This window comes from Protomyctophum parallelum, assembly GCF_964188405.1.
Source record: "Protomyctophum parallelum genome assembly, chromosome: 4".
In the NCBI taxonomy this organism is placed as follows: domain Eukaryota; kingdom Metazoa; phylum Chordata; class Actinopteri; order Myctophiformes; family Myctophidae; genus Protomyctophum; species Protomyctophum parallelum.
In genome coordinates this window covers 39,078,715-39,222,893 of record NC_139700.1, presented here as the reverse complement: position 1 = coordinate 39,222,893, position 144,179 = coordinate 39,078,715, and the positions used below count along the sequence as shown (strand labels likewise).

Sequence of the window (144,179 nt, the reverse complement as noted above, 5' to 3'; positions counted from 1 at the left end):
GATGCCAACCATGAACCTCTGCCCCAAACTTTCCAGAACGGCCTGTTATAGCGCCACCAGGAGGCCGCTTTGTGCAAAACAAGTTTTTGCACAGTACACCTACAGATTTTGTCCAAACATCACGCAAATTGGTACACAGTCTCTCTAGAGCCATTCAACGAAACGGGTCTTTCAGATTTATCAGACTCCATCCTGATTGGTTAAGATTGGCTTCCAAAGTTCACAGGAGTGCTCAGTTTCAAACAAAATGCTGCAAATCATGAACACATCGCGTGATTTCCGTGAAATTGTGCACCCACATTCCCACTAGGCCCAGGACGAAATGCCACATGAACAATTTCAACTCAGCCTCAAGGTGGCGCTATAACTGGCCGAAAAGTGTTTTTACCTCTAACTGCACGGATCTGTGGATAACCTGGTGGAGACCTGTGCCCGGAAGGGCACTTTTTCTAGTTTTAGATGTTTTAAAAAGGCCATTGACAATGAAGAGAGGTTTAATGTTTGTTTTTAGTTCAATGTTTGTTTTAAAAACGCCATTGACAATGAAGGGACAATTTAATTGTCCCTAACTCAAACATTAAATGCCATTAGCAATAAAGATAATTTAATGTTTGTTTTGACACCGTTTGTTTTACATCACCTAATCATAGATAAGAGCTCCCCTCACTTCACATGGGTGTGATTTTTATACTTTTGGGGGCAATTTGGGGAAAACGTACAGTCTCTATAGGGGACCAGTAGGCCCCACGGTGGAGGAGCGTTGTTTCAGTGGGTGGGAGTCTCTATAGGGAACCAGTAGGCCGCTAGACACCACGGTGGAGGAGCGTTGTTTCAGTGGGTGGGAGGCTCTATAGGGGACCAGTAGGCCCCACGGTGGAGGAGCGTTGTTTCAGTGGGTGGGAGGCTCTATAGGGGACCAGTAGGCCCCACGGTGGAGGAGCGTTGTTTCAGTGGATGGGAGGCTCTATATAGGGAACCTGCAGTATGGCCCCACAGTGCAGGAGCGTTCGTTCGGTGGAGGAGGACTAGTATAGGCCCCACGGTGGAGGAGGAGCTGCCGCTGTTCTGATGAGGTCAGGCCTGCGAGTCACTGCCGCTGTACTGATGAGGCAGCTGCCTCATCGCCCTGCAGGCAGTCCAAACGGACTCATCCTTGAGACTAAGCTGTAGAAACCGCCACGGCCGCTTTAGCACTGGCCAACCAAAAGCACTGGCTTTCTCAGAATCCACAATGCTGCCCAGACCTTCTCGCTCTCTCTCCTATACAATTACCATATACCACACACATACACACAGTCCGTTTCAAAAATACAAGCCACTGTTCCGTGGAGAGTGCTGAAACCATCCGCTGATTGGCAATACGGGGGCTTTTCTCAAATGACGGGGTTTCTCGTTTAAATCAAGCTACTTTGCCATTCAAAAAAAAGCAGAGGCCCGCTTGGACAGCTTGGTGAAAGAAATGATCAGAGGATGATAGATTACAACCAGGACTCCTCGCCGCGCTTGAAAACATGTTTTATGTGCTGCTCACTGACTCAAAATGAGGAACAAGACAGAGGATTCAATTTCTTCCAGCGAGGACAAACTGTACTGTCAGTCTGGGGTTTTAAATGCTTAAACCCTACATACTTTGTTGATGGGGTCCCCCAGGGGTCTATACTTTGGTTCCCTTATATTTTTCCTCCCTGTCTGTATGTGGTTCACAAACTCTTGTATTTTCTTTATTTCAAACGACTGCAGGTACACATTTGGTTCCATTTGTATATACTCTCAGAGTTGACCGACCTGTAAGGGTCCATTTTGGGACGCCTTCAAGGAATCCCATTTTGAGAACCACTGCCCTGTACACCAAATTATAAGCTCAAAACATGTCTCGTTGTGACCTGTTGCGAGCATGTACATCTGCCCCCCACCCTCTCTCTCTTTTTTTCCTTGACAAATGTTTGCCAGAGAATAGGGATGCTTGGGTTTCATGTGGTAAGATGTAGGAAGGCGTTCCTGGCTCCGGTCACAGTTTGGTCCAAGAGAGTGACCAGCCGGACACTGTCGGTACCCACCGTCTTCCCACGCTCGCTGTCTCGGTGAGTGGGCAGTGACCGGAGCGTGCTTGGGGCAAGGTGCTGTGTGTGGTCCCCGCCGCTCTCTTCATGGGACAGTCCACAACGTTGTCCAACAGAGAGCCAATAGCCTATAGGGCCAAATCCACAATGTACGCAACAAACCAAATAACACTTTCTCAAATTCATGGAAATCGTATTTTGAGAAATATGGGAACAGGCATGTAAGCCTGGCTGCTTTACAGTACACCAACAAATTCAATGATTTGTGGCCGTGTCTGCATCGCTGTCAAACTCATTGTCGTTTCACCTCCTTTGTACAATTTCCACGTTTGGCATTGGGAACACGGTTGTAAAAGTACATGGACTTTATGTTTTTTTTTAATGATTATCAATAAAATAAATAACATGGTAATTAAGCAGAACAATGGGAAGAGAGCTTCACATTATGGATGACTTTGTTTTGTATACGAGGTCCTGGGGCCTCCATAGCTAAGTCATCATTGTCTTCACGGCGAGGGCAAAGGCTGTCTCTTCATCTTGTGCGATCCACAGCGTACATGCAGCCAGCCCGGGTCTGCTCTTAATTGTGGTTGAGCAGAAACATCGGCACGACTCATTCTATTCTTCATTTCATCCCCACAGAGACACCAGAGGAACGGCTATACAGTCGTTTCGGGCAGGCTGCATTTTCCACGGGAAACAGCCCACAACCAACCAATCCCCCCCCCCCCCCCCCTCCCCCCCTGTCCAAAAAAGCTAAGCGCAAATGTCATCACACAGGAATCCGAGAAATACCAGAAAGTCTGAGTTTTATTACAAAAATCATTTGTGAGCACAAACAAATGTGCAGCACAAACATGCCTTTTAATTGAGAAGGCAGATGGTACTGGCCCGGCCCGGCCCATGCAGGCAGGAGACCGGCAGGGAGCGGGGTGGGGGGAGGGGGGGGACTTGTGGAAAACAAAGCGTCTGGAGACGACCACCACCCCTCTGTCTCCGTCGCTGGGACTGGGAGACGGGGTCTGGGGTTTTTGGGAAACCCGCAAGAAAAGACTCAAATAGAAATCACCATTGTTGCCTCAGTGGGGAGCTGGGAGGGACAACACAGACAGAGCAATTCACGGGAACAAGTTGTCTTGGGGTTTCCGGGAGGGGAATGTTGTTTATGCAGTTCATCACCACGCATGGTGTCATTGTTGCTGTCTATATAGCAGACATCTTGAGGATGTTGTGTTGATGGCTCTGAGAGCTTAGACGGTGGCTTCCGCTTGGACCTGTGGATGGATGCTGATAGATGGGGAGGTTCTGTTAGGACCTGTGGATGGATGGATGCTGATAGATGGGGAGGTTCTGTTAGGACCTGTGGATGGATGGATGCTGATAGATGGGGAGGTTCTGTTAGGACCTGTGGATGGATGGATGCTGATAGATGGGGAGGTTCTGTTAGGACCTGTGGATGGATGGATGCTGATAGATGGGGAGGTTCTGTTAGGACCTGTGGCTGGATGCTGATAGATGGGGAGGTTCTGTTAGGACCTGTGGATGGATGCTGATAGATGGGGAGGTTCTGTTAGGACCTGAGGATGGATGGATGCTGATAGATGGGGAGGTTCTGTTAGGACCTGTGGATGGATGCTGATAGATGGGGAGGTTCTGTTAGGACCTGTGGATGGATGGATGGATGTTGATAGATGGGGAGGTTCTGTTAGGACCTGTGGATGGATGCTGATAGATGGGGAGCTTCTGTTAGGACCTGTGGATGGATGGATGGATGCTGATAGATGGGGAGGTTCTGTTAGGACCTGCGGATGGATGGATGGATGCTGATAGATGGGGAGGTTCTGTTAGGACCTGCGGATGGATGGATGCTGATAGATGGGGAGGTTCTGTTAGGACCTGCGGATGGATGGATGGATGTTGATAGATGGGGAGGTTCTGTTAGGACCTGTGGATGGATGCTGATAGATGGGGAGGTTCTGTTAGGACCTGTGGATGGATGGATGCTGATAGATGGGGAGGTTCTGTTAGGACCTGTGGATGGATTTTTTGATTTGATTTGATTTATTTAGAAAAGCAATCATAATACAGCATTATAATCAGCGATCCAAGGATTACACAGTAAAGTCCAAAGACTTATTTCCACTGGGGTCCTCTCACACTGAACGGAACAATACTTTAAAATACATCACAAATACATAACAGTACATATACATTACATACACAACTCAACAAGTACGTCCCTATCCATCCCTCTAAGATGACCCCTTATAGGGGAACCTTTTCCAGTAGCCATTTTTTTGTCTTCTGTTTAAATGTCCTCAAATTGGAGGTCAGTTTAAGACTGGATTCCAGGCTATTCCACTGTGTGGCTCCTATATAAATGAATGAGCCTTTGCCCACTTTACTTTTAAAAGCAGGGAGCACCACATCTGCAATACTGGCTCTGGTGAAATGGTTGTGTACCTCGTTTACCTGCCTGAAACATGTTCTTAAAACTTCTGGGACCTCTCCGTATTTAATTTTATGGACCATGTTTAGTCTAGCCATTGTAACTTTTGATTCAACCGGGAGCCAGTTCAGCTCTCTGAACTGGTTCCTTCCTATATGGGTTCTGGGTTCCATCCCTAGTATAACCCTGATCAGTCTATTTTGAGCTGACTGTAGCTTTGTTTTAAAAGACTTAATCAAGCCCTCGAACCACGATGTACACGCAAAATCAAAGTGGCACAGGATAAGGGAGTTTGCTACCACTAATTTTGTCTCCCTATCCATGTATCTTGCTGTTCGAGCTAGAAACTTAGTCAGTCCGGAGACCTTGTTTAGCACCTTGCTGGCCATATTTCGGCCGTCTAAGTTACCCTCTAAAATACAACCCAAGTATTTCACTGATGATTTTGCTGCTATGTATTCAGAATTTATTTTGATCTTGAAGTCTGTGCTTCTTCCTAATTTGATTTTTGAGCCAAACAGAATTGATTCTGTCTTCCCTGAGTGTAAAGATAATTTATTATCTATAAGCCAGGAACTAACATTGGCTACTTCCTCAGTCAGGGAGCTTTCTAATGTGGTTTGATCCTTGTGGGACATTAGCAGAGCAGAATCATCAGCGTACAGGAACAAATCACAGTTACAAGCATCTGTCATATCGTTCACGTACATTGAAAATAGGGCTGGACCTAGAATGCTTCCTTGTGGAACTCCACATTCCATGTGTTTGGGTCAGATAAAATGCCATTCACCTCTACCCTTTGTTCGCGCCCCGTCAGATATGACTTGAACCATTTACAGGTTGCCCTGTCCGCCCCCAGAGCCTCAAGCTTGCTCAGTAACCTACAGTGGTTCACTGTGTCGAATGCTCGCCGTAAATCCAGCAGCACCATTCCACAAAGTTTTCCATTGTCAACCTCTTTCCTAATTTGTTCTGTTAAATATAATAAACATGTGTCGGTTGAGTACGATTTTCTAAAGCCAGATTGGAGTTTATACATTAGGTTATTCCTATTTAGGTATTCATTTAGTTGCTCATTAATCATCTTCTCGAAGATTTTTGATACCGAGCTCAAAATTGACACCGGTCGGTAGTTACCGGGGTCATTTTTGGCTCCTTTTTTATACAGGGGGAGTATTTTAGCCTTTTTTAGATCTTGTGGGAAGACACCCTGTTCTATGGATAGGTTGAAGATGTAAGTGATATATGGAGCTATCTGTGCTGCTGCATCCCTTAAAAAGAGAGGAGATATACCATCCAGACCTGTGGCCTTTGCACAGTTAATCTCAGAAAGCATCCCTGAGACCGCCTCCACTTCCACCTTCTGCAGGGAGAATGAGTTAGAGGTCACCCCCTGGTTCTCATAGAAGTTCCTAACCCTGTTAATATCAAAAATACCCGGAGAAGCCGGCAATTTAGCGACCAGCTCTGCTGCTACATTATTGAAATAATTATTGAATTGGTTTGCCACTATTTGCTTATCAAAAACCATGAATGCTGATAGATGGGGAGGTTCTGTTAGGACCTGCGGATGGATGGATGCTGATAGATGGGGAGGTTCTGTTAGGACCTGTGGCTGGATGCTGATAGATGGGGAGGTTCTGTTAGGACCTGTGGATGGATGCTGATAGATGGGGAGGTTCTGTTAGGACCTGTGGATGGATGGATGCTGATAGATGGGGAGGTTCTGTTAGGACCTGTGGATGGATGCTGATAGATGGGGAGGTTCTGTTAGGACCTGTGGATGGATGAATGGATGCTGATAGATGGGGAGCTTCTGTTAGGACCTGCGGATGGATGGATGGATGCTGATAGATGGGGAGGTTCTGTTAGGACCTGCGGATGGATGGATGGATGCTGATAGATGGGGAGGTTCTGTTAGGACCTGCGGATGGATGGATGCTGATAGATGGGGAGGTTCTGTTAGGACCTGTGGATGGATGCTGATAGATGGGGAGGTTCTGTTAGGACCTGTGGATGGATGCTGATAGATGGGGAGGTTATGTTAGGACCTGTGGATGGATGCTGATAGATGGGGAGGTTCTGTTAGGACCTGTGGATGGATGCTGATAGATGGGGAGGTTCTGATAGGACCTGAGGATGGATGGATGCTGATAGATGGGGAGGTTCTGTTAGGACCTGTGGATGGATGCTGATAGATGGGGAGGTTCTGATAGGACCTGAGGATGGATGGATGCTGATAGATGGGGAGGTTCTGTTAGGACCTGTGGATGGATGCTGATAGATGGGGAGGTTGGAGAGAGAGGATGAACCTGTGTACAAAAGTCAACGTCCATGTTTGGCCCAAATGTCGGGATGTACTGAATACTGATAATGTTTTGCACCCGATTCTGATCATTTGATTTTCTGTATCTGTATATCTGTCGATACCGATTTTTCCCGATTCAAATTTTTTATATATCACAATAGTACAATATCCCAAATCCCTCAGCGGGACAATGAACCCCTATAACTTCTCCCTAAGTGCTACAACTAGTAATTAGGCCTACAGGATGGATAAAAATAGAAGACAATTCAGATATTAAGTGCAAATAATTTGAACAGTGACAAAGAAAAACCCAAGGAGTGGGGACCAAATTATTATTAATAGGCCTATTATTATTATTATTATTATTATTATTATTATTATTATTATTATTATACTAAACAAACCAAATAAATAAAACCAACAACTCAGGAAGAGATGGATGTACAGCAACTGTTTAATATCCCTGCCAGGAGCCATTTCTTGGTAGCCTATATACAGAACGTCGCTGCAATATGGGAGGATTCATGCAGGGTGAAGTATTGTAAGCGATCGTGACAACTCGACTTTGAAATTACTTTGTGGAGTCTGCACGCTGGCTGGAATTAGAGGAGCATTGTGAGGAGCTAAATAATACAGTCTGCCCCCCTTCACCCCACTCCACTCCACCCCCGCTATAGCTGGCAGTGGTGGAAAGTAACAAAGTACATCATTTTACTTACAGTAAGTAGCCTACAATTTTGAGGTATTTGTACTTTCTAATGTCCAATACTGTCCAATACTACATTTATTTGAAAACTTGAGTCACTATAGTTACTGGAAAGTAACTGGATCTTCTGGATCGTCGTATATTTCGTATATTTCAACTTTTTATGCTTATGTATTTTTCCAGCTTGTGAGGCGCTGTGTTGGAAAAGACAAGACAAGTGATAAGTCACACGTACAGACAAGTGTGCATCGTTTCCACATCCGCTCTAGATACAGACGGCTCAGCAGCCTGCAAAACAACTCCATCCAAACCCAGTCTACCATTAATAAACACTCAAGCCCACAGTACCACCAAGGCTCGTGAAAATAGTACTAACAAGTTACTTTTGGAAAATACTATAATTAGTTATATATAGTTACAGGAAAAAGGTAATAATATTACTTTAAGTAATAAGTCAGTTTAGTTACTTTCCAATGCACCGTTGTGGGCTCGTATTATTTTGTACTGGGCTATTTTCTTTTTACTATTGTAACTACTCATTTGTTTGAGGAATGATTTTGGACTTACAAGGTTTCCACCCATGCAACAGTAACGGTTTTTAATAGTTTACCCTAGCATGCAGGGGGGGCTGACTCAGTGAGTGAGTGAGTGAGTGGTTTTCATTGGGGCTGTGTGCTGTAAGCCATTGTCCAACACACTCACCACAACAAAGACATAGAGATGGAGGGAAGAGGGTGTGGGACGGGGAGGGTTACCCCCCCCTCCCCCCTTGGCAGAGCCTGGTACAGGGGAAACCCTGAGATACATATTTGCTTCAATGGCTTCCAGACAGCGGTGGACAAAGTACTGCATTTTAAAAGTAAAAGTATCAATACGGCAATGTTGTAGGAATACTCTGTTACAAGTGAAAGTCCGGCCTAGTATGGTATGCGCCTAGCGGTCCATGGGCGCAGCATACCACATATAGACGCATGCCTGACATCGTGTCGCAGGTTCGAGTCCCAATCCCGACAACCTTTGCTGCACGTCATTCCCAGTCTCTCTCTCCCTGTTTCCTGTCTCTTTAGAAAATTAGAAAAGCCCAAAAAATATTTAAAAAAGTATTGGTATCAAAATAGTTTCCAAATGTATAAAAACCTTTTGAAAATAGCCAAACTACAAGCTCACAATGTGTCGCACTGCAACGCATTGTGAGCTTGTAGAATCTGTAGATCATCTACAGTATATTCAGAGGCTAATATTTTCTTTTTACAAAGTAATAAGTAACTAAAGATTTCACATATTGTAGTGGACTAAAAGTACAATATTTGCCTCTGAGATATGTGGAGTACACTGTAAAAGTATTGAAATTTGGAAATACTTGTCTCTACACCAATTAACTATAGCTTCCAGACAGAGGCAGACAAAGTATACTCAACCCCAGTCCCCAGAGTCAAATATTTGTACAATGGGGAATCGAAGCGAATAGAAACGTCAGACTTTCTATTCCTGGGAAAGTTAGCATGATATAATAGAAGCCATTGTTCTCCTGTTAATAAAACAAAAAATTGAAAACTTGTCTGAAATGACCAAACCTGCCTAACAATGATGTCACCGGCAGGCGGTGCCATCTATCTATCTATAAATGCACCATGTCTCTGTCTGTCTGTACGTACGTCTGTAATGCAAGTAACTATAGAGAACCGTTCGCCCCACGACTTCAAATTCGACACACACGTTACACCCCCCCACCCCCACCCCCTCGCAGGGAGTGCAGTGCCCGATGTCGAGTCGGTCAGACCCACGGCTGTCCAGAACTGCCACACAAGGCCTCTGCCCGGGCTCTGATAGGCTCCATATATGGAGGTGGCCTGTTCTGACATCACAACACTCCATATTTGGGCATGCCTGACACAGAACTCCATAGGAATAAAGGGAGACAGATACAGAAATCTCCATATATGGGCATAAAAGGGACACAGACAGATGGGTGGACGGGGTATTGCATAGCCGGGTGGGGCACATGGATCTCCAACTTCCATCTTTACCGACTCTGTGCTCTACAGCCCCGCACCAGTCTATGCACAATAAGTCTCTGTATGTATATGTACGTCTTTAATCCACGTAACTCGAAAACTGCCTGCCCCACGACTTCAAATTTGACACACGCGTTCCACACCACCATAGGGAGTGCAGTGCCCTGTGTCGAGTCTGTCGGATCGCCGTTGTCTATAGAACCAGCACAAAAGCCTCTGCCTATAGGCTCCGGGACAGGGCCAAAATCCAGATCACCCCGAGATCTCCATTATATGGAGCTGGCCTATTCTGACATCACAATGATGTTCTGACATGACAATAATGCGCAACCTTGCCCTTTATTAGCCGATTGATCACACTGGTGTCCTGGGCATGATGTTATACTGCTCTGTTGTAACTACCACCGTAAATGTAGTGCGGGTGCATATTTAAGATGCATTTGCAGCCTCTGTGGACTCAATGCGCCGCCGCTGCTCACCAATGGGAAGAGAGGCCTCGGCCCTGGCCTTCCGGTGTCAGGCCGCTGTTGGAACATTGCATTCCGGGCCCATGGGATAAACTACGGAGAGCGATATAAAACCAGGTGGCAGTGCAGGAGTGGACTGGGAACATTTGTTTCTTTGGGTGGATGCCCGCATGCCCACATGCGGCCGACTGGTTGTTTCAAAGTTAGGAGTCCTACACTCCTTGTGCCCATGGAATGCTGGGTGGCATGACATGCTTGTATCGTGAGTCGTGACATGCCTTGATTTTGTGGATGTAACTTTGCTGCACCTGAACTATGTATGTCCTTGTCCATTATCTCCTTGCGTGGGCACAGGAGAGAGGACTGAGTCAACAGGGGAAAGACAGAGGTGCTGGTGTGATGTATTATCACCACCTGCACTGCGTGCCCCTCAGCCAGCCCGCATGCATACAGTAGAGAGGTTAATCATTCACCAGACCCACTTTGTGTGACCTAGCACCAAAACAAAAACATTTTGATTGATTCCTCCAGCCATTCTGCGGTTAGCAGCACAAACACCCCGGCAGAAGCACGCTATCGAGAACCAAATGTGACACATTAGTCAGTTATTATCCGCAACGGTTGAGCCACGTTTTTCCGTCACACAGGAACGCCTAATAACAATGTCTCCGGTTCAAAGGGCCCTGCAGTCATTAATATCACAGACGACCCCTGTCTCACTGTGGTTCCTGGAAAGCTACCATCATCGAGATGCAAGATGTGATGGCGCGCAACGCGCGGGAGATGCGACGGCTTGCTGTTAGAAAAGCAGATGAACACATTGCGACTGTCACGGACGCTGAATATTTGCGCTCTTGACGCCTTAACCCCTTCCCCGGGGGACACAGCTGTTGATGCGTCTGTGCGATTGGATAATTCATCCTCTGAATCTCAATTCCCAACGTCTGAGACTATGCAGAGATGGTGGTTTAGGGAACAATGACATGCAGATGTGTTCTGAGGGATCAACAATTACCACAATTACCAATCTGTGAAGAGTATTTATGCCTATCTAACAACGTTTTTCCTCTCATGCAGCTTGGGGAGATCCAGTGATTTAACTCCCCGCAGTTGGAGATTCCGCTTGTCTCTTGTCAAACAAGGTTTGTTTCAGACAGAACATTTTGAAAACCAGCCGTCATTAAATTTGAGCAAATAGGCTCGTGTTCAGGCCATATTCATGTACGCTCAAGCACGCGATACGTGGCAGTACCAAGGTCGAGGGTTCTTATTAGATCTTATTAGATTTGTAGTTAAATGCTTGTGAGTGATCCAAGTGCATGGTTGGCTGAAATATCTCCCCGCTAATGTGAGTTGTGCGTCCTCAGCAGTTAAAGTATGGGGTTTATTACCAGCTCCGCTGAGTGATTTAGTGATGAATTGCTGGGTGTGAGTCCCCAATCGTCGGGAAGTGTTGATTGTACGTGTCAGTCGCCGAGGGCAGGTGCAAAGTTCAAGACGATTGCACGCATGGTGTATCAAAACACGCCTCCAAGTAATGGTTTCCCTTGTAATGGGACGCCCCGATAACTGGAAGCGAGCCCCACCAGGGTAACCGGCGAGACGTCACGTCAGGATATGCGAGACGGTGTTGTGTCCGTCGAGGGCTTGGATGGGTGACTCCCTGGGTGTGTATACAGCCTCCAGACAAAACAACACACTGGCAGACACAACCAGCGCCACTCTTTTTGTTTTCACTTTGCAAGGGAAACTAAAGAGGTCTCTGTGTCAGAGGGTCAGTGACGTCATCAGCGATGCCTTTCGTTGGCCGTCCCGTGAGGCTACGGTCAACACTAGACAGCCAGGCTGCTGCGGTCCTCAAGGTGGGACCCTGGGTTCACCGTGTTGACAGCCACGGTACTTTTTAGTCTGACGTCTGACACCATAGGAAGAGTTCAATTTGTGAGCAATATTGTTTGTTTAACCACTTAAACCCTTTATACTTTGTTACCCCAGAGGACCTATAGCCTACTTGGTCTTCTCCTTCACCCCCCCTCTATAAAAAATATCTTAACCGAAAATAGCTGATCTGCAAGAGAAGGGGTTTATATCTTTTCAGCGAAAATAGGCGATCTACAAGCTCATAGTGAGCTATTTTCATTTAATGTTCGCCCCAGAATACAGATGCTATAGGGTTAAGGGGCCGCGACCACTTTGAGTCTGCACCCTCCATTTGCCATGCAATTCTATGGCAAAGACGCTCCTTGGCAAAACGTTCGTTCAAAACCGTCATTTTTTGGCGCAACAACCCTAACTTTTGGAGAGGGAGCACTGCTCTTTTGATCCTCCTGGCTGTGTCTGTATAACCCAGCAATTTCAATCAATTTGAATTGACCCGACGTTGAATCGTTACCGCAAGTCCATGTTTACGTTGTATCAGCTAAGATATTCCTGCTAAGAACATGGATTAGGACATTCGAGCACATAAGGGTTGATCGGTTTGATCCTCCAAAACGGTTGCTTTTCAAGATAAAAAAGCAGCAGATCTACAAGCTCAAAACCGCATCGCTTCGTGGTGAGTTTTGCGCTGCATTTATTTCATGTTGCGTTTTGAGCTTGTAGATCTGCTACTTTCGCTACTTTTTGCGTGACGCTGATCAAGTAGTGCATTCATTTACGAAAAAACACAAAAGATTAGAATTTGGAGAATTGAAAAGTATAGTGGCAGACCTTGAAATGTTAACCGTGTGTGCATGAGTTTCAGTGTAGTTCTCGACTTCTGTGCGGCCCGTCTTGCTCCGCTAACTTCGCATGTTTAAACATTGGGTTGAAGTTCACTTAATAGCCTGTCCTCATTCTTCCTCAATCCTTCCAATTTATGAGCCTCGCGATGACAATCGCCTGTCTGCTGCTTGATTTCTCCCCTCCTGAAATAGGCCTTCAAAATTTTCTGAACTCATGCTTCAAGAGGATTTTCTTTTAATTCCTCTTTTTTTTTTCAACAGACAAGTCCTACCACGTCTTTGAAGTGGCATTTCGCATTATTGGCTATTTACAAACCTCGCAGCCAGTATGTCATTTGGCACACAAATACTTTTCCTCCATAAACAATGTGCTTTTATTCTTATGAAGAACACATTTGTTTTAAATGTCACTATGGGCAATAAAATGGGAATAAATATGTAATGAATAAAAAAAAGGGCATGCTAAAGTCATCCATCCCGTCCCGTCAGAAGACGAAAAAAGATGCCCACACGTACAGTACGGTCACAGAGCCTTAGGTCACTGTCTATTTCGGGTGGTGGTGGAATTCTCCAGTCTCCATCCGGGTGCTGCTTACGCATCGACTTATTTAGACCCTTTTCGGACGTCACGGTGCGTCGTCTGACACGACGGAGCTGCTTGTAACAACAGAGAGAACTGCATGCTGAATTTTCATGAGTACGAGTCCCGTTCCATATTCCCAAATGTGATTGATCCACTGTGTACTCTGGCAAGCAGGCTGCATTCGGCAGGGCTTATAGGTGGTTTTGTCTAGACCAGTAAGTTATGGAGGGTCACACTTTGTGTGTGCCTCGTGTTTTTCTTTGGGTCAAGGTGGAGCCCCTGTGTAATTGGTGCACTGTCTGTCAACCTAAAACCTCAAAGTGTTTCATTGATTTTAAGATGGTTGATATTAGGTGACTTACTGTATATCGTAGTTGTCGAGTAGAAAACTTTTCGTAAATGAATGCCCCTACCCGATCATATACAGCGTCACACAAAAGCATCAAGTAGCAGATCTATGTACAAGCTCGAAATGCTGCACGAAGCGTGAAGCAACACGTTTTAGGCTTGTAGATCTGCTACTTTTGCTATTTTTGAATTTGAATCTTGAAAAGTAACCATTTTGGATGAGGTTTTAACCCGACTGTGACAATATGGCAAAAAGGTTTGTATACTTACAGTATACGCTTGTCCTTGAGTAGTGTCACACACTGAAAATAGCAGATCTGCAAGCTCACGACATGTTGCAGCTTGATGCATTGTGAGCTTCGTAGACCTGTTGTAAACAAGTGTAAATCTTTATGGTGTCGTCCACAGTTAACAGTTTTTGCATTGAGTTGTGCTTGAAATGAGTTGTGCAGCCGGCCGTAAGAACACAATACAGTACAGTAGGCATATAACATTTGCTGCAGCAGTTCATTTGGCACAGCGGCACAGCCGGCAGAATGCAGTACAACATTATCAGCAGCATAGTAAGCAAACGTGGCCCATCAGAACACAATACAGAACATGTTGGGTCTTCCTCCTCTTCCTCCACAACACACTACTCGACCAAAGAAATCAGATATTCGTTTGTAAGTGTAAAGTGTAATGCTTTATGGTGTCGTCCACAGTTAACAGTTTTTGTGCTTGAAATGTTCTGTAATTCTGCAAACTGTTAATAAATACTTCAATCAATCAAGTCAGGCTTCACTAGCCTCATCTGAAAGAAAATCTCATATTAGCTCAATGGAAGCAAACGAGCATTGCTTGCGTAACTGTGCTTGCCGTGCAACTTGTTAATAAAGTATTCAGTCAATCAATCCAACATTTCAGCACTTGTAAGCCGCCAAAATTATACTACTGTATGTAATTATTTGTTAGGATTTACTGATGGTTCCTCCAAAAGACTCAAATTTCAAATGTTTCCCATTTTACTGGAAAGCTTTATCTTGTAGGGTCAAACATTTTGCCACCTGACACCTCAACGTCAAAGACCTCATAACTGGCGAGTGAAGAGGGGAAAAACATGTGCTCTTGGGGTCGAGTGTTTCCTTTCCACTGTGTGTGTAGCATGTTATGTGCACTGCGGTGACACACACTTCATGAAAAGACTGTTGTAACATCCATGCCCTCATGCACACACACTGTTGTGTTGTGTTGTGCTGTGTGTGTGTGCCATCTATTGGACTTCAGGGAAACACCACTTTTGAAAATATTTTCACATAGGACATGAAGGATTAGGGAAAAGACAATCTGAAGAGGTACGTACAGTAGGTAGGTAGGTAGGTAGGTAGGTAGGTAGGTAGGTAGGTGGTAGGTAGGTAGGTAGGTTATTCGTCCCAGAGAGGAAATCATAAACAGACAAGAAAAAAATACATAAATAATAAAAATACATTATAATAAAAGCATCTAAAAATAGGCATCTAAGAATAGTCAATCTATTCAATTATATTACATTTTATTAAAGTGGTAAATCACAACAAATTGTCAAGACACTTTACATGTAGAGCAGAGACCCAAAATTGTCCCACCCTGAGCAGGCAACAGACAGTGCCAACGAAAAACTCCCCCTAGAAGAAACGTCCGGCAGACCCAGGCTGGGTGGGCGGCCAATATCTGCCTTTAGTGATTTGCATAGCCGCGGGAACTTCCGGGAAGTCATTTACAACAGGGGGGGGGGGGGGGGGGGAGTATTTGTTTGTATGTTTGTTTGTTTTTTATTATCTTTTGGACCTAAATTTAACACAATCAACGGCCAGTGACGGGTCGGCTGTTAGGACCCTATAGGTCCTATAACATTTGCAGCACAGCACGTCCCGGGCCGGCCGTAAGAACACGGCGGTGGGCGGCGGTGGCTCAGGGGTAGAGTGGCTGGATGGTAACGGTAGTGTCGAAGTGTCCTTGAGCAAGACACTGAACCCTTAATTGCTCCTGATATGCTGGTTTGTGCCTTGCATAGTTTCCGCCACCATCTGTGTGTGAATGGGTGAATGTAATACACAATCTATGTAAAGCGCCTTGGATAAAGGCGCTATATAAATGCACCATTTACCATTTAACACAGCCGTCAGAATGCAGCACAACATTAGCAGCAGCAAAGTAAGCAAACGTGGCCCATCAGAACACATAACAATACAGAACATGCTGCGTCTTCCTCCACAACACACAACTCGACCAAAGAAATTAGATATTCGTTTTTGAGCCATGCTGTAAATAAACAACCTAAGAGCGGACAATGTGACAGGAGAGATTTGTGCGCCCCACAGGTAAAAGGAAAGGTGAAACAGAAACAGCGTTGTCAGACCCTGATTCGTGATGATGATGATGATGATAATAAAAACAAATAGGCCTATTTTCTATTATTCCTCAACCCAGTGGCATTTTTTATTTATGAATAACAGGTTGTTTGTATTTGTATTAAATTTTTTCATCATTCCCCACTCCTCCGAGGGGGGCGCGGTGCCTGGAGGTTGTGACACTGTAGTAGTGAAGGGCGTTAATTTACAGGAAAAAGAAATAGGAGATAAGTGTTTTGGCCGACAGCAACGATGTATGAGGGCCGGGGGTCCCTACTTTGTCTCTCTCTAAGCTAAGGGGTCTTTGCGCTGAAAAACACTGAAGAGCCCTGCCCCTATTTTAACAAGAGATGGACTGCAAAAAGAGCTATATTTCTTCAGGTGACCGTGGGGATAAAGCAAATCGGTTCATGTGCCCATCGAAACTAAAACAAAACCAAAAACATTGTGTTGATGGTAATGACAAACAGTGGTTTATGACCTAGGGGAAAAAAAGAAAACACGAAATACCCCCAAATTTATTAAAAGAACTCACTTAGATCCTATAACATGTGTTGCGGTGGAGGCCAGTGGAGGAGCCAGGAAAAAGCGGGTGCAGTTGGTGAGTGCAGGAGTCAGCCCAGCACGTGCCTCCACGCACAGTCCCTCCGCGATGGTGCAAAGGAAATTAAGTACATTTACATTAACTCAAGTATTTGTACTTAAAGCAGCACAATATGACTTTTGTTATGACCCATAAAGACCCGAGGCAGATTCTAGAAATGCTTTTAAATCAGTAGCCCACTGAGCAATAGACAGCTATTAGACGTCCATCTAAAAATGGGTATAACTGTTCTAAAAATGAAAGTTTTTTTTTAGCAGTTTAAGCTTAGTTTAGATGTTGATTAGTAGTTTTTTTTTTAAACGTCTACGTTGAAACGTTGTTTCAATGTCTAATCTAAGCCAAATAACCATACATGAAGTATTTTAGTGGACTAAAAAAGTCAAATATTTGCCTGCAACTGCAATGTGTAGTGAAGTAGAAGCATGTAAAGTATAAGGTCTCTGTCGGGTGCACGGAATCCTATAAATCCCAAATCCCAAACTGTTACTTTTCAAGTATCAACACACATCGCTTACGACTTTCGAGCTTGTGGATGTGCTACTTTTGATCCTTTTGTGTGGCGCTGTAGTATGATATGAAATAGGGCGTTCAAAAACATGGAGATGGGAGGTTACTGGCCATCTGACAGAGACAATAAAGACATGGAATCAAGTAAAGTAAAAGTACATCATACTCAAGTGCAGTAATTGAGTAAATGTACTTAGTTACTTTCCACCCCTGTCCCCTGTTCCGTATAGCACTGCAGCACTCCTGTGGGCCAGACACCACTGTGACCGCTCAGCGAGCAAGCCAGACCGCCAATCTTATAACAAACAAAACACACAAACAAATACAAACAAACACAGACCAGACACACACACAAACAAACACACACGCGGGCCCCCCTCCAACTCACCACCCGCCATTATGTCGACTCATCAAGTCCACTCGCGGGGGCTTAGTCATCCGGTAGTGTATAGGGCTTCCAGTGAGAGAGACCTCGCGGCTCAACTCTTCTTGGCTTTTGTTTTGAAGCAAATCTGGCAGAAAATATTTGCTCAAATTTGTCCCCACACACACATGCATGTGGTTTGGTAGCAGCTAGCAGTGCTGTAGCTGCTGCGAAGGGACTGCATGCAGGCCTTATTCCTACTGTCCACATCCACAGCAGGCAGCCAGAAGTACTGTGGTGTACTATCAATACCGGGGAATGTTATGACAGTACAAGTTTGCATTATGTAAAAGTACATTATGCAGAATGTATACCATTTCACAAATTTTCTCTAAAATGTACAGATCTTTTGAAAATAGCCCGAAAGAATATAGTGGCAAATGCATGTTTTGTAATAATAATAAAAATTGGCAAGGTAACAAGTAATTAAGCTGTCAAATAATTGGAGTCAAACGTACAATATTTACCTCTGAGATGTAGTGGGATAGATAAAATGGACATACTCAAGTAAAGGGGAGAAAATAAATGTGCTTAGTTACTTTCCACATGCAGAGGCAGCCATGCAGGCCTGGCCAGGCCAGTCGCCTGCCTGCCTGCCGGGGTAATGTCCTCCCACACAGTGTGAGCCTGAGCCATACAGCTATTATGTTGGTCATACTCTGCCCTTTGTTTAGGAAGAAACCCCTTCCTCTCCGGTGTGTTTTCTCCATACAGCACCGACTGAAACCGGACTGTCCTTCTCCATAATCAGAGTTTACAGCATGTGGCTCTCAAACGTTTTCATGTCAAGGACCCCCAAATTTATATTAAATTGGTCATGAACCGATGCAATTCAACCAACCATTCAACCAAATAGCTGAGAATCACTGCTATAGCTGTAAAGATCTTCTCTTATATGGGCGTCCTTGGCGTATCTTTTCAAATGGGCCAGGGTTATAAAGTGGTTGAATTCATTTTGTTGGGGATCCCGTGGAGCTCTCACACTCACAGACACCCTGCTTTGGTTTACAGTACAGCATTACTTCAGTTTAACCACTTCGTCTTAGACCCTTTATACTTATATAACCCTGGCAGAAATATAATAGATCTGGACATTCGACTACGCCACCTTGGGAATTTAACTCATGGATCTCAAATCTCAATTAAAGTGCTAAAGTAAGTAAGTAATAAAGGGGAGCAGAGACATGCTCTCAAGATAATCAGATAGATTTATTTTAAACCAACCATAAAATGTCAGTCTGCAAAAAGGAAGTTATAATCAATAAGCAGGTTATAAACGGGTAGCACAATTTAATAGGGTGCAGGGAATAAGAGTAGCAACAATCAACTAGGGGTAGGAGAGAGAGAAAGTTAGTGGGGTGAGGGTTCAAACTATTTCAAAGAAGCCATTGGGCCAGTGGGGCCGTACTGTGGTCCAGGGGCCCTTGGCTCTCAGGGGCCCTTCAGGTACTAGGTTTGACACCCTGAAAGGGCTCCTGATTTTGTTAAATCAAAAAGATGATAAAACATGGAAAAACACGATAAAATGACGTGTGCTATGGGGGCCCTGCAAAAAAAAAATCAAAAAGATGATAAAACATGGAAAAACACGATAAAATTACGTGTGCTATGGGGGCCCTGCAAAAATTACCGGCCCAGGGGCCCTTGTGGGGGTTAATCCATCCCTGACTGGGTGGAATATTGGGCACACTAAACAGACACAGCATGCAGTGAATAGAACGGACAAGAGCCATCCAATCAATTCTCCAGCCCACAGTATACGACTGCCGTTGCCTCCAGCTCTTATCTGAGTAGCACAGGAAATAACAATTAGCAAATAAATAACAAATAAGTTACCTCAATAGTGAAGGTCTGTTACAGGGCAGGGGACTCATGGCAGCATTGCACTAAATGAACATAGCGGGAGTACACACAATTATATTAGATCTACAGTATGAAGTCACAATATACACCAGTTACACAACGTACAGTTGATGAGGTTTTGGCACTATACTTGGTCTACAAACTTTGGTCTTTATTTGATCCTCAACACTGAGGCATAGAGGAGGGCACTGAGGAACAGTAAAAAACAGTAAAATTCCATGCTGGATTTATGTGGTATACCATTAGGAGAGATAACAGGCAAACATTGATCAAAATTGCAATTATTCTACATTGTCTAATTGTGTAAACTTCTTGTAAATTAAGTAATGCAGATTTTTAACAATAAGTTAACTCTCGAGAGCGTACAATAAAACCAAATAAAGTAGGGGATTATCGTCACAAAATGGCCAAATCGTTACGCGGTGGATATGGATTAGTGATCGACCGATATGGTTTTTGGCCGATATTTCCGATCACCGATTAGTGGACAAATCAAAAAGCCGATAGCCGATTATGAGCCGATTATTTAAGTTAAAAAAAAAGTTTTTACAGTAACATAAATTCCAACACAAGAATTCCTTGAAATGCATTATTGATATTTATCGCTTATAAGAAGCACCAACATCGTTTCAGTAACACTTCCCCCCCTCCATCAAATGCAGCTTTTTTTTAAATTGCATGTACTGTAGCAGCATATGCATCTATGTATGTATCTATCTATATATTTATCTATGAATGCACCAAGTGTGTGTGTGTGTGTGTGTGTGTGTGTGTGTGTGTGTGTGTGTGTGTGTGTGTAATTGTCCAGAACCGCCCCAAAAAGGCCTCACATGCCTTACAAAGAACTCCATATATGGGCATAAAAGGGAGACAGACATAATTACTGGGTGGGGCATTCATTTCCAACTTGCATCGTTCCAAGTAGGTCAGTGCCCAATGGGCTGTAGAGGCACTACTAGTTTATCAAAATTGGTGATCTACAAGCCCACAGCACATTGCAGCATGACATGTTGAGAGCTTGTAGATCTGCTGCCCAAACTCTCCAAAGCCATGTGACCTTGTTTGCCACTTTCAAGATCACTGGCCACTTTTTTAATGCATGTAGAATTTGTTTTTACCATTCATTTTATAGCAATAAAAGACAATATGTCTCAAAACACTGGCCAACAATAAAGTTATTGGCAACTAATTATAGCCAACATGCAATAATCATATTAGGCTGGTCAGGATGGGGGGAAAAAACGTTGTCCTTCAGTTGGCTGACGCGCGCGCGCACACACACACACACACACACACACACACACACACACACACACACACACAGACACACGGACACAACAGGCAATCAATACAACGTGTTACTGTTGTTTGCAGCGTTAGCAGGCAGCAGCTAGCTTTGCTAACGTAGTTCTACCACTGCTCTCTGTGACTCTGTCCCTCTCACGTGTGGATTTTATTTTGGTTAATTGAAGATGAAAACAGCAAAGCTTTTTATCGTTACAAGGTTAGTAGTCTCCTCCCTGCAGTGGCCCTCTCTCTGACTCCGTGTGTGTGTGTGTGTGTGTGTGTGTGTGTGTGTGTGTGTGTGTGTGTGTGTGTGTGTGTGTGTGTGTGTGAGAGAGAGAGAGAGAGGAGACGTCAGTCTGTAGAGCGGAGCTAAGCCGTGTCTACTCCTCCGGGGGTGGAGCACTGGGAGAGTCAGACACGCAGCTATACATTTCCTTACAACCGTACTCTACCGGATTTTCAATGAAAGTGGTTGTTTCACCATGTTTGCTCATTTATGAGAAATATAATAATCGGCCGTTTTTTTTTCGATTATTTGTTTTTAGCACCGATACCGATATTAATTAAAATCATGAATATCGAAGCCACTAATATGGATCATCCTAAAATATCCCAGTGCCCAAAAAAATCTCAAAATGGCCACCTAAACTGTTGACGCAAGAGACACCAAAAGAACACGTCCCTTGGGTCACCCTGAGACATCTAGAAGGGGTGCCCAAAATAATCTGAAACAGGAAGTGAGTTATTGATGAAATTGAAGTGTTGACAGATGATGAAAAAGATGCCTAAAGAATGTCATAAAAGCATGAAATGTGGTATAAATGTACCTTGGTTGATCTTAACGCATCCTACCAGGGGTGCCATGCATTTTTTAACAGGATTGAGTTAGGCTAAATTAAAAATGACAAGCATAACAAGCAATGATACAAAAGAGTCATCATAAAAGAATATAATGTGGTAGTCCTTATACTGTATGTACATTGAGTGCTCCTTATTATAGGCCTATCCTAAATGGGTTATGTAGTTGTTTGTTTGTTGGTTTGATTGTTTCTTAAACTTTTTAGATTGTGATGATGTTGAAGAAATTCTATGGCAGTGCATGCAGTCTGCATAACTTGGTGTGATATGTTATTTCCTGTTTCAACTGTACAGAGATTACACAATGCGGAGGATGTAGGCGAGATTTATTGCGGATAGATTGATACAAGTATGGAGCTGGGATTGGGTGAATGGACAGAGCAGGTGACTGATGCATGATAAACAGAATGATGAGGAGGAGACATGGTGAAGGAGCTTTGGCGTGAGCCCCCGTGGGGACGGGCCGGAGCCTCAGCTCGGATCCTGCCTGGCGAAGGCAGGGGGGCTCTTGAGCCTTCCCCCCTGGGGCCAACCTGGTGGAGCCTGCTGCTGGGCGGTGTCGGGGAGGTGGCGGGTACCTGAACGGATAGCGGAAGTGAGACAAGGAAGAGGAGGCGCCCTTATAAAGGGGCGCAGACAAAGGTAACGTTGATCTGATTGGAGCCGTTGAATGATGCGTAGTTCCATCTCTCAGTTGAAATTACGTTTACAACTAACACTTCAAATTATTTTGGGCACCCCTTCTAGGATGTCTTAGGCCGGGTGACCCAAGGGACATGCATGGCACATTGTATGCTTTGGAGATTCTTTTGGTGTCTTTCGAGTCAAGTTAGTCAACTGTCCGCATTTTAGGTGGCCATTTAGAATTTTGTCCATAATTTCTCATTTCTCAATTGTGAATTTCTCATTTCCTTTTAAGATTTTTTTTAGGCACCCCTTCTGGGATGTTTTAGAATGACCCAAGGGACATCTATATCAAATCATCAGCCATGCTTTTATCCAAAACATAACGATTTTGACGATAACATCCCCATTAGGGTCCATTTGGTTAACAGCTATTACATCATTTAGCTGGGGACCACCTGGAACCTCCTCAAGGACCAATGGTCTAATCTAAACAATGGTTTTACATCAAAACAATTCAGTGGCAACCTTTCTCAAACAAGCCAGTGCATACCAGGAGCCAAGCAGAAATGAATGAATGATCACCAGGCTTTATAGGGGAGGGGGTAATCAGTAACTACTTACACCTGAGTAATTGGGGCGTGGACATAGAACCTTGTAAGTAGACAGGTCTCCCTGTTACACTAATTAGGGCGTACATTGAGCGCACTGTGCAATGCAAACTAATAGGCGAGTGCGCTCCAGTGCAGTATTTCCAAACGCACCCTTAGTAAAACGGACCTGAGTTGCACTGTACTTGGTTATTTTTATCCATCTACACAAAAGTTGTTTGCCAAAAAATTGCAGATCTACAAGCTGACAAAGTCGCATTGCAACACATTTTGTTTGTTTGTGGGCTTGTAGAGTGGCTAGCTATTTTCAGGGATGGAGCTCGTTCATTTTTATTGATAACGAGCACCGTATCGATCAGGCTTATTTAGCCGGGTTCTTATCGAGCCCACTATCAAGCATTTTCTATTATTTTTTTTAGACGGGAGACACCAATAAATTCTGAACAGAACCTTTATTGGCCAGTATCTTCCGCTCTTTATAAACAGAATATGCTCAATGGTTATTAATGCTCATGCTTAATATTTATTTAAAAAATACATATCACTTGCACTTAATAGGGCCTTCAAATACAATACTTTTCTATCAGATTGAAGGCAATTGACCTTTTTACTTTTGGAAAATAATATTGAAGAAACTGTTAACTGGTTAAAAGCGTGCACTAAACTTAGATTTATTTCTTGATCGCCTCATGTCTTGATTGTTTAAACATGATGTCATGGGCTGCTATGCTCGATAACAGGCTTGATAAGCCCAAAGCTTATTGATACCGGGTACTCAATAAGCTTATTATCTGTTTTTTCCAGGTTTCGAGCTCCATCCCTATTTCCAACATGTGACAAAGTGTAAATAATGGCCTAAATCTCTGCCTTAATCTCTTGAGACTCTAACAGGAGAATCTGTCAGCACCACTGTCCTAAACATGCAGTGTTGTTGTTGTTGTTTTGGAATGGGTTCCCAGATTGGTCACGTCGCAAATCCTTTGTCTGAACTCAGGATGGATTGCAGATTCTTGATTCCAACATTTTTGTATTGTAGACTGTAGAGTTTGTAACTTTACTCCTTTAGTGCATCAGAGCTAGGTCATAGTGTCTCTTTTTGGCATGTGTCTCTTTTGTTTTAAATGCCACTTTGATGTGTTTGCTCCATTCAACAAAGACGGTCTGGCTTCTTAACACAGGCAGGACATACAATAGGGACGTGCCAAGTGCATGGACATTCTTCACTCCATGCACTGGTTTGTAACCACTAACCAAACTCATCCAGAGCACTTCTTAAACCGTTTAACCCTTACGCGTGCGGCATATAGTCCAGGGCCCTATACTAGTTCTGCTCCTTTACTTAAGTTACTCAGGAAGAGTAGTAAAGTTACTAGTTTGTAATCAATAATGTCCTATAAATGCATTTACTGAGTTAATATGGATAGTGGACTTGTATAAGCCCTTGGAATGAATTCTGTATTGGCTATAAGGATCATTTCTTGAGTGTACACTGTACAGGATTTGATGAGGTCAGATCAACATAATTATGCAATGTCAGAACAGGTCAGCTCCATATGAGATCTAAGGGTGGTAGAAGGGGGACATTCTCTTGAATGTACAGGGTTTGATGAGGGCCCAGGTAGGCCTTAATTTTCGGGCCTGTTGAGAACTCTAGTTTTCACCGGCTGCGGCTGCACTAATAACTAAAAATAGCAAAAGTAGCAGATCTACAAGCTCAAAAGATATTGCTTCATGCCGCATTTCGAGCTTGTGGATCTTTTGTGTGACGTGCTGTAGTATAATCAAGTAGGGCATTCATTTACGAAAAAACACAAAAAAGTTAAAATATGGGCATAAGAGGTTTCAACAGAGGCCCAACAGCGATGATATTATAGTATAGTATATTATAATGTAACACTTTGTAACTCATGCTATACTGCCCAACACGACTCTACACCAAATCACTTCACCAAAATGTGCAGCTTGTAGATCGGTTATATTTTCACTGAATGTCTTAATGTTCATAGGGACGTGCTAGGCTTCATGTGGTTCTAGCTGTTCCATGGACCCATGTCTGTTTGGGATTTACTTCCTAAACTGGGGCGAATTCAAGCTCTCATTAGCATAAGTTTGTATAATTATACATGATGCTTTCTTGTCAGGGCATTTAGTAGACAATGTGTACCGTATCAAATGTGAACTTAAAAGAAAGGTCTCAGCAGTCAAACACACTGACACACACACACACACACACGCACGCACGCACATTCTGTGTTTCCTTCTCCCCTTTTCATGTCGACCACAAGGCTGACCTGCGGCCTCCCATTTCCTGGGAGGGGGATATCCCCCCTTCAACAGGGCCTTAAAATCCATCAGTGTAAGACGACTGCAGACCCTGATGGATGTCCCCCTCCTCCGTACCATTGTCTTTGAAGCCCCAGGAGGCCTCTCTCCTCTCTCCAGCTGCCTGGGGTATAACCTTAGTTTGGGCCATCCACCACGTGCATATCCACTGTCTGATGTTGTCCCCTCTCAGCCCAGAGGAGGTTCTGGTTCACTGACACAGGTAATTAGAGAATGAATGGCGTCCATGGTGCAGTACCGACTGGCCGCTCTCCTTCCTCCCTTGGTAACTCTACCTGCCACCACTCCGACCGACCACAAAAGGAAAGGGTAGGTCGTCAGGCAAGTGGGTCCCCAAATAAATAGCAGAAGACTAAGATTTTATTATAATATCATAAAAATCTATGTAAAAAAAAGCATGGCATTATTTTCTTTTAAACCTTGAAATGTTTGTTTCCATTGTTTGTGATACAATAGTGAATTCCGTGTTAGTTCCATTGATCTACGGCGGCATGCAATCAATTGATTGACCATGAAGTTGAATGATACAAATAACTCTTCCCCATGTCCCCAATTCACAAGAAAATGAGATATCGTAACTAAAAATAATGTTTATTCCATAAAAAAACCACACCTTAGGCAACGCATACAGTTAAGAATAGAAAAGGTAAATGCCACAATAGGAAGTGATATAATTTCACTTTAAAATAGTGTTGCATTCAATCAACATATAATATGGCTTCAACATGTGTTCAAAATGCATGCATTTTGAGTTTATACAACCACATTCTGGATGCCTCGTTGTTCAAATTGAGTTTTATAGTATAGTTCTTTCACACATTTCGCTCTGTTATGCCGCTTTGCAATACAGGAATGTATCCGGGGCTGAGCTTGTCATATTTAAATGAAAACAGAGTGCTCTCGTTATTGTTATTACAATTAAAAGCAGCTAGTGGTCTGTCAACAGTGGAAAGGCCAGAGGGTTATCAAACGAGAGATTGAAATATAGGGCTGCAACTGTCGATCATCTTCTTAGCGATTATTGTAGAGATAGCTTTGTATTTTCTGTTTTCTCCCAGGAAATCAGGACTCAGGAGGATTCCCTGCCAGTATTTTCTTTTTCCATAATGAAATCGTCATGAAAAAATCATATAACTTTTTTATAATTTACTAAACCAATTAATCTAGTTAACCACTTAAAAGCTATTTTTGAAAATCTGTTATTTCTTCGATGATCAATTCGCTTTGTATAATAAATTAAATCGATTCGTTAGATCAACCGTTGCACCCTACATTAAACAGCCCTCCCTCCGGTGGTCTATATCCATTGACGTAACAATCATTGTGTGCATGCACATCACCGGACACTCCAAACAGAATCCTTCATTTTGTGTGTTTTGTGTGTCCTCTGTTAAGAGAAGGTGCGGTGAAACAACAAGGCGATGCGTTGGTGCATGTGTCATAAGGTGGCAACGGACGCATGATGCATGGGCGCAGCAGCCTAGAACCAGAACTCGGACACAAAGACATGCACGTTGACCACGTTCTTGTGTGACACTCCCTGGGCTGCCAGGTTGCTCATGGACAGCTTCAGGATGAGGTTCAACGGACCGATCAGCGGCTTCACTTGTCTGACCACACCTATAGGAGGAGAGACACGGAGGCATATGGTCAGATCCCTAGAAAGTCATTCAAGTTAAGTGTTAGATAGCGGTGGTGCAGTGGTAAAAGTGCCTGCCCTGCACCACCGCAGAGGTTGTGGGTTTGATTCCGCCGTGGTGGACTGGTGGTGCATCCGGCTTTGTCCAGTATCAATACGAACTAGGGATGTCCCGATCATGTTTTTTTTTGCTCCCGATCCGATTACGATCATTTGATTTTGAGTATCTGCTGATACCGTTATATTTTATATAACATGTTTATGCCACATTACAATAGTACAATATCCCAAATCACAGACAATATCCAGTATAATATCATGATATGGATATAATATTGATACTATAGGGATGTCCCGATCACGTTTTTTGGCTCCCGATCCGATTCCGATCATTTTGAAAATGATGTGATCGGCCCCGATTTCCAATCACCTGATCCGATCGGGACAACCCTAATACGAACACAATTGGCCCGTGTTCGGGGGAGGGTGATAATGCTCATTGCACATATTCCTACGGGCTGGCAGAGTAGAACAAAGGCTCTACGTCCTCCCGGTGGAGGCTCCTCACTGGCATACAACAGCATGTGACAACACAGAAAAATAGGTAAAAAGTATATAGTGATCATTACTATAGAATGTTTGATTAGTACAGGGTCTCCCCGTCTCTCTCGTTCTTCAGTGAACACTATAGAAAATACATTTCAGGACGGGATACCAAGGTTATCCAATCTGGAGAGAGAATTCACACAATGAATTATAGGAGAAATAAGTTCAATTGGAAGCGATGAAAAGAAAATGGAACTGGAACAATATGCAATTAATGAATGGGTTCTTTCTCCTGATTGGATAAAATTGGTATCCCAACTTGAATATGTATTTTCTGTTAAAGGGATTGTGACATTAAAAAAAAGGTTTTGGAATTGTTCTTATTTTTTTTTTCTAATCTCAATTGCACCCAAAAAACATGAACTTTTAACATTCAGTAGATTTTCTGTGATCTGGGGTTTTCTGGCTCAAACAGGTGCTCTGATTTGCCGGCAGTAAGTGATGTAAGACCCTGCAAATCTCATATATGTCAATGGGATTTGCCAGCAGATGTCACTGTTTTCACTGTGTTGCCTGTTTTTATTGTAGCTCAAAAGGCTTCCTTTTTTTGGGTGTAATTGAGGTCATAAAACCTAAAATAAAAAATAAAAATAAAAATAAATGAAAATGAATGTCATAAAACCTTTAAGAGCTGGGGAGATGGGGGGACCCATGTTACTGAACAAACACTCAGTGATTACAATGGGATTGTAGTCTTAACATTATAAAAAAAAATAACAACAAGTTTTGATATAAAACATATTTTTAAATCACTTACACTACCTTTAACCACTTAAACTCTAAAATTAACCAATATATGCATGCAAGTTTTAATGCAATTCTGCAATGTTTTGATGAGCATGAGCAAATTAAGTTGGTTATTGGTCAATATGGATTTGGATATATGGTTGGTTAAAAGCCTTAATGTTACATCGGTGGAAACCTTATTTGTCTAGAACTGTTACTTTTCCGGGTTCAAAAGTATCAAAAGTAGCACATCTATGAGCCTGCATGCGCATCTGCTACTTTTGTGTACTACGGTAGTATGATCAAGTAGGGCGTTAAAATTTACGATAAAAACAGAACAGAAGTTAGAACATGGAGACGATATGGACCGGCTGAAGGACCAATCGTTGCCATCCACAGAGCACCTCCCCTAGAGGGGCCAAGCATGCAGCGATGAGCCACATCATGGCTTAATGATGCCCTGCCAGGAATGGAGGACAACTCCACCAGACTCTTTAACAGACATTACTCCACCCGCTCCGTCCCACCTTCCACCCTGTCCCTGGGGGAACGAGACGACACGCACCCCCGCCCCATCCAGGAGGAAAACCACACACACACACACACACACACACACACACACACACACACACACACACACACACACACACACACACACACACACACACACACACACACACACACACACACACACACACACACACACACACCACAGCAGAGAGAGAAACCAAAGTATGACCAAATGCCCGTGGAATTCGTTTGCATGGGAGCTCTTTTTTTTAAGTTGAACATGCGATTACAGGGTGAAAAAAACATCAGTGTTTATACAGGCTGTCAGCGGGCCTTTTCTGTGCAGCAGGCAGGCAGGGTTGCATGGTGACATCTCTCAGCTCACAGGCCTGTTGGAACAGCCAGCGCCACAGTCAGTCAGTCAGTCAGTCATTAACAGCCAGCAGCCCAGCATCACAGTGCAGTCAGTCAGTCAATAACAGCCAGCATCACAGTGCAGTCAGTCAGTCAATAACAGCCAGCATCACAGTGCAGTCAGTCAGTCAATAACAGCCAGCATCACAGTGCAGTCAGTCAGTCAATAACAGCCAGCATCACAGTGCAGTCAGTCAGTCAATAACAGCCAGCGCCACAGTGCAGTCAGTCAGTCAGTCAGTAACAGCCAGCACCACAGTGCAGTCAGTCAGTCAGTCTGTAAGAAAACAGCCAGCATCACAGTGCAGTCAGTCAGTCAGTCAATAACAGCCAGCGCCACAGAGCAGTCAGTCAGTCAGTCAGTAAACAGCCAGCACCACAGTGCAGTCAGTCAGTCAGTCAGTCAGTAAACAGCCAGCACCACAGTGCAGTCAGTCAGTCAGTCAGTCAGTCAGACAGTAAACAGCCAGCACCACTGTGCAGTCAGTCAGTCAGTCAGTCAGTCAGTCAGTCAGTCAGTCAGTAAACAGCCAGCACCACAGTGCAGTCAGTCAGTCAGTCAGTCAGTAAACAGCCAGCGCCACAGTGCAGTCAGTCAGTCAGTAAACAGCCAGCACCACAGTGCAGTCAGTCAGTCAGTCAGAAAACAGCCACACCACACAACTGTATTATGCATGTTGGTTCAATGTAAAGGTCAAGGAGTCCTGGATTGCAGGGCCTATAGACACGTCCTGTTTCAGCCATCGTCCAAACACTGTGCTCTAAGGATCAGAATGAGGTGATTGAGGGGGTGAAGAGAATCCTGGCCATCAGGGGAGAAGGAGACCCAGACACTCAGCTGGGAGAAATGAGCAGACAAAATTGGAACTGAAATTGATGACAAGCTTGCAACGCATCGTGAACTTGTAGATCAGCTATTTTCAAAACTCTTTTTTATATTTGCCGCAAAATAAATCTTTTTAACATTGTTTTGGCTGAGGGTGGGCAAAAGCTCTTGTTTCAAGGGACAACGGGTTTAAAGTGGTTCTGGTTTCTGGTATAGTGTTCTGTTGTTGCTTTAAAAAAACACTACATCAGGGAGTGGAGTGTTCTGCAGAACCGCAGGCAGCGCTCTACGATGACCCAACAGTTTAGCCTCTAGTCCAACTTCCAGATTAAATTGATGACACATCACTGCATCATTCCCTCTGAGTTACGAGGTGCCTCTGTGTGCTGATTGTTGAAATAAAGCAAGAAGCCAGCGCTTTCATTTTCTGGTTGTGGTGGAAAGTAACTAAGTACATTTTGTTACTGCAGGGAAGAAACCTCTTATCTCCATGTTCTAACTTTTTGTGTTTATCGTATATTAATGCCCTACTTGTAACTTAATCATCATACAGCGTCACACAAGAGCATCAGAAGTAGCAGACAAGACTCGTTTTGAGCTTGTAGATCTGGTAGCCTACTTTTGCCGTTTCTGAATTTAAATCTTAAAAGTAACAGTTTTGGACAGAGATGATTTATGTACTGAATTTAAGTACAACATTGCGGTACATTTACTTGAGTATTTAATAGTTTTTTTGTAATCGTTATACATCTACTCCACTATAGCTCAGTATTATAGCTCACATAACCACTTAAGCCCTATTTTATATGTTGGATAGTCAAAAGATAGCAGATCTACAAGCTCACAGCGGCATGAGCTTAATTATAGCACGTGCCAAAAATAGAGCATCTACAAGCTGTCGCTGTCAGATGGAAACCACAAAAGCAGCAGATCTACAAGCTCACACCACCTTTCCAGCTTGTGGATCCGCTATACTTTTGATTTATTGTGTGACGCTGTAGTTAGTATGATCAAGTGAGATAAGAGTTTTCTGCCTGACAGCAATGATACTGTATAAAAAAAGAATAACCCGAGTACTTCTTCCTCCAGTTCACCACATGCAGGTCAAGTGATGATCGATACATGATGTGCTCATATCCTCTACATCCCGCAGGACACTGCATGGTCTCTCTCTCTCTCTCTCTCTCTCTCTCTCTCTCTCTCTCTCTCTCTCTCTCTCTCTCTCTCTCTCTCTCTCTCTCTCTCTCTCTCTCTCTCTCTCTCTCTCTCTCTCTCTCTCTCTCTCTCTCTCTCTCTCTCTCTCTCTCTCTTCCCCCCCCCCCCTTGGGCTGATGTTTGTGGCACCATCACTGTGGCCCACAAGGGTAAATGAGTCCCATGTGTTCAGTGGCGGGGAGCAGTCGCAGTCACGCGATATAGCCATGGAAGGCATTCCTCCAGGAATCCATCTTTTTAAAATGTGGAGGAGCCTTAGCTATAGGAGGCCCAAGCCACTACCGCTCTCTGTCTGTCTGTCTCTTTCAATCTCCCTCGCTCACCCTCTCTCCCTCTCCATTGGATCACTGTGGGCACACTTAAGATTCTGGTGATAAGCGGCCCCTGTTAGAGAGGGAGAGTGGACTGGGGCCCTAGCTGTGTCTCTATAACAGGGTTGCCCCCTCTTGTTTTGGTGTTTTGAGACTCTGTTGCGTAGTGACACTCAACGGCGGGGAGCGGGGGACGGGGGCTTTTTTATTGTTTCCAAAGCGTCAGCGCCACCAGAGAGGAGACAGAACCTCTGCCTGAACCCGACGACAGAGGCAGTAAATGTTTCAGAAAATAAAGGACGTGGAAAAAGAGATTGGCGGCTATACGAGTCTAGAAAAATGATTCTTTACGATGCAAGCCAACAGTGGGGTGGGTGGCATGCCTTCCCGCAGTGGGGCGCAACAGTACTATGAAACAGACTGGAATTAGAAGTGGAAATGACTTTGCATAATTGTTGCTGTTGAGCGGAAACCTTGTATGCCCATATTTTTTTAACTTTTTAAATACTTAACCCACTTGGCGCCATTGGCATTATTCTATGTCAATTAAAGCCAATTAATCAACGCTACGCTTAACGCCATTGGCGTAGCTCTACGGCAATTGGGCTTTTATAGTGCTTTTGATTGATCAAGACATAATGCTACTCACGTTAGCATCGGGTTGCTAGCTGGTGCTGTAAATAACACTGCATCGTGCAAGCCATTATGATCATCGTGGCCATAATCACCCATTCTATCTTTCTTATAATCACCTGTAACTGCTATTCCTTGTCCCAGATGGCATTTTTGGTCAAAACAAGGTTTATTCCACGGCACAGAGCCGACGATGTGTTCGTTCTGCATCATGTTAAAGCAGCACCCGCGGTAAACATGGAATGATGTTGCATCATCACACACCCCAACATAAGATCATAACATCCGGTCTAGATTTTTGGCTCTTCAAAATAAGAGCTAAACAGGGAACAGAGTTAAATAGCCGATCTACAATGTGCTTGTAGATAGCATTTTCACTACTTTTGTCTGATGAAGTAAGGCATTCATTTATGAAAAACATAAAACTTGTGAAAGTTGGAGATACAAGGTTTCTGCCCGACAAGTTGGATATATCGAAAAATGTCAATAGGCCTGCATAACCCCAGTAGCCGCACAGACCAGTCCCATGAATCAGTATAACTATAAAAAGGTTCGCAAAATTTGTCCCTGCGCTCAAATTGAAACTCGGTTCATAGGGTTCAAGAAATCGATGTGAAACATGTGAAGATGAGCGAAGGCTAATAAAACGTAATTATAAGTTTACTAACGGACCGCCGCAAAGGCGGGTATGGCTTTTTCAATCCACAATAGTCTTGTTTTATTGCAAAAACACTAAGAGTGATGCTTTCAAATCAAAAATGTGATGCGAAACCAATGGAGACTTAAACACACTCAAGTAATCAGGGTCAACTGAGGCTACGCACTGCAACAGGGTTTTTCAAGTGAGTTTGAAGAAAAAAGCAATGAGAATTGCTCCCATAAATAAAAATGGCAAATGCAGAAAACAATGATGTTGCAATAAATAACGTTTCACATCAGTCAGTGGTGGGAAAGGAGTGTTTAACAGCTAGTGCATAGGCTACAAAGATTCCACTTTTCTACTCCACAGCACACAAATCAAATCAGTGGTGGACAAAATATCACTCGACTACAAGCGAAAGTTGCTCACAAATTACAAAGCACATTTTGTGCTCTGTACATTTGACAAAAACATTCAAAGATTTTCCTGAAATTCTCTAAAAATGGCAATGATAGTGAAATAGCAGATGGCGTGACGCGTTGTGAGCTTGTAAATTTGCTATTTTCACTCAATTTGAAATATGGTTGGTGGTTAATTAATTTATAATGCACTTGTTCCCTTCTTAGAAATGTATTGGAGTGAAATAAATATACAATATCTCTCTTTGAGTAGTGGTGTCAAGTAGGCATATCTAATAATAATAATAATAATAATACACATACTATTACTCATTTAAAGTTCAGATGCTCAATTATGTTTTTAGTACTCCACTGCTGGGTAAAATCATGAAAGGGAACTTTTAAAGAAGCCTACTGTGCTGGCGGTCTGGCATATTTATTCTGTTTTGACCACAACTCTCTGTGTACTCGACATTACTGCCGACCATTTTCCAAAGCATAGCTTAGTTTGTTTGATTGTGGAGGAAGCCATCAGATTTTGTTCATTCCAGTCCAGTGTGGAAATCGTTGTTGTTGGGCAGAACCCTCTTATCTCCATATTATGGACTTTTTTTGTTGTTGTAAATTAACACTCTACTTAATCATTATAACACAGTGTCACACAAAAGCAAGTAGCAGATTAAAGCAATAAGCCACGAGAGGTCTCAGGTTACCGGGTATTTTACAATGGCTGGGTTCGCCATTGTAAAATACCCGGTAAGCTGGGGCCTCTAAAACGGCTACAAACATATAGCAATATTAACCTAATAAAACTATTACATTCACAAAAGTAGCTACGCTTTGCGCCACCAGAGCGAGCCACATCACTTCCTTGTTTTGCTGCAAGTAGACTATGTGACGCTTGATGTCTTTACGGGGCCGCCTGGAGCCACACATTCACAGTCATATGAGCCGGGCGGCGCTTAGACGCCCGCACGGCATGGGTTTGCAAGGCAATCAAGCACTCCCCTTCCCCAGTACAGCTACAGAGATGCGGAATCAGCTGCGAATGATATAGGGTGCGTTCGGAAATGCGCCCTGAACGCACTGGTGTGCTCTGTTGTCGTTCGTTTATTAAGTGCACTCGGTTTGTTGTTGTTCGAAAATCCAGTGCGCTGCGCACCGGGTGTACCGATTGCCCAACGACCCAACCCTGAAGCTGGGGTTGTCCGATGTGATTGTGTCACAGCTGTGGTCGTTCGTAAAGGCACACTGAACGCACTCTGTGACGTCACCGCCCACCACACTCAACACTCAACCCGTTTTAGAAATGATTTTAATACGCGACAGAGACTAAATCAACTGGCTTCAGACAGGTAACACAGCCATCATTATGGCACCTTTGTTTGGCCCGAGTTGCATTCTTATTATTGTGTTTTAATGCATTTTAGGCACAGGAGTGATTTGAAAAGGAACGGCAGAGCCGAAAATAGCCTCTGAAGAAAGATTGTTTTAAGAGTTAAATTCAAAGTGACGTCCCTACAGTATGTTGTTTAGCCAACACTGACTCAATTATTCCAGTAAGCTCAGTAATGTTTTAATGACTATGGAGAAAATGTAAACAAATGCAGAATCTAAAAATAAAAGGCATTAAAAATGGCGTTTATCCAAAGGTGGGAATAGACAATGGCATGTATCGATGGTGCTCTGGTCCTTTAAAATGGTTAATACCACAGTAAATGTTCTTTTGATTGTACTTTGCGCTATAGGACATTGCTTTGCAGGTGGGCCTCCAAATTATTGTCACTGAGATTGTAATGATAATATGCCATTAACCCAAGTAAGTAAGTAAGTAAAAAATAAAAAATAAACAAATAAACAAACAAATAAATAAATAAATAAAATCTACATATAAACAAATGTTTGCTTGTTTTGAAATGCAGATGCAGATAATATAGAAATGTATACGTTAGTCGTCGTCGTCCCCCGTCATCCCCCCCCCCCCCCCCCCGAGTGCTCCCTGATCCAAAAAAGGTTGACCAACAACTGCTCTAGAAGGTTCTCGACCTGTGAGATGAATCTCTGTATATATATATATAGCAGGGAAAGAAACACATAGGAAAATAAATCTTGCACGTTTATTCAACCCCTTGCCTTTGTTTGACTTGGTCTGATGTTGTTATGGTCTGTGAGGGAGCAGAGAAAGGCTATAGCCTAATTATACTATCACCACACATGCTATGCCCTGTTGCTGTGAAACAGAGCTGCGTGCTGAAACTCACATGTGTTTGACCCCTTGGAAACTATAGGAAACCCCCTACCAGGATGAACACTATCCTCTGTCTGTCAGCAGTGGAGAGTAACCAAGTCCTCAAGTTCTGTACATAAATACAGTTTTGAGGTGCATTTACTTTACGTGAGTGTGTCCATTTTTTCATTTCTTTATGTATACTTTGACTCGGCTGCAGATCTGTTACTTTTTATGCGTACGTACTTCCAGCAGTGCCCATCAGAAGCCCCAGCGGTGTATCCTTCCTGTATGTGGGAAAGCATGCATCCGCGGTGTCAGGCGGGCCCCAGCACACTCGCAGTGAACCTGAGGTGAAACCACAATCACATAATCATCTCCCCGACATTTCACTCGGGCCAAAAGGCCCCGGGCACACCACAACATAACAGGTTGCCTTTGATTGGGGATCATTGATACAATGATTACCTGAGATTCACCTAAATAGACAAGGAGGAACTTCCACCATCCCGTCCCATATCCCCTTTCTCTCTCTCTCTCTCTCTCTCTCTCTCCACAGCTGATGTCATTGACCGTGCTTCAATCCTCAATCCTCGCCCGAGGTATTCCAAGAGCGGAATAACGGTTGGTGTAATGTTAGTAGTCGGGGATGGATGGTTCCTTTGGCGTTGCCAGGAATGTTGGCTTTTCCATCCGCGCTGACTGAGGTAGCCCGCCGCAAGGGTGCAGAGGTGACCCTGCTGCCGTCTGCGACGGAACCCCATCAAACGCACAGCTGCACAAACCCCCCTGCTCCAAAGGGAACGTCCTGCCGCACCATAAAATAGCCCCCTATAAGTAAGTAGAAAATAGTCTTAAATGCTATGGTAGCTGGAGGAGAGACACTTGCCACAAAACAAAGTGAACCAAAATGCCAGCAGGCGTTTTGTCATCCATTGCCGTGATGGCTGCAATATTGAAGTGTAAACAGTCTACAAAATCCCAAATGAACGGGTTTTAACACCAGAGACAAATGAAAAGTATGCACAATGTGTAATGTAATGACATGCTGGCTGTGGTGTCATGCTCACTGCACTGAACCCACTGGATGGATGGATGGATGGATGGATGGATGATAGGCTAAACTTCACTCAATCTCAAACTTTTTTTTTTCAAGGACCCCCCATTTGATGAAACAAAAGAATAAATGAAAATATAGCTGCAAGCAGCGATAAGGCGGGAGCAAGAAGGCAATAAGCAAATATACTTGTCTTTGAAGCTCTCGTAGCCTGTAGCTTTTATTGAGAAAAATCGGTTTGAGGGAAAAGGAAGTTCCGTTTGATTGTTCCTGCCTGTCGACTACAAAACAATACTACAACATGACGTAACGATATCATCCGCTCCCGACCGGATCATATACCCTAAATGAAATGGTGCCCAGGCTAGGTGAGAACGGTATTGCCGACGTGCACGGGGGACCATTTAAAACAAAGGCGGCTTGCTTTGGTTCGCTACTAACAGACATTTGCATGCACAGGGGGTGAAGGGCTGCCAATGTAGGCTCTCTTTGTTATTTTTCTTGTTTTTTCGCCCCCGTTTTTCAGAAGCTAGACTGGGCAAGAACTCAATTGACTGGGCCAGTGCCCGAGTAGACTGGAACTCATATGCTAAAAACGTCTGGGTTTCCGAGGCTAGTGCCCGAGTGGCCAATTCGCTAGTGATGTGTATCGAAGATTCATTGCCAACGGTCAAACGGTCCATGACCTATGCGCGTTCAAAGTTAGCATTTTCAATTGAGTGCTATAGCGCCACCCTTTGGCCAATGGTCATGGGCTTCACATTGTCACCATTTGGCATGGCCCTCTACCATGTTGCCAAGTTTTGCGAAAACCGACTGCATGGATCAGCCATAACTGCTATTTTTGGCGGAAGGAGGAGGAGGAGAAAGAGAGAAACTGGGCCTAGTTTGCCTATGCCTTAAAACTCCCGTCGGGGCAACTTGACAATGTGACATTTTTCGAAAAGTTCCAAGCTTGTAAATACACTATTCTTCTTACGAGAATAATTATATAGGGCTTAAGTGGTTAACATGTCTGAAAAATAAAGTTGTGTGCTTGCAACGTGCATGCGTGGTCTATATGTTTAGTACAGCCGAGTCACTGGTCCGTGCGTGGGCAGCAGAGGCAGGCTGTCCAAACATGGCCCTGACCACTCTGAAATGGCACCGCCTGTCCAGCACTCTGCTCCCGAAAAGCCAGCTCATGTGGCTTGATATTTTAAGGTCAATTAGCAATGAGTCATAGTTACACATCTTACCAAATGTAACATGGGTCAGTGCCGGACACTGTCGCTCGCTGCGCTCGTTTGCGCTGTGACATCATTGAGCAGTAGCCCCGAAGGGAAATGGTGGGTTTGTTTCCTTGGACGTTTCTGCTTGGCGGTTTGCGGGAGAGAGCAGCTGAGACGGTATAACGCACACATTATCGTCACCACGACCTTTTGCGTAGCATTACCATAACCTTTCAGTCGCACTGTGAGCCCCACAACTAAAGGACGAAAGAACAGATTTGTATTTTAAGAAATAAGCATATGACATTAGTGTGAATGAGAGAAAACAGAAACCACACACACACCCCCAACACTTTGCAGGTATCTCAGAGTTGAATGCAAGCTTTTGGTTGTTTGACAGGGTCATTTCTAGTATTCGGTGCCATTTGTGTCCCCAGGTCATAATACAGCTGAGCATATCTTGTGTAAAATAAGCAAAAATACTAATTCCAAAAAGCTTATCTTATATCTTATAAAATCTATTCTACCTACTTTGATTTGAGTAGAGGTTCCCCATCATTATTTATTCAGCTTCAGTTACATATAACTAATCAAATTAAAACAAAACCAAAGTTTTGAATTCTTATTATATAGTATACAGTAGTTCTAATGCTTCTCATCAAATGTCAATCAATTAATTGTGATAAATGCTTAAAATCTTGAAATCAATCCCTGACCTCACTGTCCCCGCTGTTATGCTGATGCAAATCCACCTGTAAATGTCCCCCGACTATTCTCTAGCCACATGGCTTCAGAAAGTAGCATAATATCTTTGATATGAAACCCTATACTAGAAGAAGTATAAGTATCACTGTTTAATTTGCCTTTTTGTCTCCACCAGCCGAAGGCATTTGGAGAGTATGTATTGCACGCCGTCCGTCCATCCGTCCATCCGTCCGTCGTCCGTCCGTCTGTCCATTATTATAGCGCTAATTATAGCGCCACCAGGAGGCCACAACCTGACCTGGCCTGATGGAGACCTGTGCCCCAAGGGACACTTTTTCTAGTTATAATTTTTTAGGTTATGTTACTGATGTGGTAAAGCATAACATGTCCCCCCTGTTGCGCTTAAATATAGAGGGAATTGATCAATTTTCATAATTCAGAAAATATGGTTGACAATTCTTACTGTGTATTGCAGTTTTACAAAGTTAAGTGTAAAGACCCTAAAATAAGTCAGTGTCTAAGGAGCTTTATTGGGAGCACTTTTGTTAGCTGTCTGCCAAGCCATACATACTGTACCTAACGTATAGTAAGGGCAGAACAGTAGTAATCTACATTACTAAATAGTATAAAATGTTAATGTCCCCCCCAAAATGGGTGTCTCCTGTTACAGTGTAAATGTACAGTAGCCTATATGGAAATAATTGGAATAATGCATTAAAATGGACAAATGCTGGGTTGAAATGGCACTGAATAGTATAATGACCCATATACTGTAGGCTTTGATGCCTGACAGCATGTCCCTGTACAGTACATGACATGACAACCGGACAGTACATGACAGTCCTCTGTGCTGTTAGCTATACTGTATGAAGCTGTATAACAAGGATCATGTTGGTCACTCATCCCACTCAGAGTCAGTCCTATGTCCTATAACTGCTCAATAACAAGCAGTCCAGTACACTAGCTTCTGCATGTGTGTCCTCTGTGCCGTTACCGCTCTCTTGCACTATATATACATATGTACTGGACTGGTATGTTGTTTGTCCTGTAACCTGTTCTTAACTGCTGTAGGCTAGTGTCTTTGGCACCTGAATTTACCCGACTGTATCAATAAGGTCTTATCTTATGTACCAGTACCGACTACCTATATATATAGAGCTCAAGGACAGTAAAAATAAAACAAGAATGATGAGTCATAACTGCCAGGTGCAGAAAGCTCTTATTTATGAACATCTACACTCTACAGTATAATCAGCTTGTGTGCCGCAGCCTCTGCCTCAGCTTCACGTTGCACCGTTCAGAGTATGGGTTTTATGCCATTCAGACTATGGGTTTTATGGGTAAGTCTCCCAATGGCTTATAGAGGCTGACTAGAGATGAAAATGAAAAATAAAATAAAAAGTGCGAGACGTGCACAACATCACCCCCCACGACCCTCCCCCCCCCCAAGCCAGTGTGGGACCACCCTGATAGGGGCATTATGAGTTGGACTGTGGGGTTGTCGGAGTGGAGAAGACACTGTTTTGATTAGCCATACTAATCCCCTTCACAAGAGACAGAGGGATTCCTCCTCTGCTCGCAGGGCTTGAACGCGCTCTGGTGGGGGCCGCGCTGCTCCTCGTTCCATGACATGACTCATGCAAATGACAGCTTCTCTAAAACCCTTTAGGTTTTTAGGAGGAGTCGTCTGCTTATCTGGGGCTGTCGACTGGCTGTCCTCCTCAGCTCCTTGCCAACACCAGCCACAACAGTCAACAAGCCCTGCCGCAGCGCAGGCTGTGTGTGAAGTCACGTCTCACACGGTAGGAACACATTCCACCGGCCGCTGTTGAAGCTATACCTGCCGACAGACAGATAGACAGATAGACCCACCAACAGTCCATTTCCTCTCTCATTCATCTCACCAGTGAGATGAATGATTTCTGTTTACTTAAGTGAAGGTATAGCGATACCAACGTATACAATTATGAAAGTAAAAGGTCTGTATTCAAAATTAAAAAAAAAGTAGTAGGTCTAAAAGCTCGAAACGCAGAGAAGAGCAATGCATTTCGAGCTGTTTTTATTTTAATCTTGAAAAGTAACAGTTTTGGACATTGGATTTACTGTAGGCCTACACTACACCCGACAGCGATTTCACTTTAAGAAAAACGTTTTAACATTTCATCGTCGACTCAGGCAGGCATATGTGAACACCCCAGACCTTTATTTAAGTTGCTTGATTCAGTATTTAGATAAATGACATTCATTTTAGCTGCCATGCCCCCTTTCTATATAAACCAATTGTAACTCCAAACTCCATTTTAACCATTTAGATTCATCGAAAACACCCGTCTTTTGTTCTGGTGACTCATATACTGCCCTCCTAATATGTGAGGTGCCCGTGTTTTTTAATTACTTTTTTCATTTATTATATAGATGAATGCATTATTTTTGGATGCATCAGTACTTAAGTACAGTACTTGAGTAAATCTGCTTGGTTACTTTCCCCCCCACTGCCAACCGTCCGACTTCCTCTCTCATTCATCAGAGGGCGCATCTCACCGCCTGGCAGTGCCGTGCCAATGCCAGTGCAGAAGGCACTGATTGTCTGCACAGGATATTATTAACCGCCCGCTGCATATTTCTACCGGTGTTCTGAAATGGATGGAATTCTTGCGTGGCGTCTCTCAGCCTTGCAGTCTGCCCCTGCAGCGTTGAAGATGGATAGGTCTGATTCATGAAGGGCACAGCTGGGCAAGACATACCTGTAGTCATTAGTCAATATGTCGTTGCTGTCGGGCAGAAACCTCTTATCTCCATATTCTAACTTTCTCTAATAAATTAATCCGCGGTGATGATGACCACCCGAGGTTCGGATGAGATTTGTGACTTCTCATCGCATCGCGATCGACATACCGACATTTTCTGGCAAAAGATAAACATTGTGAGCTAATTATAGCCGTTAGCCGTTTCTTCTTCTCTCAGTCTGGGAGGCTGGGAGACCAGATGTAAACGAGTAGTAATCCAGTCATTTCCGTTGGCAGAAGCTAACTATGTACAATGACCACTAGGCAGCAGTCAAAGAGTTAACTATGGCATTAACTATGGCAATGTCAGAGAATGAACTAAGTAAGTAAGCCTTGCCCAGCCATGAGGCAGGAGCCTATCTCCTGTTTCTGTAGCGTGAGGCAGCTTTGAGCTTGATGTACAAGTACACCCACTCGGGTAGACCGCAGGGACCTACAGTACACCCAATCCAACCCTTGATGCTGAGTGCCAAGCATCAAGGCACTGGTTGCCATTTCATTGTATGACCAGGACGAGGATCGAACCCCGACCTCCCAGTATCAGGGCGGACACCCTAACCACAAGGCACTGAGTTGGTAGTGAACTATGAGGGCAGTGTAAAAAAGAAAAAGAAAAAGGAAATGAATACAATATTTGAAGTCCTACTTTGTTGAATGATGGTTTGTCCCACAGGTCAACAATGCGACCCCAGGGCTAACTCATCCAACTCATAGCCTACTGGTTTGTCATGCAGTGCATGGTTTGGTCAGCCACACTGGTGCTTCACAACACGACCACAAGCCACTCTTTCTTGTTGCTGAAGGCAATTATGTCATTACATTTTACAGACATGTGATTTGTTTTGTTTTTGCAATTTCTGTGCTGCAACTCTTAGATGAAAATGAAAACCATGCCCGGCTTTAGAGACTGCAGACCAGGGCACCATGAAGTTTAGGGGGCACCATGAAGCAAACGCCAGGCAAAAAAGAAAGCAAAAGACCATCACCGGACTATTGCAAGTACTGTACAGTGCTGAAATACGGTACTGACTGAGGGGAATGCTGAAATAGTGCTCAATAGTTGCTGAAACGTGACGGAAACACCCCCTCACCCCACTGTTGATTTGAAGTGAAAATGTTGAACAGCCCTGAATAACCATATATCGTTGCTGTCTTATCTCTAATTCTCCATAGGCCTATTCTAACTTTTAGTTTTTTCATAAACCAGTAAGACACCTAAGGGCGAGAAGCGGCGAGGTCACGTGCATGCATCCGCCTCGTTGACGGCAGACTGCCGGGGCGAGAGCTGGTGCTTTGGCATGGGGGGGGTCAGATCAACATGAATTAATTCTGTACTGGCCATATAAGGAGCATGTCTTGAGTGTACAGGGTTTGATGAGGTCAGATCAACATAGGGAATGTCAGAACAGGTCAGATCTAACGGTGGTAGCAGGGACATTCTCTTGAGTGTACAGGGTTTGATGAGGGCCGGGCCGTAATTTTTCGGGGCTGTTGAGAACTCTAGTTTTCACTGCCTGCTGGGCGCGGCTGCACTAATAACTTTGGGGCAGGCCCGTCTAGAGTTGGAATGGGTCAAAAGGGAGACATCGAAGAGGAAGAATGGATGGGGAAGACTCAATATAGTGAAACCAGCAAATGTTTTAAGCTGTCATCTTAAAACATAAACTGGCATCTCTGAGGAGGAGAGTGGCCAGTAACTCACCACCGAGAGCCAAGCAACTGTCAACAAGCTACAGGTCCGGAGACTAGTGTCACGACTCATGGAGTACGCCTCACTCACCTGGATGAGTGCTCCACCTACACATCTTGGTCTACTGGACAATATTCAGAGGAAGGCCCTCAAAATAATTGGAGTTGACCAGGACACTGCCACACCCTGGACCCACTGCCCTAGAGACCTCCAGGACATGCTCCCTCCAGCATACAACAGATGGTGAAATACCTGCCTATGCACAGACACACCAGAACATGCTCTCGAATCGATCCACCGGGCTCCAATACACTCACATTGGACAGAACCTTTCTCCACACTGCTGTCCAGGTGTGAAACAGCCTACCAGAGCATGCAGTTGACTCCATCACAGACAATGGCCTTCAAGACGCAGAGTTCATAGACAGTGAAAATAGCAGATCTACATATTTTTACTTGAGTCGTGACCCATACAAATTGGTCCATGACAAACAAATGGGTCAGCGACCCACTGTTTGGGAAACTTGTGCTAGATCAGTGGTTCCCAAACTTTTTAGCTCAAGCCCCGAAAGAGAAATTGTAAAATAGCTGTGAGCTTGCAGATCTGCTATATTTTCCACTACTTCTTAACATTGGGTCAAGTTAACATTTGTTTTCTAATTTATTGAATTTCTTTGACATTTTATTTTATTTTATTCATGAAATTCTATTTTGGATATGTTTGAGTTTGTTTTCAACTCATGAAAATGTGTGAAAGATTAGAAAGTCTGTCAAAATTAGGGAAAATTAAAATAATAAAGGCATATTCATTCGCGACCCACAAAAAGAGAACCACGATCAGCAAATGGGTCCCGACCCACTGCTAGATAAGAGGAAAGCCCCCAGCGCTTGGAGGAGTACGTGTCGACCGCACAACCAAATTGTTTTGAAAAGGGAACGGGGCTCATCATCCACATCCACCTCCCCGGCTGCCAAAATCAATCATCTCTTTATCAAGCCTGTTCAAGCAGCCTGCCCCTAATCAAACGATGGGAATGACGGTTGCTCTGCGTGACTAATGCATTCCTCTGTTACTTACGTTTTCAGAAGTTGTTTCAGAAAAGTTGTTTTTGTCACAGCGATGACAGTACATACAGTACACATACACACGGCTTCGGTGGATTCACTGCATGTGTACCTGCTGTGGTGTCTGTGTGTGTGTGTGTGTGTGTGTGTGTGTGTGTGTGTGTGTGTGTGTGTGTGTGTGTGTGTGTGTGTGTGTGTGTGTGTGTGGTCAGGGTTTGTGCTACCGGTCGCCAAGGGATTCGCAGACTGTTTGATTGGGGTCTGATGGTGTTTTTCCGAAGCGTTTTGGAGGGTGTTTGCACAGTTGCATCACGCTGTTATAGGCTTGTTATCCACACACTGACACTGTATATATTATGACAGCATGGGGAACAACCAGTGATGGATGACATCAATGATTCTCAACCTTTTTGAATTTCGAAAACCAGTCGGGCAGAAACCTTGTATCTTACATGTTTATGTTTTTCGCGAATCAAGGCGACAAAAGTAGTGAAAATGGCAGATCATATCAGATCACAACAAATCCACAGACTCTCTTCCATATATGTGACCAGATTTGAAAGCATATGAAAGCATGTTATCATAGCTTCAAATTGGCATATAGGTTGTTCAGTTTCACACACCAGTTTTGGAGATATGGCTTATAGAGTAATGTCTTGCAGAGAAACAGCGAGTTGAGAAAACAGGCTTGAAAGGTTCACTTCTGTGGACTCTTAACATATTACACCTAGCTACATGTTTAAGCATTTATTTCATATTTACATGTCGCTGTAAACATGACACTTATTTCAGATATGCTCTAGTATGTGAAGAGTCTGCCTGTGCTATTAACTCATTTTGGATTAAAAAATAATAATAATTAAGTTATTCTCCTCTGGTGAAAAGCTGGAGGTTGCACGATGGCAGGCTCTGAGTCAAATCTGGTCACATACAGTATATCTCATCATAGTGTGGTACAGTGTAGCGGTCGCTGTGTACTACACTGACGAGAAGAGGGCTGACCCAGAAAAAAGGAAAAGTCAGTCTTATAGTTCCTATACATTCACCTATATGGTCATAAAATATGGGTCATGACCCAAACAACAAGGTCACGGATACAAGAGTCTGAAATGAGTGAACTGAGAGTGCGTGCGTGCGTGCGTGCGTGCGTGCGTGCGTGCGTGCGTGCGTGCGTGGAGACTCTGGAGAGACAGTGGTAGTGGTGTTGGTGTATTTCTCGCTGTGTTTATGTCCATGTTTGAAGCGAGTGGTTTTAGTGAGAGTAACTATGAGTCAATGAATCTAACAGAAAATACCTCCATCCAGCGAGCCCGTTAAGAATCACGTTTTCAAACTGTAGCAATGTGTGCAGATCAATTCCCCCACGATTCCTCATAGCCTCGTTTGTCCCTTTTGAAAACACCAAAAGTGGCCAAAAACAATGTATGTCGTTAGTGTGCACACTTGTTCAATCAGTGGAGCCTCAATGTCTCCCACTTTTCACATCCTGTACCAGTGTGTAATCCCACTGTCGGACATGCAGCGGAGATGCTGGAAACTAAAGCTTTCCTCCAGCCAGCCCTGAACCTTATGCAACAGACAAGGAGCATCCATGGGCCACTGCAATTAGCCTTGTTACCTAGGTGACACTTCCCATAGACAACCCATTCATCCAAACAGAAAAGTCCTCTCTAATTATATTAAACAATGTCAATATCACCAACATTGTAGCTGTAGGGAAAGCTTGAATTATCCTCTTTCAATCTGTAAAGTGTTTGTTTCATAAAAATCCACCTTAGACATTTTATGAGCTACTTCCTGTCAAGAGATTCCTTGCAGATGATTTTTTTTTAAGTGCTGGAGTTTGGTGCTTGTTGACTATCACTCAATGGCCCATGTGTACCACCTGTTTTGAATGTGCACATAATGCAGGAGGCAGCAGGAGGTTGCTTTACTGATAACGAGCGCTTCCATACTCTGATACTTAAAACATAATCATCTGCAAGGAATTTCTTGACAGGAAGTACGTAGCTCATAAAATGTCTACGGTGGAGTATTAAACAAAAACTTTACAGATTGAAATGAATGGGCTCTCTATGGGAAGTGTCACCTACTGTAGGTATCACCTTGCTGGCAAGATGGCAGCCGTGTGAATATCATCAATGGCAGCACAAGCCACTAAAGCAGTGCCATGGGTGCCACACTGCACTGCAGGCAGCCCCTGACCCAATACACTGGTGTGCAGTGCCACAGCATGGGCATCTTGGGCATGCTAGGCATTTAATGGGCAATGAGGTAACACTCCAGTATATGGGCATCTGATGAGGGGGTAACACTGTGGAGCTGTATCCAATCAGGGCCCAGTGGGTGAGGGAGAGAAGTGTCTGCTCGCAAACAGCAGCTTTCATGTGGTCACAACTCACATGTTAAAGTGCTTCTAATGCTCTGAAGGCCTAACACTGCAGACTGTCTACAATGGAACATGGAACAATGCATCTGACCACATGAAGCACAGCTCAGCGCCCACCATTAATACTGCACATATTCCTTCCCTCTCTCTCCCTCTGGAATTTTATTCCCTCTCTCACGCACGTGCACAAACACACAGACACACACACACACACACACACGCACATACATTATACAAAGGGCCAAACAACAGACTAATCAACACCTCTTCCAAAAAGAAAACAAAGCCATATCCACACACAGACTGCAGTGATAACTGATGCATCTCAACATACTGTATGACACCGCATGGAATTAAAATTTTAATGTAACGGGCAGCAGACTTTTGTACAAACCTATACATCTGTTTCTGCACAAAGCCTGCATGTTGTGGACCGCTTAGCTTGATGCATGCACCCTCTCTCTCTCTCTCTCTCTCTCTCTCTCTCTCTCATTTTCAAAAGTTTAAAGAAATTGCAAAGTGGGACTTTCTACTTTTGGTACTCAAAGTAAAGTTTTGATACCAATACTTTTGTCCTTTTACTCAAGTAAATGTTTGATTCTGGACTCATACGTACGCACTAGTGTACTGTACTGTAAGTGTTTCTACATTTGCCGTATTTGTACTTTTACTCTGGTGAAAAAAAGAGAGAGTACTTTTTCCACTATACTGCCTTCTACAAAGACAGATGTGTACACTGACAGTTCGCCCCTTCATCCATCAGCAAGCAGCAGAAGACTCTCTCTCTCTGCCTGCATCACACAAACACACAGCACGGCACACACACAACCCAAAACAACAAAAACAGCCAGCTAGTGGCAGACAGGCCCAACAATATGTCATCCCCCGGGCCACAACACCCCCCCCATCCTCCCGGGGCCCAAGAGGCTCCGTTCAACCCCTCCCCACAGGCATGCACAAGCCTTGGGTCACCACCAGACTAGTGGATGGGGATGGGGGCTCCTACCCAAACATGTGGTGGTGGAAGGAGAATTAGCCTACTCCCATTTGTTTAAGTAAGTACTTTTACTTAAGTGTTTACTTAAGTAAAAGTAGCAATGGCCGATAAGAAATACTCTGTTGCAAGTAAAATATTCCATATCGTCGCCGTCGTTGGGCTTATCTCCATAATTCTAACTTTTTGCGTTTTTTCGTAAATTAACGCCCTACTTGATCATACTATACAGCCGCACACAAAAGTATCAAAAGTAGCGGCTCAATACGCGTCATGGAATAGCAAATATTTGGGGGGGGGGGTCAGATGTAGTCGAAAGAATGCAGACAGTTGCATCCTCAGGGATGATAGAATACTATCTATTGAGGGGGAAAAGCACAATGCCTGACTTGTCACATTATTGTCACTGAAAAGCCACAAGTCATGATCGTTGTCTTCCAATATGTTTCTCAAGTATTTGGTATCATCATTGTATCATAATATGAAATCTAAATCGTCTCTGTCGGATGGGAACCGTCAAAAACAGTAAAAAAAAGAAGTACTCTTGACCCTGTAGTATGATCAAGTATAGGGCATTCATTTACAACAACAGACACAGAAAAAATAAATATGGAGATAAGATGTTTCTGACGCGGCCAGCAACAAAATGTACTTTCCTTTTTTCCACCCGCTGATGGGGATGTGGCCGCTACCCAAAACATGTGTAGTAGTTCCACGCCACTGAAGATGGTATCTGCTCTGCTGGAGCTGCAGTGTGAGGCTTTGCTTTTCTGCTCTGCTAGCTCTGCTCCATTCCCTGGCTGGCTGGCTGGCTGGCTGGCTGGCTGGCTGGCGGTCGCAACCAAGCACGGCAGCAGGGCCTTGTAATGGTCTGCTCGCTAGCATGCTTCTCAAAACCACTCCACAGTCATGCAAACGAAGGCGTGCGTGTGTGAATGCATGAGTGTGTAGAGTGGAGACATAACGAGAACAAGTACCCAATATATCATCACTGGGTCGTCAGGCGGAGACCTTTGTTTGTCCAAAAAATCTGTCGTGGAATTCTGGATCAATCAGCAATCGATGAGGCAATTAGGAGTCAAGACCAAAAGACCATATTCTAGATGGTGATGGTTTATGCTTCATGTACATGATATCATGGGGAGAAGTACAATAACACTCATTCGGTGGTACGGTAATTCTGCCAAGTGCACAGGGCAGAAATCATAGTTAGACTGTAGCTGCTTCACGGACAACTGAGCCATAACAAGATAGGCTGTACCAAAACAATATCTATTTGGTCTAGTGGAGACATTACTGTTACTGTCATAACGCATTAACTTTATGAAAAAGCGTAAACAAGTTTAAACATGGTCAATTGGACATTCAGGGTTTCCCGCCCCAACAGCGACGATACACAGACGGCTCAGAAAATGCACGCACGCAAGCATGCGCACACACGGTGGTGGTGGTGGTGGACCAGCGAGTGGATAATGGTGCTTTCTTTACCCACAAGAGTAGGAAAAGTGATGCCAAATGTTAGCTGTAGACAGAAGGCGTCCTTCATTCATTGGTCTCTCCAAGCACCAATCAAAGGGCATGCAGAGCCTTCAGAGACACAGATGCAGGATGGAGTATCATAGTGACGGTGACAGCCACATGATTCCAGCGGTGGGCAAGCACCATTACAGGCCATGTCACATGCACTTATATCACTACTGTACTATACACATGGGAACATCCATGTGCTGTTGTCTTCACTCCAGCTCACTCACATACTGTAATTGGCCTACAACACCGATACACCATGATGGTGCATATGTGACTTTGTTTTGTCCAAATCTTTCGATAATGTCAGATCTACAAGCTATGTGTGTGCTGCCTGCTTGTGCTATTTACTTGCGCAAGCAGAGCGTGCAAGTACTGCAATCGGCTGAGTATGTATGTATGTATGCATGTATGCATGTATGTATGTATGCATGTCGTATGTATGTTGGTGTCCTCAACAGCCAATAAGGGACCACCATTCTTGGTGACTTAACTAAGGTACGTTTCAAGGTTGGTATAAGGTCAGCAGCAGTCGTACCCAGACAACAGAAAGCTCTAGGACTCAGAGTTGCAGTCGTACCCAGACAGCAGAGAGCACTATAGGGACTCAGAGCAGCAGTCGTTGCAGTGATGCCAGTGGTGAGCGCACCTCATGGCGCGCTCTGCTTGTGCACAAGTAGGCCATGCATGGCCTACTTGTTTGCAAGGCGCAAGTTGGCATCTCGAGAGAGTGCATTTCTAGTTTCAAATAGATGACGTATAAAATAGGGCTTTATTATTACAAATGGACATACTCAAGGAAAGTAAAAGTACCTAGAAATCGGTGTTATTCGTGTCCTCACTGTTTTGCCTGATTCACTGCCTTTATTTTGTTATTTTATGTTTTTGCTTTTCTTTTATCTGTATAAAGAACTTTGAGCTGCATTTTATGTGATGAAAGGTGCACTATATAAATAAAGTTTATTATTATTATTATTATTATTAACTCACATAGTCTTTCCAGACCCCACCGCTCACAAAAAAGGCTGTATGTATACTCACCGACATACGTCCCGCCTTCAACCCTCTTGATGATGTCAAAGGCGTCCTGCGCGTTGCCTTCCAGGATGTCAAACTTGACGTCGTAGCTGCCGAAATTATAGGAGTTGTACGCTGGCACCGTGGTTCTCAGGAACACGATCTCTGTTGGAAGATAACAACAGACGCACGAATGCAAGCACACACACAAACACAAACCTTTTAGGGCCTTAAAAACCTCCATAATCACGTTCGCATAGCGAACAGCCCGAAGACTGTGCCCAGTTCCTTAACTCTTTTTTTCCCTCTCCTCCTCCTGTCCAAAGTGGAAGACAATAAAACAGGAGATGGAGGAATGTCTGTGTGTTTATTGTACATCAAGAGCGGGTCATGGCGAGGCTGAGGCTTTTCTAGTGCTTGTTGTTGAGCTTAGAGAGAAAAAGGGCCCTAGAATCTCTTTTACACCCCAGTTGCAGAGCTTATGAGAAACGACACAGGCTCAGCTCCCCATGACGTTGAGGATGAGTGTGTCTGAACATACGGGGCCACATGCAGGCCAATAGATGCTTGTCAGTTTGTCACAGAGTTTGTCTGCATGTGATTACGGGGCGGTTGCTCACATCCAACCCAGCGTGGCAGAACATTCTCTGGTGTGGCCTCGGCCAAGGATAGAGAGTGACTCGGAACAACATCGTGGAATAGCTCATTCTGGGGGGGGGGGTTAGAGGTACTCGAACGGATTCAGACATTTGCGGAGGGGGAAAATGCATTTCGATGGGACCTCAGGGATGATAGAATTCTACAGCCCTCAAGTCATCATGGTTGTCTTCCAATTTGTTGCTTCTCAAGGATTTTGGGCATCAGATATGCAATTGCTGCTGTGTGGAAAGCCCATATGTCCAAAACTGCAACTTTTCAGGATTCAAATTCGAAAACAGTTTCGAGCTTGCATATCGGTTACTTTTGAGTCTTTTGTGTTTAACACTGTAGTATGATCATACATTTTAACAGCAATACGATACGTATCTCGATACATGGTTGACGATACGATACATGGACAATATTGGTTCATGGTGATACAATACCATTCAATGATTTAAAATCGATACAGTAACTATTTAACAAAGAAATTAAATCTGTGTGAATAGTGCAGGTTTTTAAGGGAAACATTTATTATCATGGATATACAGTAAAGCACCCTGGCAAATACACAGAGATTATATTTGGACAAAACCCTTACTGTACCTTGATTAAACCCCTCCTTTTCTTTTTTCTTGTTAAATGACTAAACACAACACACAGGTACTTAGTATTGATAATTATCTGCATTGCAAAATGATTTGATACAGATTATTTGCATTGCAAAACAATACGATGTGATACGAAGTAGATTGTTCGATGCAGTTACTATATATTGTTACACCCTTAGGTATTAATTTAGGAAAAACACAAAACATTTTAATATAGAGTTACTGTAGAAGATTACCGACAGCAATATAAAACATGTACGAAATGTAAAGGCTGGGGTACACAGTGGCGGCAGGCTCCATTGTCAACCATGTGCAAAGAGATATGGCCATATTGCTGTTTTCATCACAAAGAAGCATTTAAACTATAGCATTGTGTTGCTGCCATTAACCATCTACATTGCACTCCATGGTTGCCAGTATTATGTTGTTGCTGTCTTACAGTATCTCCATATTCTAACTTTTTCTGTTTCGTTTCATTAATGCCCTACTTGATCATACAAAAGCATCAACAGTAGCAGATCCACAAGCTTTTGATTTAGTAGATATGCTATTTTTGAAATTGAATCCTGAAAAGTATCAGTTTGGGGGCATCATTGCTGTTGGGCAGAAACCTCATTTCAACTTTTAATGTTTTGGTAAATCAATGGCATTTATTCATGGAAAATGATTCTGATATGACTCCATTATAGTCTGTAATGCTTATACAGTACATCAAACAAGAAGGGACGTTCAGCTATTTCAATTCGAAACCACTTTATATCATCATACTATAATTAACTCAATGTCTGAATGAATGAATGTGTGTCAGAAACACTGCCGTAGCTCCTCACTGCCTGCACCAATCGCTCCCACTTTTCACACAGGCATTGACCATAATAATATGGAGGTCTTAACGACGCCCTTTTTCCAATTTAACAAATTAATAACTAATGTATTCATGAATTCAATATTCCCATCAACTTGCATGGGGAAATGCGAAAACTCACATAAAGTATTTTTCTCCCAGAAACCGTCTGAGCTATAGTTACAACACTTGGAGGGGAGGTTCATAATAATTATTAAAATGAATGTAATGAATAATTACATCAGTCGGCCTTATGGTGGCGCTATAACAGCCCACTTTAAATTTCACCTTATAGCTCTTGAACCGTAGGTAAAATCAAAATGTCACTTCCCCATGATTCATCATGACGCATCTCCCCATATAGGCCACGTCCATTTGCGTCAGGATAGATTTTCTGCCATTTAGAATTTTCTTCAAAACACACTTTTTGCTCTTCCACCTACAGCTTTTGTGCAAATCTCAAAAAGATCGGTACACATGATCTCTGGACCTATCCGATGAAAACACCACAGCCAGAATTTTTATAGTCTGTATTGTTCGGCTGTAATCGGTGTCCAAAGTTAGTGGGGCCTGTTTCACAAAAAAATTACCAACAGAATGTCCAATCCGGCCACCCCAAATTTCATTCCCATGTCGTGGGTGGTTTAATCAACGGAGAGCGCAAAGCAATGCCATTTTCAGCCATAGGGGGCGCCGCAAATGCGGAAATGCTTTTGGGGAGATAAAGCGTGCGCTCTGGCGAAAACAGCTAAACTACAAGCTCACAACATCACAGGTTGCAAAAGCCATGAGTTTTCTCAAGCCAGAGCTCAGAATTGTGCACATTTTGGACGCAAATGCACCTACAGTTTGATCTGTGCGACTCACAAAATACATTTGGGAGTACCTGTGTGACTGTCCATACTGTAGTTTCTGTGGTGCATGTCAAACTGGGGGGCCTTCATACTTTTCAAATGGGGGTCTGTGGGCTAATAAGTGTAAATGTTGTGGTCCTTGCCATGAACATATTTCCCTACCATGCATTTGTACGAATACTTTCATGTTATAGTGCGGTTTATATTCATTAAAGAAAACCCACAAATATATTATACAAGTTAAAACCCAGAAAGTAGTTAATACAGCATTACAATACATTTTAACCACTTCATGCCATGCTGCGAGCTTGCAAACCTTCTCTTCTGGCGGTCCCTGCATGGCACAAACTCTTTTCAAATTGGGGGGGGGGGGGGGGGTCCTTGACAAGAAGTGTGTGAGAACTTCACAGTGTAACGTACCCTCAGGTCTGGTGAACTCTCTGAAGGTGGGCATGGAGATGACCGTGTGGGACACAGAGTGGACGGGCTCCAGGATGCAGGCCACGTCGTTGGGTTTGCACGACTTGATGCAGCGGATGGTGTCTGACCGTGACACTCTGGCTGCCCTGGAGGTCAGGAGAGAACACACACACACACACAGCCTCTGACCTTTAACCCATGTAAACCAGGAAAAGCTCTGTCATTTTTAGATTTTAATCACTATATTATACTTTGGCTAAAAATAGCAGATATTCAAGCTCATAGCGGGTCACTCCGTGCCGTGCTATGAACTTATTGCAACCGCAGGTCGCAGTTAACTATGAAATTGTGCATTTCCCGTCAGTCAATCAGTCACTCACTATTGCTGATGTCATCAATATTAAGCCCATATATGAGAATACCCCCATATATGGTCATGCCTCATGACATCATGATGTCATCATGTATACATGTATTTGTGCAGCTGCGCCGGCAGCTGGCGAAAACTACAACAGACCTGAAAATGAAGGCCCGGCCCTACCTGGGCTCTCATCAAACCCTGTACACTCAAGACACTGCCCCCACTGCCACCCTTAGATCTCCATATATGGAGCTGACCTGTTCACATTCCATATGTTGATCTGACCTCATCAAACCCTGTACACTCAAGACACGCTCCATATATGGCCAGTACAGAATTCAATCCATATGTTGATCTGACCCCCCATGTCAAAGTGCCAGCGCTCGCCCAGCAGTCTACTGTCACCCAGGCGGATATGTTCCATTCTACTCAGTCTGTGTCTCATAGGAGGGCTGTGTGTGGACACTTCAGAAACCCACCTACCTGTACCAGTGACATCCTTTTAGTTGACTAAATTTCATAACATTTAGTCAACTAAAACCTAAAGTTGATTTAGTCGACTAAAATGTATTTTTGGCCGTCGCAATGCTTGATTTATACTTTAGCTGTGTGCCGAAAATGGCCGATATTCAAGCGCTTTAATATATTAACTGCATGAGTTTGGTAGACACAATAGTGCTGACTTATATTTTTTATATTTACTTTTTAACTGTATGCGTCACTCTGGTGTACTCTGAGGGCACAATAAGAGACAGATTGCATAAAACAAGCCACCTCAACCTTTTAATTTGCCTACCAATTTATATCTTTCCTGTTGTCTCATACTGTATGCTCAACTTCATACTAGGTCACTCATAACTGCCTTCAAAATCCACTGCCTTTTATGATTTATATTTTTTGGGGAATCATTTAGTTTTCCTTTCTAGTAGTCGTGGGCCAGACTGAGATGAGTTGAAAGACGTTTATTTTATTTTATTTATCTATTTTGCATAATGGCATGCCCAAAAGTGTCATGAATTATTGTATTATGCGCGTGTGTGCGTGCGTGTGTGCGTGTGTCAGGGGCCGAAGACTTACTACGCTTTCAAGAGAGTGATGCACAACCTGCACAGGGAAAATATTATGATTTGCAGATCATCCCCGGCCTCGCATCAGATAATCTCTTCAGGACGATTTATGGACACAGGGAGGGCTCTAAAAGACTCCTAAATTGTGAGCAACATGACTAGACAACTCCCCATCCTGTCCTCTCCCCCCTGGGCAGCTCTCATCCTATTATTTAAGGCCTTGTTTATTCCACTGGGTCTCAAAGGGTCCAGGAACCTCTTAGACTAGAGCGGCGTTCCTCAACAAAATTTGTTGATATACTGTATAGCATCAAAGTATGTTTTAACCACTTTAATACTATTGTATGCTTAGGCTATTCAATAATAGACAACAACAATAGCCGATCTACAGGGTCTACAATCTTGGAACCCATCGGAAAAAGGGGCAGAGAATTCCGTCTTGAGAGATTACAGGGTCTAAAATGTCTTAAAAATGGTAAATAATGGTAAATGCCAATGGTGCATTTATAGAGCGCTTTTATCCAAAGCGCTTTACATAGATTTGTGCATTACATTCACTTCACAATTAGAGCAATTAGGGGTTCACAGTCTTGCTCAAGGACACTTTGACACCAACTCTGGGAGAGGCCGGGATCGAACTGTGAACCTGGCAGTTCCCATCCGGCCACTGCCACCCGTGGCAAACATAGCTGAACATTCTGCAAAAAAAAGCCAATCTACAAGTTCACAGCGCATCCTAACGTGACATATTGTGAGCGTGTAGATGCGACAATTGTTTAGCAAAGACATTAAATGTCTTTGCTAAACAATTGTCGCATCTACACACCAAATTTTGGTGTAGATAAGAGGGGAACTGGGGAAGAAAGTACATAGGCCTACCCCATTGTATATCGTCTGTCGGGTGGAAACCTCATGTCCAAAACTTTTCAGGATTCAAATTCCAAACCACCAATGGTAGCAGATTGACAAGCTCAAAGCGGATCGCTTTGCGCCACGTTTCAAGCTTGTAGATCTGCTACTTTTGATGCTTTTGTGTAGCGCCGTAATGTGATCAAGTAGGGCGTTCATTTACGGAAAATATCGATACAAGCGGTTTCTTCCCAACAGCGACAATATAGTTTTAGGGTTTAAGTGGTCAACAGTGATTTCTTGTCCATTAACAACATCGTTATCAAGAGTGCATCTTTGAATCAGCAAAGGAAACTCTTGATTGATGAGGGGCCGACTGTTTGAATCTCGGCATAACGGACGGCCCAGACTCCGTCATGTAAAGACGTTGTACATTCAGTCTGGACTCAGACCGGGAGACAACCGCACATACGGAGGGTTATATCGGGTTATAAAAACAAGTCATCCTGCCATGTTTAAGTCCACTTAATGTGCATGGTGGACATATAGCCACATGATGAGTCATGAGACCTACATGTCTGGCTCTCCTCACCCCTCAGGGCACTGCTGGAAAGTATAGATCACGTACTCAAGCACTGTATTGTACTTCAGTACAATTACTTTAGTAGGCTACTTTATACTTTATAGTATTAGCTACTACATATCTCAGAGGCAATGTTTGAACTTGAACTCCCCTATGATTATTTGACACGTTTTGATACAAGTTACTTTGCAGATATTGATTATTGAAAAATATAGAAACCACTTCATATACTTACGCCATTTGAAAACAGAATATCAACAAGCTCAACATGCATTGCCATGCAACGCAATCTCACAACTGCAAGAACACGATGTACTGCATGCATGGCAACTCGTTGTGTGCTTGTAGATTTGCTATTTTCAAAACATTTACACATTTTTAAAACCTCATGAAATGCGAGTTTACTTTTGGTGCTTTTACTCAATAACATTTTGAATACAGGACTTTTACTTGTAACAGAGGATTTGTACATTGTGTGTTTACTGCTACTTTTACTACAAAAAAAGGGGTACTTTTTCCACCAGAGCCCTCAGGGGACCCATAGGCATGGAGCTGGCTGCCCAGGGCCGGCTAGGGTTGCAGGGCTCCTTTCATAGGGAGAGAGAGGGGAGAAGCCCCTGACAGAAAGTCAAGCCACCGCTGGGTAGGGGCTTGTAATTAGCAATTAGCGGGTGGGTCCAAGTTTTGCTTTGGCCCCGGCCAAAGCCACAAAATGTTCTTGTAGTTTATAATACCTCGGGCCTAGAGCTGCAGGGAGAGGGAGGGAGAGAGAGAGAAGGGGGTACTGCAAGACGGCGGAAACACTGTAGGCCAGGGACTAGAGTGAATTTACGACAAGATAATGACACACTGATATGACCCCCCCCCCCCTCCCCTCGTACAACAGGCGGGCGCGACAAAGCACGGGGGGTGCAGCAAGTGAAGCGCTAATTATAGGCAAGTGTGTGTTCCCGTTTTTTACACTCCTGCGAACGCAAGCGGACAAGGAGCGCATCACAGTAGGCCTATCATACGCTCTCTCTCTCTCTCATCTCTCCACGGCTCACGTGGCCCGTAGAGACCCAGCCCAGGAGGAGAGAGAAAAAACTCCAATACTTTTCAGCCCCAGAAAGAAAAACAAGAACTTTTTTCCCCCTCTGGAATGGAAGTCTTCTTGGTCAAGCACACGGCCCCCTTTTTTTTATATATATTTTTTTGTAATTATTATTTATAGTCAGCACATTGATAATGCCCCAACACAAACAGTGCAGGGCATCATTCATTCTGCGCGCGGTGATGTTTGCTCCACCACAAATTGTTCAGACCACCGGCCAGATCCCAGAGCCCCATAACTCAACGTCAAAGGAGAGGAGGGAAAAAACCCTTGGTGTGTGCGCGGCTGCGCGCCACCGTGCTTCTTATTTTAAGGATATCCCCACTGGGGACCGGAGTGCATCCTTGCGGGGCTGACAGCTCAGGACAGGAGGAACCCTCCAGGACATCTGAATTTACAGTTTATTTCTAAGACCACAGCAGCCTCCGGGGCCTGCAGCCACACGCATGTCAGGCCTATTTATACAGTTGTCCTGCTATTGCATATTTCCTCCTCCCGCTTGCTCCGACTGCCACTGCATCCCATCTCCTGTCACTTACTTGCCATTCGTTTTGGTTTCACCGTCTCCCTCTTTTGGGGGTTTATCGTCCTGTGGTATGCTAGTTAAGTGGAAACCTGTGTATTTTGCATTAAGCTCAGAAATATGGGGAAAAACGGGAATGGCTGAATAGGGAGGGATGTGTGCGCATTAGAATCGTTGCTGTCGGGCAGGAAAATTCATCTTTATTTATGTTTTTTTTTATTATTATATATATATATTTTAGGGGGGGGGGGTGTCTGGACTCTGGACAGGTTAATGTCCTACTTTGTCGCACAACTGTGCCGCACAAAAGTAGTGAAAATAGCTGATCTACAAGCTCCCTATATCTGCAGTCTGTTTTTTTATGAATAATCCAATCCAATGTGTATGATATGTTAAAGTTGTATGTTAAATAATACAATATAACATACACTTGGGGTGGTTGCATTTTGTCTCCCTGCTCTTCTATCCGCAAGCTCAAAACTTGGTGCGAATCGATGCGTTTTGAGCTTGTAGATCTGCGCCACTTTTGCTATTTTTTATTTTAATCCTGAAATGTAACCGTTATTTGACATGAGGTTTCCACCCACAGAGACGATAAGGTGAGGTAGTGGCATTATAAGAACGATCATGAATTTGCACCGTTACATATAGCTATCGACAATAGCCGTTTATGTATTTTAGCAGACAGTCTTTTTTATGTTTCTTTTTTTATTGAAGTCTATGGGATTGTAGCAATTCAAAACTATGCAGTAAAGTTTTCATGCTTTCAACTGTTATTTGGCCCCGAGTTACAAATGGTCTCGGTGCCGGATAAGATTTATCCCCCCACCCCCCATTTCAGTGCATCAAGAACTGGATGTGAATTGAACATGTGTTATTTCTATTTCAGAGCTTTAATAGAAAACTGCCCTTCCGACATATAAACCATAGAATACTGTAAAACTATATCATGCAATGATCATCAAATTACAGTCAATTATAGGCAGAGTGGGGACAAGACTTCCCCATCGATTATGCTGCCCTAGAGGGCCACCTAGCGGCCATCAACGTACCCTACAGTACCTCCAAAGTAAATACATTCAGTTGGACCTATAGTTGCAGTGAACTATTTAAAAAAAAACTTTTTTAGACAGGTTATAAAATGCTACAGTTGTGAAAAAAATGTGTATATTACTCCTGGACTCTGTGTGTGTGTGTGTGTGCGTGTGTGTGTGTGTGTGTGTACGCACGTGTGTGTGTGTGTGTGCGTCTCAGTGCGCAACTGTGCATCTATGTGATTTTGTGTGTTGGTGTCTTGGTGTTTTCCTACATTCGTAACAAAGGATGTGCGCTTTCAACAGAACTTATGTCACAATTAAACGTCGATAGATGTCTTTTGCGTCAAAGATTGTTGCTATTAACATAACATGCACTGTGATGAAATGTCAAACTCATGTCTGTGCAAGGCCATGCGGCTCACATGAGGCATGTCAGCGCATTCAATCGCACTCCCAAATCGTCACATTTATACACATGGTCGATTCCCACCCTAACGGTATGCAAATCAAGACGGCTGTAATCCTGGGGTCTACTCTACTCTCCCTCTGCCAACCTGGGGAGAGCCCCGAACTGAGCTCATGCTTCCATCAATGCATGAGGAGTGAGTAGGCCCCTTCTTATCACCTGACAGGGGTAGGACGTAGCACGTGGAAGGAACACGTTATTCCAAACAGTTCCTTTCCCTTCCATCAGGCGCCCAGGCTGACCAGGGGGAGGCAGTATAGAGACCAGGATTACTGCTTGCTCTTTGTGACCCTAGGGGCCACAGGGAGAACATGCAAGCACCACACAGAAAGGCCCTTTTGCCAATCCCACCTAGGGATGCGCTGTTGACGCGGAGGAGAGAACACGTCCCCAGCGCCCACGGCGTGAATTGAATCCAGGACCTTCTAGCTGTGAGGCAACAGCGCTACCGACTGCGCCACCGTGCCCCCGTAGCTCGACCCCACTTCTGACACCGCGACTGCCTTGTGTTCAATCTTTTGTTTAAAAATGTATTTTATAGTTTTCAATCTTTTTAATTTAGTTTTCAATTACTTTAATGGCATATCTGCATTCTGTCGTCAGTCACATGACAACATGTTGAAACATGATGCTACAGGGGTACCCAGTGCCGATAAGGGGTGCCGACCAAGCGTCAGTATGTGACGAGTTGGGAGTGACAATGTGTGTTAGGTTTGCTGAGATTCATGCAGACAGCAGCTGTACTCGATCTACTCCAGTGGTTCTCAAAGTGGGGTCCGGGGACCCCCAGGAGTCCTTGGGGGTCTCCAGCAAAAATGAGTTAATAGCATCAAAGTCAGTTTAACCACTTTAACCCTATATACATTGGCACTTTGAAAATTGCAGATATACAAGCTCACAACGAAGTAGATCTGCTATAAAGACCGAATTTTGAAAAATGTTTTGGAATTTGGAATCATTTAAAAATTATGTTTTTTGTAAATGATTGGAGGGGGGGGGGGGGGGGGACGACGACAAAATCAGATGGCGGTCCGTGGCCAAATAATGCACATCAACGTGGGGTGGGGGGGGGGGTCCTCGACACGGGGAAAAAAAAAAAGTTGAGAACACTGCTGTTCTCTACTGTGCCAGATGGTTGTTCTCTACTGTGCCAGATGGTTGTAGGGCTCCCGCGGCGCATCCGTCGCCACAAACACGTGCACGACGGCCAGGTAGGTGCTGAAGGCGCCGTGGCGCCGCAGCGTCAGCAGCACCTTGAGCTCAAAGTCCTGCGGCCGGGCGAGGAGGCGCGCCACGGACATCACGCCGCCCGAGCCCGACCGCTCCATGGCGAAGTAGCCGCCCTCGTTGCCGGCCGTGATGACCACCTGGATGTCGTCGCCGGGCGCCGAGTGGGTGGGGCCCATGCGGAAGACGTTGGTGAACACGGGGATGTTGGTGGGGAAGGTGAGGTGGTAGTGAGTTATTCTGAGGGGCGCCGTCAGGCACACGCTGTCGCTAGAGTCAAAGCAAAGCAAGCGCTCACATCGACTGCAAAGGGAGAGAGAGAGAGAGAGAGAGAGAGACGGGGGAGGGGTGGGGTGTGGACAGGACAGGACAGGAACAAAAATAACAAGAAAACAGGCAGCTGTAAGTTTGGGTGCCGTGCATGGCATGCAGTTGGGGTGCTGGTCAAACTGGCAGGCATTCTGTAAAATCCACGATGTCGACAGGGTTGGAACGAATGGAACCCTGCAGGCATGGTGTCAGTGTGTGTGTGTGTGTGTGTGTCCTGTGAGGGACCATGCAGGAACTGCTATCCCACAGTACTGGGGCAGCCATACTTACTACATGCATATCGTAGCCGACGGGCAGGAACCTCTTATCTCCTTATTCAGAATGTTTAGTTTGTGTTTCTTTTGTAAATTAACGCCTTACTTGATCATCCTACAGTGTCACACAAACGCATCAAAAGCAGCAGACCCACAAGCGAAGCCTTTCGAGCTTGTAGATCTGCTACTTCTGCAGTTTTTTGAAAAGTAACAGTTTTGGACATATGAGGATAACAGAGACGACGTGTGTGTGTGGAGGTTTGTGCCAATGTAAACATATCCACATATCATCATTCCTCTGCTTCCATTCGACCATAACAAAACATGCTAGAGCTGAATGCTCGGCTGATGTCATTCCAGCAGAGAGCATGCACAGCCTCGGTCCATTGAGATTGCAATGGAATTATTATCACAATCGCAAATGTTCATATTTCTTCCGTTGATCTCCGTGGAGATATTGGTAAAGTCATCCTTTCTTTGGTTTGTGAAGCTCCAGACCTTTTCCGTTCATATGTGTCTGTCAGTGTGTGGATTTGTCTGATGGCGTCAGCCAGTGTCGTCTAAATTAAAGCAATAAGCCACAAGAGGTGTGAGGTAAAGAGGTTACCTTGCATTTTATGATGACTGAGTGTTGAGCCACGACGCATAGCGGAGTGCCATCTCATGAAACAGGTGCTTGCTGTCTTTACAAGCCCGCCCGGAGCCTACAGTCACAGTCCTATGAGCGGTGCTTCGAAGCCCACACGGCCAGGGTTTGTAAGGAAATGAAGCGCTTCCTAGTTCAGCTACAGATATGCTGGATGACTGTAACACACCTGGGGTTGATATAAACTGGTGTAGATCGTCGTTGAGATTTAGTATGCGGGGTAGTACTGGGACCGTTTTTGAAAGCTCTATATTATGATCACGCTGGGCAAGACCTACGCTGTCGACGCTATCATTTGTTTTGGGCGGAAGTTGCGTGATTTTGGCGGAAGTACCGCTCAAGGAAATTACGTTGCTGCTTTACAAACCAGTTTACATTCTCCGTGAATGAAACAAGTGTTGTGATTGGTCGGAAAAATATGGAATCCGGGAGAAATATATCTGACGGATGTCCCGGAACGACACTTCCGCCGATAGCGTCTCTGTCTTAGGTTGTGACCAGGCTTTTCTCTAAGCCTGGGACCGAGGCTATATTATGATAGTAAAATCACTGCTATAGAGCAGGGGTTCGCAAACTGTGGTGCTAGACGTCCTCTAGTGGGTGCGTGACATAAAAAGGGTAAAACACTGTTGTAAGGAAATGTATAGAGCAGCTACAGGAGTATACAGCGGCTGCATGTCTCGGCCAAATAGACCGAGCATTGGGGGGGTGCGTCAGCTAGGTCAGGAGGTAACAGGGATAACGGCCAAAAAGGTTTTTGGACCGCTGCTATAGAGCTCAACCAGTGGTCCGGGGACCAGCACTGTTCCTTGAAGAACTTCCAGGTGGTCCCCAGCTAAATGATGGAGAGGTGGTACCCAAAATGGTCACTTTAACTCTAACTCTTGATTAGTGTAAAATTAAACCAAATGGACCCTTATCCTTTACGGGTCCATTTGGTTACATTTTTAGTTACTTGCCTTACTTAATGCACAAGAAGTCTACACAATTAGAGAATGTAGAAGAATTGTTATTTTGATCAATGTTGGCTTATCTCTATATGGTACCAACATCAATACAGCATGGAATTATAATTTTGGGTCTGAGAGGCTAAACGACATCAAATGGTGGAACTTAAATAATGGAACTTTATATGAAAAAGGTTGAAATCCACCGATATAGAGTGTTTGTTCAGTAACGGGTATCCCCGTCTCTCCAGCTAAACAATACATACATTACCAATTCCATCCATTCAGGAGAGAGAACTCATACAGGATAAACAAGTGAAATAAAACAGACACAATTGGAACTGGAACCCTTTAAAATTGAAGCCGATGAATGGGTTCTCTCTCATGATTGGATAACATTGCTATTCCAACTGAAAATGTATGCATAAAGAGTGTAGTGTTTTAAGGGCTGGAGAGAAACAGGGAGACACGTGTTACAGAATGAACTATAGCAATGATTACCAACAGAATGCAGAGCCTTAACTTTTTAACATGAAACCTTTTGTTTTAACCACATAGAATGTTATGTGTAAGAAAGACCACTCACGTCTCTCCAGATTTGCGATAATTCTCTGGACACTCGAAGGACAGACATCTGAAACTTCCCTGCACATTGAAGCACGTCTGGTTCTCTGAGCATGTGTGTGTTCCGATTATACACTCATCAACATCTGGAATAGAACAAGACAAGAGCATACTCAAATCCTAATATTACATTTAATGGTGGGGTAAGTGAGACTGTCTGTGCCGAAAAGACACATTGTCGGGAAGAAAACGCTCATCTCCATATTCTAACTGTTTGTGTTTTTTCTTAAATTAGCTCCCTACTTGATCATACTACGGCATCACAGAAAAGTAGCAGATCACTTAAGTTTGACTTGTAGATCTGCTGCTTTTGCTATTTTCTTATAATACAGCTGTTGTGAACTATTCATAATTGTCTCCACTAATCTCCACTAATAACAAAACTTTCCGAGGTCCTTCTAATTGATGGATTTGAATGCCTGTCAATGTTTCGATCATTGATCGTCATAGATGGTTTCCATCCAAATATATTGTAATCTTTATAGTTATCGAGCTGTGTGTGGTTATAATTAATTAAGCTATGTGAGGTGAGCTTACCTTGGCAGTTGCGTCCATTGGCAGCCAGGGTGTATCCATCCACAGGACAGGTACAATGGAAGCTGCCCCCCGTGTTGTGACAGCGGTAGGAGCAGATGTGACCTCCGGTGGGCAGGGCGCACTCGTCGATGTCTAAACGGAGCAAAGGTGAATTAAGGACGGAAACTAAATAAATAAAGAGAGATCCCAGTACTCAGATTTCTGTATGGCGTTGTTGCAGTGTGATTGGTGACCTGCCGTTTACATGTCGGAACCTAAAGCCGTTTGATTATTAACAGAGTAAAACGTGGTGGTATTGCGAGACCTCAACGTGTGCTATAATATGTGAACACCACAAGATGGTCACAAATTGTAGAAAAGGCTTGCTCACTGACAAAAGGACGTTGAGGCTCTTTGGATGCATCATTTCATTACAAAAGTGGAAAAAGGTGACACAAGGAGCGGACGTTTTGGTCCTCAGACTCAGACCATCGTCAACACTGAATGTAGCCAGTAGACCTATTAGAAACCAATGATGATGGAACTGATCAAAGGCACAGAGTGTCATCAATCAGTTCACTGTTGTGGCCAAACGGCCTGCAAAGAAATCACACGTGGAATGGAATCAATCCCAATGTTGTCACATCACTCACAGAGAAGAGATAACAAACGTACAAGTCATCTATAAAAATACTATAGTGAGACATGACCATAACATTTCATTTTCGGGGAACAGCTCAGGAGAGAACAAAACAAACAAAAAAGACCACAAGAAGGTCACATATTTCAGCAGGTCATCAATTTCATCGTAACACCGCCATGCTAAAGGACAGAGGAGGCAGAGATCTGAGAGTATTGGGATCTGGCTAAAGAGGACATTCAAATATTGCAGGGAAGTACCCTAGCAATAGCTCAGCTTGTGACTAAACAACTGCATCGGATCCGATTTACCTTCACAAGTCATGCCATCATTGTCGCTGAGCTGGTAGCCACGGCGACAGTAGCACTGGTAGGTTCCGTAGACGTTGGCACACTCCTGACTGCACGGGTTGTTCTCGCACTCATTTAGATCTGCACAGACGAGGAACTGGTAATTGAACTAATTGATACAATTGATTTTTCTTGTTGATTCCATTGATATATAAAACTAACAAATGATCAAAACACGATTCTCAATTGGAATGGAAAAGTAATTAATAGATTAACTGGTAAAAGAAACCCTGAATTGATAGTTTCCACTGAAGTCCCAACAACGTGGAAAGTGGTCAACGAAAGTGGTCAAAGTGGGTGAAGCTCAAACTTCTCCCACGTCAGCCACCTTAACTCTGACAGTATACAAATGGAACCAAATCATTTGAATACTGTCATAGTTACAGACCTGTAATGGTCAGGGTTAGAACTCACTCAAGGAAACAAGCCCCTAGACCGCACTTTGAGAACTACAGTACTGATGTGGAGAATATGTTAATCTCACCGTCACAGTTCCTGCCGTCACTAGCCAGTTTGAACCCTGTGGTACAGCTGCACTTGTAGGACCCCAGAGTGTTGTCACACTTATGGGCACATAGGCGTCCAGGATAGTGCCTGCATTCATTGATATCTGAAATAATATGGTGAAAGTACATGTCAATGGTAAAACATCCCAAAACACCAGTTCACAAAGTTACAGCCTTTCCAAAAATGTGAATGAAGAGAACACACATCGACACACTAAACAAAAACTGAATAAGGGAACCTGTTTTGGCATTCTATAGTTATTCAGTCAGGAACACTCATCATGTCAAAGAAGATTTCGCCATTTATTGCAACAAATAATACACATACAATCACAATAGTATTTGAGTCTATGCCAGACTCTGAACAAAAAGTGGAGACTGAGGTGGAGGTGTAGAAAAGTGTGGATGCTTTGGTAATGACCAGCAGAGCTGTGATTGGAGTAGGAAAGAGTGGCTGAGACTGACAGCTGATAATAATAATAACTAGAAATGCACTCTGTCAAGGTGCCAACTTGCACCTTGCACACAAGTAGGCCACACATGGCCTACTTGTGCTGACAGCTGTCAGATAACAGCTGCTCGGTGACAAACAACCGCAGTTCAACCTGCAGGTAAGTCCCAACACTGTAGCGACAAACCAGGTATAGTAGACTGATTGCGGTGTCCAGTTGGAGAAAAGGCACTTTTGTCTCCGATTGAGAAGCGGCGACAGAAACGCCAGCGTCCTCTCACACCAGGAGGCTCAATGAGGCGTGTATGTATATACTAACGCAATGTTTCATTTATATCGTTTCTTGGTCATGTGTGCAGAGAAGTCAGTCATACTCCGTAAGCACTTACCCTCACACACTCTGTTGATGCTGTTGAAGATGTATCCTGCAGCACACTCACAGCGGTACGATCCCACCAGGTTGATACAACCGTGCCCTGAACAGGCTCCGTCTGGACCTTTACACTCATCAATGTCTGGCGAAGGAGATCAACAGCATTTATAGTATTAGGTTACTTCGATCAGTGGTTCAAAGTATTTTTTTACTTTGAGCACCACATTCTGACAAAAGCTGACACACACGTTTGCTCACACACTCACGCACACACACACACACACACACACACACATGCACGCACTGTAACCTACCTACGCATCGTGTTCCCTCATCGTTGAGGTGGTAACCTCGGCCACAGTTGACAGAGTTCCTCTGGCAGGTGAAAGAACCAACGGTGTTGATACAGACGTAGCCTGAGCCACATGCCGGTGATGCTGCTGACTGCATGATACACTCATTGATGTCTGAAACAACACCACTCTGGTCACTTTACTGTTGTCACATTTGAAAAGGTAATGTAAATGTAAATGATATTCCTTTATTAAAATAAGTGTTACATAACTATTTTTTTTAAAATATATGTTTATTGGTAGTAAACTATTCTGATAGTAATAATCATTGTCATTGTTGTAGTGATTGTTCAGTAGCATGGGGTCTCTGTCTCTCCAGCTCTTTAATAAACAGAAAATAACATTTTCAGGATGGGATGTTATACTTTGACTATTCTGAAATAGCAGCTCTACAAGCCCACACGGTGTTACATGATATATTGTAGATTTGCCATTTAAAAAAAAAAGAAAATGACAAGTACTTGCAGAACTTGTACTATTCATTTGTACTACAATTTTGAATACAGATAGGATTCGTTTTTTACTTTGTACTGTGGTTGAAGATTACCTAAATATACTTCAAAGACGTCTCAAATTTTAAGCTTAATATTATTGTAAACCAAGTCACATACCGGTAAGTTAAAATGGCTATGACGTTAGATGTTACTTGGCTAATCCTTGAGACCTTTCCACAAAATAAACTGCTACAGTATATCAAGTGGAATCTGCACTATATTCCTTTACTGAGACAACCAAATGCTAATGTTTATTGGCCAAGGCAATTTGTTTCCTAAAACTTTGAAGGATAATCCTTCAATGTTGTACAGTATGTTTCCGTGATCTCTTAAAAATGGCAAAACATTTTCAACTAGAAAGCTGGCACTCCTCCAAGCTCTCCCTTTACTGTAGGTTTAGCCTTGTATGGCTTCTGATATGCTCCCAAAAATGTTACGTTTCAGGAAATGAAAAAAAAAAGAGGATCCAATTATTATTTAGTCACAAGATCTTGTTCCATTGGTTCAATATATATATATAAAACTCACAGACACACCTAACCACTTTTGACTTTCTTTCACAAATAGTGAAAGTAGCCAATCTACAAGCTCTACAATCACAATGTGCTGAGCTTGTAGATTGGCTAATCTTTTCACTACTTTATCACATCTTGTAGCACAAAGAATAACATTCATTTATGACAAAACTGAAGATACAAGGTTTCAGCCTGATGGCGAAACCAAGCAGCTTGGCATCCTGGGTATGGCTAGTTTGTCAAATAAAAATAACTTTCTGATTTTTGAAACCTCGTCAGTCGTCTGTCCTGCAACTGAGATGGTCACAGCCAAAGACTACAACACTGTCCTGGACCCTCTGTGTATCCGGGGTGGAATCATGCTCACCAATGCATTGGCCCAGAGCATCCTGAATGTAGCCTGAACCGCACTTGACCTTGGGATGGCAACGGAACGAGCCCTGGGTGTTCTGGCACTTAAACTCTGGGACACAGTTATGAGTGCCAGAATCACATTCATCGATGTCTGCAGAAGGAATAAGAAGAATTGGTAATACATACATACATTCCTATAAAAATAAAACATGTTAGAATTTAACCAAATGCTGTATTTAACCAAATGCTGTATTTCAGTAGACTATCTGCATGGAGTCGTGTGAAAATGAGAGTACATTACTTCTTACTGTCATTACTCACCTCGTGATGGTTTGATTACAAGGACAATTACGTCGTGCACCTCACGGTTTGCACAGGAAATACATTTCTTGAGCTTAAAGTGATGTTTTGGAATACCGACATATGACTGGATGCAAGACACTTGGCATTACACTGTGAGCGTTTTGTTTTTGGATTATTAATTCACCGTAATGTTATAAATACAAACAGAAATCCTCCAACTATTTAATCCCCGGGCATCACGAGGCGAGTAAATGATAGTCCCTTAATAGGATTTCATTCCCATGTGAGCCACCCCCTCTAAACTGATGCTACAGTATGTATAAAGCAACCGTGTCCCAGGCTCCAGAACAAGAAGACAAGTACACTCCCTCTAAACTGATGCTTTGTATAAAAGCGGCCATGTCCCAGGCTCCAGAACAAGAAGACAAGTACACCCCTTCTAAACTGATGCTTTGTATGTCCCACTCTCAGGATCTAGAACAAGCAGACACAGTGTGACACTGACCTTTACAGTTGTTGCTGTCAGTGAGCTCATAGCCAGTCCCACAGCTCACCTCCCTCTGGCAGCGAAATGAACCCTCCGTGTTGATGCAGCGCTCCCCTGTACGACAGTTACTGGCTCCTAGCAAGCACTCATTAATATCTGACAGGGGAGAGGACAAGGAGAGGAGAGGAGAGGAGAGGAGAGGAGAGGAGAGGAGAGGAGAGGAGAGGAGAGGAGAGGAGAGGAGAGGAGAGGAGAGGAGAGGAGAGGAGAGGAGAGGAGAGGAGAGGAGAGGAGAGGAGAGGAGAGGAGAGGAGAGGAGAGGAGACATTCGTCTTACAACTGGGCTACATAACGACAACTTGGAATAAAATCATATTGCATAACTTGGTGTTGGGCAGAAACCTCTTATTGTCACTTTTTTGGTAAATTAACGTCATAGGCTACTTGATCATACTACAACGTCACACTACAGTATAAAAAGTTGCATATCTGCAAGCTCGAAGCACATTTTAAGCTTGTAGATCTGCTTGCTTTTTATTTGAATCCTAAAAAATAACTGTTTTGGACATATGAGGTTATTATATCAGGATATCAGACCCCTCTTTTTCAATGTACCTGAGGGGGTTGTCTTTGACGAATAATATAGTAGGCCTATAGCCAATATTGTTGTGTAGGCCTAGGTTACTAGATGTGAGGGCCACGTAGCATCCCAAACGTCTAGTGATTTACAGTACAAGTGATAAACCTTTTTTGTTAAAAAGTTGTTAAAAATGCATGTTCAGGTGGGTTACCAATTTCAGACTAAACATTTATCAGCTTCAATTTCGTAGTGATACATTTCTGCTATTTCTTCCAATTGCACTTGTTTATCCTGTATCCTATTAGTTCTCCCTCCGATCAAATTGGCATCGTGAACTGAAAATACATTTTATGCTTATTAAAGAGCTGGAGAAATGGGGTTACTGAACACACTCCGCTCCATTACGCAGCTATGTGTGTCCCTACAGTATGTACAGGTATGTACTGCATGTGTACGTGTCTGTCTCTGGACAGCTGCAACACCAAATGCGGCCAGTAGACTACAGCACAGAGTAAAGTGTCACAGAGTACACAACTCGCAATGACTACATGGGAATATAGATATATTCAAGACTTATTTTAACAAACAAATACATTTTACATCACCTTTCAAGTACAAGAGCCAGGCATGCAGTAATAATGTCACTTACCGTCGCAGCTTTTTGCATCTGGTTTGAGTTTGTAGCCTTTGAAACAGGCACAGGTGCCATTGCCCACACACAGATGGGCACAGTTCCCGTTTCCTGTGAACCACACAAACATGTTAATGTGCCCTTATTGTCAGTGGTTGACAGTAACAAAGATACTACATTAACCTAAGTACCCTTTTTGACTATCTGTACATCGTTTTAGTATACAGACCAAGTACAGAGCCAAAGGTCAAGTATTGAGGATTGATAGGTATTGATGTGGTTAAATGTCTGAAAATCCACATTACCATCCCGATCACCCAGGACGAAGTTCACCGTCCTTTCAATTAGTAACACCCAGCGCCCAGGACGAAGTTTTATCAAAAAGACAGGTTATTGATATAAAAACCGATCGCATCGCTCCACAGCCTGGGAGCGCCTGTTGCGCAACATTTGATGTTGCGCAACAGTGGGACGTCATCGAAAATGTTTTGCCGAAGAGACTGAAAATAACTCTTGATCTAAATCATCCCGTCCAATTCTAAGAAAAGATCATATCTTAGATGGCCCATCACAGTCCTGTCGCTAGTCGTGGTAGATTTAATCATACCTCCCGTTGTTGTCGATCGGCTGTCTCGGAGTGTTTTGGCTACATTTAGCTGCTACAGCCACATCCGGGACAACATCCGGTCCGTCGGTAAAAGTACTCTATAACTCAACTATAGTAGTACTCGCTACTATAAATCACCGGGCGCTATGATTTAATGGATTAAATAACCCCGGGCAATCGGAGTGTTTGAATCCAACATATTAATAGAAAAAATAACAATAACAACAAAAACAAACAAACACCAAACATGAATTGACACAACACTGATGATATGCTGTCAAACAAGTCTATGAAGCCATCCATCATCATCATCATACTATAATTCAATCAATGTCTGAGTGTGTGTCTGTCTGTCTGTCTGTCACTGTGACTGCCGTAGCTCCTCACTGCCTGCACCAATCACTCAAATTTAACTAATTATACATTAATAGTGAATTTATTAGTGAATTTAAAATGCGAAAACGCACACAGGGTGCAGTACCCCCCGCGGCCTGTATTTCACAACAGGTAAGGGCTAGTATTGTATAAAACAGACAACTTTTGTGTAGTGCTTCATCTCTCTCCCTCTCTCTCTCTCAACTATGGGGTCTGTGAAACACCTTGACCGAAGACCCCTGCTTTATACTTTGCCCACCACAGATGACTGTACTTAGCTCCTTACTCTGTACCTTTGCACTGATCCGTGTCGGCGTCGTTGGGCAAGGCATCGCTGTCACCGTCGTTGGTTTCGTTCTCCTTGTGTGAAACTGTGGGAGAGAAAAAAATATTTAAAATCAGGTCAAGGCTTTCAAGTTCCTTTCCTTTGTTAAACATCACAGTGGAAAATAAGGCAGTGAACAAACAAAAAGAAAGAAAATCCAAGGCCAGGTCAAGTTAAAAAAAATCCTTTATAAATAAGTCCATGGCAAGGAATTTAAAACAATGCAGGTGACCAATGCATAAGGGTCTACTAACTATTTCAATAGTTTTTTTTAATTATTATAATTATTATAATTGTTTATTAAACGTTATGTTTATTTTATTCTTTAATTATTATGAATTGTCTGAATAGAAGATTTTTTTTTAAATCTTGGCAACTGTGAATGAGGACAACCTCAATGTCCCCTTCGATAATACATAAAGGATTGAATTGAATTGAAAAAGTAATAAAATATACTGCCAGTCTCTCAATGTCATGACCACATGTATCCAGCAGAGGGCAGTGCATATCTATGTTTTCCTTCAACATGATGCACTGCACACAAGTAAACACACTGGTTCTCATAGTCTCGTCTGGGGACCACCAGGGGTCCAAAATATATCCTTACGGTCTGTAACTGTGAGACCGTCCATTTGGTTCCACTTGTAAATGAACACTGAGGATTGTAGATGAATGTCCCAGAGATAAAGAATTGTATCACACGGGGGAGCTCGCAGATATTTGTCCATTTCCATCACTGGGCTGAACCTATTGGACTCATCATTTAAGGGACCCATGGTTATTTTTTTGGCATTAAAAACAAGTCCTTAAATTGTCCCTACACCGTCATCTGGGGACCCGTCCCACAGGTTGAGAACCAGTATAAAGAAAACTAAAATAAATAAATCCTATTCCACTGCACTCCACTATTTTTTATGGAGGGACAGACATGTAGGCCGACAGGAAATGGGGAGAGATGGGGGGGATGACATGCAGTAAAGGCCGTGGGGATCGGGAGTCGAACCCCCGGCACACTGCCAGACTGGATTACCAGCCAAGGTGCCTGGACCGCTGAGCCACGGCCCAGGCTGCACTCCACTCTTACCCCCGGGAGACGCTGTGGTCTGGTTGTCCGGGTCTCCGTCCACGCAGCAGGCCCGTGACACCAGGCCACACTGGTAGCCCAGCAGCAGGCCCTGGTCACAGGGCAGACCCTGCTCCTGGGTGGCCTTCCCCAGCAGGCAGCAGTCACAGCATGTCTGTACGGAACACAACAACACACGGTACAACGGTCATGTATGGGCTATCGCACCACGGCGCGTTGCTTCCCACAAGAACCGACCAGAGTAGTACACAGAGGATGTAAAACGTCATTGGTGCTTCTTTAAAAGGTTCTTAAAATGGGGTCTGTCCGATTCTGGGCTCCTTACAGCAGTCTGTTCAGAAACAGACTGTATCAAATATATGAGTGACACTCATTGTAAGCGATACAGAGCCACCTCCCCAACAATATCGCTGTATTTTTGGACCACAATTATATACAGTATATGAGACGATTCAACGATGACCCAATGTCATTCTCCATAGAACAAAATACATCAGAAGAATTACTTCAATACTCTGCTTGATCATGCACTTGTAAGTTGTTCTATTATTAAAAGCAATACTGCATCCATTCATTCATTGGATACTTTATTACTATGCACAGTAAAGTAAGACATTTAGGCAAATAGGATAAAAACAAATCCAGACACAATAATTTTGCATGGCCGCATCAGACCTCATCCGACGTTATAAACAATTAAATCCATGTAGAAATTGTTGTAAAAACAACACAGAAAGAATACCTAAGGGCCTGAATTGAATTAAGCCAGCTGGTAATTATATGACTAATATTGACTATGTCATCAATTCTTGTTTTTTTTCCCAAGGACAGTTTTGAAAGAAACCAGTGATTCACATCTTATAATGGATGGTGTCAGGGGTATTCCGCAACGCACGCACTGACGCACATTTAACATCTTTATTGTATTCACATTTGACAAGAAGTTCTTGAACATAAACAATAGTGGATGCGCAAACTCTACAACAAGGATACAGATCACGGGTACAGGAAGCATCGCCTTCTCCATATATGGAGACTGCCAATTATTGCAGACACTGAAGAGAAGTTTGCCAATGCCTTAGCGCTCTACACACACACACGCGCACACGCACACACAGTAGTGTACTCTGTGCCACTGTAGTCTACTGGCCGCATTAGGTGTTGCAGCTGTCCAGAGACAGACACGTACACATATAGTACATAGGGACACACATAGCTGCGTAATGGAGAGGAGGCACCGCTCTAAAAGAGTGGGTAGACGGTTAGACATACAGTACATACAGACACAGACAGGCACACAGCTTTTCAGACAGAGAAGACAGACTGCAGCAGAATGGGTTAATGCATAGCAGCAGGATTTCAGTCAGACAGGGAGATAGGTGGCAGGTTACGCAGGCAGACAGAAACACGATGACATCATCAACTTGGAGTGTGTGCGCGTGTGTGTGTGTGTGTGTGTGTGTGTGTGTGCGCGTGCGTGCGTGCGTGTACGGTGTCCTTGAGGATGTCCTGAATGCTATGGGTTCTTTGAAAGCTGCATGTCGTCACCCGGGGTCATAGAGGTCAGCGTACAGTGCAGTGCACACAGGGGAGGACAGTACCATGAAGTGTTACAGCACAGGTACTGTAATCTCCCCTGCCTCTCTGTCTGTCTGCCCGACTGACTGCTGTAATTTCCCTGTAACTTTTTAACGCAATGCTGCAATTAACACCGTGGGGGGGGGGGGGCACATTGTTATCTGTGTTAATGAAGGGTTACGGTAGATTTAGCATTGGCTGCCTGTCGTAAACTGAAAATAGCCGATTTACAAAAATCAGGCTTTACAGTTTCCCCCACAAGCCTCTATAAAAACTGTTGTCTCATTCTCAAAACACAAGGCATATTAAACTATGAGACGCTGTTATTTACAGTACAGATCAAGTAAAGACACGTCTTCTGTTCTGGCACCGACTATGATCTCATCTTCTCAGGAAAGTGAACTCACTTGACTTGTGTCCTTCTTGTATGCCTCATTTCATTCTTATTTCAATGAACAGGCCAGTCAATCTAAGTGTTTGTCCCAGAATAAAGTGCAATAGTAATCATTCAAGGTTTTGTATGATCCTTAGGGTCATCCAAATAACATTAAAAATTGTGAATTATATAAAGTTTGGATCATGGTAAATTTAGGGGTTGAAAGTTGGGTACCATTAACATCCTATATAAGGCAAAGATTTCTCATTTTAATTATGCTTTAAGTAGCATGTAACGTGTCTGTCAACTAGGGGTTATTCATGATGCTGAATCCATTGCAAGCTTAGTTTTGCACGAAAAACAATCCTTGTGCTAAAAACGGCCATAGCCGTCATCACAAATGTGATGAGGTCAGCACATTTGGACACATTGGGCACATTAAGGGCATGTGGCTATTTTTCGACTGCCGCGCCCAGGGCACCCCCCACGGACACGCCCACTGTCTGCCAGAACCAACAGGAAGCTCTCTCTGCCTTGTGTATTCTTGGGGGATAGCAGGCACTGAGAGGTCTCTAGGACTATGGTTTACCTCCTGCCTAGTGTCCTCCTACGTCTCACCAGACTGCGGTGTGCAATGCATCCGTCCTTGTCCACACTTGGCCTTACTCTGGTGTATTTGAGTCAAAGGAGCCTTCTCTGCATCTGTGTCACTGTCATAGTTGTTGTCGTTGAATCTGTCCTATCGAGTCTCTCGTCACTCTGGGGTATTGCTCATTTGTATGGTCTGTAGCTTGCGTGGTGCCCTCTTGCGAGTGCTGCAACAGAGGTTGCTAACCCCTGTTGCCCAAAAAATAATGTATATTGGAATAGGGTACCAGGTAATCAATGAACCCGTTTAAATAACATCTAAATTACATTTTAACATCGTGGTCAAGAAAAACAACTCTATTTACGTGGTCATTTACTTGTTTGCGTTGTTTGCGTTGACTATATATAGTCTGTTGGAAACCTCATTATGTCACATAACCTGACGTTTCGTGCCGCGTTTGGAGCTTGCATATCTGGTACTTTTGATGCTTTCGTGTGACACTGTAGTATGGTCAAGTAGTGCGTTAATTTACAAATAAACACAAAAAGTTAGAATATGGAGAAGATAAGAGGTTTCAAGGAAATTGGATGTTGTGAGTGGAGGGGCATGTCCCGTCCTGCTCACTGCACACTATATTGTTGCTGTCGGACAGAAACCTCTTATCTCCAACTTTTACAAATGAACGCCCTACTACGCCCTCATACTATTACTACAGCGTCACACAAAAGCATAAAAAGTAGCAGATCAGAAGTAACAATTTTGGACATGAGGTTTACACCCGACAAAGGCTCGCACGCACGCACATGTTGAAATGACACATCAAGGATATGAAAGCACAATAAAGTCAGAGACATATTTCCATTGTGGTCTTTGGTCTTGTACAAACAGACAGATCCCTAAGCCCACTCTAAAAACTATACAACTCTGACCTATAATATAATACTAAGATCTTAAACATGGATGGAATGACACAGGAATGTTTGTACATAATATACACCACACATCCTCACTGAGGATGCATGGTATTTTGATATGTCCTTTACTATGAGTTCCACTATTCTATCGTTGCATGCGCTGTACAGTACAACCCTTTGCTGCATGCATAACAGTCAATGAACAATCACTCAAGATGATTCAACACACCTTGGTAGTCTTGCTGTCACAGGTGTTTGTGACGTACAGTGTGTCACAGGCTCCCTGGTCCTTGGCCATGTTGATGCCGGTGGTACACATGTTGTCCTCCAGCACCGTCACACAGCACTGCTCCTGGACTATCCTGTCACACCGGACACAACACAACCACAAACATTTACTTTTCTGAACATTTCTGAACATTTCCAAGAACCCATTCAAAGATTCGTGGGGGCTAGGGTTATTTACTCGAGTTGTGACCCACAAAAACAACATTGATCAGGATTCAGGACCTTATGTTTTGTAACCTGTGCATGGCTGCATCAATGTGTGTCCCATTTTAAAACGCAGCCTAGCTAGGTGAGCCTAGCGGGAATCAAAAGGTCAACTTGTGGAATCCAGCAACAAGTTGGATGTTTATCATTGCTGTAGGGCAGGAACCTGTCATCTCCATATTCTAACTTTTAAAGTATTATTTTTTGTTTTGTTTAGTTTTTTCATAAATTAATGAACTTACTTGATAATACTACCTACAGCGTTACACAAAAGTAGCAGATTTGTCCAAACATCACAAAACAGTGTTGTCCAACATCACACGAATCGGTACACATTATATATTTTCATATTCCATCCTGATTGGCGAATTCCAAACATTGTTGGCCCACAATAAGCTACCTGACCTGGCAGAGACCTGTACCTCTGAGGAGCACCTTTTGTAGTTGAACAGACGTTATTGTGTTTGGTAATGCTGACTATAGTAGACTTAACATGGACAGAGCAGTTAGTCCCACAGCTCTTTGTTCTGTTGTTTTAGGCCCTATAGTTAAGCAAACTGCAGGAACCAAAGATGTACATTAGTCCTCCTACACATGTCTATCCTCATGGTGGGATTGTGGGTTGTTGTTTTTTGTCTGAAAGCTCACTGGGTCCTTGAACAAAATGACTGAAATAAAAGCCCCTCCCTTACGGCTGAGCTTGTGTTCTGGAAAGTTGTGCAGGATTCTTAACACTAGATGACTAGTGACCGACTAGAATAAGGGTTCTCAACCTGTGGGTCGCGACCCCTCAGGGGGTCTGGTTATTGTAGCGGTCAATTTGTATTGGGGGTCCGAAGGGGGGCGGCGCGGGGGGCGCGAGACATGGCCAAAGCATTTCCGGGGGTCCCCAGCCAAAACTTTTGAGAACCCCTGGACTATATGACTAGAATGACACACTTGTACTCAAAGTCCTTGAGGGGGTTCCAGATGGCCCTGAGAAAAACCGATGAATATACAATCATCAAAATCGGTTTAACCACTTAACCTTATTCTATTCAGCATTTAATCGGAAATTGCTGATCTGCGAGCTTCCTGGGAGGAAACATTTGAATATTTTAAAAAAATTCCCCAGCACAAACTATTTTCAGATGAGGGTCCGTGGCAGGGCTCCAGACTAACTTTGTTCATCCCAGTCCCAGAACTGTCCCAAAATACAAATGTAAGCGTCCCAAAATGAATGTAATCCATCCCACAAAATTAATGTATTATTACTTATTTTAATTAATTAATGTATTATTATTATTTTATTTAACTTATCATTACTTGCTGTTATTGTTATTGCCGTTCAAATGGCTTCGCAATCTTTAAAATTTTAGACTGTGATTTGTGGCTACTAAAAATCTGATTGCCACAGCCAGGGTTGTTTGTTGGTGCAATAGGAGTGTGGGTTTCATACGGTAAAGAACCATGCGCTTTTGTTACAAATACATATTTACATATATGTCATGGCATGAGTCGAAAGATAGACCTAAGAGTCTATCTTTGTTGTGTTGGTCCACCTCCCTGCACCATCTCTCTCTCTCTGGTTCCAACAAGCCTCTTTTATCAACTCTTACCAGAAATCTCTTTCCACATAAACTCAATCTCATGCTTCAACGTCACGATGCACGAGAGATCGTCTCCTCAGCACAACCATTTAAGGGCAATGTTGCGCTCCTGTTTTCCTTTTCTCTTCTTCTGTCTCCCTCGCTCGTATTTTCCTTTTGGTGTCTGAAATAATCCCTCAGATTTCCTGTTATTGCCTCTCTCTATCCTCTCCCACTGTCGCATTTCACCTCAAAGGTATTTCCTGGGTTTGGAAATAGTCACCCACCCACCAACTCCCCCGCACACCCCCGCCCCCCTGACATATTCAGGATGGCTTATGCTAAATGTGTTTGCCATCACGGTTACAGATTGAGCTAGATTGCATCAGCGTTGTTGTTGGCTGTGTGAACCTGTGGCCGTGCACCTTCTAGGGCCGTGGTTCTGGTGCCAAAGACCACAAGGGGGTATGAGGCCTTGTCTGTTTGGAGACAGTCCAACGTTTTAAACATGTTGCACAAAATCATAACTTCCCTCCACTCAATGTGATATCAGCCACCCAAAATATTGTAGACAGGCTTTTTTTTTCACTATTTGTCAAACGGGAAGTACCAGTATTGTTCCAGGAACCCCCACTTTAAACAACCATTCATCCATCCATCTATAGCCGTATTGCGCCGAATATAAGACGACTCTGATTATAAGACGACCCCCATTTTTCAAGACTCATTTGTGGAAAAAGAACATTGAATGTCAAATTGTCTAGTCCCCGGCGATTACAATACGACCCTGTTTTTTAGGATATTTTCATTGGAGAAAAAAAACAGACAGACAAGACAAGACAGACAGACAGACACCATATTCATCTTCATCATCATCAGTGCCCCATTCATCTGCGCACCTCTCGTGTGTCATGTATTTATGAAATATATTCAAGGTTTTCTGGAAGAAACTGGAGAAGTATGTAGGCTACTCTATCGCAGGCTTGACCACTTCAAATACTCAAATACCGAAAATAGGCTAGCTTGTAGACAGCCCATTTTCGGTGAGTGCCACACTTCCGAATCCAAATGACCTTTAATGAGTACTCAAGACTTAAGGTGGTTGCACACTGGGCGCGTTTTTCGGAAAACCGATGGAGAAACGCTGCAAAAGATCGGAAAAACACGCTCTGTGTGCAGGGACCTTTACAGTATGAAAATGGCTGGAGGTTTAAGATGGGGTACTCAGTTTACGGTAAAGCATTTACAGATACAGACACGTGCACGTACGCTCCACTCAGACGTGGTCAAGGGCGAATCCCTCGGGGGACAGTAAGTGCAGAGGTGGGGCTTCCCCTGTGCCGATGGAAAACCTGAGACTGCACAGCAACTATGTGGTGAATGGATCTGGGGTCAGTGCATGCAAATGAGTAGATAGCACTCATGGTTCGTTCTGTTCGTTCTGGTGGATATATATGGTGGATATCGGATGGATCGACAGGTCAGGATGACCGGTTTGAAGATGGTCGGGCAGTCCTCGAGATGTCTGAACTAGCATAGCGGTCCGAGGAACAAATTTTAACACTGAACCTACATATCTCCCTACTCTGAAATGGTTGTCGTCTAATGTGCTGAGGGCGTACCATGTAACGGAGCCGGAAGAATGCCAAGATCAAATAGAATTTTTATAAATGAAATGTTTTCAATCTCTCCTTGAGTTGTGCAAGTGAAGAGCTTACCTGCAGGTGGTGGATTCAGAGATGAGAGGCAGGGCTGTACAGTCCTGGTTGTCCATGCCACGCTCCCGACCATCCCGACAACACTCATCTATGGACACCTGCTCTGCACCTATAATAGTAATAAGATCATCATCTTTATTTATAGGGTACCTACCTTTCATACACAAATGTAGTTCAAAGTGCTTTACATTCATATTGAAAACACAGGTCAAACAGAGCAAAATTAATGTGGCTCAAGTCACGTTGGAAAAAATCTGATTCCATGTGACTTGTATGTGACCTGTCTGCATTTAGACTTATTTAAACAAATCATCAATTTCATTCTGGATGTGGCACAGATCTGATTCAGGTTAGATTTGGCTGCCAGTGTAAATGGGCCTGAAAGCCATCAACTGAGGCTGCCGCCGCTGCCCGTCTGATATGCGGGGGAGTGTATGTTCCAAATAAAACCCTTCCCTTACGGATGGTTCCATTTGAACACTCTCAAAGTTGACCAAACCTGTAAGGGACTGGATCCAATTAGAATATATTGGCAGTTTGAGCAGTCTTTAGCGATAATGTTTATTTTATATGGTGGCCTTGAAGTTAGAGTGTCTGACATTGGGAGTGGGGGTTCAGTCCCCGGCCAGTGAAACAGGACCCATGCCTCCCTGCTTGGCTGCACTCAGTCATGTCCGAGGGCTGTACTTGTACACCATGTCCATCGGATGTATTTGTATACATCAAGTCGCCTCAAAAACAGAAGATAGGCTCCTGCCCAATGGGCCTCACGACTCAAGTAAGTGTGTGTGTGTGTGTGTGTGTGTGTGTGTGTGTGTGTGTGTGTGTGTGTGTGTGTGTGTGTGTGTGTGTGTGTGTGTGTGTGTGTGTGTGTGCACGCGCGCGTGCGTGTGTGTGTGCACACGCGGCATCCACAGGGGGACTCTGACATGGGAGTGTTTGTGTCATCCCTTATCGCACACCCACATGATGTCAACATTACTCTCCTCATGTCAGCTGAGGAGGAGTCCAAAGCTGTTCATATCAGAACCAAACATCTTATAAATTACAGCCATAATCATAAGCACTCACTGCATATTCCCTGCCAGTCAGCTGATGCTAATTAGGCAAGTCATTGAAATCTAAACTCAAAAACAAATAAACTAGACATCCTGTTAATATTAAGATAAGCAAATGCAATATCGTTATTTCTAAATCCTGCTGTAGATCATCGCTTCTCAACGTCGTGTCCGAGGACCATCACAGGTCCAAATGGACCCTTGTGGGTCTGCAACTCTGAGAGAGTGCAAATGGAACTAAAGGGACCTTTACGGGTTAAAAAACACCAAATGGCCAAAGGTTTGTTTCCATTGTGGTCCATTAAACATTAAACACTCAAACAAACTGGACAGACGAATAATTAAACACTGCTGTAAATCAGGGATTTTCAACTGGTGGTCAATGTCTATGCATTCAGTAATGTAGGAAAGTGAAGACTAGTTGAGAAACAGCACACTAAATTACCTGGTGATCTATGACAATGTTGTCAAGTTACTGGGAAGTTGGAGGTCAATAAATTCCACAGAAAGGGGAGTTTGTTGACCACCAAGTGTCACTGTTGTCACTGCTTACAGTACATACAGCACAAGTACAGTACAGCACCATTCAGTTCAGACGGGTCAGATTTTTGAGCCCTGGACCACTAGCATATTTCAGTTGAATAATGACTGTTAAAGTGCGTTAAAGTTCCAATTCAATTTTGTACCTCGAAAGGAAACACCTAGCAGCTGAGCTAGAAATCACCAAAGACGGCTCGGTTCAATCTATTGAACATAATTCCTATTTCCTGGTACTATATAATGTATGAGCAGCAAAATTAGTTCCTATGTCTTTGCAAAGGGCTTGTATATTGATATTGATGAATAAAACCACCGGGGATCCAAACAAAATGAACGCTGATTGGCTGTCAGGACGCGATGTGCGGAGTCGAAAGGTCGCCGAAAGGTCGCTTCAGTCGGATTTTTCCAGCTGAGGCGAAGATACCAGGCAGCCGTTTGTTTCGTTTGCGTCGCCTCGTTAACTATCCAGGTTTGTCACTCAGTACCGCAGAGACCACAACACAGATAAACTGATATGATGATGCTTTACATTCTCTATTCAAACCCCCACCCCACCCCCTTGTTAAGGGCATGATTTAAATCGTGGTTTCTAGTAAACTATCATGCAACAAATTAACCCTAAGCCCTTAACCGTCATCATTTAATTTAAAGCTTTTTGCCCCACACGCACCACGCCCATATCCCATCCCAACACAGCAGTGGTCTGCACTCCCCAGGTTGATTCTTAGTCAGATTGGTGGTCCCCGTTTCATCTGCAAAACAACTTATATTCCTTTTGCAGTCTGACTCAATGGTGCAGACTGAAAAAGGAATATACTTTTTTTTTGGCTGCACAAGGAATATCATTATTTATCATTTACAGCAAGCATTCTCTTTCAGGGAAGACATTGATTGATGTAACTGTTGTTTGCAGAAAACAAAAGAGACACTTTGACTGGCGTTCGATCCACTGTTGTGGTGCCGGAGAATCTGATTCATGTGGATCAGAGTGTGTGGAATGCCTCGGGTTCTGTAAACAATCAGCTGTCGCAATCACATCAAATGCATTCATACGCATGCTGTGGTTCTATTTCGTCCCTGCTGACCGCCAGAGGCGGTGCTTTAAGCACTGAATACGTCCCTTCGCGCATGCGCAGTCGAGTATTTTATACCAACAATGTCGGTTGACCCCGTGATGACCCGGAGTCGTCTATAACTTCCGGCAGTCGTCCGGGGCTCAGTCCCTAATTTCTTCTCGCTTTGCGCAAGTTGTACATAGCACAGAGTTCTACAGCAGAATTAAACTGCACGATAACAGAACTATTGCTTTGCTACTACTAAGTCGCCGGTAGTCCCGCGACCATTGTTGGTCGGAGCTGTGACGCGTGCGTTCGCCCTCCAGGGACTGCGACTTAATACTACTATTATTGTATCGTTTTCGAGTGGAGCTGGGCTTCACATCGTCTTCTTTCCCCGTGGGAACAAGGTAAGCAGACAACCCCTGTTCGCATAGGCTGCGTGCGCGCTGCTTCCCTGCAACACACACGGTCGCGTGCTACAAACGGCGACCTGAGTGTCCCGTTTTAGCACCCGTCAAAGTTGAACGGATAGCTCGTTCTCTTTGACAGCTTACGCTGTCTTGTTTTCCCACGAAGGCTGCGCCGCAGTGCTGGTGACGGCAAGCGTTAGCACTACCCGCTCCCAGCACGTGAGTCGACGCTAGTATTATTTGTTTACTACTTACCTATACTACTTATACTTATACTACTTATACTTATAAGTGTACTTATCTACTGCTATATTACTCTGCCTCTCTGAGCGAGTCTTTGCTGGCACTGGCCAGCTATATAGCACCGCCGCGTGCTACAAACGGCGACCTGAGCGTCCCGTTTAGCACCCGTCAAAGTGAACGGATAGCTCGTTCTCTTTGACAGCTTACGCTGTCTTGTTTTCCCACGAAGGCTGCGCCGCAGTGCTAGTGACGGCAAGCGTTAGCGCTACCCGCTCCCAGCACGTGAGTCGACGCTATTATTATTTGCTTACTACTTATACTTATACTACTTATACTTATACTTATACTACTTATAAGTGTACTTATTTACTGCTATATTACTCTGCCTCTCTGAATGAGTCTTTGCTGGCACTGGCCAGCTATATAGCACCACCGCGAGGTTACGTCAGTAACCCCGGTTATATGAATTGGCTTGACTGATTTAGTCACTTGTTCTCAAATAGTGTACTTTAATTTCGGCACAGAGCCATTGCCACTTTATAGGTTGGTTTTTCTGAAATTATATATATATAACTATATCATTATATATATATCATATATACTGGTCTCTGCTAGAGCACCCCTTACCTGGCATAGGCGGCGTGCGCGCCCCCTCCCTCCAGCTAAGCGGCCTTTAGCAGCTACAGTAGCCTCTACTGGCACAGGCAGCGTCCGCGCTCCCTTCCTACCAGTTTACGGCTCCACCCCTAGCGACCACTAGCGTCCGCGCTCTGGGCTACATCTGCGGGTTTCCAATGGACGAACCCCGCCACCACCTGTGCACCTCCTGCCAGGCTCCTCTGCGGCCAGAGGATGGGCATGACCTCTGCCCTGGGTGCCTTGGCCCCCAACATCTGAGGGAGGCACTCGGTGACAACCCATGTCACGTGGACGCAGGAGCGTCCAATCTCTCTCGCCGGTAATGAAGGCTAACAAAACCCTCCCCGGACAGAAGATACGTTATCGTTTAAAGCGGCGCTATCCCCGCTAAACAGACGTTCATATGATATCATATACTTATCATGGCATAACCGCCTGTGTGTGGGTAAAGGCTGCGTTCGCGCCGCCTCCCTGCTCTGCATACGAGGTCTGTTCGACTGTGAACGCTAGCGCTTATTATAAGCGACTATAAGACTTGCCGAAGGATAAGAACACTGTCATATTACCTTCGTTTGCTAAACACGCTACTTTTTAAGCTTTGTTTAGCCCCTGCTGGTGATGGCAAGAGCCTTGCTGGCCAAAGCCATATACCGATATTGGCAGCATTCAAGCTTAACTGCTTTTGCGAATAGCTGTATTGTTGTTATTATCAGCCCGGTACAGGAGCAGCTTCCTGCGTCCTCCCAGGGTATTGATGTTGCTACCAGTATAGTTTGTAGCAAAATAGTATTAACAGCTACTGGTGTACATAGCCTGTCTGGTTGTTAACCCAGCTGGCCCCCAGTAGTGGGCCTAGCTGAAGCTGCTACCAGTATGTCTGGAGCTCAAAGCTCCATTAACAGTTTTTTGCATATACAGTGGGTGCAACCTGGTTTGTTCCCACAGGTCGGATTAGTGCCCCTGGGTACCTGTAGGTCCTATTAGCCCAGCTGGTCCCCAGCACAGAGTATCTGGCGCTGCTGACAGCGTAGCTCACAGCTGCTACCAGTAGCTTAAAGTTAAAGCTGTTTATGAACAGGCTATAGCTTGTCTTGTTTTTTAGTAGCCTAGCTGGTCTCCAGCATAGCTCTCTAACTGGCGCTGCTACCTGTAGTTGTAGCCCAAGCGCTTATTATACTATTGAAGATAAAAAAGCTATCTGTATATAGCTTGCCTTACTGTTTGTTGGCCCAGCTGGTACAGGGCAGGCAGCGTATGCGCTCCGCTCCTCCAGCATACGGCCAGCTTGATGTTACTTACTACTAATCGTTTGTTAGCTCAAGCATTTATTAACAGCTATTGGTGTATAGCTTGTTATGTTCATTAGCTGCAGCTGATACAGGCAGCGTACGCGCTCCCTTCCTTCAGCAGGTGGCCCCTATCGGTGGAGCTATCGGTTGTAGCCTTTTCTCCAAAACTAGCTTGTGTCGGTTTATTTAACCGAACCTGGCTGGGGTAGGCAGCGGTAGCGCTCCCTCCTCCCAGCATGAATGCGTAGTAGTGCACACGTGACTAGTGTATTGGAAGTGTCTTTTGTTTCGCTCTGGACTAGCAAACATAAATAATAATGCACTGGAGTTTGGATAAGCGTCATAGTGCTGTGATAAACGGTCACATAGGAAACACTACAGCTGCTACATAGCAGCGTCCAAACCTTGACTGAAGGCTACTTTATTATCATAAATTATAAGTAAGCCTCCGCCGGGGGTACAGGTAGCGTAAAGCTCCCCTCCCCCACCGCGACCATGCAGGTCGCACAGTCTATCTAACAGCAACGTTTGTGTGCTGTTTCTATGACGCACTTTACATCTGGTTGAATCTCAAAGTGCTGCAATGAGCATTTGCATAAACGTAAATGCATATTCACATGCTGCGGCAGGTATAGCAGCATTCAGTTTTTCGATTAAGTCATTATATGCCGATCTAAGTTAAAGCCTCTGCTGGCACAGGCAGCGTACGCGCCCCCTCCCTGCAGCATATGGCCAACACCTAGCAAACCAGTAGCGTCCGCGCCCTGGGCTAGTTGGGACTGGTGTGCACCGGCCGGTCCAAAGGAACCGGTGCCACCACAACGGAGAGCACCCACTTTCGTACCTCGAAAGCCTCTGCTGGTACAGACAGCGTATGCGCTCCCTCAAGCATATGGCCAACACCTAGCAACCAGTAGCGTCCGCGCCCTGGGCTAGTTGGGACTTGTGTGCACCGGCCGGTCCAGAGTAACCGGTGCCACCACAATGGAGAGCTCCCACTTTTGTACCTTGTGTGAAGCTCTCCTTCAGCCGTGAGCCGACCTTGGTCCTGCCCCGTGTGCCAGGAGGAAAAGGTCTGACCGCTGACTACAGCAGATCCGAGAGGGCTCAGCTATCTGCAGAGTTGGCCCGCATGAGGGCCATGCTCACTTCAGATAACACCTAGGCACCTCGGAGGGTGCCGAAGCGCCTACCTCTCCGATGCCACAACTGACTCGAGGTTGATGTGCTCTCCCCGACAGCTTAAGCTACGCACTTCCATGACTATGAGGAAGATGCAGAAGGCGGTGCCTCCCAGGCATCAGAGCCGGCCTCCCACTTCTCAGCTCATGCGCATAGCCGTGGAACGCATACTAAAGCAGGCAGTCGGCTCCTCCAAGCGCCTTCTTCTTGCTGTCTTCGCCGTCCCCCACGCCTGTACCTGAGACAGCTACAGGCCTGCCGGGCGAACGATCAGGGCCCTCTCCCATCTCTATACCGATGGTGAAATCCTGGCAGCCCTGCCCTGATTGGGAAAAGTGTCCTGAGACAACCCGTGGCGACGTGACACTTTAATAGATTTGAACGCACAAGGCGATAAGGGCTGGCCTGGGTTACATGCCAGCCACCAAGCCTGTCATTGCATCCCTCATTGTGTTCCCCAACGAGGCCCGGCGGCAGAACGCTAGGTGACCTCGACCCCAGTGCAGGAGCACAGACAACCTGCTCACTGGGGCCTCCCGTTCACACTTAATAGTGGCAACGTTAATACTGGCTCAGTCACCTTTGGGGTGTCACTGGAGGCATTGGCGTCATGTCCTCAGAGCGTGGGCGGCTGATGTCCATCGTATCTCTAGCCCGTCGCCAAGTCGGGTTTTCACAGTCAAGCTTGACTGATGAGCCTAGGCCAACTCTCCGTAGTCTCCCTGAGGAGCCAGGAGCACTAGGTGGTTCAGCCGGGCGAGAATCGCCGGAGCGAACCATCCAGGGGGGGAAGACCAGGCTGCAGCTTGCAGGCCTACGACACATCCCGCCTCCCAAAGGGCCGAGCTCCAACATTGATGAAATCATCTTGACTGCCCTCGGAGCTCGCGTATCACCGCCGGCCCACACTAGAGGCCAGCGTGTTCCCTGGCGTCCCACGCAGGGACCTGACTGTGACTGTGACTTTCCGGGCTGTGCAGTGCCTTCTGACGCCAGCCCCCCATATCCGGCGGGTCAAAATGGCCATTATCAGCAACATGACGAGAGCCCTACTATCAGACCAGGAGTGATGTGTCCTCCTGCCCAAGGGCGCAACAGAGGCTGTATATCCTCAGTCACACTAAGGGAAGTCCGATCTACATACTTCCTCGTGACGCAAGACAGACGGGTGTCGACATGTCTTGAATCTGATGGGACCCATATGAAGTTTATGCCAGTCTACTGGGCCGAACACGGCAATGTGCTGGAGCGGCAAGTGGTGCGCTCCGCTCTATAGCACACATTCTCATACTCATGGGACCTTAACCGGGTACTGGACGCCCTGTGCGGGCCTACCTTCGAACCCTTGGCACAGGCAGAGCTGAAGTGGGTGTCATGCAAGACAGCCCTTCTCCTGGCCATTACATTGGCAAAGCGTGTCAGTGAACTGCACGCTCTGTCAGTCAGCGAATCATGTCTGAGGTGGAACGCAGACGGCTCGGGGGTCACGCTGTGGCCAAACATAGCATTCCTCCCGAAGGTGCTGTCGCAGGCTCACCTCAACCGGCCTATCAGGCTGGCTCGATTCAACCCCCCACCTGGGGAGCTGACAGACAAACTGGAGCTGTTGTGCCCAGTCCGGGCCCTGAGAGCCTACATTGAAGCTACTGCACGCATCAGGCGAGCAGAGCAGCTGTTCTTTTGCCATAGTGGTGTGAACAAAGGCGGCGCTCCCTCCAAGCAGCGCCTGTCCCACTGGATTGTAGACACAATCAGCCACGCCTATGAGGCAAGTAACCTCCCCGTACCATCAGGGGTACGGTGCCACTCTACAAGGAGCATTTCCACATCATGGGCTGCCATGAGAGGGGTGCCCTTGGAGGACATTTGTGCCGCCGCCTCATGGGCTTCGGCAGGCACTTTCTCAAGGTACTACAGGGTGAATGTTGCCACTCCCCACCCAGTGGACGTGGCCCTCTTCCCCGAATCCTCCGGTTCTACCCTTTGAGGTCTGTAATCAGGATTCCTCGTGACTTGGCTGGTATAAGTCATTCAGTGCTTAAAGCACCGCCTCTGGCGGTCAGCAGGGACGAAATAGAACGATAGTTACGTATGTAACTACGGTTCTATGAGTCCTGAATGACCGCCAGAGGCACTCTTGTCACTCAGAATCCTCGTGTTCTCGCGAGAAGATTCTGTAGGGACTGAGCCCCGGACGACTGCCGGAAGTTATAGACGACTCCGGGTCATCACGGGGTCAACCGACATTGTTGGTATAAAATACTCGACTGCGCATGCGCGAAGGGACGTATTCAGTGCTTAAAGCACCGCCTCTGGCGGTCATTCAGGACTCATAGAACCGTAGTTACATACGTAACTATCGTTTTAGACCATCTGCCAAATGTCAAAGAGCTTTGGCACATGAGGGAACGCTCGCATTTTTGCAGTCTGAGGCCACAACGCAACTTCTACACGGTCAATTGGCATTTGCGACAAACCCTCCCACAGTGGTGAAAAGTAACTATGGTAAGCACATTTACTCAAGGACTATAATTTGAAGGTAACTTTTACTCAAGTATTTCCATTAAAATACTACAATATACTTTTTTCCTCCACTACAATTATTTTATAATGAAGTTACAGTACTTTGTAGATTATTACAAAATATAGGACCAACTAATTACCATGTAAGATCTACTTTATGTTTTGGTTATAGCCGAAATAGTAAGTTTTTCATGAATTTAGAACACTTTTGAAATGGGGCATTGCGTGATGCCAATGCTTTTGTACTTTTACTCAAACACAATTTTGAAAACGGTTTAGTTGTAACAGAATATTTCTACATTGTGGTATTACTGCTTTTACTTAAAAATCGGAGTACCAGTACTTTACTTCTTCCACAACTACCCTCCGAGAAGAAAGAAGAAAGGCGTCAGGGAATTCAACATTAAATTACAGTGGTGATGCTTTGTAATGGCATATTAATGTAGGGACTGTTATGAATTGTACGGGGGGGGGGGGGGGGGGGTTAGATGGAAAGAGTCTGCAAGCCTGGATTATTAAAATTATGAAAGGAGGACAAGTGTCAAGATGACTTGTCCTCAACTTTCTCTTGCATAATTCCTCTGAATGTCAACAAAGTACTTTCTGACCACACTTCAAACCCTGGCTTAATGATCAGGCTTCACGGGCTGCACCAAAAGTCTGGCCAAAACTAAAGAAAGACCGGACTATTGCAAGTAACAGCGCCCAAATACTGTCTGAGGGCAGCCGAAATAGTGCTACTGTACATCGGTGTGTAAATGGCCCCCACACTCAATGAATTCCAGTGAAACAGCTCTTTTTTCTTTAGTCACTCTTTTGGTATAAACAAATGCAAACAGCGCTGATTCTGACAATACAGTATACAACGTCACAAAACCCAGTTTGTTTTTAATCAACGGCATGTTGATTTAGCCATTTTATGTGGAAGAAGGAAGGCAGTAGACCCAGACTGGATCGATAGATCTGGATCTTCAGAAAGTAAAATCAACAGACAACAAAAGTTTCTTTCATACAATGAATGTCAATGTGCCATTTTATTATTATTCATTTATAATCAACTGGGCAACGGAGTGATATTATGTGACGGTTGTCACCAGTACTTACACTTACTAGGGTTCTCCCGATCCAATCATGTGATCGGAAATCGGGGTTGATCACGTCATTTTCAAATGATCAGAATCTGATCATTTGAAATGCTATTGTACTATTGTGATATGGCATAAGTTGTTCTATAATATAAATATCGGGAATAATCAGGATCGGCAGATACTCAAAATCAAATTATCGGAATCGGATCGGGAGCAAAAAGACGTGATCGGGATATCCCTACTTACAGTACTTGCTGTACATCATGACAAGGTAACTACACAAGCCAAACCTCTACACCCTGATGCTCCATTTGACCATTTGACCTGCAGCAGAATCATCTTGACAACGTGCACAATCTGCACATGGCTAAACCCATTGAGCTGATGCTATGTGATTGGCTGGGAGTTGATTGCCTTTCAGATACACATACCGGTACTACTAATGTATACGAGATGAAAGATACGAGTGAAAGAAAGAAAAAAAAACATCTGCTCGGAACTAACTGGTACACAAAATTGGACCTGGGAGGAAAGGATTGACTAGTATGGGCAGAGTGTTTTATTACCAGGCCGGCAGCAACAATAGCTGACTCACTCGTCCGTTTAGGGCCAGACAGGAGCCTCTGGCTGGCATCCCTCCTGGACATTAGATCTCACAGTGACGTGACTGACTGGGTGCAAAGTCTTCACGTTGGCCCATCGAGTTGAACAACCGCTATTATTCTCTTCCGGATCCTCCGTTTCTCGTTTTATCTATCAGATTATTATAGCTCAGTGGTTCTCAACATGGGGTCTGAGGACTTGGGTTGGGGGGGGGGGTACACCAGGGGTTCCCCAGCTAAATCCCCGGCCGGGTCATATCAAAAGACTAATTTAAAATGGTACCCAATGCTGGCACTCAGCATCAAGTGTTGGATTGGGGGCAAGTCCCCGCGACATACTATAATCATGTCCAGGGAATGTACCTGTAGAATAGCTCATGTGACATGCTAGCGTCATGTGTACTTGTGCATCATGTGACGTACTAGCATCATGCCCAGGGGAATGTACATTAAGCCGGCTCACGCTACAGATATATGGGCCACATGGCTCTGACTGGAACTGATGATGGTTCCCAAGGCTACTTAGTTACTTTCAAGTGTAGCCCTAATTATTATTTTAACCAACATCATGTGATACAAAAACAAAACAGTGTGGTAAAATAAAGATGGTTAGGCACATAAACATGCACAACAACACGCTGGTGCGAAAGAGGAATGAATTAGGCCAATACACTGCTGTTCTCTTTCTGTGCTGTTGGGGTTTTTTTTCACCATTACCAGTAACTGACATCTTCTTGCCAAAACACCTTGGAACCCACAGAGAGTAAAAAACAAATACCCTGGATATATCCCAAAGAGGCAGACTGCCAGACCCCTCACACAAACTAACAACACTTTAGTTTAGATCTCTGTCTGTCTGTCTCAAGTAAAACAAAAATCTGGTTTATTTCACTTAAAAACATAATTTCAATGAGTGACATTGCAGTGCAGCAAGGTATAAACTACACTATACCGCTGTCCGCCTCTTTGCAAAAAGAGAGGGGGGAAAAAAGCTAAATTGAAAGAACAGAAGTGCCTTAAATCTATTCACTGTTGTTTTATCAGACGAAGCAGAGCCTCGTCTGTCTGTCTGTCTACCAGACAGAATGCATTAACCAATTAAGCCTTTTTTTTCTACATTAGCTATTTAAAAATAGCCCAACTATAAGCTCACAGCATGACTTTCAAAAGGCTTAAAACACCAGTTCCCAAACAGTGGGTTGGTAGTCGGTAGTCGGGAGCCATCGTTAGTTCTCAGTGATTGAGATAAATCATTTGGACACCACTGACTTTGAAAAGGGACATTCTGCAGAATGCACTTCTACGTTTGTTTTTTAAGAGTTAGGTTCATATTTATAGGAAAAGATTCCAATTAGGGTTTAGGTGTTTAGAGTTGCACTTGATTATGCTTAGTTGCGCTTCAATGTGGCGCACCACATATAGCTGATCTACAAGCTCCCAACGTGTTGCAGTGTGCGACGCATAGTGAGCTTGTAGATGGGCTATTTTCCTGCCATTTTCAATGCCACCCTAAAATGTTGATGTCCTCCCAAGTACAGTAATACAAATGTGTGTGTGTAGCCTTTATGTCTGTGTGATGCATTGTCTGTCTGGACAGGAGAGGAGGCCTGATTTCCATCTCGCTGGATGAGACGGTGCTGGTGGTGTGTGTGTGTGTGTGTGTGTGTGTGTGTGTGTGCAGGGGGGGGGTGTCTTGGCAGAGCAGCAGCAGCAGCAGTAGAGCTCTGCTTGCCTCCGTCTAGACGACTCATGTAAACATGTCTTAATGAGGCAGGCAGCGTAGCTCCGCCCCCACACACTCTAAAACCACACATCACAATGGCACTGCACTATTTTTAACTTTTAACAGCCATGTCACCTCTGTTTAAAGGTAGGTTAACAGGGTTTCCTGCAGGAAAAACCAAACTGAAGGCTTTCTTCAAAACAGCATATTTCAGTGCCATAGTGGTATATATTTCTGATGTTTAGTCTCTGTGGTGTGTAGAGTTCAAAGAGAAGCATATTGCACACACATCTCCAAACAAACATTACAGATGCTGGACAAAAATGTGTACACTTGAGACGTTGAGACTTGAGACAGTTTCGCAGCTCCCAGGAAGACCTTTATTTAGGACAACGTTTTGACGACCGCTACTGGACTGCTATCAGGTCTAACATGAAACAAGCAAGAAGGCGTGCTATATACAAAAACAGAGTGCAGACTCTGCAGAGCCCCTATCATACACAGTTGTTGCACATGTATCTGTTTATATGGTTTTGTATATAGTCTCTGTGGTGTTCCTAGACATAACTGGTCTCTGCCGTAATCCCTGGGTGATTCCCTGAAGTGATTTTGTTGTGGTTGTTAAAACCAAATGTTCTTGTTAAAAAACTAAAAACTATATTATAATAGTAATGGCAAAGAGAACCCCACGGATAATTTATCAGCTTGCATTCAAGTTCAAATTGTGTCTGACCTGTTTTGTTTCATCACTTCCCATTTCACTTGATTATCCTGTATGAGCCCTCTACTGATTAATTGGATGAAATTTGTGTCCACTTGAAAATGTATGTATGTTCGGTTTACTAAATAGCTGGAGACTCTATACACTGTTGCAATACTTAATAGCTCAATAACACAACCTTTAAGTGACCTTTAAGTCACCTGTGGCAACAGTGATTTAAAGGTCACTTAAATTGTGTAAAAAAAGGTAAATGGTAAATGGTGCATTACTGCATTTATATAGCGCCTTTATCCAAGGCGCTTTACATAGATTGTGCATTACATTCACCCATTCATACACCGATTGCGGCGGAAGCCATGCAAGGTACCAACCAGCACATCGGGAGCAATTGGGGGTTCAGTGTCTTGCCCAAGGACACATGTAGACAGGAGGAGCCGGGATTCGAACCGCCGACCCATGGATCATTGGACGACCTGCTCTACCTCTTGAGCCACAGTCGCCCCGTGTTATCAGTACTTTGATCTTGAAGTCTCTTGAAGTCTTGGAAGTATACTAGTATGCCTATATCAATCAATCAATCAGTTACTGTTATTTCGACTATGCTTGTACCTCATGATTCACTAACATCACAAATGGCACTAAAATCAAATCTACAGATCTCTCAAAACAAACTAATAAGACTAGCTACTACGCCTCACCCCCAGGACTCATATCACCTTCTCCCAGACTCCCAGCTCAAATTGCTAGTCTGGCATGGCTGAAGCTAGAGGACAGAGTCCAACATCTCTCAATGGGTCTGGTGACTCTGGTCTTCACGTAGATACCCAGATCCAGACCGACATTATCGCAGAGAAAGATATTCCACTATTACGTTCTTAGCTTACATATGATTCATGATAACTATTTCTTATGTATATGATGTATTACCATGTTTTTTTGTTCTTGCTTAATGTAAATCGCTCTGGATTCTGCTAAATGCCTAAATTGTAACAGAAGAAGATCAACTGACCTTGTTAGCATAACTTTTGACTGCCCTACCTGTACTGTTAACAAGCCTAAATAAAGTATTGATTCATCCGATCCATCTATCTATTCCACCTGCACAGGTCTCTACTGTATATCCCTCGTGCACATACAGTACATCCCATGTACTTTCTATGTATGTAATACACAAGTAGGACGCGCAAACGCAGCTCGTTTGTGTGTGTGTGTGTGTGTGTGTGTGTGTGTGTGTGTGTGTGTGTGTGTGTGTGTGTGTGTGTGTGTGTGTGTGTGTGTGTGTGTGTGTGTGTGTGTGTGTGTGTGTGTGTGTGTGTGTGTGTGTGTGTGTGCGCGTGCGTGTGCGTGCTACAGCTGCGCCCTCTGGTGGCGGGCGGGTGGTGTCACAGCGGGACAGACACAGACACACAGACACACACACACAGACAGACACGATCTGCAGGGTCTCATAGTTACAATAAATATGGTTTATATAGCGTTTTTATCCAAATCGCTTTACATAGATTGTGCATTACATTCACACACACATTCATACACCGTTGGCAGAGGAAAACCACGCAAGGCACCAACCTGCACATGGGGAGCAAAATGGGTTCAGAGTCTTGCTCAAGGACACTAACTCTGGGGGAGCCCGAGATCGAACTGGGAACATCATGGTTCCCATCCGGCTGCTCTCCGGCCACTCTAGTGACTCTACCTCTGAGAGCCCCTAAAGTGTTATTCATAGTCTAATATTTCCGGTGGTGAGGTGACCACCGAACTACAACATGACGTCACGGAGCCGCGGTGAAGAGTCACCTCACCACCGAAAATCCTATGACTATGAATAGGCCTTAACCCGCCCCTAAATGTAGTGTCACTGGTCAGCCCAAAGAGACCCCTGGCCAAACTAGGTTATCTTGTGTAGATAGGACGGGTCCCCCCCCCGGGTGTGGGGGGCAGGGAGGGGGGGGGACCCCTCTCATCTACACAAGATACCGAGTTGGGTCACTTGTGTGAAAACGGCCCCATGTGTGAGTGAGTGTTTGGGGGTCTGGTTTGGGGTCTTATCCCTGGTTTTGGGGTCATGACCCCACAATAACTCATAGGAAACACCCTGACCACCCCACGAGCCATACTATACCATCACATACTTAACCTTTGACCCTGCAAAGCACAGTACAGAGGGAGAGGAGAGGGGGCTCTTTCTTACTTTAGTTACTTAAGTGGTTCTCAAAGTGGGGTCCCCATGGGGTGCCTGGGGGGAGGGGGTCCCCAGACACATTTTCAAAAATCTGTTTAACCACTTTAACCTTAGTTTATACTTTGGCTATTTTTAAGTTCACAACAGCTACTAAAATCTCCAAACTTTGAAGACACAATTCACACAAATCATACTGGGGGTGCCTTGCACAAAATATTTTCAATTCGGGGTCAATTTGAATTTGGTCAATATCAATTTGGGCAGGGTCCTTGGTCAGGTGAAAAGGTGTGAGCGCCACTGCCACACCACACTGTTTTAACCGATGCACATAATATAATCATTTCAGTTTCAACACTGTACAAGTAAGTATGTCGGAGTGAATGATGATCACTTCTCGGGTCCAATTTTGCACTAAACTGTAAACACCTGGTTTTTGATAAGACACTGACACTTTAATTTTAAACTGGCCTCGCTATAATTTACCGTAACCAGACTATCAAGGAGAAATGGAAACCAAATAAAAACAAAAACGAAAATCCAAACCGAAAAGCGGCCGTTGTTAACTTGTTTTATGGCATGATAAATCACTCAGTTATCTCTCATTCATTATTTAATTATCTATATGTATCTCTGGCGAAGTATAAAGCTCTACAAAACAATATTCGTTGGGTCAAACATGAACGCAGTAAATAAGCAGATGTTGTCTTCTCTGCGCATTACACAAAAAAGGTAAGAACTTACCTTTCTGTCCGTGTAGAAGTCCCAACAGAGCGCACAGAAACACCGTTATGATCCAGGGAGCCATTGGAGAGAGAGAGAGATCAGAATGTAAACCCAACACTAGAAGTAGTCCAACAGATTGCTGATATTTTGGGGACTAGGTGTGAATAAACAGCGACTCTCTCACGCTCTGCAGACTGTGTCACTAGGGTCTATAAGCTGCAGCTTCTCCTCAGTGAGTGTGATTGAGAGGACTCCACGGAGAGTTCTAATTATGCCTCGGAGAGGAGCGGAGGGGCGGTGCGTGCATGAGCTGGGGGGGCACTAGATGGTTCTCAACCTGTGGGTCGGGAGGAGTCGGGACACAAATCTTTTTTGTGGAGGGGATGGGGGGTCGCAGTTTATGACAGTAAAGTGAAAAAGTATAATAAGGACTTTTAAGACCTTTTGATAATACCCCAAAAAAGAATGAAAAGAAAAAGACCATCTTCTGCATCAAGTAGCCTAATCAATACCATTACAGTAAAGTGACAATTTAAGGACCTTTAAGAACTTTTTAATACCTAAAAATAAAATAAATAAAAGAAAAATCACACCCATGTGAACTGAGCGGTGCAGACTGTGTGTGTGTGTGTGTGTGTGTGTGTGTGTGTGTGTGTGTGTGTGTGTGTGTGTGTGTGAGTTTGTTAGGCGGCTCACCAGTGACACTTTGAGTCACCCGGCGGTATTGCTTTACACTCTATACTCTATAGGGACATGTAGGGACATAGGGATAGGGACAGCCAGTTATTGGGGGGATGTGCACCGCTCAAAAATACATATTGTCACAATATTTACAAGTAAGACACGCAAACGCAGGAAGCGAACGCAGCTCGTAAATTGCAATAACAACAATTAGAATTAATTACAAATTATTAAGTGTGTGGTACTGTAACATTTGTGAAAACAGGGCCGCCACGAGAAGGCTCAGCACCACTAACCCCCAATTGTATATATATATATATATATATATATATATATATATATTGTATTATTATTATTGTTCTCGACGGTACTAACGTTTTGTAAGCTAATGTTGGACCCAGAGATTCCAGCCAAGCAAGGGTTGGTTTAGAGCTAAGGTTAACGTTAGACAGCCTTCCACAGCTACCCCACAACACAGCAGGCACTGTCTCTAGTGCAGACAGCAGAGCAGAAGCTCTCAATGTTTTAACCATAAATAATACAACTAAACACAAATCTCACTTGAATTGTCACCCTATAGCCCAAAGGTAAATCCGGGCCTGAACAGAGTCAAACTAAATGTAATGTAGCCTAATCAATCAACTCCTACATTCTGATTCAAAGTAAAGTGCTTGTCAGGGTGGATGGGGTCCAATGCATTAAAAGTAAAGTGCTTGTCAGTGTGCATGCAGGGGTCCAATGCAGTTCAAAGTAAAGTGCTTGTCAGCCTGGGTGCATGGCCAATGCAGTTCAAATATGATTATTTTGGGGGTCGTGGCCTGAAAAGGTGGACTGGCGTGGTATTACATTTGGTTTGACTCGATTCCACAGATAAATATTGTAAAAATAGCTGATCTACAAAAGTAACAACACCTCGCAACAAATTTTTTGCCTCTTTATCATATTATTTGAGAATTTGGCCAATGTTTGACCAGCTTTTATAGTTGATGATTACTTTTGATGCAGTAATGGTCTTTTCATTGAATTTGTCCCCCCACCCTTTTTTGTTTTTTAGGTATTGTTTTAGGTAAATTGGTGTGTGTGTGTGTGTGTGTGTGTGTGTGTGTGTGTGTGTGTGTGTGTGTGTGTGTGTGTGTGTATACATATATATATATATATATACCGGTATATATATATATATATAATATTTGGTCATTTAATGCGTGTTTACAGGTTTCCTTGCTCTATACAAATAGCTAATTATACAAGTATTCAATATAAAAAGAGCTCTATTTTACCTAAGGGGAACAAACTACACCAAATGAAACATTACATGGCTTTCCACATTTTGTATTTTTCACAGATGGCTGATTGGGGGTCACATTCTCAAAAATAATGTCAACGTTTCCCAAACTTATCTTCAATTGCGACACGTGCACGAACGCACAGACACACACACACGTGCACACTCGCACACACACACACACACACACACACAGACACAGGAATCTACCATGCAGGCAGAACCGGGCAAGGAATGGAGAAATAATTGCTAGACTATACATTATAATAATAATTTTATACCAACTGAGGTCCTCTGCAAATTCAATCAGTCTACTGGTTCTGGGCACAGTGACAGAGAGGCTAAATGATGGTTTTAATCAGAAGCACATGTCTGCTATAGCTCTAGCTGCACCAAACGTCACGTGGCGAGATACCTTGTATCTCCAACTTTCTTTTGGCTTTTTCTGCCTTTATTGATAGGTTGAAAGTAGACTGACAGGAAATGGGGAGAGAGATGGGAGGGATGACACGCGGCAAAGGCCGTCGGGATCGGGAGTCGAACCCGCGGCACGTCGTCAGGCTGGCTTAATAGCAGCCTAGGTGCCCAGACGGTTCCGGGCCCATATTTCAACTTTTTATCGTTGCCGTCGGGCACGAGCAGAAACCCCATATGTCCACAACTCTTTGTTTTTTTGTTGTAAATGAATGCCTTACTTGATCACTTTGCTTCTTTCAAATTTTAATCCTGAAAAGTAACTGTTTGACATTGTTAGTTTTTTCTTGTAAAACAAATGCCTTACTTAATCATACTAGTGTCACACAAAAGTAGCAAGCCGATTTACAAGCCCACAATGCAAGGCTGACTTAAGAGGACTCCCCCCCCTACTGTGATTTGGAGGTCAAAGGTTAAGTATGTGATGGTATAGTATGACTGATAGGGTGGTCAGGGTGCTTCCTATGAGTTATAAATCTGCTATTTTTGCTACTTCAGAAACACACACACACACACACACGCAGTCGCACACACACACACACACACACACGCACAGTCACGCGCGCGCACACACACACACACACACACACACAGTGTGCGCGACTGTGCGTGTGTGTGTGTGCGTGCATGTTTTATAAAATTTAACAAATCTAATATAAAGGTATTAACAAGAGCTTGTGCCTAAAAACAATAACTTTGTTGGATGAACGTAAGGCATACAGACAGACGAGGCTGATACAGACAGTTCCCACTCTGCACTCTCTCGGGTCCTTGGTGATCACACACGGCAAGTCTGAAATCAATCAGCCTGATGGTTCTCCAGATTTGCAAGGGACAGAGAGACAGACACAAAGATCTCGTCTATCTCAACATCTCTCTAAAATCTTGTATTTTCGTCCGACGCAGGATAAATCAGCTTTAACAATACAACAAGGATGACCTTTTAAAAGGAGCAGCAGTTAAAAGAATGTCCTTTTAACTGCTGCTCTGTCCTTATATAGTAATCTTATCCTAAAGTGGAGGAATGGAGTTATTTCATCAGATACAGGCCCCAGATGCAGCAGTAAAGAAGAACCCTAGATTATCCTGGACCCTCAGTGGACCCTGTTGTAAACAAGTCGTAGTGCTTTATCATGGTTTTGTCCACAAAGTAGCAGTTTTTGTATTGACTTGTGCTTTCATTTGAAATGTACACATTCTACATACTGTGAAATCAACATTTCAATCAATGAATCAATCCCCTCGTAGCTTGCTTGTCCAAAGAAGACATCACAGGGCAACCTTTCCTTTCATGCCTGCAGCCAGGTTTGCACTTTTTGGAGGACTTCTTCCACCAACTCCATGTAGGCTGTTTAACAAGAACCAGCAGCCAATGAGGGCACAACCTCCTTGGCTCCGAGGTGGAGGAAATGAGAGTTGCTGAGGTCACATGTTAAACTGTGTTAATCATCTTGTGGGGTGTGTGCTCCAGTTCTTTTGAAGCCCCCACTAAGCTTGTCTTGCCACGTCTGTGTCACTCAGGGGAGGGTCACTCCGTACAGACATCGGGGCTGCTCTGCATGGGGGCCCTTTCTGGCGGCCCCGAGGGCATTGATGCCAGATACAGAGAACAGCCTGTATAAAAGCTTGTTAAAACTTGTTACTTTAACTATACTGTACATTGAGGCTTGTTAAAAGCAAGACAGCCACACCTCTCACCACAGGCAATGATACAGTGTAGTGTTGCCAGAACACTGGGTCAGGTCCGGTCGCAGACACCTTTTAATGGATAGCTAGTAAATATCATTTTTGTTTTCTGACATTAAAAAATAATAATAATCATAAATAAATAAAAGAAAATAGCCTATACAACCTACACTGGAGCCACCAATCTGTCTTGAGAGACTGAACAAATAATAATAATATACACAGTAATGTTCCTTTATCTTACAATTAAGAGAAATCTGAATTCAAAAATGTTTTATTTTACCCTGTGTAAACAGCGGCAAGTTATTTGCATGAACATGAATGCTCAGACGTTTTGGCTCTCAGTAAAGTATCTACGTATATATTACAAATGCCTCCTAAAAAATAGTTTATAGTAGTGTGAAACTCAAAATTGGATTTTGTTTCCTTTTATTATTATTTTAGCAAAAATAACATTGTACAGATGACATGGACATGGTACTGTCAGACATCTCAAAAAGTTTATATTTTAATTTAAAAAATAAGCCACAAAATAAATAACAGACATAGGCTACTGTATGACGTTTACCGGTACAACAATAAAGATGGCAGTCGTCACAGTGATGACCAACGTAATGATTTGAATTGAATTCATTCATTTCAAAAACTGAAATCTGTAGAAACCAATGAGCGGCTCCCTTTGTCCATATGTTTTACAGCCTGTTTGTAACAGATTTCATCCCACATATAACATACAAACTACAGTACGTACAAATAACATAAGCTATAATAATAGTACAACCTTTTAGCAGAATGTAGAAGATAACAGTAATGCTCACCAATTAGCTGCTACCCTGTATTTCTCTACCCTGGGAAGTGGGCATATTTCAACGTATTAATGTTTTTTTTTTTTTTTTTTTTTAATGAATGCCCTACTTTGACATATTACAGCACCAGGGAAACCAATTAAAAAGAGCTTCTGACAAAATAATAACTACATTGGATCCATTGGAACATTTGAGTGTTGCAAGTGCAACCACTCCTATATGCAGTGTGTCTCTGGCTGTGTCCCTGGCTGGCTGGGTCCGTCCTGTTGGTTTTCACCACCAAGTGTCACTGTTAACATGGATTATGGATTACATCTGTGGACCCAAATATGAAAAAACTAACTTTAAAAGCTAGAATCTATACATTTGTATGACCCCCTCCTGACGCACAAGAGGTAATAACAACGAACCTGGAATGTAGCTTAAAATCCCATTCTGATTATTTCAGCTATTTCTTGAGGTATTTCTTCATAATTCAAACTCTCCACTATACATACTACAGTATACCCCACAATAACAAAACCCAAGGAAAAAGTAGGATCGTTTCTCATGAACGGATAATAACTTACATTACAGGTGTGCTCACTGTGCTGTCAAGCCTGTCATGGGTTGGATTTGCTCGGGATTCATTTCCTTTTAGGAAATGTAGACTGTCTAGATATGTTTGATATTACATTTTAACAATTTAATAACACAGCTCAGTGTGTCATCTTGTGACGTTATATTGTGAGCTTGTAGCTCCGCTATTTATCATATGAAGACATACTGTACAGGGCTTAAAGCAGGGGTTCTCAGCGTTTTTTGTCCGGGGACCCCCGGAAATGCTTTGGCAGTGTCTCGGGACCCCCGCCCCGCCCCCTCCAGACCCCCAATATAAATTGCCTGCTACAATAACCTTAATAATAGAGACAATACACCATCAATACATAGGGAAGGTGTATGCATGTACTATGTGTACTATATGAAAACTCTTCATTTCTACTTTCCAGCAATTTTCTTTTTCTTTTTTTTTTAAAATAATTTGGCGACCCGCCCAAAATAATTTAGCGACCCCCTGAGGGGTCGCGAACCACGGGTTGAGAACCCCTGGACCACTTCACCCATATTCAACCTCATTGTCATACATCCTCACTAATCCTAATTAATATGGCAACTTTTCTGTCTTCTCACTCTCTCATCATTGGTGGGCTATGGACATTTCAGAAGTGACATCATTGATAGCCTCGTTAATTTCAAACAAGATTTCAAACTGATTATTTATTTTTCTTGTTGATGCAAGAATAATGGCTTCTATTTTAGCAGAAATGGTGGCATCTTATAATGAGCATTAGTGAGTATACAAATGTGTCCACATTAAACACATTTTGAACCGAGTAGCACTTTGGTTATCGTTGCTGTCGGGGAGAAACCTCTTATCTCCATATGTGTTACCCTACTACAGCTATATATTATAGGCATGTCAGGTGGTTCTATATGGTGTATATACTGTATTTATGAGTGTCTTGAATATTTGAAAAATTACTTGAAATTTTGACTGATTCTGACACATACCAGGTGATCATCATCATCAACCGTCAATTTCAGGGCGGAGTGAGTCCCAGGTTGCTCCACTCACAAACTGACGTGAGCGACACCATTTGACGTTATCCTATATATGCCAGCACTTAGAGGCTCTGTTTCAGTATACGTGACGAAGGCCCTCGAAGCCGAAACATTGTATTTTTTGTCCGCTCTGTCAATAAAGTATTTCCGGGGAGCTATTTCGGATCTCCTCTCTCCTTTCTTAGGTCACATTCATACCAGAGAGCTTTGCTGCGATTAAAACGAATCCTGCTGCGCATTTTCAGAAAGTGCACTTCGTTTGGCAGGTGTGAAGGCTCATTCGAATCGTAATGCGTATCAAAGAACCGCATTATACTCTGAGCAAAAACGGGGGTTTCGCTTCACTTCCAATCGCACTTGATTACGATTCGGTGCAGGTGTGAATGCAATCCGCAGTAAATAAAGGAAATGAAGCAAACAATGTGGCGGGTGAGGAGCTGAACACAGTTGGAGACGGAGAAGGCATATTTTACGCAGAGCAAAGATGTCCCGTTACCGTGGATAGACGTGGTCGAATGAAGAGACTGAAGCCCTGATCGAAATGAGGACGAGCACATTAATCAATTGCTTAAGAAAACACATAAACACTGCAGTGCAGTGTAATAGTATTATAGCATACAGAATATTCTGTCTGTCTGTGCGTGCCGTAAACATGGAGTGCTGTCACTGTGTGCGGACTAGTGGGGATAAACGTGTAAACATTTTGCGCTGCTGTCTGTTATATCAGTGCGCTCAGCGCTGTGCGTCCATGCCCAAAAGAACAGTGTGTGGCTGCGTGCGTATAGTGAGAGAGCGAGAGAGAGGGAGGGGGGGGGGGGTTATGAATGGAACACATTGATAAAGGTCCCCCCTGTTGCGTTTCCAATTGCTGCAGATGACAGTGTGAAGGCAAACCGCAGCAAATTAAATATGCAAGAATCCCAAATTCTCCGCCCATACGCATTGAGAAACCGAAGTATTAGGTGAGAATGTGACCTTAGTTATTTTTTGGATCCTGCACCCGATTTGTGGATGTGTGTGCACCTCTTGACCCTACTACAGCATCACGCAAAAGCATAAAAAGTAGCAGATCCACAAGCTAAAACAGCGACGCGTTTGAAGCTTGTCGATCTGCTACTTTTGCCATTTTAGTTTTGGACACAATGAGGTTTCCTCCAGACAGAGACGATAACATGTCCATAGCACTCGCACACTCCTGCTCGGACCAATCAACCATTGAGGTGCTTACTACTGCTAGCTGAAACAATGTAAACATGGACTTCTCAGGGATGTGGTAACGACGCAATATAGGCTCGTAAATTACCAAGTTGTCAGACACAATCAGGAGGACCATCAAAAACCCTGGCACTCCTCTCCAAAAGTTGAATTATTGTCAGCTTGAAGCGTCCAGGGGCACTGGGCGAATAAGAGGACACCAGCGCGTCTCGACTCTTTACCATAGAGCATAACGGAGAGGCGCTGTCAGCTCAAACAACGCTTTGTCTATGAAAATGGACTCTTTAAGTGGTTGAAAAAGCAAATGGGACCATGCCTACAGGCAGTGCTGTTGAGTATGAGACCTCATGGAAGCAGCAGCGTCTCCCTGCTCCTCCCCCTGGGGAGTGTTGGGTGCTGCTGCAGGGGTCTGGGCCTCTGCGTTGGGTGCTGTTGGGGTCTGGTGGTCTGCGTTGGGTGCTGGAGTGTAGGGGTCTGCTTTGGGTGCTGTTGGGGTCTGGTGGTCTGCGTTGGGTGCTGTTGGGGTCTGGTGGTCTGCGTTGGGTGCTGGAGTGAAGGGGTCTACGTTGGGTGCTGGGGTGAAGGGGTCTACGTTGGGTGCTGGGGTGTGGGTGCCTGCATTGGGTAGTGGGGTCTGGCAGTCTGCGTTGGGTGCTGGGGTTTGGGGGTCCGCAGTGTGGCCCCTCACAGCTGTAGGTGGGAGGGGAGACGCAGGAACATTCCCAACCTCCATCTTGACCTGGGAGAAGGTCTGTCCAGGGTACAGGACCTTCAGCTCATCTTCAAACTGCTGCTCCAGCTCCCTGCCGGCCACGGCCACCTTGCTGTCAGCCTGCCAACAACACGTCAACAAAGACATGGTTAAGACCCGAGGCCGGTTCTGCAAAATGTCAGTAGTTCTCACAATTTCAAGATTTCTCAAAAATGTTCAAAAAGTGCAGATGTACAGTACACGCTCGCAGCGAGACACGGCGCAATGTGAGCTTTGACATAGACAGACGGTTAAAACGGGTGCTATGACAACGGGTATTGGATTCTAGGTTCCCAACTTCCATCGTTCCCAAGTAGGCCGGTGGCCGACAGGTACAGGTCCAGTATGAGTAAAATTGCCCAGCTGATTTGTTTATTTTTGGAACACAGTTCTTATAAGACACGATCTAGGATAACCTTATGGTATTTTCCCAGGGGGAGAGCGGCCTCTAGCTGCAGTGATGTCAGACTTCATTTTTAAACCTATACTATTTTTAAACGTTCTCGGCTTCTGTGTCGCTCACAAATATTCTGTTTTGGTGGTCTCTGGCACAAAACATTGTCAGATGGGGGTCCGCGGCCAAACATAAATTTTGGCAGGGGTCCTCGACATGAAAAACTTTGAGAGCCATTGACTAACTAACCCACTCAAACTATTAGTAGCAGTGGGCAGGCTTTCACTGGCCCTGGGGAATAGGCCCAGATCTAATAGGGCCACAGAAACAAGGTCACAGAAAGAAGCACGTTCCTAACATGCTCGTGTAAAGGCTCACCGACAAGTCATCAACACTTTCACAAGAAACACTTAAAGTCACCCTCAAAAGCCACCAATGACGTCAGGAGAAGCATCGTTTGGATTCTTTACGTGGCACTTGTGAATAACATTACCATTAGGCAGAAACCTTGTATCCCCATATTTCAACTATTTACTGTAGGTTGTTGTTTTTTTGTGTAAATGAATGCCCTTCTTCATCAGGGACACATGCTTCAGTAGGCAGGAACTGGGGGTGGCAATGAAGGACCGGTGCTTCAGTAGGCAGGAACTGGGGGTGGCAATGAAGGACCGGGAAGTAAGTCTGGCGTAGCATTGTGGAATCCATGATCTCGACCGCGGTCGAAAAATGATGATGATGATCTTCATCGTCAGTGAAAAAAATCGTCAGTGATGTTACCCATGTTTTAAATGGCGAGTTTGTACTTCTGCCCTCTGGGAGAAGATACAAAGAACCAAAGTGGAAGTACATCAGATTAAAAAAATAGTTTGTACCAGCATCAACCAAGATGTTGAACGAGGCTCTGAAACAGCAGTAACTGTGTGAGGCTAGATTATCCACAGCATGTGTGCAATGGTGTAATGTTGAGTCTCCCTCTGTAATGTATTTTTGTCTGTCATTGATGTTTTGTGTGTGGCTGTAGCTGGGGTGAAAGCCCAAAACAAATTTTCCTTGTGGACAATAATGTTTACCTTGACCTTGATCGTTAATAGCGTCTTGAAAAAATACTGAAAATAGGCGATGCAAAAGCTCAGTGCTTGTAGCTTGCAGGTCCGCTACTTTCGATATGTTTTGAAAACTGGTCTGGTGTTTATTTTATAATTATTGAACCAATGAAAAGTATTAACAAGAGCTTGTGGCTAAATGATAACTACATACAGCATTGGAACACATGTTCTTTTTTTTTTACATTTCCTGTAAATTAACAGTTTTGGACATACAAGGTTTCCTTGATGATGATAAACCGATGCCCTTTAGTTTTGAGTTCTGTACAATGAAGTTCCTCACATTCTTTTGAATTGGGCTCAGTGCAGAATACAATAGACATGGAAACAAAGCCAAACAAAGCGCCCATTGTTTTAACACAAAGGGGGGCTTCTTACCTCAGTCATTCTCAAAGTGAGGTCCGGGGACCCCCCAGCTGTCCTTGAGGGGTTCCAGGAGGTCCCCAGCTAAATTAGTTAACCACTTAAACCAGGGGTAGAGGGCTAATGAAAGGTGTGTGTGAGATGAAGTGTGAGATTACCATAATGACAGTAATCCTTAATTATATTCCATCATATTCAAGGGCTTTTGGAGATAAATGAGACCAGTCACTTTAGACTTGAGCACTATAACAACTGCAGAGGGCAGGTGTGTGTGTGTGTGTGTGTGTGTGTGTGTGTGTCCAGCTGGTGCTCGTTGACGCTCGTATATGTCAAGGCAATTATGTTTATGCTCTGTCAAATAGGTCTACATCTATTCTAATTCTAAGGTAGCATATACTTGTATAGACCTATTACCCTGCTCATTACTGTAAACAAATGTATTATTTACATAAATGTTTGTGTTTAAGCACAAAATGCATTTTCTCTTATGGGGGTGCCTGGCATAACATATTTTCAGGTCCGTGGTCCAAATCCGTATCAGTTCGGGGGTCCGTCGTTGAAAGGAAAATGTTTGAGAAGCCCTGTCTTACCTCATGGAGAAGAGCACAGTTTCTAAAGCGTAGCCTCATGTCAGAGATGAAGTGGGCCGGCCGCTGGTAGCAGGGACTCAGTTTAGCTTCCAGTCTGTTCTTCACTATGGACACATCCATAGGTGGTGGTGTTGTTACACTCTGTCCGCTTTCATTCATCCCCTACACACACACACACACAGAGACCATGAAACAATAGACTGATCCATATCCACATGTGTCAAACTTTGCATGCTTTCACTCTGCACATACTGTACACACAGAGGCAGACCATAAAACAGCAATTAGATCAAGACCAGCGATTTCCAGGCCAGGGTTCTACTAGCTAACTCAACTACAAGTATTAATTTGATTTAGCAACTTTCACAGGTAGTTGAGTAATATTTGAGATTATACTTTCACTGAAGTACTGGGGTTGAGTACTTTGTCCAACAATGAAAAACTTCACTACAATAGTATTATTGCTGTTTTGTGTTCATTCTTGTGTACTCACCGAAGGGAGAGCAGGTTGGTGAAAGTCTGAACTCCTCTCACTGCAAAACAACCGCAGCAACAGTCTCTCACACTTCTGCAGAGTGGGAGGAAGAGTTGACATTTGATTTAATGGCATGGCCACTAACAGAGAACATAAATCGACATGGATGTTTGTTTAGATAATAATTTGAACAAGAACCAAGAACAGAAATCCTATCAGGGGCCCCATAACAGAAGATTTGTGTTAAAAATAAATCAAAATTATACAAAATATATACTCAATTTTGAATGTTTAAAAAATAGCTCACCTACAAGCACACAACACACTCACGAGGCATTGTGAATTTGTAGATCGACTTATTTTCAAATAGGACCCTTGTTTTTTTGGGGGGGTAATACTAATAATACTGACTCGTTTGTCCAGCGGGGGGAGTCCTCTCTCACAGTCGGGCTCTTCTTTGAAAGCTCTGGCTTCAGGTTGCTTGCCACAGTCGTATTCCATCTCAGGCACCGCCACGTCCCGACACAACGAACACAACCACTCCCCACTGTGCACACACAACCAGCACACAGTCAATTAAAAACACTGTCATAACAGCCTAAAAACAAACAGAATTATGTCTAAATATTGTTTTGAGTTTTAAGAATTACAGCGTGAACCCTAGTGTCGTCTCAGATTTAGATTACAAAACATACATTATGCATCAGCTATTTTGAAAAGATTTTGAAAAGATTGTAGTACAGTACCTGTGATGCCAGTACTTTTAGTCAAGTTCCATTTTGAAGGGAGACTTTTGCATTTTTTTAATATTGTGGTATTGCTACTTTTATGGTATTTCTGGGGTACAGGGGGCGGGGGAGGGCTGGCGGTGTATGAGTTAAAGTATCACTTTAGAAATGTGCAGATACCCAGTATACACTTACTGTATGGTGGTTTGTTTACAGTTGAGGAGAAAACAATGTTGCACATTAAATCCTCTGGGGGTCTCGACCTACAGTTTGAGAACCACTGTCCTAGAGTGCCATGAAATCTCTCCATTGCCACAAAACCTTTTCCTCTGACAGCACAGATAAACAAGACATCCTCGAATTGTATATGGTTTGCTGTCTGCTCTGCTTGTGTTTCAACTTAACAGTGTTTTCCCGCTTTGAGTGCCCTCTGGTGGACAGAATGACAAACAGTACATACAGACAGACACTACACCAATGATTCTCATTTTTCCTCTTGGACTACAATCTACACAGTACAATATTCAGTGTTAATTTAACTCTGAGACTAAAGTCTTGCCTGGGACATGTGGACAGACTGGGCACATGGCAGGCGAGGTGGAACACTTTGGGACAGTGTCCACAGCACAGCAGCTGTCCCCCGCTCATGCACACTGCACACACGTCTTCATTAGTGTCTTCTGTTGGACCTCCACCTCGTCCCCCATCACCCCCCGTCTCTCTTCCCAGCATGCCGCTGGTCCGGTTAGGGGTATCGGCCTCACTCCGCTCGCCTTGGGTTAGGACTGCACGGGCAATGAACCCAAAATGCATCAAAGCAAGACATTCAGAACTCACTAGGCCTCACAATTATTACATAGTCGTCTAATCGCAATAGAACACCGAAGTCTGACGTCAATATCGGTAGAGGGTGCAAATCCATGGGTTCATGTACTTTTTATTTGCATTGTAATCCCCATAGGGGGATTTTAGATCGCCTCATATAAGAACTGTGTTTGAAAAATAAACACCCCGTCCGTTTCACTCATATGGATATGAAGAATTACTGACTGAGAGAAAACGCTATAGTTACTGCTACTGAATTAGTTACATACAGACTGTATCATATATGAGTGACTGACTGTCGCAAACGGTACAGAGACACCTCCCTGATAATAACGCAGAGACAGCTTGTTTATTTTTGGACCACAATGCTTATATGAAACGATTTTAAGATGACCCCATGTTGTTATTCTCCATAGAGAAATTACTTCCGTGAACCAGGGGATGTCAGGGTATGAGCGAGTGACGTCAGGACTTCGGCGCTCTATTATTTGAGATAATCGTGACTATTAAAATTGTTTGAGAAACTACTCTAAATGGAGCACAGCCTTCATTAGTAATTTAGTATAAGGACCTATTAAGGAATAGAAGTCAAATTTCTTTCCAATATGGCTGCTGTGCATAGTATGAGGCACACGTTTGAAATAATGGTGAAATTGATTTGAAGTCCCATTACCTACATGCAGGCCTACCTGGGGTCTTTGGCTGCTGCAGAGGGGTGTGAGGGGGCTTGTTCTCTGTGCGGTGAGGAGGAGTGGGGACTCGCTTACCTCCAGGTTGGCTTCTGGTTTGAGGCCGGTCGCCTGTGCTGTCGGGGAGGTTGGCTCTTTGGTTGGTTCTTACCTGGCACACGCACGCACGCACACACACACACACACACACACACACAATATTAGCCAGGTTAGAAGGTTTGGGGGATAAAACAAGAGCGATGAGGTTGAGATGGTGCAGAGGAGGGGTACACTGGGAGAAGGATGCTCAAGATGGAAGCTGCCGGGCAAGAGGAGAAGTGGAAGGCCAAAGAGGAGGTTTATTGATGCGGTAAGAGAGGACATACAGGTGGCTGGAGTGACCGAGGAAGATGCAGAGAACAGAAGCAGATGATCCCTGTGGCTGACCACTGATGGGAATTAGCCAAATAACAAGAAGGAGGTTTTCACAAACCTATCCGTAACCATAGGTCAAAGAGCCATAGCCTCTAGCTGTGCCCCCTAAAGAATAGCTTATAAAAAGCTTCAAATTTGATTGCATGTAACTGTTAATTAATTAATTAATTAATTGTGTCAACTAAAACTTTGACGATTCTTCTTTTTCACTGATAATTTCACTGAAAACAAGATAAAAAACAAAATAAAACAATAAGCTACAGTATATGATGACCAAAAAAACTCAGACCAAATATATTGACAATTTTGTCAACAAAATAAAACTAGACTAAAATGTTAGGGAGGGACTAGTTTCGCAGGCACTATGTGAGCTTGTACATATCTGTCTATTTTCAACACACAGCCAATCAAGCATTACAACACCATCACGGCCTGCCAAAATATATTTTGTCTACTAAATCGTTCGGAATTTTATTCTATGACTATGAAACTAAATCAAAATTTGCCGTCAAAGTGAACACTGCACGTGACACTGTCTCCGTACATAGCTAACGTCATCTTCGGGCTCATCTTTGATGACGATGACTGGTCCAGGCGATGACCTTCGTCGTCTCTTGGCAGCGGAGGAGGAGGCCACCGATCCGCCATGCTGCTGCTGCTGCTGCTGTGGATCAGGAGGCTTCCAGTGAACCGTCCTTGGGAACAATCAGATACCCAATAGGAATCAGATGAAAATAAATGGGGTAGTTGAGAAGAAAGTAAAGACTTTATCGGAACAGGCCGGGGAGAAAGAGAGAGAGAGAGAGAGAGACTGACAGAGACAGACAGAGACAGACAGACAGACAGACAGACAGACAGACAGACAGACAGACAGACAGACAGACAGACAGACAGACAGACAGACAGACAGACAGACAGACAGACAGACAGACAGACAGACAGACAGACAGACAGACAGACATTTTGCCCTATCCAGATTGTCATCAGATTGGTTCGATCAAGTCTGAACTAGCCTCGCATAGGCAGCCTTCATCTGCCTTTGCAATGCTTATTGCCCCGGGCAGATTAAGTCTGGCCCCTCACAATTGTGGGAGGACTTCATGGCCGAAGTTGTGACGAGCCAACCGGATTCATCTGGAACCAGGCTATAACCAACCAGGGCCCAGTATGCAATTATGGGGCAGGACATTGTCAGTCTGAACAAAAGCCAGAGAGATAGATTAGAGCTAAAGAGTGTTAGCAGATACATACAAGATTTCAGCTTACCCTGGTTTCTCCTCCTCGGATACAGCAGGATAACCCGGTGAACTCTGCTGTGCTTGAGCTGAGAGTGACACAGAAGAAAAAAAGCTGCATGTTGATTCCAGGGACGTGGCATACTAGCATATTCATGACGGGTTGCGCACGTCATCTTTGCCAAACATCAATACAAAATATTGTAAGAGCGTTTGTGTGTGTGCTCCAAGCATCAACGTGCCGCGTTTGTCCCTCCAGGACAAGGCCCGCTACACGACCGTACCATTTCTGTGCGGTATGGAGGACGCTAGGCCCTGTGGATAGCTTGGCCTCAGCATTTGAACGGTGCCGCCCGGGTCACTCCTCTTGTTCAGATAGGAGGCCTCCATCTAAAAACACACACAACAAAAACCTGCTGTTTAATGTAACACACTCACTTGAATACATTTACTGCAGTGATACTCAACATGCGGTCCAGGGGGGGTTACAGGGTAAATGTCAGGAACCAAATGGACCCTTACAGGTCTGTAACTCTGAGGAGAGTACAAATGTGTGTGCGCTCTATTTAACACTATTTTATACATAGGCTATTCAATTTTAAGCTTGTAGATCTTTCTATTCAAAAATAGCAGATCTACAAGCTCACAGCATGTCACTTCGTACGGCGAGCTTGTACATCTGCTATTTTTGATTAAAATAAATAAATATATATATATATATATATATATATATATATCGATTAACAGACACACAAACACACAAACCTTCTCTTCTGGGGATCCCAAAGTCCTTTCAGACGGGGGTGGTCCTTGGCCAAAATACATATCAATTTTGGGGGTCCTTGACATGACAAAGTTAGAGAAATCCTGAATTAAGGCACTTGCCAGCTGCCGCGAATGAGGAGAATTGACACCACCGTTGCTGGGAAGCGATGCATTGTGGGTAGCATAAAGATGCGATGTGGAGAACATGTCCACAGGTTTGGGGTGGTGGCTGGGGCTGCTCCCTAGCCCCCTCTGGTGGCTGGGGCTGCTCCCTACGCTCCTCGGTTGCTGGACAGACTGCCAAGAGAGAGACAAGATTTTAAAAAAAGTTTTTATTATCTTTATTGCATTAAGAGCGGTCATTTTAAATTTCCGTTTATTTTTTACACATCATTTCCCTCTATGCCACATGTTTTTGGTTGCCCCAAAACACTCCCCTCTACTAAACAAACCTAATAAACAGTGAAAACACCAAAATACAGCTAGAGGGCAGTGTGTTTCTGCAGGTAAACACCACCACGCTACAACACTCCAGTGACTGATGACTTTTGGGAAATTATGTGGGGGAAAATGTTTTATTTATTGTTTCGTTATGTAAACACAGGGCCAAGTTACATGCTACTTTCTTCAACTGAAACAGTCTTGGTGGTGAGTGAGTCTCAGACACTGCAATCAATGACACGTCATCACCACCAAGGCTGTCGCCTCCTATGAACATGTGATAATGGACATGGAGATGAAAGGCTGCTGGTCATGGAGGCCAGCAGCTCTTAACAAAGAGCACAGCACAGACGGGACTAGATGAGAACATAAACAGAACACTTCATGGTTGCAGATGGCTGTGCGGCTCTGTGTTTGGTCTATAGAACGCATCTGCAGGTGCTTTCCAGCAGCAGCAGCACATGCTGTGACTGCAAATCTGCTTTCAATTCCGATAGGAACGGAAAATTATTGTCTGTGTCGTCACTGTTGTGCAGCGAAAATAGGCCAATCTACGAGCATCGGGGATGATTGAACCAAATACGTTTATCGCCAAAACATCTGTTTGCCGTGGGTCGGAAACCTCTTATCTGCATATTCAAATGTTTTCAGATTTTCCGTAATTTAATGCCCTACTTGAACACTCTACAGCGTCACACAAAGGCATCAAAAGTAGCAGATCCACAAGGTCGAAACGGGGTGCATACTTAGTTTAGACTAGTCATTGGTTAGACATGCGTTAAGGTTAGGTTTAGGTGTGCTGCTCCGTGGGAGGTTAGGTTTAGGGTGAGGGTTTGAGATAGGTTGTAGTTGCAGGACTAATGACTGGTCTAACCAATGACTAGTCTAAACCAAAAACTGTCTAAACTAAGTACTGCACCCGGAGCTGCGTTGGCTCCAGGTGACTCCAAACAAGCAGCTGTGGGCCGGGCAGCGGAGCACACAGAGAAACGCATACACCTCAGACCTCGTCTCTGATAGGTGGTCTATCGTCTTGTGTCGGGTCCAAAGCGGGTAAACTGTTCAGGATTCAAATAAAAAAACAGCCGCGTTCCCACCACCACAACTTGCTTATTAATTGTGATATATAATATTAGGCCTGCCTTTAAGAAAATACAATTCCATGCCGCTTGGCAATTTATCATAGACTTTAATGGAAAACGGCGGTTCCTAAAAAAGAATATATATATATATATATCAGTGACAATTGGTCTAAAGAGCGCATATAGGACTATTTTCAGGCCTGTAAATATATATTTTTATAATATATTTTTTAAGTCATTGGTGTGAATGCTACCCAATACAACACAACACAAATGCAAAACACATTTTTGCCTGTGTGAAATTGTACTGATTGGATCATTCTGAAGAAGACATTCTTAGGTTAGTGAAAACACTCTGAATCGCTGACAAGGGCAGCTATAGACGATGTTTTCACTCTGGCAGTCAATGAGTTAAAAATAGCAAAAGTGGCAGATCTACAACCTCAAGTCGCGTCACGCAGAACAGCGAACTTTCAAACTTGTGGATCTGCTACTTTTGATGCTTTTTGTGTGACGCCGTCATGTGATCAAGTATCAAGTTTGTGTATTGCTCGTATCTTGTGTGGTGTGTGTACAAAACTGCAGAAAGCATCCCAACAGCTTGTTCATAGCAGAGTGATGCAACTCATGTGTGCTGCAGCCTACAAGAGAGCATTGTTCTCTCTAAACTGTCTGAAGCCCAGAGCATGACAGCAAAACAAGCCATGAAGATAGACTAAACAACCCAGAGCACTAGACATATCAGCCATTAGTTATGGACTGTCTGGGTAAGCTGTGTCACATTATACTAGATTTACTATTCACTGTTTAGAATGAAGGCATTCAGGAAACACGCTTATCCAGAGCAACTTTTGGAAGAGTAAACATGAACTGAAAAATAAGTTAATAACCATGTAAATTAGAGTGCAGAGACAACAATGTAGTGCCTCAAGGAAACTAGGATAGAAGGTAAACAATGGACTTGCATCTGTCGAAACATGCTATCTAAATAACATGCTGTACATTTGAAAATACAGGATACCAGGTTAACAATGGACCTAGCATAATGTCTAAACAACATGCCATCTAAATCACATTCTTAACATTTGTGGTCGTGAAAACCAAACCAAAAAAAACTAAAACATGAGAACAGGATATAGCAAAAATTGGTTAAGGTTTAGATTGTATGGTTGTGTAATGTGAACCCATGCGGCAGCTTTTGATTGTAACGCATCTTGACACGGAAAGGCATAAACTGCTCAGGATGTGAAGGCTGTCAACTACATTTAGGACACTGCCAACACAAGCCTGTGCTTGTTAAGAAGCCTTGTCAATCAAACAGACAGACACAGACAGACAGACAGACAGACAGACATGCACATGCAGACGCACATGCGAACGCACACACACACACACACACACACACACACACACACACACACACACACACACACACACACACACACACACACACACACACACACACACACACACACACACACACACACACACACACACACACACACACACACACACACACACACACACAGAGACTTTGCTACAAGCTCAAAACGTTTCACAATGCGTAAAACTCTCTATTATTGAGAGTTGAAAGTTAAAGTAGTTGAACGTGTGTAACCATACTGTACATAACACGATCTTGTGACTAAATAATAACTACATTGGATCAAATAGAACACTTTTAAATTTTTTTCCTTAAAGATAACCATTTAGGACAAACGGTTTCACACACACACACACAAACCTGGGGTGCGAACCCGGGGCTTGGCAGCCTGCCAGTGGGGCTGACTTGGTTGGGCGGTGGCACCATGAACTTGCGTCCCCCGGGCGGGGTGCCCAGAGGGGCCATGCCACCGGGGGCCACGCTGCTCTGGGAGGGAGAGCCCCCCTGGACGGGACCCCCTGGTCCTGGGGGAGCGCTTCTGGGCAGACGAACACTCCAGGGCCAGGTCCAGGACGGGGCAGGGGGTTGGGGGGGCTGCCAGTGAGGCTGGGGGTTCAGCTTGTCCACCTGCAGTTATTTAGGACAGTCACAGTTATTACGTATAATGGCAATTATTTGAGTTGATTGCAATAATATATTTGCACAACGTTGCTGTCGTACAGAAACCTACTAACGTTTAGTTTTTTTTTTTTTTTTTTAAACATTAACGCCCTACTTGATCATACTACAACATCACACAAAAGCATCAGAAGTAGCAGATCCTCAAAGATTGATCTGCTACTTTTGCTGTTTTTGAATTTGAAAAAAGTTGAGGTTTGTTGGAGGTTTCCACCAGACAGCGACAATAATCGTTGTTTCCATGTTGAAAAATGTTCATACATTTTCAAACATTAAAAACAGAAATAAGCGGGAATAACTGTTCTCCAAGCATCATGAGGCGTTTGTTGTGAGCTTGCAAATCAGCTATTTCCACAATTTAAAAAAATATTTTTTTATTATGTTCCAATGTCCAATGTCCAAAACACAATTACAGGTTGATGATGACAGACGGGGTCTAACCTGCATCTGGAGTTGGGCCAGGGTGTTATGGGAGCCCATAACACCGTGGTGGTGAAGGGGCCCCGGGGCCCCCAGGCCGCCGCTGGGCGAGCTTGAGGGCCCCGGACCGCCGGGATGAGACAGCTGATGTGGGATGCCCTGGAACGCTCCCAGCTGGTGGCCCGGTACCGTCTCCACCAGTAGAGAGCCTGAGGGCATGTGCACACGCACATGCACACACACACACACACACACACACAGATAATTCCAATGAATTATTTAGTGTGGAAGAGTTGTGCTACATACTAATCACAAACCAAGAAAACTGAATACTATTAGCTAACAATGCTGTTAACATCTCTCCGCAATATGAATACTGCAATTAATACGGCAATGCAGCAAGTTTCTGTGCAGTGACATTATGTAAAATGCTATGAACTAAACGTCAAATAAATTACAGCCGTTATGCCAACCGTTGTTATTATGTCGTAGGTGCTTCTTATAAAGTCAGGAAATGAGAAAATCATTCTCAAATGACTCGGACAGAGACAGGAGGGAGCCAAACGTTTGAATTGATTGATTGATTGAAATATTTATTAACAGTTTGTAGAATTTACAGTACATTTTAAGCACAAACTCAATACAAAGACTGTCAACTGTGAGTGGACGACCCAATTAAGCATTACACTTGTTTACAACAGGGTCCACAACAGGGTCCACATTGTCCACATTGTCCACATTGTCCACATTGTTCTTAAAGAACATATTAAGAGAGGAAGGAGCGCTTCTGTTTGGCCAGAGTAAAAGTCTCCAGCTCTTTGGTACAACAGGGTGACAGAATTGATGCAAGAATGCCTTGGTCTCATCTTTTTTGCATATTGTCAATTTCAAATCGAGAAATGTACCTTAGCCAGGTCTATGTTCAACTATGTCCAAAACTGTTACTTTTCAGGATTCCAATAAAAAAAATAGCAAAGGCAGCAGATCTACAAGCTCTAAACGCCTGGCTTGTGGATTTGCTATCTTTGTGTGACGCTGGCTGTAATGTGATCAAGTAGGGCGTTCATTCATGAAAAAAGTTAAAAAACACAAAAAGTTTCAATATGGAGGTGTCTGCCCGACAGAGAGGATTCTGTAATGCATTGGCTGCCATACCCAGGTCTATGTTGGAAGCCCAGTAGGAGGAGCGGCACTGGAACATCACGGAGCTCTTCGGTACAAACGAGGCGCTGCACTTGGCCCGCAGCAGGTTTCCAATCTGAAACAATATCTGTGACAGAACCTGGAGATGTTATTAAAAATTCTGACTCGGTGGAGAGAGGCACACACCAGGGTATAACAAGAGAGCAGCGCATGCTCTGCTTTTTGTTGGGCTTCTTTAGAAAAACATACTCCCGACAGTAGTATCACTGAAAATGTTTGGAAAGCTAAACACTCTAAAAACTATTTTTGCTGAATGTTCTCCAAATTTTTGTCCAATATTCTCCTGTTTTCCCCAGGATAGGGAAGCTTGAGTTTAGGTTAATGAACACCAGCATCCCTATTCTAGGTACGAACATTTGTCAAAAAAAACAAAAGCCGATCTACAAGCAGTCTACGCGTCACGTTGTGGATTCGCTATTTTTGGTGAAAGAAGATTGGTGTATAGAGGGAAAAAAAGAGCAGACTGAGCCCAGAGCGAACGAACAATAATACATTTTAATTTACTGTTTTATTAAGCTAAATACATGCAGTAAATGCCTTGATTTTGTATGCGGTAATATAGCACATGTTGTTACCCCTACTGTAAAACAGTACAAATCTTTAATTAGGCTAGTTTAACAGGCTTAAAATGCATCATAGAGCCTGATACAGGAAAGGATAACTATTGAAAGCCTATATGATCAGGATAGACCAACATTGTTGCCTTTAAAATAAGCTTGTAAATTAATGTGGCCTTACATTATTCGGTAGCTACTTGAACTTTATTGCAGCATTAGCTGTATGATCTCCGGGCAACTTCCCCTTAACATGTAATGTTGCGGTGATGCAAGTATAAATCAGTGAGAGAACAAAGGAACGAAATAAAGTAGACTAATACTAAAATATTTCAGATGACTAAAATGTGAGTGACGTGACTGAAACTAAAGGGAAGTGCATTCAAAAGACTATGATTAAAACCTAAGTGAAACTGTGCAGTGAGAAGGAACCATGCTTAGCTCACCAGTCTCTTACAGTACAGCAGAGCGGTGCTGCCGGTCCTGGCCGTGGCCCACTGGGTGAAGCTGATCACGTGGTCCATGTGTCTGGACAGGTAGCCGATGTCCTGCTGCTGCTTCCTCAGCACGCCCTCGTGGTCCTTGGTGACCGCCTTCACATGGGACAGCCTGGGTTAAGGAAGGAACCTCGTATCTCCGCCTTGCAGCTTTCGTATATTTTTGTACCATTATAACTACCTTGTCGTATGACTCTCAAAAGTAGTGATCTAAGAGACCACAATGCGCCGCGATGGGATGCGCTGTGAGCTTGTAGATCGCTAGTTTAGCTATTCTTAGAATGATTTTGAAGGTGAACGTCCGAAGTGGTTATGTGTGTCTGTGGGTTGTTTAAGCATTAACCGATGAACTATTAACAAGCGCTTGTGACTACAACATAACTATGTTGGGTCCATAGGAACACAGGATTTATATATATATATATATATATATATATATATATTAGGGCCGGGACTAATTGCGATTAATTACGATTAATTAACTACAGAAAAATGTATGCATTAAAAAAATTAACGCATTTTAATCGCACAATTGTTTTCACTGCGGAACGTTGTCACTGGACAGTTTTCAGACGGACCTGCGCACCAAGTGTCCGTGTCCTCTTCAGACAATAACACCACCAGACACTGCAGACAGTTCACCAGACTGGGGACAGCCGCTGAGATCACTTTGCTTGTCCCCGTGGATTGGAAATATGATTTAAAAGGCTATCCGATGGTAGCGTGGATTACAGCACAGTTGTGTGCAATTATTCAATAAATAATTATTACCCCTATTACTACAAAAACAATGTTTTATTGCTTAAACTTATGTATTCACTATTCATTGATTCACTAGTATACCAAAAGACATTTGAAAAAATTGCTTTCTCACTGTTCTCGGGTCAAATAATGATATGCGATTAAAATGCGATTAATCTAGATTAATTAATCGCAAAGCCTCTGATTAATTAGATTATTTTTTTTAATCGAGTCCCAGCTCTAATATATATATATACAGTATATCCTCTCTGTCCGGTGGAAAATGTCCAAACTGTTTGTGTGACGCTGCAGTATGATCAAGTAGGGCGCTCATTTATGGAAAATTAGACCGGTCTGAAGTGAGTGGTGTTGTACTGTACTCCTCCCTGGCCTCTGTTTGTGTGTGTGTGTGTGTGTGTGTGTGTGTGTGTGTGTGTGTGTGTGTGTGTGTGTGTGCTCTAGCACACACACACACACACACACACACACACACAAACAGAGGCCAGGGAGGAGTACAGTACACACACACAGTACACACACACACACACACACACACACACACACACACAAACAGAGGCCAGGGAGGAGTACAGTACACACACACAGTACACACACACACACACACACACACACACACACACACACACACACACACACACACACACACACACACACACACACACACACACACACACACACACACACACACACACACACACACACACACACACACACACACACACACACACACACAGACACAGGAGATTTCTGCTTGACAGCAATGATATATATAATATATTTTTGCTTGACAGCAATGATGTATATATTTTAACATTTCTTGAAAAGTATACTAACTGTTTTTGACATGCAATGTTTCCAGCCAACAGTGACGATAAGTGCCTTGCAGTATAAGTGAATACAGTTGCTTCGGGTGGCTCAGGGATTCAGGGTACGGTACATTTAACTCGAGTCAAACCGTTTTCTTCTGGGAAAGAAAATGGTACGTCAACCTGTTCTCGGGTAAATCAATCGTAAACGTTATACATTACAGTAGATTTCGTACCTCAAGTTGATTGACCAGAATCTTGCCCTTCTTGTTTATCTCCAGTATTAAATTGCAGATGGCCTTCTTTATCTCGTTATGGACCGACGTACGGTTCTCATCAACTTGGTTCAGTCTGCAAAAGATGAAGTGGAAATGGCTTCATTTCAATCGCTTTCTCTTCCACCATCTGCAAGTGGAATTATTCTTTGGCACAGTATTTAATATATATACACACACACAATGAAAGGCAATACATCACCTACACACACGCATATATACTGTATATATGTATACCGTGTATATATATATATATATATATATATAGTGTGGTCCACTTATTTCATTACGTGGAGGTGGAGTTCTACAATCACTTCTACACTATCAACACACACACATGCATGTTACATGTCAGTGTTTCCCCTAGCAAGAAGCTAATGTGTGGGGGGAGCTTTTTTTTGCTTTTTGGTTATTTGCCTTTTTTTGGCCTGTTGGCGGCCGCCTACTAAAAATCATAGTGTCGTGGCTGGTCATGATTGTGTGGTGGCCCACCAACAAAATCTGTCAGTGAGTCAGTCCATCAGTCATGCCTCGTACCTGTCAGCCAGTCCGTCTCATGACACGCTCCATATATTGCCAATTCAGAATTCATTCCATATGTTGATCTGACCTCATCAACTACTACATCAACTAGGATGAGCGGGAGGCTCATCCTAGTTACGTTGCAGCGCAATGGGAAGAAGGAAGGGCGGCGAAATTATAGTTTAGTTAGTTTAGCACAAATGGCAAAATCCGGTAAAACACTGTTGTAAAGAGCTGTATAGAGCAGATGTATAGAGCAGCTGTGGGAACACTTTGCTGCGTCTACCTACTGTGATCTATCAATAAAGGCAAAACAATAAATTTGCAGTCCATACTAAGCATTTAAAGATGTATAAAGTACCGCAGCCTTGTGTTCAAACAACAGAATGTTTGGGTATTGGGTAAGACTGACGTGTATCTTTCAGGACCTTTCACTGCTTCGTCTCAAACATTACTCTATGGCTCTGGTCTCAGACACCGCTGTGTATTTTTTACATTCCGTTTTTCTCCAAAGTTGAATGTTGCCACTACTGCTGGAGCAGCCATAAACTACACATGTTCATCCCGATGTTCTGGGCATCTTTGTAAAGTTAGTAAAAAGCAGGTAAAGAGTAACGTTTGAGCAGACTAACATCAGTCAATCTACCATTCAATGTAGTAGAAGACCTGCAAGTTTACACGATTCTGAATTAGTTCAGATGGGAGTCTGCGGCTAAATACATTAATTTGAGGGACCTTGATATGAAATAAACATAGATGTTGTGCAACACATGGATGAGCACGTACCCATTGTTTATAGAGCTGGACACTTCCTCTATCACTCTCTTCTTCTCCTGCAGCTGTCGAGTCATGCTCTCCATGCGTTGTTTGTGGTTGTTGTAAGCATCCGCCAGGAACTGGTAACTGAATACAAACACATCGTTAACACACCAAACGCCCGGGGGTATTTGTAACCATTAAATCAGGACGCCCAACGATTTGTTTCTTCAGGACCCATTTCAAGGTGGCTCCGTGCCATTTTGGTTAGTAGCTGAAGTAGCAACATGTAGCCAAAACACTGCCGAGGTGATCGACACCAACGAGAGGTATGATAAATTCTAACGTGACTAGCGACGGGACCGTGATGGGCTGTCAAAACCATAATCTTTGATTAGAATTGGACGGAATGATTTACGGTAGATCAAGAGTTATTCACGTTTGAAGATTTTCGGTCTCATCCACTAAAATGGGGGGAAATGGATGACGTCCCAACCGGAAATAACATTGAATGTTGTGCAACAAACTCTCCCAGCCTTTGGAGCGATGCGATCGGTTTTGATATCAATAAATCTCTGTCCTTTTATTAATGTCCTGGGCGACGAGCGTTAATAATTGATAGGACGGAGAACTCCGTTCTTGCCGCTCGGGTGTTAAAAGGAGCACTTCCACCCATTTCCAAGCTCAAATCTGCTAGACTATTTCACTGAGAGTCAAACGGTGACTCATAGGTTAGCGAAGAGTGCCATCTAGCGTAAAAACTAAAGACACAATGGACGTCCAAAGACGTCTTTGGCGGTGTGGGCTTTGGCCAGACGTCTTTGGCACTTTAATGGGTTAGCAGAGGTCCTACGTGGGGAGTGAACGTACTTGTGATCTTTGTGCTTAACCAGCTGGCAATCCCGGCAGGTCAGAAGGTCACAGGTCTCACAGAAGAGCTTGAGAGGTTCTTGCTTGTGGAGGTCGCAGAACACCGGCCTCTTCGTAGATGCACCATGGGCCTCTAATGAACCAGACAATACATTGCCAATGAATATATTATATATGTATATATATGAATCTATTGTACAGTATGTGTTGCATCTATTGTGAGGGCACAGGAGTATCAACTCATTCAACCACTTAACCCAGATATATACACTATAAATAAATAGGGTTTAAGTGGTTAAAGGAGTTGAATCTGCTATTTTAATCACCTACTGGCTGAGTCCACTGGTCTAAACATCCTAACAAGGGGTCTGGGAATGGAGTGCATTGCAAGGGGGGCTTTTATAACGTTAAAGTAAACAGTGGCACATTTGTCAACACTGCATCACCCAGATAAATCATGGTGAGGCTTTAGAGGCTGTTTTTTCCATGCCCATCACGGAAATAACACGGTCAGTGGTCAAAGATAAATCGCAATCTGACTTAGTTCAAAATGTACGCTTTGTGTGTCAGTGTGTGTAGGTGTGTGTCAGTGTGACACACACTTTGTGTGTCAGTGTGTGTGTGTCAGGTATGGTGTGTGCTTTACACTTCAAAGGCAACGATACCTTGCAGTACTTCCTCCTTATGCCGAATGGTGTGGTCTTTGGTGAACTTGACCCTCTGGTGGGCGTCCACGCAGGTCACACACATGTACTCCATGCACTCGGCACAGAACCCCGTTGCCTCCGTGTTGTCATCACACGTCATGCACAGCTGTATAGGGAGTGGGGCACACACAGAGCAATGGCAACAGCTTCCAACAATGTCCAAAACCATTCGCTTTTCATTATAATTAGGAAAAAACTATTCAATTACTGAAAATAGCAGATCTAACAACACGTTCTGAGCTTGTATATTGGCTATTTTCAACACTCTTGTATGATGAACATGATGATGTAGAGCAACAATTTAAGAAAAGAAAAATGGAGATATTGGTTAAAACCAGTGTTAAATATCTCGATATTGTGATAGTAATCATTGCTATAGAGCATCGCAGTCCCTCCCCCTTTCAGAACGACGAGTGGCCCAGGAAATGAAATGCAATGCATTTCTCCCATAGGATTTTCTTTAAAGGACAACTTTAGTTTTTTGCAACCAAGGTTCATGTTTTAGGTTGTTATTAGAGAAAGTAAAAGATGAGTGTTAATTTCTTTTCATTTGCTGCTTTCTTTCGTTTTAGGGATTCTAGCTCTTTTTGACAGGGGGCGGGGGCATTCGAGCATGGGGCTAAATATGTATTTTTTTACCAAATTTTATGGTGATTAATTTTTGTATTATTTACTATAGTCCTAATAAACCCCAGGAAATTACATCTGGCCACAGAAGATCACAGGATCTACTGAATGTGAAGGTAGCCTACTGCAAGGCTTATACTGTGTGTATAGGCTCAATATGTCAGTTTGTCACATTCAATAGATCCTGTGATCTTTTGTGGCCAGATGTAATTTATTGGGGTTTATTAGGTCTATAGTAAATAATAAATAAAAAAATTGCCATATTATTTTGTAAAACAATACATATTTAAAATTCCCAAAACGAGAGAAAGCAGCAAATGAAAGAAACTTAACTCTCACCTTTTAGTTTCTCTAATAACAACCTAAAACATGAACCTTGGTTGAAAAAAACTAAAGTTGTCCTTTAAGTATTAATTTAAAGACGGTTACGCCGTGGACAAAGCCAACTCGGATCGTGACAAATCATGACAATGAACACAATGTTTAGGGGCGATCAAATAATTTATAAGAAGAAAAACAAAACAAATAGTGTTGTCTCCTGCCTTTAATTTCTTCTTTCTAATGATTTGATCGGCCCAAAATATTGTGTTCATTGTCATGATTTGTCACGATCCGAGTTGGCTTTGTCCGCGGCGTAACCGTCTTTAAATAAATACTTAAAGAAAATCCTATGGGAGAAATGCATTGCATTTCATTTCCTGGGCCACTCGTCGTTCTGAAAGGGGGAGGGACTGCGACGCTCTATAGTATAGAGTGTTTGTTCGGTAACGGAGGTCTCGAACAGGATAAAGGACAAACAAGTGAAATTGAAAGTTATGGGGGGATCAAATTGAATTGGAACACTAGACCGATTTGCTACGTTCGTTCGTCTTTTCCTCACTTCTCAAGTCTGGCCAGGGTCCTATTTGATTCAAATTTCTATTAAGTAGGCAAGTCAGGAAGTGATTTGAGTTTTACATTGGATAACATTGGTCCCGTCTCCCGTGTGCACAGAGATAGGAGGCGTGCCAGACAAGCGCAGAGAGAAAACAAATAATAAAATAAAATAACACTGAACATTTTCCTTGAAATCACATTGCACTCATTTCAGCTGAAATTAATGCATTGCGATTTCAAGGGCGAGTGGCTAAACCAGGCTATAGGTTCATAGGTTCTGTATTGTGCTCCCCATCCAGTTTATTACACCGGCCCGGGTGACAAACCTGGATGGTTCTCTCCACAGTGCTGCTAGGAGTCTCCACTGTGTCCTTCACAAAGAAGTTCTCCATCACATCCACCTCCATGCACTCCTGTCTGCACACCGGACAGCGAATCACATTCACTGAGTGGAGGAGAGAGAGAGAAAACAAGAACATATACAGGTTGAATCACAGTCACTGTTACCGCATATGAAGCGATACAGTTATTTGCCATTTGCCAGTTTTAGGTGATAAGGTGACCACTAACGTTTGTTAGTAAAAACAAGAGAGATAAGACCTTATCACCTAAAACTGGAGTATGAATAGGGCTTTAAATTGTGGCCATAATTGAAATGTTATGATCATAGTATAAAGGAAATCTACTAGTGAGCCACTAATTGAAAATCTTTCACTCCATTTCTTATTTGTAAGTTGTAACGTTATCATTTTCAATAAGGTGAGTTATCATTTATTCATTGACTGAATCATATTCTAGCTATGGTTTTCTGTTGCAGTTTTCTAAACACAATGTTGTAGTCAGGTACAGTAAAGTGGGTTTTGATTGATTGATTTGAATACTGAATACTTTTTTAGACAACATGAAAAAAGCACGTAGGTAGGTAGGTAGTGGTACAGTAAAGAATTTAATAATACATATCAACAAATACAAATAGGCCGCCCATACCCTAGGTGGGGTTGGAAAAAGGTCCTTTCTGTGTGGAGTTTGCATGTTCTCCCCGTGACCCCTAGGGTACATATCCTCACAAAAAAATTGGTGGGTAAAAATGTAGGGGAAGGCCCGAACGGTTAGCTCAACCGTCTGGCCTTTGCCGCTTATCTTCCCCCCATCTCTCTCCCCATTTCCTGTCAGTTTATTTTCATGCTATCAAAAAAATATATTTAAAAAAAACAAAATGTAGGGGGAAAAAATACTTATAGGCCTAGTATATTTACAGAGGAGAAAAGGGTGGAATGGAGTTGGAATAATATCAAACTCGATTTGTAGTTTCCTGATATAGCTTTTTCAGGCCAGTTTTGAAAGAAACCAATGATTCACATCTTTGGATTCAGAAATCAGGGAAAGGGTACTGAAGCCAATGAAGATGGAGAACCACTGGCCTAAAATGTATGTCAAAACCCACGAAATGAAACTCGAAATGAAATGTAATTTACAGGTGCCTACTTGTCTGAGCGGCGCATAGGCTTTTTTTGGTCTGAACGAACGGGGCGTATAGGGCATGGGGCAGATTCACACTGAGTCCGATTGATTCAAACTGATCCTGAATAAGATTGCCATGATTCACATTGCCCATGATTCTTCCGCACCCGAATACACTTCATTCAACTGTAATAGTGGCTTTCACATTGCAGCGATCCATGTCGGAGTACACTTCCCTGGTTGGGTGATCCGCTCCCGGGAACGGTACGCAGCATTCACACTACCACAAGTGGTCCCGCACCCAGGACCAGAGTGTGAATCTGCCCTGTTAGTCTCCCTGGCATTGGCTGTATAGGGCTTATGGCAGATTCACACTATGGTCCCCGGTGCGCACTCGGGACCACTTGGCAGATGTTGCGGTAGTGTGAATGCTGCGTACCTTTCCCGGGACCACATGGAGATAGTCTCGGCACAGATTGAAGTGTACTCGGATACGGATAGCTGCAATGTGAAAGCGTTGAATGAAGTGTACTCGGGTGTGGAAGAATCGAGGCCAATGTGAATCATGGCCAGCGCAGACCAGGCAATCGTATACGGGAACAGTTTGAATCTGCCCGATGTCTCCCATTAGCTTAGAGGCCAGCCAATCATGAAAATCTCGGCACTACATTGCCACTATAGATCATCGCAGTCTCTCCCCCTTTCAGAACGATGAGTGGCCCAGGAAATGAATCCCAATGCATTTTTCCCATAGGCATTTCAAAACGTATTTATTTAAAGACCTTTTAAGCGTTGTACGAAGCCAACTTTTGTCGTGACAAATCATGACAACACACACAATATTTTGGACCAAACAAATAATTACAAAGAAGAAAAACAACAAAAAAAAGTGTTGTAACCTGCCGTTTTTTTTCTACTTTCTAATTCTTTGTTTGGCCCGAAAATTTGTGTTTGAGTTGGCTTTGTCCGCGGCGTAAACGTCTTTAATTAAATACTTTCTGAAAGGTCTATGAGGAAAATGAACGGGGATTTATTTTCCGGGTCTCTCGAGGGGGCGGGACTGCGATGCTCTATAGTCCTCTGGGTGTTTGTTGACAGCTGGCTTTTCAAGCCATCTGTAAAAAGATAAAGAAAGAAAGAGGACTGCACAGCTGCACTAGTGTGTGACGGGGTAATGGTGGCAACAATAATTGACAGTTGGCATGGCCTCCATTCCTCAAGTTACAACATGAAGAATGTGTGAGAAGATGACAGACACGCAGTCAGACAAGCCAGTTCACACACAAGTCTTTCTCCCAGACAGTATTGTCTTTCACAATCGGTACACTTTGTTGCAAAAATGGTGGAAGGAAGAGCACAGGTTTAATGGTATGCTATTGTAATTTCATGCTTAAAACAAAAAGTATTTTTGTTAAAATGTCACAGCTCTGACTATAATTCTGATAAATAAGTTTGTTTGTTCAACAACATGGCATGGAGCGGGGTGACAGTCATGTCTCTCCTGCTCTTTAATAAACAGAAATTAATCAGATGGGACACCAACTTCATCCAATCAGGAGAGAGTATGTCCCCATTATCCCTATGTCTGCTCATAAATGTATACCGGTACGTTTCATTAACCTGACTCTGCCAAATGGGGGCAGTATAAGCGTCTCTTTATAGTCTCTTCATGATCTGGCGTTTATAGGTTAACGTTTTATCACTTCCAATGTCACTTGTATCCATTCCTCACCTGTGTGCGTTGTGTCTCCCGTTTGGATGAAACTTATATCACATTCCCAACTTGAAAATGCATTTGCTGTGACAAAAGACTAAAAGAGCTGGGATACGCCTGATATTACGTAGGCCTACACCACCTTTAAACACAAAATCATCAAATAAATATGACTAATAGTTTGTAAACAATTAAGTGACTCACGTGGTTTGGTGATGCTCCCATCAAGATCATGCTGGTGGGAGTTTGGGGGCGGATCAACCATGGCCAGGTTCCTGGACGGAGACGGCAGGCATTTCTTACAGAAAGAATGCAGACACGGTAGAAGTTTGGGCTCCCGGCTGTGGAAGTTCAAACGGCAAACAGGACAGTGGTCCAGCAGGTTCAGACTGCTGGACACCCCGCCGATGGACTTGTTCTCGTCGTGCACGGGCATGCTCTCCGCTTCATTCTCCACTATGATCACAGCATCCAGGGAGTCTAGTAGTGCATGGTGTTCTCCTGCACCCTGCACATCCATTTTTACATCCAACAAGCAAGCTGTGCACGCTGCTGCTTTACGATGATGTCGCCTCCTTGCAAGACAATAATATCCACAAACTGACTGACTGACTGCCAAGCAAAGCAAGTGAAGTCAGCGAGCTATAAGAGTAAGAAGATCGACGCACCTCTCTCTCTCTCTCATAAATCCGATAAGACCGATTACACATCCATCCATGCATCCGTTTAAGCTTCAACACACAAGCACTCCTTTTTGTACAGATCCGTGTCTTTTCGCAGCTAAAAGGCGGTTTGAAAGCCTTTGAGAAAAATGTTCTCTTCGATTCTGTTCATGAAACGAGCATGCAAACGCACAGCGAATAATTAATAATAGCAATGATATCAATAACACAGCAGTGCTTTGAGGCTTCGTTTTAGTGCGGTAGGTCTAGGAGGTATTCAGAGCTATATGATTCAGAGATGTGCGTTTGCCGTTTGTTGTGCGTGAAAATATCTGGCTACATAATGATCATTTTTGGGCACCGCGCGATGCGGTACGAGACGGGGGCGGGGTCAAGCACAGTGTACTGTGATGGGAGGGGCGTTCAACCCTGCGATTCTCAACCTGTGGACCGAGGCCCGCTGCTGGGACGTGATGATTGCGTTTTCGAGGTATGTTGGGTCCCCCAAATAATTGGCAAAACACACAATTTTGAATGTGAACATATAACTGAACTAATACTTTTTTTTAAACATTTAAAAATACACGTTTTGTTCATACATATTAGAAAATAATCATCCAATCAGGAGAGAGAACCCCACAAAGATAATTTAATTGTATCAGCTTGTGTTTGTTCCAGTTCCAGTTTGGTCACTTAACTCATCATTGTTTTGTTTCATCATACTCGTCATACTCGTGCTCATTAACGTCACACGGAAGGTGAACAACACATAGATAGCGGACACGGACATTGCTGTTCTTTGGAGGTTGCACCACTCAAAAATTATATATCACTTTATATTACTTACTCTTTAGATTGTTCCTCATTTTGCTGGGGACACTCAAGGACCCTTTACTTGGGCAGAGCCGGTGCAGTGCTTCACAGTCTATGTGATCTGTGGACTGTGGTTCTAGAATTTGCTTTACTTTTCTCCACACCAATGATGGAATACTGAGAGCAGCAGAGTAAAAGTACGGTATAGTATTAATATTGTTGTGAATTAATGTGAGTAGGAGACCCGATCTGTGTGCAGGTCCTAACAGGACTGGGTGGTGTGTGACAAGTATTCCTGTGTAAAGCAGTGGGCCCAGGAGAACAAGATGACACATATCATGTGACAGGTTCAAAAAGTGTATTACACACAGGGAATACATTCATGTTGGACACATGAAAGTGACCAGAAGATATGAGACATAGAAGGAACTTACTGTAAGTAAGGAACCGAACAAAATAGGACAAGAATAAAGGATGACCTTACTGTAGGCATCTAACAGATGCATCTCATATGAATAATTAATATTATTGATGTATTAGGACAACAAGATGTGTCTTGTATCAAATTCATAGGCGTCATAACTAAGATGGCACATGGACTAATTCATAATAAATACCATAATGTAGAAATACACTGTTTCAAGTAAAAGTCTGGTATTCACAATTTACCTTAGTAAAAGTACAAAAGTATCGGCATCTACATGTAGGCCTACTTAAAGTACCAAAAGTAAAAGTACTCATTCTGCAGAATATCCCATTTCAAGTTTTGAAAATGTATAAAAATATTTGGAATAGCATACAGTATCAACAAACTGTGACACATTTTGAGCTACACAACCGTGAATCTGCTATTTTCAAATAGCCAAAAAATATATAGGGCTTAAGTAGTTAGTGCAGTACTTGCCCTCAGAGAGGGAGTAGTGGAGTAGAATTAAAGTATTGAAAATTGGAAATACTCCACTAAAGTACTTGAGTAAATGTAGTTACTTTACACCACTGCAGAGGAGGGCTTTTGCATTGAAGTTCAAAGGTTGGTTTGTTTGTTGTTTAATACATCACTCATTGGGGAGTATAGATAGTTTGAGCCAGGCTTGTAGCCTCTGGCAGCTCTGCAATTTGCATTCACATGTAGACATGATGAATGTGAACGCACACAACAACACCGTTCCTCTGAGTGATGGCAATCGTATTCCTCTACTCGGATTGGGCACCTACGGGGACCCCAGAACGGTGAGTGAGAGTTGTAAATATTGATGATTATGATTATAATAACATGCTAATATTTTAACTCCAGTGTAGAAGCGGAGCTGTTTATATTGCTAAAGTGAATACCATTACACACCACCCCATATAATAATAGTTCTAACTTCTAACTTTAAGTTTGGCTTATTTCAAGTTCAAGTGTGCTTCATGTAATTGAGCTGTAATTGTTTTTGAGTGGTTACGGAGCTATGTGTGTGGGTGGCTGGGTGGGTGGGTGGCTGTGTCTGAGCACGAAAACAGCATGGTTGTTTTTCACCACCTGTGCGCAACCTAACACACACACATATTAACTGTATAATGTATATGATGATTTTGGGTGTGCCAGTACACTACAGTGATGGTACAGTACAGTAGAGGGTACAGTAGAGGTAGCCTGGTTAATAAACCAGACTAATATCGCACGGACCGCGGGATATTAGTCTGGGGAGGCTCAGCTTGGATTTCATTTCCAGGGGGGGCGGGTTGAAACATTTTCTCTTTGACGCAATTGGTCAGAGCTACTGTCAGTCAATGGTCTCAAGCATTGAAAGTCACTGTACCAAAGCCCGCCCATATTGCATACCGTGTCCCGATTGGCCACCCCATTTCTCTGGTGTAGGAAATGGGCGTACAATTGAGCCTCTCCAGACCGTAATCCGCCGGCCTGGTTCGGTCTGGTTTATTAACCAGGCTACAGTAGAGGGACCCCCACACGGTAACTGTCATTTCTCAACTGTTTCGGACGCGGGGCAGCACGCCGGGACCGGCCGTGGGCCTGTGGGTCTGTAATAACGATCTGTCAGATATGGATTAATTGCATCAATAAACAGATGACACCTCTTATAAAAAATTACATTTGGGTTTATAATCTCCAAAGAAGAGATCTTACAAGCGTCGGAAATGCTTAGAGCGAGGTTCCAGATATATTCTTCTGAAGTTTAAACACAGATACACAGTGTGGGTTTACGCCTTCCGTCATCATATCAGCCATCCATACCCACTTCTACAACATTGCCTTTAATTGATCTTTTATTTTTTATTTTTCATGTCCTCACTGTACTGCATTACTGCTTGTTTTTTAATGTCGTTGCCTTGCTTTTCTTTTATTCTCCATTGTTCTGTAAAGCACTTTGAGCTGCATTTCATGTCATGAAAGGTGCTATACAAATAAAGTTTTATTATTATTATTATTATTATTATCAGATGTGGCTTCACATTCCTTCTTTTCCTTGGCAACCAGGGTTGTTGTGACATTTATGCACAATGTGTGTAACAACAAAACCATGTGGCAGACTATCTTGAGGGGAAGAAATATGTGAATTGGTGGTACGGTACATGAGTTCTGCAGCACAGAGTTCAGACCCATGGCTACAAGGACAAGCGGAATCATAACAAATAATAGTCAAAAACTAAAACAATGGCTCTCAGGCATGAGACATACTAGCTCCTAGAGGCACAGGCACGCTAACCATATCGACACATACAAATGAAATAGCCCAACTTTGGGCATAGGCCACAAACAAACTTGTGCTTTTCGAGCATCCCGGTCCTGGCCCTGGGCCAGTTTCTCCAGCTGTCCCCATCACCCGATGCTTTTAGCTTTTAACTTTGTTTTTGTCACCAGAAATTCAAAATATGAATATTTGACTAGTGTTTTTGGCTTTTGACAGACACCCAAAGGTACTGCCTGGGAGTGTGTGAAGCTGGCAATAGATGCGGGCTACAGGCACTTTGATGGGGCCTTCGTGTATTTCAACGAGCATGAAGTGGGTCAGGCCATCAGAGACAAGATAGAAGATGGAACTGTCAAACGACAAGACATCTTTTACTGTGGAAAGGTATCACTTTATATCGTCGCTGTCGACGGGCAGAAATGTCTTATCTCCCTATTCTAACTTTTTGTGTTTGTACCCTACTTGATCATACAACAGCGTCACACAAAATCTTCAAAACTGGAAGATTAAGTTCAAAACGCATTGCGAAACAACACGTTTTGAGCTTGTAGATCTGTTACTTGTGAATTTGAATACTACATACTACAGCTACTACTATACTGTATTACTTTACCATTGATACTTCTTGTACTACTACCACTAAAACATTTACTACCGCTCATACTTCTACTATTATACTTTTATCATATATTTAATTATCCACCTGCCTACAGTACCTATTGCCACTGCTGCTGAAATAAGATGTATCCTGTGATCTATTTAAGTTAATTTAAATGTCCTCTCTTATGCGTCTCTCAGCTGTGGAATACTTTCCATCCGCCAGAGATGGTTAGGCCAGCATTGGAACAAACATTAAAGGCCCTGAAATTAGACTACATAGACCTCTACATCATTGAGCTTCCTATGGCCTTCAAGGTTTGTATACCTGCTACCATTGGATGAAAACATGTTGTGTGTTGTCAGTGATATATAATCAATGCAGTGACATAACATTGTGTCTGTCACATACTGCAGCCTGGCGATGATTTCTATCCTAAAGACAAGAATGGTAAATACATCTACCACCATACAGACCTGTGTGCTACCTGGGAGGTGAGTTCTGCTTGGACTTAACACCTTAAGCCCATACTTTATCATATGCAGTCGTGGAAAGTAACCATGAGGATTAACTTGAGGACTGCTATTGCTGTATAGAGCCTTTACTGAAGCATGAGTAGAAATATTACAATATTAGTTTTCAGTAGGATATGAAATGACAAATATGACACACAGATGTAAGGCCCGCATGCCTGTCCCCCAAAATTAATTGGTTGACAGATGGCTTTCATTTTCGGACATACTATGAGAATATCTTGTGATGTCTGTCTTGTGAATGTCTCGTGATAGACTACTATTGGATTAAACAAACAAAAAAGGTGTGTGTGTGTGTGTGTGTGTGTGTGTATGAATGGTCAGTGATCGTGGTTGCATAAATACGTATCAGTGAGTATTCAATTAAACGGCTCCAGTGTGTGTGCACTTTAGTTCAGCCAGCCACGTGCATGTGAATTTGATTGACAGGTAGTGAGTGATGTATGACCCCCCCCTCCCCCCTGCCATTTGACAGGTTGATTTATGACCGGGTCAAACCATCCCCTGGACTCTCACAGCCACACCCCTCAGACAGTCACTTCAGAGTGAACCCTACCTCACTCCCTCGTACAGTGGTTCCTCACTTCAGAGTGAACCCTACCTCACTCCCTCGTACAGTGGTTCCTCACTTCAGAGTGAACCCTACCTCACTCCCTCGTACAGTGGTTCCTCACTTCAGAGTGAACCCTACCTCACTCCCTCGTACAGTGGTTCCTCACTTCAGAGTGAACCCTACCTCACTCCCTCGTACAGTGGTTCCTCACTTCAGAGTGAACCCTACCTCACTCCCTCGTACAGTGGTTCCTCACTTCAGAGTGAACCCTACCTCACTCCCTCGTACAGTGGTTCCTCACTTCAGAGTGAACCCTACCTCACTCCCTCGTACAGTGGTTCCTCACTTCAGAGTGAACCCTACCTCACTCCCTCGTACAGTGGTTCCTCACTTCAGAGTGAACCCTACCTCACTCCCTCGTACAGTGGTTCCTCACTTCAGAGTGAACCCTACCTCACTCCCTCGTACAGTGGTTCCTCACTTCAGAGTGAACCCTACCTCACTCCCTCGTACAGTGGTTCCTCACTTCAGAGTGAACCCTACCTCACTCCCTCGTACAGTGGTTCCCAAACAGTTCCATTTTGTCACAGACCCCCAAATTGATATTGTGTATTTGGCTGCTAAACCTCATTTGAAAGGACCTTGTGCAAGGGACAGGCCCCATAAGAGAAGATGTTGGTTAAATCTTTTCTAAATGTAAAATATAAAATCACACAGTTATTCGAAAATAGCTGATCTACAAGCTCACAGAGCTTGTAGATCGGCTACTTTTGATTTTGAATGGCTTAAGTATAAAAGTGTGGCTTACTCGTGAGATCCTAGTTTACTGTCTCTCTGCATTTGATGTGTGGTTACGTTGCTTATTGTAAGTCACTCTGGTTAATAGCATCTGCTAAATGCCTACAGTAAATTGTAAAATGATATTGCTATTTTTACTGGAACAATCTTCTTGGCCGCTTCAGGACTTCCCTCTATTCACATCTCCAAACAACCTGTTTTTAAAACTGCTTGTCTGCTTGCACATACTTCTATTTATAACTTTGATACCTGTAATAGTGCTGTTTTCGCCATTATTTCTATATGTAAATGAGTCGAGGGCCGGGGGAGTGAGTGGGAGATGGGGAGCAAGCTAACGGTACTTGTATGTGTATGTCAACAACAGGGCAACAGGTTTTAAGTTAATCTACTGCATGCTTATTTCAAATATTTTAACCAAGTATGGACATCATTTGAAAATCTAAGGTCTGTTTTCTCAAAAACCAAATGCAGTTAACAGCATAGTCTTAGCAAAAGCCTAAGTGTGTCAAGGACACGTCCCCTTTTTTACTACCCACTTTCGCACCAGTGAGGGGTGGGAGGGGCGGGGGGGCAAGGTGACGGTCCTAGTTACAGTTAGATGAGTCGTGAAAACTCCTGCATCTGATCATCCATTTATTCCATTAGATTCCCAAACCTTTTTGGCCATGCACCCCCTGTTACCTCCCGACCTAGCTAATGCACCCCCGCACCATGGAAATATAAATTGCATAAGCTAAGCGCAGCTCCGTTGTGCTTCACGTTCCACATAACACAGCCTCTGCATTGATTTCTGTGCGCTGACTGCTGCGGGACGGTGTGGGCTAGCCCCTCCCACCCCTCACTGGTGCAAAAGTGGGTAGTAAAAACGGGGACGCGTCAAGGACAATGCCATAAATAGGAGACTTCAGCTATACATTTGTTTAAAGTTCTGTCTTCTGTATTTTTCCTCCTTTATCTGTTTAGTTCATCACCTTTTATCTCTGAGTGCAGATGTGCCATTTCAGAATAACTAATAATGGGTGGCAAACTTCTGCCACGTCAGCCCTATTAAAAAAATAGCAGCTCTAAAAGCTGACAATAACATGTAGTGTCACAATGCGTTGTAAGCGTTGCAGATCAGATTTATTTTTAAAGAGCTAACTAAATTGAAATACAATTTCACATATAATAACATGAAAGTAGGGTTTACAAGAAAACATACGTGATGTGCATCACGTCACATGTAGATGGACGGACAGACGGATCTGTTTAACACATTTAGGCCTGACCGAGGCCGATTCTAAATCCTGACCTACAAATAGGGGTTTCCCTCCTCAATGGGAAAAGAAAAGTGCAGGAAAAATACATAAAAGAACAGAATTTGAGGTTAAATGCAAATGCTAGGGGCTGGCAATAAAATGTCATATCCCCTGTGAGCCCAAATGACGTCCCTGCCCTGTGTGAGGTCTGGCATCATGGTTCTATCTCTGATGAGGATATGACGTTTGTCCCTCCATGCACAGGCTTTAGAGGAGTGTAAGGACGCGGGGCTGGTCCGATCTCTCGGAGTGTCCAACTTCAACCGTAGACAGCTGGAGCTGCTGCTGAACAAGCCAGGTCTCAGACACAGGCCTGTGTCCAACCAGGTGCACTGCTGCTTCTCTTTCAGCCACACCGCTGTGGACATGAAGATCAGTACACCGTTGTGACTTTTGTGTAGTACAAGCGGCAAGTGGACATATAGCTACTAGTACATTGCGTGTTAAATTTGACAGCACATCTTGATTTAGTCATATTTTTGGTTAAGTTAGTGATATTAGTTAGTGATATAAACAATTGGAAAGCCTTGATAGCATCTGATGCCTGCTTTTATATTTGGTTGCATGCAACCGCAGCTTGTAGATCTGGTATTTTCAGAGCATCAACACCTGAGCCAACACAACCAAAACAATTCCCTAACATTTAGTCTAGTTTGCATTGTCAATATATTTAATTTTGGTCTTAGTCATCATAGCTTAGTTCTTATTAATTTTTCCTCTGTGAAAAAAGGTAGACGAACATTTTTCGCCATGGTATTGCATTAACATGCATTTTCCCTCATTCAGGTTGAATGCCATCCGTACTTCACACAGCCGAAGCTCTTGGAGTTCTGTCGTCAGAATGAGATCGTCATTGTAGGGTATAGTCCCATCGGCACCTCCAGAGATGCCTCATGGTACGAACCTCACTATGGACTTTAAAACCTTTCATCTGTTGTAGTATTTAGTACTATTTACTGGCCCTTAAAGCCTCTATAGTATATTCACATAGTTTCATTGTACTGATATTCTGCTGTTAGATGGATGTTAGGTTCTTAGCTTTATGTAACACCCGGGAATCGAACCCAGGTCTCCCACGTGGAAAGCCAACATCTTAACCACTAATCCAAAGGGTAATCCCTATGACTTGGGAGAGATATTAGACTTTTTCTCTTTGCCACACTTGATTGTAAATTGTAACTATAGGTTTCGGTTTGACACTTGGACCCCTTTCCACCGGTTCAGTTCGTTTTGGTTCTTAGTCCATGAGCCAGAGCTCCAAAATTGGAATGTTTATTATGAATTGAGTGGGCAAAACTATACCTATATACTGCTCTGGCACAAATGACTGATGATTGGCTAAAGAACATGGATGATAAGAGGCTTGTTGGGACGGTACTGTTAGATTTCAGTGCTGCTTTTGATGTTATCGATCATGATTTGTTATTAGGAAAGCTTGAATGCTATGGTTTTGGCCCTGTTGCTTTGTCTTGGATGGGGACCTGTCAAAGAGAAAGCAGAGGGTATTTCAACAGAAGCTTTTCTGACAGTAAGGAGCTGCAGTGCGGGGTTCCTCAGGGAAGCTCATTAGGGCCTCTCCTATTTTCGATATTTACTAATGACTTACCTTTGGTATTGAATAAATCTAATGTAGTAATGTACGCGGATGACTCGACAATGTACAGTACAGCATCTACAGTAGGTGAACCAATTAAATGATAATACTAAAGTATGAAATAAAAGCAGTAGCGGATTGGGTTGATGAGAATAAATTAGTATTGAACATCGCTAAAACCAAGTGCATGATCTAGACACAGCGCTACTCAACCCGCGGCCCGTGGGCCGCATGCGGCCCGTCCAACATGTTCATGCGGCCCACCGACCCGTCATGGTCATACCAATACAAAATATGTTTGTTCTGCTTTCAGTGAAGAAAGGTCATTTCTAGCATTTGTAACCAACACGATGCGATCATGCGCTACTAAGCTGTTTGTTCTCTCTCTCTCTCTCGTCACGTAGTTGTGGCGTTAACTGTTTACCGTCCCCGATGTATGTCGTCTGTCTCCTGCCTCCTCTAACAGATGTCGCCCAAATCAAACCTGATTTATGAAACTATTCGTTTTAATTTGTAGGCAGTAATTAGTAAAGAAAAGTGTGAATGAATGTCACTGGAAGATATTCATGATTCTCTGTTGTGTATGACAGCCACTGACTGAAGCCAATCAGCCAATGACTTATTGCACTTATTACATTGTTGCACTGTTACTAATTCACATTTGGTGAATGAAGCCTGATTCTTGATTTGGAATCAAGTATGTCCAGAGAGCCTTATCATTATATCCAGAGAGCCTGAACCCATTAAGTAGGAAACATATGTTTGTTTCCAAAACTGTAATTTATAGGTATGTTATTATTTGTACCAGTCCATGAGACTGTGATATGGCTTATTAATTTCAGTAGTATTGGCCTCTTTGTTATCTCTGATATTTGATTTATTTGCAACAGTAGTCTGTTCATGTTCTCATCACATTTTGTGAATAAAAGCCAATTTTTTTAACTTAATTTTATTAATAATCATCATCAAGTTTTTTCAATGAGGTTTGGCCTTTCCTAGATGGAAATGTTGTCCGTTTTCTGTGTGTTTCCTCAATTCTTAGACAACTCATAATGTGTTAGATTAAAATCACGGACAAAAAAATCCAATATAGGACCGACATTATTTGGACTTGCGGCCCTTGGACTTGGCCCTTGGCCTCATTTGCATATTTAAAATTAAAAAATTGTAATACAATAAACCTTAAATCATGCTTTCTAAGGTGTGATTTGGGGCCCTAAGGATGAATAAAAAAATGAATATTATTATTTATGCTTTCTTGGTTACACGTCACTTGCAGAAGTTACGCAAGCCCAGTCCACACCAAAGGTTTGCAACACAACAGCATTGCAACTTGCAACCAGCTGCAGCGGTCTGAAAGACCTGTTGCAGGTCTGTGCGCAGTCTTTGGATTTTGGCTTTAGAGACCACCAACTAGTGTTACGGTACGGTTGTTTACTATGTTGTGTTGTCTCCCCCCGTAGGGTGAATCTGAAATGTCCTCCGTTGTTGGAAGACAAGCTGCTTGTGGCCATTGGGAAGAAGTACCATAAGAGCAGCGCCCAGGTGGCACTGCGCTTCAACGTGCAGAGAGGAGTGGTGGTCATCCCCAAGAGCTTCAACCCTGACCGCATCAAACACAACGGCCAGGTACGTTCAGCGGAGCTTTAACCTACCCATTACATGTTTGAGATTTCATCCCTGTAACTTCATGTTCACATGTTTTCACAGAGGTGAGTACTTAGTTATTCTGTAGCGTTGGTGTGGGAGTGGGGCACGTCACGTGTGCATGTGAGTTCATGTGCATGCACGTGTATGTGATGGCAAGCATGATTTATGTTATGATAAATGGTCTCATTCCTGATGATCTAAGGCGCGTTCGGAAATAGCGCACTGAGCGCACTGTGCAATGCAAACTATAGGCGAGTGAGTGCGCTCCGGTGCGGTATTTCCGAACGCGCCCTAAATGTCTACAACCTAAATTGGGTTAGTTTATATTGTATTAACAATTTAACATACCATACAGATTGTCAAAATTACATTTTACTTACTACAAAGTGATAGTGTAGCTTTAAAGGTATATTCAGTGATTTCACTCAAAAAACCTTAGGTTTCGTTTTTGGCTGTGGGACCCAGCCTTTCGTCCAATCAGGATAGAGAGTCAAAAACGAAACCTAAGGTTTTTTGACCCCCAGGGGTTAACTGGGGACAGGGAGGAACTCCTTATATGGTCAGCACACTCTATAGTAGGGAGGATTATCACAACAAAACAAAAAAATAAGTGATATTTGAATTAAGTGAAATCACTGAATATACCTTTAATCTTTATCCTGCACATGGATTCTACAGTGAATGGTGCATTTACACATGATAGCGCCTTTATCCAATGCACATTACAATATGCATTACATTCACCATCACACACATTCATTCACCCAGTCACACACACACACACACACACACACACACACACACACACACACACACACACACACACACGCACGCACACACTGCCGTGAATGCATGTGTGAATGGGTTTCCATTCATACATGCATTCACGGCAGAGGAAACCATGCAAGGCACCAACCTGCTCATCAGGAGCAGTTAGCGGGTTCAGTGTCTTGCCCAAGGACACTTGAGCACCTTCCTAACAAGTCTGCTACTGAGCCACTGCTGCCCAGAAGATGTGTGCACAGCACACGCTCATCTGTCTCTGATTTATAATGCCCATGAATCTTGATAGCTTGACAGGTTGACAGCTTATGATTGATTTATGATAGGTTCTGACATCCACCTCCCCCTCCTACCTCCGGTCTTTGCTTTCTTCAGAAGTAGGACAGTCTGTGACAATATTAAGGACAGACTAGGGATGTCCCGATCACGTTTTCTTGCTCCCGATCCGATTCCGATCATTTGATTTTGAGACATACCGATACCGATCTTTCCCGATCCAATCTTTATATTTTTATATAACACTTATAGGAAACTTTGACAGAAAAAGACTGTCTCACGGCTCACGGTCGGTCCTAAGACCTTCGTCAGTGCTATATTCATATAGCACTGACGAAGGTCTTAGGACCGAAACGTTTGCTTTTTAATTGCACTTTGAGCACAGAGCACTTGATGAGCATGATAAAATCTCAGTCTAAGGAGTTTCACTTCTATTTTCTATACGGTGAGCGAGACTTTTTCTGTCAAAGTTTCCCTTATGTTTTTGAGACCACCGCTACCGTAATTTTGGGAAAAAGGACGAAGAAAGGCGCAACAGTTTTCTCAGTGCTTCAGTTTTTATATAACACTCTAGTGTAGTCTGTTGTGGTGCCTTTCATTTATTGAAATGCAGAATGTGACTATACTTTTATTAGAATGGCCGTCATTGTGTTTTTTTTTCTTCTTGAAAGCATGAAATCATAGCAAAATAATTATGTATTGGTTAATTAGAGCAGGGGTTTTCAACTGATTGTGAACCACCACCCTGACTTAGAAGCAACCTGGGGACCACTATTGTGTTGGGTGGGGATATGGGATTAGTGCTTTTGTAAGTTAACACTTGCTATGCATCCCATGTGTATACATCCCACTGTTTCTCAACCGTTGACTACTACTGGTAAAAACGTCCTAATAATAATGACTCAACGAGACAATCTAACTCTCTTTTTCTGTTGAATATCTTGGACTCCAACTTGTCAGTAAATGACTACATGGTCACCAGGGCATTCAGTTCACGGTTTCTCAACTAGTGGAAAGAACATTTAATACAAATCAACAAATCCTACATTACTAAATGCATGGTCATGGACCACATGCAATATCTCCACGGACCACCAGACACAGTGGTCCACGAACCACCTGTTGAAAACCCATGAATTAGAGTCAATACAATTTCTACAGCTTATATAACTGAATTCAAGTTAAAACTCTTAAATAATATCTCTCTCATTCAGAGTGAGTACTACCGATGACATCATGCATAGCGGGGTTTGCATTTCCTTTGTTTTCATAATAGGTGTCTTTCACGCCTCTGAGTGTGACTAGTCTTTGTTTGATGATCTCTGACTGGGACCAGTCAGCATAAACACAACAGTTTTTACAAAATCTCATTGCTTTCTTTGAGATTTACATTAAACAATTAAAAATCCGATCTTTTCTCCCCGATTCGGATCTTTTGAAAATCATGTGATCGGAGCCGATTTCCGATCACCCGATCCGATCGGGACAACCCTAGGACAGACATCAACACCTTCCTCTTCTGTCAATTATTATTATTGTTATTTCTAATACATGTGTAGGCCTATTATTGCATCAGAAACATGATTGTTAATAAGGGGTGTATAGTGGCTCAGGAGGTAGAGTGGCCACTACAGGGACTCATAAATGTCCTGGTCCGAACACTGGTTCCCCCTAGGTTAATGCTGAAGTAGTGCTGAAGTGTCCTTGAGCAAGACATTGAGAAAGCCCAACTGCTCCTGATGAGCAGGTTGGTGCCTTGCATGGATGTATGCGCGCGTTTAAAGTGCTAACATCATTGATTAAAAGTAGGCACCACAAGGAAATGAGAAATGTGTTTGATTAACGTTTTTTTGCTTTGCTACAGATATTTGATTTTTCACTCACTGAGGATGAAATGAAAGCTATTGAAGCACTGAACAAAAACATTCGTTTTGTGGAGCTGCTGATGTAAGTATACCTACAGTACTAAGCTGCTTAAATTTGATGATAACTAATCATAAATGGATGACATACTGTATGTACTTGTAGTCATTGAGTAACTTTGCTAGGGACCCCCTATACTATAGAACCCCCCCCAAGGACCCCTGTGGGTCCCCGGACCCCACTTTGAGAACGACTGCATTGTTTCATTGTGCCATAGTCTTATCTAACTATAAATGCACCATGTCTCTATGTGTGTGTTACAGTGTGTAGTGTACGTATGTCTGTACGTCTGTAATCCACGTAACTTGAGAACCGTTCGCCCCACCGACTTCTGATTTGACACACACGTTCCACCCAACCACAGGGGGTGCAGTGCCCGGTGTCAAGTCGGTCGGACCCACGGTTGTCCAGAACGGCCCCAAAAAGGCCTCTGCCCGGGCTCTGGACAGGGCCCCTGCCCAGTGTCCATATGGAGCTGGCCTGTTCTGACATCATTCTGACGTGTGCAATAGACTCCATATTTGGGCATGCCTGACAAAGAACTCCATATATGGGCATAAATAGGACACAGACATAATATCTGGGTGGGGCATTCATTTCCAACTTGCATCGTTCCAAGTAGGCCAGTGCCCAACGGGCACCGCTGTAGAGACGTCAACGGGCACCGCTCTAGTTCTTTTAATTTGTAAATTATCCTTTTTTTGTTTTTGTTTTTTCAAATAATAATGATATCATCACAGTCAGTGAGTCAGTAACCCAGTACCATTGTCTTCTTGCCACTAGGTGGAGTGACCATCCTGAATATCCATTTCATGATGAATACTGAACTGTGAACTATAATGTTCTACCTTTTCCACTCTCTCTAACCTAATGGCATCATCCATGTTTACTTCACCATCATGTGTGTATGTTCCACAAATAAGCACTAGAGGGCGTAATCTCGCAATGATTGAAGATAAATAATTTGTGTATACTGTATTAAGCTATAAGAACCTTTGTCCAGAAGCACAAACACTTGCTTAGTGATAAATATAGAATTGGAATACGTATTTTAGCCAATTCTGTGCAATGTATGTATACACACTGATGTTATGCTAAGACCACCAGAAATAGATGAACATTTACTCCAAAGATCTATATGAAATTATGATGTTTAGGTATTACAACCACTTTTATGTAAAAGTGGTGCATTTACTATATTGCCTAAAATAGGCAACAGTTTACAGGACCAGATTGGAAAGTTTCATTACGCTTGTAGGCCTATGTACTATTTATCCTGGGTTTAAGTTATATTGTGATTACTTCTTTTACCAAAATCAAATCAAATACATTAATTACAAGTAGCCTACTCTTGCTACAGTAATTGAGTATAATTGTATATTATATACTGAGTGTACAGTATTTCTGAGTACATTATAAAACCCACTAATTCTACTTTCACTTAATTGGCTTTATGATGAAGTATTGCACTCATTATAATACTTTTGGAAATGCAGTAATTTCAGTACAGATCATTGAGTATTTTTTACCAGTGGAAATATGCATTGTAACTATGTAAAAGGCAATTAATTATGAATATGATGCTGAGGTTCAAGTGGTTAATAGAGAAGAGCAGGGCCGGGTTGTTTGTGTGGACGTGAGCGTTTGATTGAGATTGGAAGGGAAAAGACCGACTCCTCTGCTCACTGACCTGTGAGCATACAGTGAAGGAACAGCAGGATGCTTCAATTCATTACTTCCGTCCCTTCCTTGTTTAAGACCCATGCTTGCAGAAAAAACATCACACAGAGCGGCAATTATTCTCCACAAGCTATTATAAATACTTTGTGAATGTGAATCATAGGAATGTGTGCCCAATTAGAATCTTCTGGCAAACACAGCCGTTGAACTTTTATCAGCCATGGTAGGTGCGTGTTGTCTAACTTGTCTTTAGTAATTTTTTGTTTTGTTTCGTCTTCCTGGCTCTGCCTTGACTAGTGCGTTAGAGGGCGGTCGAAGAAGTTACTTACCATAAGTTAAGCCCTATTTCATACTACTTTATCTGTTTGAAAACAGCTATCATAATCTACAAGCTACCAACACGTTGCATCATGACACATTGTGAGCTTGTAGATCTGCTGATTTTGACACGAGTGGAGTAATGTTGATTGACTTAGGGACAAGACCTTAGAGTGTATATATATACTCTATGGACAAGACCCAGTGGCCGGCCTAAGAAGACCTGGCAGACAATCGTGTTGGCTGACATGAAAGCGCTCGGCATCGACCGCGAGGTGGCCATGGACCGTTCCCGGTGGAAGAAAGCGTCAAGAGTCAAGTCCAATCCAGCAGTGCCTGGAAAGCGGACTTTAAACCGCCATTGTTTTTGCGTTGTTTGAAAAACCTGTCTAATGATGATGTCACTGGCAGGCGGGTTTCTGAATTGTCCACAGCCCCTCCTCTGAGACACAGACTGTGTCTGTAAAAATGGTACCATTTCATCATGAGCATGCCCACTTTCATGACGACGACAGGCCCGGAAGATAATTCCCCATTAATGTTTCCTATAGACTTCAAAAAGTATTTGAAGAAAGAAAGAAGAAAAAAGGGCACTTTTTCTTCTTTTTGATCGGCCCAAAACATTTAGTTTATTGTCATGATTTGTCACAACAAGAATTGGCTGAGTCTTAAAGGTCTTTAAATGAATACTTTTTCAACGTCTATGGGGAAAAATAATGGGGAATTATCTTCCAGGTCTGTCGACGTCATGAAAGGGGTCGGGACTGCGACACTCTAGTGAGGATCAATTAAAATAGTTTGATAATGGGTCGTCCTTTAAGTAGAAAAAAAAAACGAAAACCGTTCTTCTTCCACCAGTGTGTGTGAAATTTCCACCCACCCCCCTGAGAATATTCATTGGAGTGTCTAACTATGTACACTAATATATTACACGTAGTGCAGTAGGACAGTACATCCATATAGCAACATCCTGCAGCTATAGGCTGAGAACAGGTGGGGGAGTTTCACAATGTCACTGATA

General features: G+C 43.5%; 3 protein-coding genes across 4 annotated transcripts; 1 reads left to right on the top strand and 2 right to left on the bottom strand.

Moving 5' to 3' along the window:
• Positions 1-25,724: 25,724 nt before the first annotated feature.
• Positions 25,725-95,510, bottom strand: fbln1 (fibulin 1). 2 transcript variants are annotated; one of them, XM_083764004.1, is made up of 17 exons: positions 95,289-95,510; positions 79,290-79,398; positions 75,741-75,873; positions 72,055-72,208; positions 70,939-71,016; positions 69,682-69,774; positions 68,471-68,608; positions 67,676-67,813; positions 66,261-66,413; positions 65,963-66,088; positions 65,101-65,226; positions 64,578-64,697; positions 63,648-63,779; positions 63,073-63,196; positions 53,104-53,249; positions 49,760-49,900; positions 25,725-26,769 (listed from the first exon to the last, which is right to left on the bottom strand). In XM_083764004.1, exons 1-17 carry the CDS (start codon positions 95,350-95,352, stop codon positions 26,630-26,632), a joined length of 2,115 nt encoding a protein of 704 aa, XP_083620130.1. In that variant the 5' UTR covers positions 95,353-95,510; the 3' UTR covers positions 25,725-26,629. The 2 variants fall into 2 exon arrangements, with proteins under 2 accessions (XP_083620130.1, XP_083620131.1); XM_083764005.1 differs by lacking the exons at positions 25,725-26,769; positions 49,760-49,900; positions 53,104-53,249 and adding an exon at positions 60,152-60,612.
• Positions 95,511-101,089: 5,579 nt separating this feature from the next.
• LOC310857471 (transcription intermediary factor 1-alpha-like) lies at positions 101,090-127,948 on the bottom strand. The gene is made up of 21 exons (XM_083763164.1): positions 127,188-127,948; positions 124,135-124,253; positions 122,264-122,411; positions 121,599-121,731; positions 120,759-120,875; positions 119,412-119,526; positions 117,557-117,703; positions 116,509-116,623; positions 115,375-115,562; positions 114,616-114,882; positions 111,349-111,645; positions 110,868-110,973; positions 110,615-110,672; positions 109,893-110,043; positions 108,935-109,085; positions 107,980-108,205; positions 107,104-107,239; positions 106,711-106,785; positions 106,218-106,379; positions 102,777-103,848; positions 101,090-101,972 (listed from the first exon to the last, which is right to left on the bottom strand). The coding sequence occupies exons 1-20, from the start codon at positions 127,501-127,503 to the stop codon at positions 103,333-103,335; spliced, it is 3,543 nt and encodes a 1,180-aa protein (XP_083619290.1). The 5' UTR covers positions 127,504-127,948; the 3' UTR covers positions 101,090-101,972; positions 102,777-103,332.
• A 1,647-nt stretch (positions 127,949-129,595) lies between these two features.
• Positions 129,596-142,045, top strand: LOC310857193 (aldo-keto reductase family 1 member D1-like; the record flags this gene model as incomplete). Its single annotated transcript, XM_083762803.1, has 9 exons — positions 129,596-129,688; positions 131,371-131,538; positions 131,953-132,069; positions 132,169-132,246; positions 135,139-135,261; positions 135,721-135,830; positions 137,992-138,157; positions 141,102-141,184; positions 141,944-142,045. 9 exons carry the CDS (start codon positions 129,596-129,598, stop codon positions 141,984-141,986), a joined length of 981 nt encoding a protein of 326 aa, XP_083618929.1. The 3' UTR covers positions 141,987-142,045.
• Between the last annotated feature and the right edge of the window lie 2,134 nt (positions 142,046-144,179).

Bases quoted from the DNA above. Each gene is read 5' to 3' on its own strand.
- fbln1 (XM_083764004.1), bottom strand. From the start codon at position 95,352: ATGGCTCCCTGGATCATAACGGTGTTTCTGTGCGCTCTGTTGGGACTT. The intron at 67,814-68,470 runs GTCAGTGTCACA...TTCCTTCTGCAG, and splicing joins TGACAGCAACAACTGTAAAG to ACATCGATGAATGTGATTCT. The intron at 63,197-63,647 runs GTAAGCTCACCT...GTTCTATTCCAG, and splicing joins CAATGGACGCAACTGCCAAG to ATGTTGATGAGTGTATAATC.
- LOC310857471 (XM_083763164.1), bottom strand. From the start codon at position 127,503: ATGGATGTGCAGGGTGCAGGAGAACACCATGCACTACTAGACTCCCTG. The intron at 107,240-107,979 runs GCAAGACTTTAG...GTGTGTGCACAG, and splicing joins AGTCTGTCCACATGTCCCAG to TGGGGAGTGGTTGTGTTCGT. The intron at 106,786-107,103 runs GTCAGTATTATT...CCCACTCTGCAG, and splicing joins TCCCCCCGCTGGACAAACGA to AAGTGTGAGAGACTGTTGCT.